Raw genomic sequence first — 102802 nt, 5'->3', positions numbered from 1 at the left:
TTTTAATGACCTGGCTCCAACAGCTTCCTGTGATGGGGAATTCAACATATTCACAACTCTGAGTGAAGAAATCCTTCCTCATCCCAGTCTTAAATGCTTACCCTTTATTCTTAGCCCTAGTTCTGGACTTCCCCAACATCAAGAACATTTTTTTCCCACATCTAGCCTGTCCAGTCCCATCAGGGTTTTACATGTTCATTGAAATCCCTCTCATTCTTATAAATTCCAGTGAATTCAAGCCCAGACAGTCTAGCCTTTCTTCATATGTCAGTCCTGGCATTCTGAGAATCAGTCTGGTGAACCTTCACTGGTCTCAAAGGACAAAGAACAAAGAAAATTTCAGCATAGGAAGAGGCCCTTCAGCTCTCCAAGCCTGTGCTGATCCAATCCTCTATCTAAACCTGTTGCCTATTTTCTAAGCTGAAAAATGTTGCTGGAAAAGCGCAGCAGGTCAGGCAGCATCCAAGGAGCAGGAGAGTTGACGTTTCGGGCATGAGCCCTTATTCAGGAATCCTATTTACCCTATCCATGCCATTCATGATTTTATAAACCTCTGTAAGGTCACCCCTCTGACACTCCAGGGAAAATAACCCCAGCCTCTCCTTATGGCTCAAACCGTCCAACATACTTGTAAATTTGTGGGCGGCACGGTGGTTAGCACTGCTGCCTCACAGTGCCAGAGACCTGGGTTCAATTCCCGCCTTGGGCGACTGACTGTGGAGTTTGCACGTTCTCCCAGTGTCTGTGTGGGTTTCCTCTGGGTGCTCCAGTTTCCTCCCACAGTCCAAAGATGTGCAGGTCAGGTGAATTGGCCATGCTAAATTGCCTGTAGTGTTAGGTAAGGGGCAAATGTAGGGGTATGGGTGGGTTTCGCTTCGGCGGGTCGGTGTGGACTTGTTAGGCCGAAGGGCCTGTTTCCACACTGTAAGTAGTCTAATTTAAATCCTTTCTGCACCCTTTCATGTTTGACAACATCTTCTGTACAGCAGGGAGACCAGAATTGAATGCAATATTCCAAAAGTGGCCTCACCAATGTCCTGTAAAGCCACAGATAGCTCACTCCCTCTCTCTCCAATTGAACATGTACTTCCTCATCTCAGTCCTACACTGACCCCTCCTGGCTCCAAAACATCCAGTGTTGACCATGTGCAATCCCATTTCAATATTATGGATTTCTACAGGATCTTGCACCCCCACCCCACCATATTTTTCTAAACTCCCAGCGAATCCAGTCCAAACTGTATCCCATCTCCATCAATCCCTATCAGCACAGGAGTCAATCTAGTTAATAATTGAATGTCAACTTGGTCAGTCATTGAACATTAACCTCTTCAATCATTGTTGCTGCTGGACGTTAACCAATTTTGTTCCTGGTTAGTTTAACCAAACTGGTTGTTGGCTTGTTCCTCTGGACATCAAACTAGTCAGTCTCTAGCCATGAGTCTTAATCCTGGTTAATTATTTGATCTGAACCTGGTTAGTTGTAAATTAATTTTGTTAGATAATGCTTGGTTGCTTGGCTTTAACGTGGTTAGATGCTGGGTACCAAATGGTGGTTCGTCTAAGGTCTCTGGAAAGTAAGCAGGTTAATCTCTGGAAAGTAAACAGGTTAAGCAGTGGTCAATCATTAAACTGGTTAATCAGTGGCTAGTCTATAGTTACTAGACATTAACCTGGTTTTTACTTTGCAAATTGACTTGATTTATTGTCTGGTTAATGCAGATTAGCCTGGTCTAGTGTTTTGTACTGTATATTAACCTGATTTAGTCCCAGGTTACTGCACACTAACCTGGTTAAGTTTCTGGTTTACTCACCTCCTTGATGCGTATGGGCCAGGGATCTTTTATATTGAATTCAAATTCCACCATCTCCCATGATAGGATTCAAATCAGGTCGCTAGACATTACCTGGGTCTCTGGATTAATGTTTTAGTGATGATACCACAAGGCCATTACCTCGTTATGTTGAGATATATTACTCTGTGCAGATTGGCTGCCATACTTCTATTAACAATAATAAGATTGAGCTTGTAAAAACTAAATGAAAAACCATGGATGCTGGAAATCAGAAACAAAAACAGAGATTGCTGGAAAAGCTCAGGAGGTCTGGCAGCACTTTTAGGTTTTTCATAGTTACAATGTCCTGGATACCTCTTCCCGCTTGTGGTATTGGCCACCTTAGCAGGTAGTGGTACTGGGTAAGGGTTGGTTTGAGGTAGTTCACAGCCACCAATCTCCTTTGGCTTGGATCTAAGTGATTAATGGAAGATGATACATTATGAGAGAAAAGGGCTCCTGTGATGCAGTGCTAGTCTGGATTCCAGTCCCAGTTGCTCCAGAGGTGTGTATTGATTATAAAATATGGACACCACAGTACGGTATCAATAGAAGATGATAATAAATAAAACAAAATTTTGCCTTGCTTAATTATTAGTACTGCTGGGTGCAGGTACAGATACATCAGTTTTCCTGAAAGCTGGAGTGGAGGTTTGTTTCCGACCACTGACAATCAGTAGAATAGGTGCAGCTAATACAATATGAACATTGCCTCCTTCAGAACCATTATCTTCTACAACACCCTCCATTAGAGGAAAGAATTTCTCTTTTGCTCAGTCCCATCAAGTCCTTGGGTGGCACGGTGGTTAGCACTGCTGCCTCACAGCGCCAGAGACCCGGGTTCAATTCCCGCCTCAGGCGACTCTCTGTGTGGAGTTGCACATTCTCCCCGTGTCTGTGTGGGTCCTCTCCGGGTGCTCTGGTTTCCTCCCACAATACAAAAATGTGCAGGTTAGGTGAATTGGCCATGCTAAATTGCCCGTAGTGTTAGGTGAAGAGGTCTGGGTGGTATATGCTTCCGAGGGTCAGTGTGAACCTGTTGGGCCGAAGGGCCTGTTTCCACACTGTAAGTAATCTAATCTAATCCTTCAACAGTTTAAAACACATTTCACCTTAGATCTTAAGTTGTCTATATTCAAGAGAATAAAAGTTTGAGAAGATTTGTAGCTCAGGTTGAGGTTTTGGATGTAGGTTTGCTCACTGAGCTGAAAGGCTTACGTCCAGACATTTTATCACCTTACTAGGTAACATCGTCAGTGGGCCTCAGGTGAAGCACTGCTGATAATTCGAGCTTTCTATTTAAATGTTTGGGTTTCTTTGAGTTGGTGATGTCATTTCCTGTGGTGAAGTCACTTCCTGTTCCTTTTATTAAGAGGTGGTAGGTGGGGTCTAACTCAATGTGTTTGCTGATGGCATTCTGACTGGAACTCTATGCTTCTGGGAATTCTTGTGCATGTCTTTGACAAGCCAAATAAAGACATGCACAAGAATTCCTAGAAGCATGGCATTCCAACCGGAACTCTATCAACAAACACATCGAGTTAGACCCCATCTACCAGCCCCGAGAAAAGGAACAGGAAGTGATTTCATCATAGGACATGACATCACCAACCCAAAGAAACCCAAACATTTAAATAGAAAGCAGGAATTATCAGCAGTGCTTCACTTGAGGCCCTCTGAAGATGTTACCTAGTAGGGTGACGAAACCTTTCAGCTCAGCAACCAAACTTACATCCAGAAAAGAAGTCTAATTTATGCAGGAGTTCCTCAAAATTTAATCACTTTAAACCTAGTTTTTAATCTGGTGAACCTCTGTCATACACATTTCAAGGCCAATGTCTTCTTGCGGAGGTGCAGTACCAAAAGCTTCATCAACATCTGCATAACCAGGCTTTCTTATACGGGCAGGGTAAACATTACAAGCTTCTTTCGGTTCACAGTACGTGAAATGTGGCCTGACTGGGCTACAAGGGGAATATTCTTTTTGTTGGCAGCACTGTGCACAACATTATGGTTTTGTGGTGTATTTGGCAATTGTTATCATTACTCATCTTGCTGAGGGGCACCGAGTTATCATAGAATCCCTAGAGTGTGGAAACAGGCCATTTGGCCCAATAAGTCCACACCGACCCCATTCCCTCATCCCATTACTTTACATTTCCCCTAAAAATAACACAAGTGCTTTCTCAAAGTGCTAAACCTTAGGGGAAAACATCTGGGGACCAGAATGCCATCTAGTGCCAAAGTACAGTTGGATGGTAGAATGACAGTAGTGTGGATATTGCAGCTGCTCCTGAGATTACAGGCTTACTTCTTTTATAATTATTACATTTCAGTCATTTAAGAATTGTGATTCTTTGTCAATATTGAATATTAAACAAAATGAAAAAAAAGTACTTACTTTTTGAAACAGTTCTACATAGAGAGCATTTGGAAAGCCCAACACATTGATGGGTCAAGTTTTTTTAAAATCCCTGAAATAAAGATACGCATTGAAGGAGAGTGTTTTTTTTAACATTGATAAAGAGCTTTTTTTTGGAATCACAGAAGGCAGTTTTTTTTTCTCTAAACAGAGTTGTGTTTAAGCTTGGAGAAGCCTTCATAGTCAGGTCTGGAGGAATTTTACCTGAGGATTCAAAGCTGACTGTTGGACTTCTCAAGTGGGAGCCATTTTTAATTTGATTGTTCAGCTAAGTGGTTGAATTCATTTAAGATTTATAGGAGCGTTTTTTTTTCATCCTTATTAATTTTTGTGAATAAGGAAAGGTCATTTTTTTATACAGGTAGTTCTTCGTTAATGGGCATTTCGCCAGCATGAATTGACTATAACGCTGTTGCTTAATGGTGGACAGTGCTTGGATAACATGAACTTTCTGATGAAGAGATAGAGCAGATTTTCCATAGCATGATTTTCAACAGCCTGATTTCTATAGCGGTTTCCCATAGCGCTATTTTCTATAGTGCGAGGTCACACTATAGCATTATAGCAGAAAGACCTGTATAAGGTACTATTAAAACCTTTTTAGGCTTAATATCATTGGGTGTATTCAGAGACACAGAATGAGATGGCTAGTGGATTACACAGAGAAGTGATTACAAAAGATGATTGGGTGATTGTCAGAAAAGGTAAGAAGGTAGTTCCGAAGTCTCCTGCGGCTGTTTGTCTCTCAAACAATTATTCCTTTTTGGATACTGTTGAAAGGGATGGCCTCCCAGAGGAAACTTGGGTACTAAGAACGAATTAGGAGAGAGTGAGGACTGCAGATGCCGGAGATCAGAGTCGAGAGCATGGTGCTGGAAAAGCACAGCAAGTAGGGCAGCATCCGAGGAGCAGGAGAATCAATGTTTCAGGCATAAGCCCTTCATCAGGAATAAGCTCCTACTAAAGAGCTCATACCTAAAGCATTGATTCTCCTGCACCTGGGATGCTGCCTAACCTGCTGTGCTTTTCCAGCACCACACTCTCAACTACTAAGAATGAATTTTATGTTAGGTGATATTGGACAAAATTTAAAAGAATAGCTGTTATAGGGGACTTTCCCATCAAAGGCACAGATAGGAAGTTCTGCGACAGTGAGCATGAGTATGGGATAGACAAGAGTTGTGCTGGAAAAGCACAGCAGTTCAAGCAGCATCTGAGGAGCAGGAAAATTGACAGGCTTTTGCCCAAAACATCAATTTTCCTGCTCCTCGGATGCTGTGCTTTTCCAGCACCACTCTAGTCTAGAATCTAGTTTCCAGCATCTCCAGCCCTTGTTTTACCCTGCGAGTATGAGATAGTACATTGCTTTCCTGGTGCCAGGATTAAGAACATCTCAAAACATTTAAAACATCATTAGAAGGTCATGATTTGGAGGTGCCAGTGTTGGACTAGGGTGTACAAAGTTAAAAATCACACAACACCAGTTTAGAGTCCAACAGGTTTATTAAGACTATAACTTAGGTGTACAAAATTAAAAATCACACAACACTAAGTTATAGACCAATTTAGGGCGGCACAGTGGCACAGTGGTTAGCACTGCTGCCTCACAGCGCCAGGGACCTGGGTTCAATTCCCGCCTCAGGCGACTGACTGTGTGGAGTTTGCACGTTCTCCCCGTGTCTGCGTGGCTTTCCTCCGGGTGCTCCGGTTTCCTCCCACAGTCCAAAGATGTGCGGGTCAGGTGAATTGCCCGTAGTGTTAGGCAAGGGGTATGGGTGGGTTGCGCTTTGGCGGGTCGGTGTGGACTTGTTGGGCCGAAGGGCCTGTTTCCACACTGTAAGTAATCTAATCTAAACCTGTTGGACTCTAAACTGGTGTTGAGATTTTTAACATTGTTAAAAGGGGAGAGTGAGAAGCTGGAAGTTATTGTGCACATTGGCATAAATGATATAATTAGGGAAAAACTTAACCTCTTCTTATATTCACTCTGTAAAGCCGCAAGTAGAAGATTAAATATTAAAACCTCAAAAAGTAGTAATCTCTGGTTTACTCCCAGTGCTAACCTCTAATGAGGGAAGGAATAAAAGGAGAGGAGATAAATAAATGGCTAGAGAGGTGGTGTATTGTTCAGGGATTCTGATTCATGGATCATTGGGATCTCTTCAGGGACAGAAAAGACATGTTCAAAGAAGACGAGTTCCACTTCAATTGGAAAGGGACCAATTTCCTGGCAGAGAGAATTGCTAGTTCTATTAATGATTTGGAGATGCCGGTGTTGGACTGGGGTGTACAAAGTTACAAATCACACAGCACCAGGTTATAGTCCAATGGGTTTAATTGGAAGCACTAGCTTTCAAAGCGCTGCTCCTTCATCAGGTGGTTGTGAAGTACACAATTGTAAGACAGAATTTATAGCAAAGGTTTACAATGTGATGTAATTGAAATTACACATTGAAAAATACCTTAATTGTTTGTTAAGTCTCTCATCTGTTAGAATGACCATGATAGTTTCATTTCTTTCATATGTAAATCAACTTTTTTTTTGAAAAGTTAAAGTCTCAGGTTAACTGTAACAATTGGTGTCAGCGCAGATAAGATGTTGAGATGTTTAAGGTGTTAGCCCGTGTTCCTGGTCTGTGCCATAATGTTTAGACTGATTCTAATCTAAAAAGTGAGTTAATAGAGTCTTACATGGATTCATGCAGTTTTTGAGCAAAGTACAATGTAACACTGCAAGTACAAATTCACCCCACAAACACGTGTGTGTGTGTGTGTGTGTGTGTGTGTGCACGCACGCATGTGTTTGAGCATCAGAGAGAGTGTGTGTGTGTGTGTGCACGCACATGTTTGTGGGAGAGGGAGAGGGTCTGAGAGTGTAAAGTGGGTGTAAACTCACATGCACCCTCACACAGATTTAGACCACTTTACACTCACACAGACACTCACAAAGCCCCACCCCAGGCACACACATGAATCCATGTACAACTCTGCTAAATCACTTTTTAGATTAGAATCAGCTTCAACATTATGGCAAAGACAGGGAACACGGGGGCTAACACCTTCAACATCTTATCTGCGCTGACACCAATTGTTACTGTTAACCTGAGAACTCAACTTTTTAAAGGAAGTTTTGTGATTTTTATATGAAAGAAGTGAAACTATCATGGTCATTCTAACAGATGAGAGACTTAACAAACAATCAAGGTGTTTTTCAATGTATATTTTCAGTTACATCACACTGTAAACTTTTGCTATAAATGCTGTGTCTTACAATTGTGTACTTCATAACCACCTGAAGGAGCAGCGCTCCGAAAGCTAGTGCTTCCACTGCTCCTCAGATGCTGCCTGAACTGCCGTGCTCTTCCAGCACCACAAATCCAAAACCTGGTTTCCAGCATCTGCAGTCATTGTTTTTACCCCATTAAACCTGTTGGACTATAACCTGTTGTGTGACTTTTAGTTCTATTAAGAGAGACTGTGAACTATTAGAGACGGGAATAAGTAGCATTGTAGATAGAAAGGTATTTGACGATTGTTATGAATCTGAAAAGAGCAAGCTAATGAGAAAAAATAGACAACAGAAAGTAGTAACTCTGAAATTTTAAACTGCATTTATTGCAAGGGGTCTTAAAGGCCAATGAACTGAAGGGCATGTATGAAAATATGGTATTGGGATTTCATAGCTATTACAGAAACCTGGCTAAGAGCTGGACAGGACTGGCAGTGCAATGTTCCAGGTTTTAGATGTTATAGGAAGGATAGAACGGGAGGCAAGAGAGGAGCAGTGACATTTCTGATCAAGGAAAACATTTCCACCATATTAGATTCCGTACAGTGTGGAAACAGGTCATTCGGCCCAACAAGTCCATACCGACCCTCCAAAGAGAAACCCACACAGACCCATTTCCCTCTGACTAGTGCACCTAACACTATAGGCAATTTAGCATGGCCAACTTACCTGACCAGCACATTTTTGAACTGTGGGAGGAAACCCACGCAGATGCGGGGGGAATGTGCAAACTCCACACAGACAGTCATCAGAGGAAGGAATCGAACCCAGGTCCCTGTGAGACAGCAGTGCTAATCACTGAGCCACTATGCCACCCCACACCTAGAGAAAATATTTCAGAAAAATTGTTCCGTGAAAGGTTTAGAAATAAGGAAGAATGATCACCTTGATGAGTTTGTATTATAGACCCTCCCTCAATCATCAGAGGGAAATTGGGGAAAATAATATGTAGAGAGATCACAGATATGTGTAAGAATAAGCAGGTTGCAACTATAGTGACCTTTAACTTTCAAACATGGACTGGGACAACCATAATATTAAGAGTTTGGATGGTGAAGCATTTGTTAAATGTGTTCAAGAATATGTTCTTTATCAATATATAGATCTACCTACGAGAGAAGGAGCAAAGCTTGACCTTCGCTTGGGTAATAAGCAGGGCAAGTGATTGAAGTGACATTAGGGGAACACCTTGGGCCTAGTGATGATAACTCTATTAGTTTTAAAATATTTAAGCCTTCCATAAAAGTTAAAAGTTTTTAACTGGAGGAAGGCAAATTTGAATGGATGAGACAAGAATTCTCAAAAGGTTGACTGGAGTAGACGGTTCGCAGGTAAAAGGGTCAACTGACAAGTGGGAGGCTTTCAGAAGTGAGATAATGAGAGTTCAGAAGCATTATGTTCCTGTTAGAGTGAAAGGTAAGGCTGGTAAGAGTAGGAAACAGTGGATGAATAAAGATATAGAGGCTCTAGTCAAGGATAAAAAAGTTCATATTAGATACTGACAACTGTGTTCAAATGAACCTCTTGAACGGTATAGAGAGCAGGGGATTTCCTTAAGAGGGAAATCAGGAAGGCAAAGATGCAATAGGACGCAACCTCAGCAGATAAACTTAAGAATCATCCAGTAAGATTCTACAAACACCTTAAGAGTAAGAGAGTAAGGGTCCTTAAGATCAGAAGTAATTTTTGCATTGAATTTTATGAAATGGACATATTAAATGAATATTTCACTTTTTTAAAAAAAAGCTGTGCAGAAAAGAAATTGGGGCTACAGAATGCAAGGAAATAAATATTGACATTTTGAAAACAGATCAGATTTAGGAAGATGTGCTAGAGGTCTTAGAAAATATAAAAGGTGGATAAATCTCTAGAACCTGATCAATAGAATTTCAGGACGCTGTGGGACTTTAAGTAGGAAATTATGGAACCCCTAGCAGAAAATATTTGTATCATCTGTAAACATGGGTGAGGTATCGGATATCTGGAGAAGGGCTAATGTTGTGCCTTTGTTTAAACAGGGTTGAAGGAGAAGCCTGGGAACTATAAACCTTTGTGTCTGACTTTGATGGTACGTTGTTGGAGTGGATTTTTATGCATTTGGAGAAGCAATAACTGACCAGGCATAGTCAACACGGTTTTGCATGCGGGAAATCATGTCTCTCAAATTTGATAGAGCTTTTTTGAGGACATAACCAAGGTTGAGGAGGGCAGAGTGGCAGACGTCATTTACTTGGACTTTAGCAATCTTACTAGTAAAGTTAGATCACAGGATTCCGGCTGAGCTTGCCAATTGGATACAAAAATGGCTTAAGGACAAGAGACAGAATGGTGCTGGACTAGTCTAGTTTGGGATTATAATCAGCATAGAGTGGTTGGTCTGGAAGGTTGTATCCATGCTGTATGACTCTACAATGAAAGTCCATTGAGTTGTCAGACCTTCAAAATGAACACAGCATTTTGCCTTTCTATTTTGCAACTGTGGAAAAACTGAGAAATATCAAAATTCCAATATTTTGTTAGTTTTCTTATTTAAAAAACAGAAAAACAGTACAAAACTGATTTAGAAACTTTGTGTGCACTTACATAAACTATCCATAAGTATATTTTTGAAAGAAGAAAATATTCTGGGGCCTAGTATACACATCATAATCTCATCCACAATAAAATCAACCAAACTTAAGGTTGAAATACAAGGGTGGTCAGGGTTAATTCTCTGGCCGGGTAAGACGCTCCTAGATCCAACTGAAATGGAGAATTCAGGCTGGGCAATGGAGGTTGATGTGGTTCTGTTCGCCGAGCTGGGAATTTGTGTTGCAGACGTTTTGTCCCCTGTCTAGGTGACATCCTCAGTGCTTGGGAGCCTCCTGTGAAGCGCTTCTGTGATCTTTCCTCCGCCAGGAGACTCCCAAGCACTGAAGATGTCACCTAGACGGGGGACGAAACGTCTGCAACACAAATCCCCAGCTCAGCGAACAGAACCACAACAACAAGCACCCGAGCTACGAATCTTCTCTCAAACTTTGAAAATGGAGGTTGAAATGTGAAGATGGACCATTAGAGGGCAGTGAGTACCAGTCACTCCAAACTCCAGGAAGGTGGAAGTACATTTTGCACAAGGAGAGAAACAATTGCACATGCAAATTTCACTTTGTTCCTTCTATAAGCTCAGCATGGCTTGAAGTGCAGTCCCTCACACATAGTCAATGAAGTTTGATGTGTTCAAACCTTATGCAAAAGGGTTGAGCATATTAAGTCCAGGCAGACACTCCAGTGCAGTGAACGTAGTACTGTCAAAGGGCTCGTCTTTTAGAGGGGATGTTTAAACAGAGGCCTAGATTCATTCCCACCAAACCCCCATGGCTTAAAATTGAAAACCCCTACTTTTAACACTGTCGTGCTGCAGAGCTGAACAATTTGCCTCCTGTCCATATTTCCCCTTTGTCCCTGTATTTATAAAGTGCTGTCAATTGTTTGCAGATTGTGGGATCTTGTGGTGTCGGCTGGTTTCTGTGCTCCCTACCTTACCAGGATGACTTCAAATGTTTCGGCTGCTCAGTGGCAGTGAGATGAACTGTTCAGACAATTCATCCATTCCTTGCACTGTCTGTTCCACTTTTCGCAAAGGGTTGTATTGAATGCATGAATCTGTTACAGAGTCAGTCATACAGCACAGAAACAGGCCTTTTGGCGCACTGTAACTATACTGACCACACTACACCAATGCCACTTTTAATTTGTTCACAGGATGTGGGGCAGCACTGTCTGGGCAAGCAGTTATTGGCCATCCCTAGTGCACCTGTATTTGATCCATAGCTAACTGTATCCTGGCATTTTAGGTGGTCAGAGGTTTAAATGTTGCAGCATCCCCTCATTTCAGTTTTTAGGCTATAACTGGGCAAACAACGATCGTCCTTAGTCACTGTACGCTCTCTTTTTGTTGTTGTACACTCCGACCATCAGCTCCAGTCTGAGACGAGAATATCAGGGTGTCTGTGAAACCAGCAGCCCAGCTGGGTTTGGATGTGAAGGATCACATGGCTTCCCTCCCTAAGGCCATCATCGGTGTCTTCTCTTCGCTTGACAAACGTCAGAGATGGCTGGATAACCGGGTCGTTCTCAGAGTTGTCTGGAATTTTGCTGTGCACACAAGGCAACTGCGATGAGGTTCAAAAATGAACATTGTTGACCACAACATGTCAGAGTTGAGAAGTGTAGCAGTGGAAAAGCACAGCAGGTCAGGCAGCATCCGAGGAGCAGGAGGATCGACGTTTCAGGCATAAGCCCTTCATTGGGAATGTGACATGCAACATGTCAAGGTGGCTAAGGATGCTATACAAATGCAGCATTTTAGAAAAAGACGTGACAACAATGGGCAGGATGAGTTCTTTTAATAAAATTGATAAAATGGAAGTTGTAGATAGTGTCTTATAAAGAATATCCCAAGCAATCAGGTACCATCGGATGAGTGAATGTAACCCCTCTCTCACCTGTGCCTATAGATCATTGAACTAAAATATGCTAAGAATCTTTTTTAGAAAAAAGGTTAAAAAAGGGACAGAAATCGTATTGGTCAAAACAAGCAGCAGCAGCATCGAAATCTCCCACAGTCCTCTGGAAAGAAACCAGACACTAGGATTGGTTTTGTGCAAACTGCCGCCTGTTCCCTCTCCCCCATTCCAATCCCCATCCCCACCCTCATCATCACGCACCCCCCTCACCTGGTCATGCCCTTCTACGCTTTCCTACTTTCCACCCTCTCATTCACTCCATCCGCCCGATCTCTCGTCGTTTACCACACCTCCCCCCACCCACACCCCCACTCTGCCTTCTCTCTCTCTCCCTCTCTCTCTCACACACCCCCTCGTTGGGCCTGTAGGCTGCAGTCTGGAAGTCAGGGTTTAGATGGAAGCAGATCCTGGCGCTTTACTCAATCATGATGTGGACAAAGAGTGACGCTGAGGGAAGGTGATCCCCGCTCTCTGTTAGGAGGTGAATGTGTCGATAGCCTGTGAACAACAAACAAAATGAGGAAATGGCATCCCTGTCAGCGTCAGAGACAATCAATCATGGCACCCTACCTCATCATAATTACCCCCTCCAGACCCTGTCACACTCTACCCCATCACCGTTACCCCCTGTGGACCCCATCATGCCCCCTCTTTTACCACTGCACCCTCCAGACCTTGTGATGAACCTTCTTACCATTGCCTCCTCTGGACCCCATCGAGTGCACCCCCACCCCATTGCCCCCTCCGGATCCCATCATGCCACCACCCCACCCCCAAACCATTGCCCCCTCCGGAACCCATCATGCCACCACCCCACCCCCCAAACCATTGACCCCTCCAGATCCCATCATGCCGCCACCCCAACCCCAAACCATTGCCCCCTCCGGATCCCATCATGCCACCACCCCACCCCCCAAACCATTGACCCCTCCAGATCCCATCATGCCACCACCCCACCTCCCAAACCATTGACCCCTCCAGATCCCATCATGCCGCCACCCCAACCCCAAACCATTGCCCCCTCCGGAACCCATCATGCCACCACCCCACCCCCCAAACCATTGACCCCTCCAGATCCCATCATGCCGCCACCCCACCCCCAAACCATTGCCCCCTCCAGATCCCATCATGCCATCATCACCCCACCCAATCATAGCACCCTCTGGAGCCCATCAAATGCACCACCCCGCCCTCCCACTCCCACAACCCACTACTGCGACCCCAAAGGGAATTAGTAGAAAAGTAGGAAGGGATGCCGGGCCTTCGGGGGAAAGTTGGAGATCGACTGATCTTTCCAAAGGTACAGAACAGCAATAAGTCAAGTTCCTTTCCTTCTGTCAGAGAGTCATACAGTACAGAAAAGGCCATTCAGCCCATCCACTCTGTACCACCAAATCGTATGCCTGCTTACACTTGTCCCCTATCCTGCCTTGTACATAGTCTTGAATGTTATGACATTGAGTGCTCATCCAAACATTTTGTTTTTCGAAAAAGGCCGAGTTTCCCACCTCAAATTGCATCCCAAGCTGCGGGTTCCTGACCACCCTCTTGTTTAATTCCATGCACGTGAAAATAATTCAACGAGGGAAATTCTTCAGATAGGAGAGTCCCTCCTTGTACTGGAGTCACTCCTATTCTCAGCCCTCAAGTTTGGCTTCTTCTTCAGGGGTAGGAGGGGGCGACAGCCAGCATGGTACTCCAGACTGCCACTATGCCAGTGAGGGATGCCAGATTCTGGATTAGTGGTGCTGGAAGAGCACAGCAGTTCAGGCAGCATCCAAAGTGCAGCGAAATCGACATTGTTTTTACCTCGTTGATTTTAACCCTACTGCGAATCCTCTTGCAAGGATGCCTGCCATGAAGAAGTTTTCCTCCTCTCTCTACAAGAATCTCAGGGAGTCCCTCCCCCACTGCCCCTTCCCCACCCTCCTCTAGCTTATCTCTCCACGCTTCAGGCTCACTGCCTTTATTCCTGATGAAGGGCTTTTGCCCGATTTCGCTGCACTTTGGATGCTGCCTGAACTGCTGTGCTCTTCCAGCACCACTGATCCAGAATCTGGTTTCCAGCATCTGCAGTCATTGTTTTTACCTCAGTGAGGGATGCCAGACAATTCTCACCCTGAACCCGTGGAAACCTGAGGCAGCAGCCGGTGGGGTCAGACTCTCCAGGGAAAGGTAGGAGGGGGCGGCTGTGGTCAGTCTTTCCAAAATAGGGCCCTGCTAGCTACTTTACCTAGTTTCAAGCTCGTGAAGGGTAGTGTAAACTGTCCAATAAAATCATTCTTGGACGACATGTCGTAGTCCTGCACCACAAACCGCACGAAAGCCAGCTCAGGGACAGAAACGTCAAACTGGAAGGTAGTGTTCCACATGGGGCTGAATCCTGAATGGGACAAAAATGGAGAGTTGTTTACAGAGAAATTGGGGGTTTGAATCCCCCCCACTTGTTGGGCCAAAGGGCCCATTTCCACACTGTAGGGATTCTAACTCCATGCGGTCATTAACTGGTCCTTTGATGAAGAGAATCTAACTTTGATTAGATTAGATTCCCTACAGTGTGGAAACAGGCCATTTTACCCAACTAGCCCACACCGATCCTCTGAAGAGTAACCCACCCAGACCCCATTTCCCTCTGATTAATGCACCTAACACTATGGACAATTTCCCATGGCCAATTCACCTCATCTGCACATCTTTGGATTGTGGGAGGAAACCAGAGCACCCAGAGAAAACCTAAGCAGACACAGGGAGAATGTGTAAACTCCACACAGACAGTCGCCCAGGGCTGGAATCGAACCCAGGTCTCTGGTGCTGAGAGGCAGCAGTGCTAATCACTGAGCCACTCCAACCTCTGATCTCAGCTGTGACCCCTCCCCCAACCTCATATTGGCCTGAACTCTTTGAAGGGAATGGCTCAACTGTACAAGACAGTTAGGATGGACAGCCTGTATCTAGCTCTGACTGCACGTTGCTGCATACCAAGAGTCTGTATTTAGACCTGACTGCAAAGTCCTGTAAGTAACAGAGCAGGAGATGGTCATTTAGCCCCTTCTAGCCAGCTACTGCATTCAACAAGATCACTAACATGACTGTGGTCTCAACTTCACTTTTCAATCTCCCTCTAATGAACTATGAATGTATTTAAGGTTGAGTTAGACAAAGACCCAGCCTCTCATCTCTCAGGAGAGAACATGCTCGGAAAAGAACCTTCTCATCCAACTTAATGGGAGATCCACTATTCATAAACCTATGCCCCACAGATCTCGCCTTTTCCACAAGAGGAAACATCCACTTTCAAGTTCCCACAGGATAGTTTAAGTTTCAGGAAGATCACCCTCATTCTTTTAAGCCCCAATTAGTCTCGGCCCAAACTATTCTTTCAAGAGAAGCCCTTCATCTGAGATTTGAGTAGAGTGATCCTCTCGGAATTGCTTCTAATGTAATTACAGGGTCTGGACATAATGCTGTAGAGGTGAGGTGGTTCATAATGTAACTTACCATTGTTGGAGATGTGTTCTGTTTCTTTTGAATCACAATCTTCACTAACACCAAAAACCTCCACCACCACCAGAGGGTCGACAACTGACTTGAGCTTCAGCCTGTTCGACTTTGGAAGCTGCTGGGCAGAGATAACCTGAAGGAAACAAGGAATTTTTCTATCAACCTGGGTCTGGAAATCAAGTAAATTGGTGAATGTTGGAACACTTACAACTTTGTTCTAAGTTTTGTGGCAACTCTGGAAGTAGTGGGTGTTGATATTCAGTGCATTCCCCCCAGTGAGGTATGACAACATCGTTCTTTCTGAGACAAATCTCAGCAAAGGAAACTAGGAGGGTCTAGGGATAGGTTGGGAAAAATACAGCGAAAAGTTCCAATGCAGACAGGCGGTGGTTAATATCTAAAGATATACTACATGGTCTACAACGGATACACATTCCTCCAAGCTGAAAATGTGTTGCTGGTTAAAGCACAGCAGGTTAGGCAGCATCCAAGGAACAGGAAATTCGACGTTTCGGGCCAGAGCCCTTCATCAGGGCCGAAACGTCGATTCTCCTGTTCCTTGGATGCTGCCTAACCTGCTGCGCTTTTCCAGCAACACATTTTCAGCTCTGATCTCCAGCATCTGCAGACCTCACTTTTTACACATTCCTCCAAGGCAGAAACACCCAAAGAGATAAGATCCATCACCATAGGTACTCTTACAAGTTTCATTAGATCAAAGGAAATGACTTAAGGATGACAGAGTAAGTGGCAAATCGGAGACTGGGAACCCAGCCAATGAGGACTAAGAAACTGTTGAAGAAAGGAAAAAGCAGCAAGTTTGTGAGGAACATAAAAGTGGATTGTAAAAGAACGAAGGGATAGGAGTAGAATTAGGCCATTTGGTCCACCAAGTCTGCTCCATCATTCAATATGCTTCTCAAACCTATTCCTGCCTTCCCCCTATAACCCTTGATCCCCTTACTAATGAAGGGCCTCTCTCACTCTCTTTGCCTCAGAGGATTAGGGAGGCCATGAGCTCCGCAGGTTAACCATTCTCTGGCTGAAGAAAGTTCTTCTCACCTTAGTGCTAAAGGTGGTCCCTTTGAGTCGGAGACCTTGGACCCTAGTTTCTCCCACCAGTGCAAACATCTTCTCCATGTCCACTCTATCCAGGCCCCTGATTCAGTCTGATTGAACTTTACACAACACTATCAGAGGTGGCAAACCAGCTACCACTGCTGCCTCACAGCGCCCGAGACCCAGGTTTAATTCCACCCTCAGGCAATTGTGCAAACTCTGCACAAACATTCTCCCCGTGTCTGCGTGGGTTTCCTCCGGGTGCTCTGGTTTCCTCCCACAACCCAAAGACGTGCAAATTAGGTGGATTGGCCATGCTAAGCTGCCCACAGAGTCTGGGGACATGCAGGTTAGATGGATTAGCCATGGCTGAAAATGTGTTGCTGGTTAAAGCACAGCAGGTTAGGCAGCATCCAAGGAACAGGAAATTCGACGTTTCGGGCCAGAGCCCTTCATCAGGATGGATTAGCCATGGGAATTGCACAGTTACAGGGATAGGGTTAGTCTGGGTGAAATGCTCTTCGGAGTGTTGCTATGGACTTGTTGGACCAAATGGCTGGTTTTCATACTGTAGGGAATCTATGATCCCCCTCATCCTTCTAAATTCCATACAGTACACACTCAATAAAAGTCATTTTACAGTTTGAGAAAAGGGAACAAATAGCTAAAACAAATGCCCACATTACAGAGGAGGAAGTGCTGGATGTCTTAAAACGCATAAAGGTGGATAAATCCCCAGGACCTGATCAGGTGTACCCTAGAACTCTGTGGGAAGCTAGAGAAGTGATTGCTTGGCCCTTTGAAATATTTGTATCATCAATAGTCACAGGTGAGGTGCCAGACGACTGGAGGTTGGCTAACCTGGTGCCACTGTTTAAGAAAGGTGGCAAGGACAAGCCAGGGAACGATAGACCAGTGAGCCGGACATCAGTGGTGGGCAAGTTGTTGGAGGGAATTCTGAGGGACAGGATGTACATGTATTTGGAAAGGCAACAAGAGATTAGGGATAGTCAACATGGCTTTGTGCGTGGGAAATCATGTCTCTCAAACTTGATTTAAGCTCTTAAAGGAGCTCTTTAAAGAAGTAACAAAGAGGATTGATGAGGGCAGAGCAATGGATCTGATCTACATGGAGTCGATAGTGTGGTGCTGGAAAAGCACAGGTCAAGCAGCATTTGAGGAACAGGAACATCGATATTTCGGGCAAACGCCCTTCATCAGGGATGATCTATTTGGACTTCAGTAAGGATTCATCAAAGGTTCCCCACGGGTGACTGGTTAGCAAGGTTAGATCTCATGAAATACATGGAGACTAGCCATTTGGATTCAGAACTGGCTTGAAGGAGGAAGACTGAAGGTGGTGGTGGGGGATTGCTTTTCAGACTAGAGGTCTGTGACCAGTAGTATGCCATAAGGATCGGTGCTGGGTCCACTGGTTTTTTTCATTTATATAAATGATTTGGATGTGAACATAGGAGGTATAGTTAATAACATAACATCAAAATTGGAGGTATAGTGGACAGCAAAGGGTATCTCAGATTACAACGGGATCTTGATCAGATGGGCCAATGGGCTGAGGAGTGGCAGATGGAGTTTAATTCAGATAAATGTGAGGTGGTGCATTTTGGGAAAGCAAACCTTAGCAGGACTTATACACTTAATGGTAAGGTCCTAGGGAGTGCTGCTGAACAAAGAGACCTTGGAGTGCAGGTTCATAGCTCCTTGAAAGTGGAGTAGCAGGCAGATAGGATAGTGAAGGCGGTGTTTGGTATGCTTTCCTTTATCGGTCAGAGTATTTAGTACAGGAGTTGGGAGGTCATGTTACGGCTGTACAGGACATTGGTCAGGCCACTTTTGGAATATCGCGTGCAATTCTGGTCTCCTTCCTATCGGAAGGTGATTATGAAACTTGAAAGGGTTCAGAAAAGATTTACAAGAACGTAGCCAAGGTTGGAGCTATAGGGAGGGGGCATGACCTTATAAAAATCATGAAGGGCATGGACAAGATAAACAGACAAGGTCTTTTCCCTGGGGTGGGGGAGTCCAGAACTAAAGGTCCCTTTTACATCTTTCCTTCTCACCCTGAACCTAAGGGGCAACTCTTCATGCAGAGGGTGGTGCATTTATGGAATGAGCTGCCAGAGGAAGTGGTGGAGGCTGGTACAATGACATTTAAGAGACATCTGGATGGGTATATGAATTGGATGGGTTTAGAGGGATATGGGCTAAATGCTGGCAAATGGGACTCGATTAGGTTAGGATACCTGGCCTACATGGACGAGTTGGACCGAAGGGTCTGTTTCTATGCTGTATATCTCTATGACTCTAAATGTGAGCCTGTCACTGGTGAACAAGAGAATTGGTAAATGGTGGAGAAGCTAAACTGCTACGGAAAATAGGGAAAATCTTCAAAAGTGATGGCAGGTTGTTACCAGTTGGGTACACAACTGCTCATAACCTACACGAACAATTTGGGTTTGGGATGAACTGCATTATTTCCAGATTTGCCGATAACATCAAACTGGGTGAGAATGCAAGTTGTGAAGAGAATGCAAGGAGATTTTCAGAGGACTATGACAGGCTGCATTAATGGGCTACAGTTATGGTAAGTGGATATAATGCAAATTAGTGTGGGATTATTCATACAGGTAGTTTTTAAAAAAAAACACAAAAGGCAGGTTAATTCTCAAACTGAGAGCAGCTGGGAAGTGCAGGTGTCCAAAGGGATTCGGACGTCTTTGTTCACGAGTCTCAAAGCTAGCATGCAGGTACAGCAACCAACTAGGAGTGCAAACGTGTGACGGGCTTCATCTCATGGGGATCTGAGTACAGGGGTAAAGATGTCCTCCTGCAACTGCACAGGGCCTGACTGAGGTTGCATACAGTTTTGGGCTCCTTTTCTAAAGGAGGTATTTGCTTGCTGTGCACGTGATGCAAGTGAGGTTCACCAGATTAATCCCTGGGAAGCAGGAATTTTTCTTTTTTAAAAAAAAAGAGAGATTGGGGCGACGGAGTCTATATTCCCTACAGTTTAAAGAGAGAGGTGACTCACTAAGACTTACAGAATTCTGACAGAACTTGAAAGAGCCAATGTAGACGCGACGTTTCCCTCTCGCTGGTGAGTCTAAAACCACGGGATCTAATCTCAGGCTAAAGAACAGGTCGGAAATTTCTTAATCTTAGAGACAATATCGAGCAAACCCAAGAGGGAAAAAAAAGATGTTTGGCGGCTAATGACATTAAGGCATATGGGTCAGAGGTCACGTCAGTCAACGAATGGTCAGATTCCATCCTCCTTTTTGCAGGTTTCCTCAGGGAATCAGCAGGAAGGCCAACGTTCGGCCGTGATGTACAGAACAGTGGAGCAGCCTCAAGGGGGCTGAATGGTCTACTCCGGCTTTTATTTTTACGTTTTCTTTGTCCTTTCATGGGATATAGACATCACCGGCAAGATTAATAATTGTTGTCCATCCCCAGTGGCCCTTGAACTGCGTGGGCTGCTAAGCCACTACACAGGTCAGTTAAGAGTCAACCATATTATGGTGAGTGTGGAGTCACATACAGGGCAGAACAAGTAAGGGCATCAGTGAACCAGGTGGGCTTTTATTGACAACTTGGTGGTTTTACAGCCACCACGACCAAGGTCAATCCTCAGTTGCCCAAGCCATGCCTTTGGATTGTTAGCCTAGAAGCACAAACATTCCTAAAAAAGCATATGGCCAGTGATTGTTTTTGTCTATTAAACTAGCTGCCATCCAGCCTGCTCCTTTGGCCATCAGTCCTGTCTGTTGAGGCAAAGTGAGAAACTACTTGCTAACTCCCTGGCAAGACCCTAGGCCTAAATTCCACAAGCTCAAGAGGGAAAAGCAAAAGCTTGAGGGAGGTGAATAAAGTTGCAGTCTCTCACCATCACATGGAGCTTCTTCTTATTTAGCCAGGAACCCTTCTGAATGTTCTTTGAATCAAAGCCAGCCTTCTTTTCTCTCAAATATTTTGGCTTCAGATTGTAACCAGCAAAACCGTTGTCCAGAAACCTCCCCTGGTTGATGTCCATCTCCTGCCCTGGAGTCTGGAAATTTAGAGCCACTACAGAGAAAGAGGTTTTGGGGATACATTGTTACTCACTGACATCCTTTTCATCGTATGTAATGACCATGCTAGATTGAGGTGACTCACCAATCGGACAGCCCGCGTTCCACATGTCAACAGGATTGTAGTTGGAGGAATCTGTTCTCAGTCCTGCTGGGTAAATCCTGCTCAGCTGCCGGGTGTTCAGTTCAATAAATGGCTTGGCTGTGGGGAAATACAGCTGATTAATATGAAACTTCATCCCTCAGAGTAACATCTTCTGCAAAACCACTTGCAGCTGCTTCATCAGTCCAACCCAACAATGTCAGCCTCAACTCAGTGGTTACTGAGCCGGAGTTTGAGTCAGATTGCTCTGGATTTGAGTCCCACTCCAGGGACCTGAGCATTCAGTCCAGCTTGTTACTCCAGTGCAATAGTAAGAGAGAGCTGCATTGTTGGAAGTTCCCTCTCTACTGTGATGTCAAACCAAGGCCCAGTGTTTTTATGCAGTAACTAAGAGATAAGGGTAATGTGGTTGATGTGGTATACATGAATGTCCAAAAAGCATTACAAAGTACATATGTAGATAACAGGCTTGACAGTAAAGTTAGACACCACTGAATAAAAAGGGAGATGTTATTACAGTTCCAAATCAGTGAAGTACAATAGACATTAATACTTTTATTGATAGCAGGTTTATTCGTAGAATGAAGCATTACATAACACCTGCTTTTTGCTGAGCAACCAGCAGTCACTCTTTTGTAAGTGCTCTAGGTATTTAAATAAACAGCATCTTGCCTCTGTTTATATGAGCAAACAGTTAGAACACCATTATGAGACAGGAGTGACATGATATAAAATTGTCTGGCTGACATGGAAATGACAGTAATCCTAACCATTGTGTGTTTTGGATTGGAGAGAAGGGCTTGTGGTCAGGTTTCCTAGACATCTGTTTTAAAACTCTACCTTCCTAATGAACTGGACCTAGGGTGTAAATGGCACAATTTTGAAATTTACGAACAACAGGCGTTTATAACCTGTGAAGAGTACAGGCTGGTGAAGTGGGCAGACAAAGTGGCAGGTGATGCTTTAATACAGTGAAGTATGAAACCATTCATTTTGGCTGGAAGAAGCAGGGGAGGTGATAACAAAGACTATGACACTAAAATGGAACAGAGGTGGATATAGAGTCTGTACACAAATCCTCGACAGGGCAGGACAGATTGAAAGTGGTTAACGGAGATATGTGAAATTCTCAGCTTTATAAATATTGGAATAGAGAACTAAAAAAGACTTAAAATTAGAGTGGTGCTGGAAAAGCACAGCAGGTCAAGCAGCATCTGAGGAGAAGGAAAATCGACATATCGGGCAAAAGTCCTTCATCAGAAATGAGGCCTTGTGAAGGGCCTTTGCCTGAAACATTGATTTTCCTGCTCCTTGGATGCTGCCCGACCTGGTGTGCTTTGCCAGCACCACTCTACAATCTCCAGCACACACTTCGGCTGAACTAAAAAAGGCTGTTACACTGACCCTTTATAAAGCTCTCTGTTAGCTTCAAGTGCTGCACTGTGTCCAATCCTGGGAGCCAAACTTGGAAGGATGGATCTAGCCTTACCAAAGGCTGCAGAAATGGTCCCAAGGATGAGGAACCTCAGTTATGATGGAAGATTGGAGGAGTTGGGGTTATTTTTCTTTTTAAAAATATAAGGAAGGTTGAGCCCAAAATGCTCCAAATCATAAGGGCTATAAAAAGGAGCAGATAGATGGAAACCATGGACGAGAACCAGAGGGCACAGAATGGCAAAAAAGAAAGATCGGAAGGGACAGGTAGTTTTTTTTTAAACATGCAGTGGATGGTTAGGATCTGGAATGCATGACCAGGAATTGTGATGGAGCGAGTTCAATCAAAGCATTCAATAGGGAATTAAATAATTAATTGAAGGGAAAATTTGCAGAGCTACAAAGAGGCACAGGAATGGAACGAGCTTTTGCTGAGAACAGGCAGGGACAGAAGCCAATGGCCTCTTTCTGTTTTGCACTTATTTTACGATTCTATGTATGCCCTCTCCAATGGGTGTAGAAGACCCCAGGGTCACTAATTTTTTTTTTTAAAAAAACAGAAGATTTCCCAATGGCCTGGCCAAATTTCAATCAAATGGGCAGATTATTTAGTTATTATTTCATTGCTATTTAAAGGTGTTTACTCTCTATGGACTTTATTTTCACAAACCACTGAGGACACACAGAAGTCATGAAAGGATCTACGTAATTGCAAGTCCTTTCTGTTACCATGTCTTATGATGAGGTCACATGCCAATCTATGTTGGATGAGCACTAACAAAGACAGATCTGAAATTTTCAGATGACCAGCATCGAGTGACACACTATCAATGGATGCCCTCTAAGCTGTTTAGAATTTAGAAGAATACGGTGTGCTCTTGATCAAGTGTATAAGCATTCTGAAAGTGCCTGACAGGGTAGATGTTGAGGAGTTGTTTCTGATGCCTTGGGGATCAAGCTGATGGGGACTCAGTGCCAGAATAAGTGGAAGGGGGTGACACAGTAGCAATATTACTGGACTTCTTATCCAGAGGCCTAAGGTAATCCCAAAATGGCAGTGGTGAAATTTAAATTGACTAAAAGCTAGTCTAGTTGCAATTGTTGTAAATACTAAATTAATAATGTCCTTTAGGAAAGAAAATCTGGCCTACACGTGATTCCAGTCCCACAGCCTGGTGGGTGACTCTTAACTGCCCTCTGGAACAAAAACTACTCAGTTCAAGGGTAACCAGGGATGGGCTAGAAATGTTGGGCTGGTTAGTGACACCCACATTCCATGAAAGAATAAACAATGAGGGTGCAGCTTGTTGTGACTAACAAGAGGAGAAATTTCTTCACCTGGTATAGTGTGTCATGGCTTGCTTGCACCATATCTGATTATGCTAGTCTTATCATAAATCCTTGCACAATTCTTAATTGTTTGAGACTGTGGACAGAGCTGGAGAGTCTAGTAACCAACTTTACAGGAGAGTGATGAGGAGGTGTCGGTCTTGGACAGGGTGGACAAAAGTTTAAAAAATCATTCAACGCCAGGTTATATGCCGAAAACTAGCACTTCCAAAATAAACCTGTCGGACTATAACCTGGTGTTGAGAGATTTTTAACTTTACAGAGTGAGTAGAACTCACTTTGAAGATCGCGCAAAAAAAACAAGAGAAACTTCTGTAAAGCTTATTTACAGAGCTTTAAACATCTATATCATTTGGATTTGGAGCTAGAGAGTCATCTTTGTATTACTCCAAGGTGAAACAGAGTCAAAACGTGTGGCATTGGACAAGCACAGCAGGTCAGGTGATGTTTTGGGCATAAACCCTCCATCAGTAAGGTGCAGTAGGGTTAGCGTTAGACAGCGCCACACTTTTTGACGCTGATTCTCCAGCATCTGCAGTCCTCACTTTCTCCGAGATGCTCAGTATTTTCAAGGTTGAGATCCATGGATTTTTGGGAATGAATGGAATCAAGGGATATGAGGATATTGAGAGGTGGTGAAAATCAGATAGATCAGCTCACGACAATTGACAGAGCAGGCTTGAAGGGCCAAGTGGTCTAATTTAAATACTATTCCTTGTGTTCGACTTACCCGTTTCCTGTGTCAGTTTATTGAACTTGCTTTCTACAAAGGATGACATCTCATAGAAAACCTGGTTTTGTGCAGCATCTTCAAATCCATTGAAGTGGACACTCTTGCAGTAGATGACAAGGTCGGAGAGTTCTTTAGCTAACTTTATCTTCCCACTCTGGAAGAAAGAGACATTTAGCCACAACACAGTTACAGGTGTAGGGTTTCTTAGATACGGTCTCATTGACATACTCTGAGCTTGGCAAGATGGACAAATGCTGTCTTGGCTGATGTCAAATCAGAAAGTACCAGCCTTAATCCCATCACAGTTAACAAGACTGCATGGAATGCTCTAACACCCCAAGATATCCAAGGTGCATTTTTCCTAAGCTTAGACGTACAGCATAAACTTTCAAAGGGAATTGGATACATTCGTGAAAAGGTACAGGAATTTGGAAAATGAGTGGTGGGGGGGAATGGCTGGGTGGAATAGCTCTTAAAGGAGAAAGTGAGGTCTGCAGATGCTGGAGATCAGAGCTGAAAATGTGTTGCCGGAAAAGCGCAGCAGGTCAGGCAGTATCCAAGGAACAGAAGAATCGACGTTTCGGGCATAACCTTCTTGGTTCCTGAAGAAGGGCTTATGCCCGAAACGTCGAATCTCCTGTTCCCTGGATGCTGCCTGACCTGCTGCGCTTTTCCAGCAACACATTTTCAGCTGGAATAGCTCTGAATAAGCTAGCATAACCTTGAAGGGTCAAATGGCCAATCCAAAGATGTGCAGGTCAGGTGAATTGGCCATGTTAAAATTGCCTGTAACGTTAGGCACATTAGTCAGGGGTAAATATATGATAGGGGAATGAGTCTGTGAGTTACTCCTTGGAGGGTTGGTGTGGACTTGTTGAGCCAAAAGGGCCTGTTTCCATACTGTAGGGAATCTAATCTTTTGTGCCTCATCATGCTATGACTTTTCACTCGAGAACAAAGTGGTTGAGGAGGAAACACTAAGTCTTGGGTTAAACCTCACGATTATATGACAAAGACAAGTCAGTTAAAAACTGGCATTGGACAAGTCAGAGGGAATATGCTTTCACCTAGAAATGCTGGTTAACAGCGAAGGCTGAGATCGCCGATGAAGCAAAAATCTCACGAGATTTCAAAGAACGAATTAGCAATGTGATGGGAGGGACATGATGGGTTTCCAGGATAGGACAAACTATTCAGCCTTCTTCCTTGGAACATAAAACTTTCCACTGTAGCTACCCATTTCGGAAACATGTTTAATTATAGAATAAAGCTTGCTCTAAGTATTCCCATCAAACACTCCCAGGAGAGGTACAGTATGGGTTTAGAAACAGAGCAAAGCTCCTTGTACTTTGATCCAACAATGCACCTCACCTCATCGTGAAAGGATGACATCTTACTCCAGTAACAGCCAGAGGCCAAGTCTTTGCCTCAAGCAGATATTCATGCTACTTTAATGACACATGTCCTGAGGTCTATGCAACTGAGTTCTTGTTGCCTTCTCGCTGATCGTTTCCTCTCGCGAGCCTCTAGTAGAATCAATGGAATAAAAATGAGGGAAAGTGGGAGAGGCAGAGGAAGAAATGGACCGACTGGTAAGGGCCGAGAGAGGAGGGGGAAAGAGGGGCCGGGGGGTTAATGAAGGAGGATGATGTGGGGGTGTTGGAAGGGGAAAAAGGAGCAGGGGAGGTGCAAATTTCACCTGCAAGATCACCCACCTTTTTTACTTCCTTTTGCTCGTCTTCACTGTCTTGTTCAGCGGCCTCATCCTCATCAGAAACCTCATCGCCCATGTCTGCATCCTGGGGAGCTTCCAGGCGATTCAGCCTCTTCCCTTTCACCAGGATTTTCCCCTTCAGTTGCTGCATGTCATTCATCAGAAACCAGGAACAATTACTGAATGCGCACTGCTGGCTTATTCAGCACCCTCCTCCCAACCATTCCCACCCTGACAATCACCTAACAGCCCCGGAGATTCGTCACTCAATGGGTTAGAGTCTTGAAGAACAGCATTCAGAGGGTGAGCAAAGGTCCAAGGTGCAGTGCCCAGATTGGAACACAGCAATTCAAAAGGTTTATCCAGAGTGAAGGATAACTTCTATCCCCAATCCTTGAGATAGAGATCAAAATCTCATTAGCCTTTTTGATTTTCAGTCCCTGTTCATGGCTTTGTAGCGATCTACCTGGACTCTGCATCTCCACTGTTTCTAATGCTTCAACATTTATAAAATATCCTGTCTCTCTCTTAAAGAATGAGCTAACATGTGCAGCAGAATATTGGAATGTAAACTATGGGAGTAAAGCTCACTCCACTATTCAACCCTATCATAGCTGATTCAAGGCCTCCGCTCCCATCTCTCATCATGTTGTCTCTTACCTGAGGGGAAGGGAAGTTGGTTGGGACTTTGCCGTCGATTGTGCTGGTAAGCAGCATGTCACCGAGAATGCTCTTCATGTGCTGAGCCATGACAACTTGCTGCTCTATGCTGCAGTGATTCTCCAGAGACAGGATGACAGGATAAGGAGATGCCTGGAAAACAAATACCATAGTACATCATTCAGTTAGACAGACTTCAAGAGATTACAGTCTTGGTTCAAATGTGGACAAGAAAAAGAGCGGTATTGCAGAGGGGAGGTGACAGTGACTGTGGCATCAAGGAACCCTAACAAAACTGGAGCCAGGAAAGATGTTGTGAAACTTGAAAGGGTTCAGAAAAGATTTACAAGGACGTTGCCAGAGTTGAAGGATTTGAGCTACAGGGAGAGGCTGAACAGGCTGGAGCTGTTTTCCCTGGAGCATCAGAGGCCGAGAGGAAACCTTATAGAAGTTTACAAAATTATGAGGGGCATGGATAGAATAAATAGACAAAGTCTTTTCCCTGGGGTCAGGGAGTCCAGAACTAGAGGGCATAGGTTTAGGGCGAGAGGGGAAAGATATAAAAGAAACCTAAGGGGCAACATTTTCACACAGAGGGTGGTACGTGTCATGGGTGGAATGAGCTGCCAGAGAAAGTGGTGGAGACTGGTACAACAGCAACATTTAAGAGGCATTTGGATGGGTATATGAATAGGAAGGGTTTGGAGGGATATGGGTTGGGTGCTGGCAGGTGGGACTAGATTGGGTTGGGATATCTGGTCGGCATGGAAGGGTTGGACCGAAGAGTCTGTTTCCGTGCTGTACATTTCTATGACTCTAAGACTCAGTGGGTGTCAGGCACAAATCCTCTGCTGGTTGGAGTTTTGATGATTGACAGACAGTCAGTCATCTTAACTCCAGGACATCTCTGCAGGGGTTTCTCAGGGTTAGTGTCCTAGTCCAGACTATTTCATAAGATTAGAAATAGGAATCTTTGCTGATGATTGCACAATGTTCAGCACCATTCAAGGCTCCTCAATACTGAAGCAGTCTACGTCCAGATGTAACAAGATTGGACAATATCCGGGCTTGGGCTGACAACTGGCAAGTAACATTCACACCACACAAATGCCAGGAAATGCCAATTTTCATTGAGACAATCTAACCACTGTCCCTTGATATTGGTGTTACCATCAACATTCTGGGGGTTACCATTGACCAGAAACTTGCCATCTAAACATTGACCTGCTCTTGCAGCCAGAGGCTAGGAATACCTCACGATGAATAAGTCAACTCCTGACCTCTTAAAGCCTGTCCACATCTACAAGACACAAGTCAGGAGTGTGATGAAATACTTCCCACTTGCCTGGATGGTGTAACTCCAACACTCAGGAAGCTCGACACCGTCCAGGACAAAGCGGTCCACTTGAATGGAGAACCTCCACAAACCTCCACCACCAACGCTCAGTAGCAGCAGTGTGTACTATCCACAAGATGCACTGCAGAAATTCAGCCAAAATCCTCAAACAGCACCTTCAAAACCCATGACCAGCTCTATCTAGAAGGACAAAGGAACCAGGAACCTGCAAGTTCCTCTTCAAGCCGCTCACCGTCCTGACTTGGAAATATATCGCTGTTCCAAAGTTCTGGAATTCCCTCCCCAAGGGCATTGTGGGTCAACGCACAGCAGGTGGAACGCAGCAGTTCAAGAAGGCAGCTTCTCAAGGGGGCAACTAGGGTCAGACAATAGACCCTGGCCACATCCCACAAATGAACAATACAAAAGAGATTCTAAACGAAGTCTTGAAGGAGATCATTAATTTTAAAAATAACTTAACTGAAAGAAACTCAAGATTTCATATTTTAAACAAAATATTTTACCATGCAAGTATTAAACAAAAGGAAGCTTGACACTTTTGTTTTGTAAACCCTTACATTACATATTAACCCTTACATATTAAACAAGCTTAACACTTCTGTTTTGTAAACCCTTACATTTTTCCCAAAAAAATCTCCCCATTCTATTTATCTTTGCATCCAAGTTTTCTATTATTCATTCACAGGGTGTGTGTGTCACTGGGTAGGCCAGCATTTGTCTATCCCAGAGGGCAATTAAGAGTCAACATTGCTATGGGCCTGGAGTCACATGTAGGCCAGATAGGTGTGGCTGGCACTTTCCTTCCCTAAAGGATATTAGTGAACCAGCTGATTTTGAAATGGTCATTGTTAGACTCTGAATTTCAGATGTTTTTTTGTTTTGTTTTTTAAAAATCTAATGCATTGGTGGCCCACTATACTTTCCAGGATCGTCCAGGGTTTCTTCAGTTATCCAGAGACTGAACCAGAATGGCACTTCGACCCCCCCCTCCCCCCATTTCCCCTCTTTGTGCATGAAGCTGTTACAGGTTTTAATGAAAACCCATCCGATCTGTTGGAAATTTCACTTGATCTGGCCTTTACGTGACTCCAAACCCACACAATGTGGATGACTCTCAACTATGGCCGAGTGAGATACTCGGCTGCAAGAATTACTGGCTTTCGCCACCCAGATTCCAAAAGATTTTTTAAAAAATATTCTTTAACAGAACGTGGCAAGAAGCTGTAACTTGCAGCAACAGGAAGTGGTTGATGAAAATAGCTGAGATACTTTCCAAAGGAAATTAGATGAGTACATGAGAGGAAAGGATTTATATTTATCTCATGCCTTCAATGTAATAAAGACCCATGGAACTTTGCAGCAGCTTTAACAAGTATATTTAGAGAAGAAACCATACAAGGACACATTAGGGCTGATAGTCAAAAAGCTTGGCCAAAGAACTATACTTTGAGGAGTGTTTGGCGGAAAGTGAGGATGCGAGGCCGGGAGATTTAGGAAGGGAATTTTGATGCTGGTCTCTAGTAGTTGGAGACACAACAATTAAAATCAGGGAGGCTCGAGAGGCCAGAATCAGATGTTCAGAGCTAGGGATTAAAGAGATGGGGAGAGTTGGGCTTGAAAACAAGGATGAGAATTTTAAATTGAAACGGTGCTTGAATAGGGGCCAATCAGTATCTTTTGGGGGAGGGAAGGGAGGAGGAGTTGAGGTCTGACACAGATACAAATAGGGGAATCTTAGTCATGGAGCAGATTGCACTCAATTTCAGGATGTGGGCATTGCTGGCTCAGCCAATATTTAGTGCTCATCCCAAAAGGCAGTTCAGAGTCAACCACATTGCTGTGGGTCTGGAGTCACATGACAGGCTAGACTAGGTACAGATGGCAGTATCCTTCCCTAAAGGACATTAGTGAACCATGGCTTTCCCCACCACTCCAAACAAACCATCAACAATTATTTCAGAGTCATCATCAGACTCTTAATTCCAGGTCTTTTTACCCAATTCGAATTTCACCACCTACCAAGACAGGATTGAACCCAGGTTCCCAGAACATTACCTGGATCTCTGGACTAATATAGTCTGATAATAAAGCCATTGGGCCATTGTCTCCCCCTCAACATTCTGGTGGGAGGTCCTGAAGTTGTGAATGGCACTACATTAACTCAACACTTTCTTCCCTTTGCTCCAAACATAAGCCCTTACTGTTGTTCATCTTTATGGTCCCAGTCAATTGCCAGACACAACAGGTTAGATCTAACCCTCAGTGCCACTCAGTTCAATCTCACATACAGGGCTTTGAGTTACAATAAACTGAAGGCTCACACAAAGTCCTTTGAACACTGGCTTACCTTAAACGCATATTGCTTTACAGTTTGGATGACGTCTTTGAAGAGGATTTTTGTGGTGAAGGTGTAGCCATGATAAATGACTGGTTCTCCATCCCGTCCATCCCAGCAGTCCAGTTCCACACAGCGACAGCCTTTATTCAGGGCACTGCAGGCAATACAGCATAACTTAGCTTCCTGAGGCATCACAGTACAGAGAAAGGTAATTCAGCCCATTACATCTGCTCCAGTTCTGTGACAGAGCGGTCCAATTCCTTCCTCAACTGGTCTTTTCCCCCATATCACCACAATTATTGCCCCTACTACAAGTATTTAAATTCTCTGTTAAGCATGATTATTTCTACTAACTTTTTCTTTTAAAAGAAATTAAGCCAGTCTTAAGGTCAGAGATTGATCACAAAACCATCACTGATTGTTTCAAAAACCCAACCGCTTCACTAACGTTCTTTCAGGAGGGAATTCTGCCAACCTTGTTCAGTCCGGTCTACATCTGACTCCAGACCCACTGCAGTGTGCTCAACTCTTAACTGCCCTCAAACAGCCCAGCAAGCCGCTTAGTTCAAGGGCAATTAGGGATGGGCACCAAATGCTGATCTTGTCATCGAGGCCCACTTCCCATGAAGTGAATGAAAAAACTTTCATGCAGTCCATTCCACATTATCACATCTCACTGTGGAAAAACAGTTTTCCCCCAATTCCTGCCAGGCTCTTTCATTGATTACATTTAATCAAATTGCAGAGGTTCCTGTCAATGGAAAGTTGCCCTTTATTTATTCCACAAGTGTTCCTCACACCTTTAAACAATTCTATTACCTCCTGTTGAATTTCCCAGCTCGAAGGAGATTGGCCCTAATGGTTCCATGACAGGAGTTTCTCATCTCTGCTAATGTTCTGGTAAATTCCTGCTGCACCCTCTCAGAGTTTAGCGTACATGGTAGAACAAGGACCCCAGAAATGAACCCAATACTCAACTGGTGAAGCAATGACCAAGCTCAACACAAATGCCTCACCTTTTGTAGAGTGTTCCCAACAAGCGATGAAAGAAATGAGCAGCATAAGATGATAGAACAGATCAGGTCTGTCTCTGTGATTTCGAGCATGCATGTTGGGGATTAGCAGGGAATTAAATTCCTTGGAGGAGGAGCACATATGTCCATCAAAAGCATACAAATATACCAATTAAGTTTGGGAGTACATTCTATCTACACCATTCAACAGTATCATTGCTGATCTGATTATGGCCTCAATTCCAGTTATTCATGCTAACCTTAATACACTCCAACTCAGATGGCAGACACCAGGATACTCAGTGCCATGCTTTCAGACCAAAGAAAAATAATAAGGCAAGTGGCTGTAGCACGGTCCTGAATAGCTGGTAACACCCTGAGCTCAATCTTCCCCTCAAACTGCAGGGCAGAATGTTACCTCTCCCCAAAACAGTGATGAACTTCGGGCTAAAATAAAAGCCATGAAGCTCTATCATAATTGTCAAAGCTTTGTATCTTGCACTTATCAGGACAAACGCAAGAACGCCAAATTTCCAATGTTCACAATTAATACGACGGGAGAAAAGGATGCTGATCAATTGGACAAGGTGACTCCACGGTGTTCCATGGAGATAGTCCCTGGAACTGACAAAAGGAGGAAGGATACACGTTTGATTTTGGATAGTCAGTGGACAGTCTCATACCTCTGCCTTCTCCACACCACCCCACCCTGTTAAATATACATTTGTGCTAGTTTAAGCAGACAGAGCCTTCTGCAGATGTCAGTACCTGATGTAGGCCTCAACGCTGCTGGGTCCTTCAAGCTGATCTTTTGTCAGGTAGGTATTGTGGGAGGACGAAATGAAGTATTGATTGAGTGGCTTAGTCATGTCGTGGTAAACTTTGTTGTGTTCCTGGTTGAAAATATCAGCAGCTGGTGACATCAGATAGCTCATAAAACCGTCTTTGGTCATGATGGAATCAAACCTTGCTGATGACCAAACAAATGAGTCATTGTTAACATGTCAGACTCGCAAAGAAGTTGGAAAACAGAATTGTCAATGTGCTAGGACTGGCCGGGGGTTTCGAAGGTTAGAACATCAATATCCTGATACTGTCATGGGCAATAACAGGGTGAAAGGAATAATGGGGACAAAAGAAAATGGATTAACCATCTTTCTTTTAACACTTTCTGCTTAACGAATGAACTGAGATGGGAGCAAGAGAATATTTGACTGAAAGTGAAATATAATCCAGTCAGATCACAAAAATTCTTTGCACCCTGATTGGCCACAAGCAGGCTAGGAACAGATGCCTTGGATGGTCAAGGGTATGAGGGTGGGGCAGGATGCTTGACAAGAGGAGTCAGGTGAAGAGCTCTCCAGGAATACATTCTTGCAGAGTTGGCAACTCTACTTCAGAAGTGAGGGGCATCTTAGGGCAGGGGCTTACCTTCCTCATTGAGTTCGTACTTTTGAATGAGCTGTGCTGCATACTCCTGGTTCACGTTTTCCCTTTGCTCCTTCCGCAGAAAATCCGTCAGCTTGTCCACCGTAAGGAAGTGGTTCTTGTCACAGTAGGCCTCGAAGATGGTCGTGATCTCTTCACGCTCTGTCACCAGCTTGTAAAACTCCTCGATCTCTTTGCCTTGGATTTTGCCATCCATTGATTTATCGCATTTCTGTGGAATATAAAGGAGACTTCAGTTTGGAGTGAGTGAGGTGAAAGAAAGCAATGATCGGAAAGCATCACACTGGGATGGGAAGGCCATTGTACTGACTCTTTCAAAGAACAATCCAGTTAGTCCCATTACACTGTTCTATCCTTGTATCCCTCCACTTTTTTCCCTCCTTCAACTATTTATTCACTCCCTTTAGATTACTGGTGAATCTATACCCTATCAGACAGAAAAGTACAAATCCAAACCAGTACTCACCAGAAATGGTGCCAGCCAAATTAATTTCTACCCCCAGTCTGCATCACCAGTCGGAGTTTAAAATGGAGAAGGGCGTTGATGAAAAATGTGGAATTGGGGATGATTGTGATGCACATTGTAGATGAACAGCCAACTGTTTGGGCTCAGGTATGAGGAATGTGATCGCGAGCGATAACGACCAAGCTCACGCACCCCCTCCTCCCCCCAAACACTCCTGCACAAAAGATATGAAGAAAAGAGTGGCTTTCAATACTGTACCACAAACAGCTCCTTTGCGTACGCATCATCCACCTCAATGTTCATCATGCGCAGAAACTGTTTTACTTCATCCAGCGACATTTTATTGTCTTTGTTCACGTCAGCCTTTTGAAGATAAATCTGAAACCATCTGAATGGTAATTCAAGGAAGCAAACTCGACCGGTCGGGCTTCAAAGCTTTGCAAACTCTCCTCTGCAAACTCAGATTTCCCTGATATTTTCTAATTGACTTGTTCAGAGGTGTTATGACACATCTCTGAAGCAGCTGGGGCATGAACTCAGGTCTCCTAGTTCAGAAGTAAGGACACTACCACTGCACGGCAACAGCCCTCAAAAGGTGTTCCAACTTTAAATTCAATTTTAGCTGCTTTTGGCCCTTTATTAATTATAGGTACCTTGCGAGTTTTTTTAATAATGGCACCATCCTCCACTTAATGCAAGGCCTTTTTAAATGACCTCCTTGGTCATACTACCAACTTACGAGAGTCAGAGAGATCTACAAATAGTAAAAGGCCCTCCAGCCCATCATGCCTGCACTGATCAAAAAGACAATGAAGCTAAGGCAGCACGCTGGCTCAAGTAGTTAGCACTGCTACTTCACGGAGCCAGGGTCCTGGGTTCAATTCCAGCCTCAGGCGACTGACTGTGTGGAATTTGCACATTCTCCCCAGGTCTGGGTGTTCCGGTTTCCTCCCACAGTCCAAAGGTGTGCAGCTTAGGTGGATTGGTCATGCTAAATTGCCCTGAGTGTTCAGGGATGTGTGGGTTAGGTGGATTAGCATATGGAAAATGCAGGGTTACAGGGACAGAGTGGGGAATCTACGTGGGGTGCTCTTTCGAGGGTCGGTGTGGTCTTGTTGGGCCAAATGGCCTGTTTCCACACTGCAGGGAATCTATAAACTATCCTAATCCTATTTTCCAGCACTTGCACCATAGCCTTGTATGCCTTGGCATCACAAGTGCACATCGAAGTAATACAAGGGTTTTCTGGCTATACACGCCTACAGGCAGTGCGTTTCAGACTCCACCCTCTTGAAAATGTTTTTCCTCACAGGTGAGATTTACCAGGATGTGCTGGCACTGGGCAGCTTGAATTAGGAGGGGCTGGGACTTTATCCTTGGAGTATCAGACGCTGAAGGGTGATCTTATGAAGATTTATAAAATCATGAGGGGCATTAATAAGATGAATAACAAAGGCGTTTTCCTCAGGAGGGGAGTCCAGAGATAGAGGGCACAGGTTTAAAATAAGAGGGTAAAAATTTAAAAAAGGAACCCAAGGGGCAATGCCTTCACAGAGGATAGTGTGCATATGATATGAGCTGCCAGAGGAAATGTTCGAGGCAGATACAATTACAATGTTTGAAAGACATTTGGATAGGTACATAAATAGGAAAGGTTTTAGAGGTCATTTCCGCCACCTCCAAACGGACCCCACCACCAGGGATATATTTCCCTCCCCTCCCCTATCAGCGTTCCGCAAAGACCACTCCCTTCATGACTCCCTTGTCAGGTCCACACCCCCAAGCAACCCAACCACCCCGTGGCTCAACACTTTAACTCCCCCTCCCACTCCACCAAGGACATGCAGGTCCTTGGACTCCTCCATCGCCAGAACATAACACGACGGTCGGAGGAAGAGCGCCTCATCTTCCGCCTGGGAACCCTCCAACCACAAGGGATGAACTCCGATTTCTCCAGTTTCCTCACTTCCCCTCCCCCCACCTTGTCTCAGTCGATTCCCTCGAACTCAGCACCGCCCTCCTAACCTGCAATTTTCTTCCTGACCTCTCCGCCCCCACCCCACTCCGGCCTATCACCCTCATCTTGACCTCCTTCCACCTATCACATCTCCATCGCCCCTCCCCCAAGTCCCTCCTCCCTACCATTTATCTTAGCCTGCCTGGCACCCTCTCCTCATTCCTGATGAAGGGCTTTTGCCCGAAACGTCGAATTTCCTATTCCTGGGATACTGCCTGACCTGCTGTGCTTTTCCAGCACCACTCTAATCTAGACTCTGGTTTCCAGCATCCGCAGTCCTCACTTTTGCCTTAGAGGGATATGGGCCAAGTGTAGGAAAATAGGCATAGCTCAATTTATGATACCCGGACAGCAAAGACAGGTCGGACCGAAGGGTATGTGTCTGTGCTGTATGACTCCATCCCTTTTAAATCTCCTGTCCCTTTACTTAAATCTATGCCCCTGCAGTCAATGATTCCTGCAAAATGAAAGAACATTCTTCCTGCCGACTCGGCCTATGCCCCTCATACATTTTAAACATCTCAATCATGTCCCCTCTCAGTCTCCTCTGCTCCAAGGCAAACAACCCCAGTCTCTCCAATCTCTCTTCATAACAAAGTCTCCAGCCCAGGCAAAATCCTGGCAAATCTCCTCTGTACCCTTCTCATTGCTATTGCATACCTCATGGATTCCAGAATTATACACAGTGTTCTAACTATGTCTTAACCAATGGTTTATACAGTTCTAGCACAATCTTCTAATCTTAAACTCAGTGCCTTGTTTAATAAAAGCAAGTGTATCATTTGTCTTTTTAACCAATTTATCCTCTCATCCTAATATCTTAAGGGACTGGTATACAAACACATCAAAAAGATCCCTGTCATCCTTGTCAACCAATCAATAATGCTTTGAAATCCTCCATTAGAACACTAATTTATTAGCACCAGCTCATTAAACTCCTATGAACTGATCATTAGCTGCTGCTGATTGCCTAATGGTTCAGCCAATATGCCACGCTGCAGAAAAACCAACATGACAGTATGGTACAGGACAATGCCTAGTGATTTTTTTTACATCATGGTTCTGAAAGGGTTAATTAATATTGGAGCCAGCAATAAACTCCAACCAGTCTGACGATAGCATACAGACTTTAGGTGGAAAATTGCAGAGAATAGGTCTGGAACTTGAAGGAGACAGACAGATCATCCATGACTCCCAAGTCTTCATAACAATAATCAGACTTATACCCAATTGTTAAGATAGTTTCCCTACTTCTGTGCCAGGAAGCCAGGATCACGTGGCCCAGAGATGTCACTATATCTCTGAGCAGGTTCATTAAAAATACATATAACTAATTGCTATTATGTAATAAACTATATTTTGTACAGGCAACAGCTTCAAGGATCTTGATCGGATGGGCCAATGGGCTGAGAAGTGGCAAATGAGTTATTCAGATAAATGCGAGGTGCTACATTTTGGGAAAGCAGGCTTTTATTGGTCAGAGTATTGAGTACAGGAGTTGGGAGGTCATGTTGTGGCTGTACAGGACATTGGTTAAGCTGTTGTTGGAATATTGTGTGCAATTCTGGTCTCCTTCCTATTGGAAAGATGTTGTGAAACTTCAAAGGGTTCATAAAAGAATTACAAGGATGTTGCCAGGGTTGGAGGATCTGAGCTATAGGGAGAGGCTGAACAGGCTGGGGCTGTTTTCCCTGGAGCGGAGGCTGAGGGGTGACCTTATAGAGGTTGACAAAATTATGAGGGGCATGGATAGGATAAATACGCAAAGTCTTTTCCCTGGGGTCAGGTAGTCCAGAACTAGAGGGTATAGGTTTAGGGTGAGGGGGGAAAAATATAAAAGGGACCCAAGGGGCAACGTTTTCAGTCAGAGGGTGGTACGTGTATGGAATGAGTTGCCAGAGAAAGTGGAGGCAGATGATACAATTGCAACATTTAAAAGGCATTTGGATAGGTATATGAATAGGAAGGGTTTGGAGGGATATGGGCCGGGTGCTGGCAGATGGGACTAGATTGGGTTGGGATATCTGGTCAGCATGGACGGGTTGGACCGAAGGGTCTGTTTTCTTGCTGTACATCTCTATGACTAATTCATTTAAACTCTTGTAAACCAAACAAGACCCAGCCAAGAAAAAGTGAAATGGTGGCAATATTCATGTACTCTAATACCACAATTTTCTCCATCAAATCAAGGTCAGTTTGGAGACGATCACAGGTCAAGTTTGACATTCTTCAGAATGACCAGTGTACAAATGAGAAATCCTTAAAAAACCAAAGTATGCAAATTCTGCTCAGTTGTAGAATTCACATGGTGGTGTATAGAGTAAGCTGGGAGGAGTAGCAGGAGGATAAGTGGATACACTTCACTGCTAGTTCAGAGGAGAAACCTCCTGCCTCTGAAGTAAACAATTCTTTCTTTCAATATATTCTCAAAAGCTTTGGAGTACAGTGATGGGACTATTTGGCTGCCAAAACATCTAGAACTTTATTGGAGGTAGCAATCCTGAGATGTAAAACTGACACCAGACTGCACATGATGATATTAGCAGGGCAGAGCCTTGCATTTTAAGTTGTTTGTTAAATCCAACTTCAAGGAGCAGTGGTAGTGAGGCAGAGACATCTTATGGGTATTGAAAGAGAACTCCAAAGTTCAGTGTAGGCAGCACAAAGTACAGCCACCAATGGGGTGAAGATGGGGCGGAATTGAAAGGTTCCCAACAATTGGTTGGGGCGAGAGGTAGTTAAGGAGATAGGGAGGACTGTCAAGGGTTGGATAACGGAGTCCGCGGAGGGCTGTAAAGCCAGAGGGGGCTATAGAAGTCAGAGAGGGCAGAGGTGTGGCTTGGATACAAGAATGCACACGAGGAGACAGCGACAAGTGGACAGAGAGCCATCACAAGCCTGTGAGTACAAGGCTGAGGAGTGGACTGGACTCACTGTGCTTTAAGAAACTTGCATGGCAGTCCACGCACAGCAAATTCTTATAAACAGCAACATGATTTAAAAGAAAAACCAGGTTATCTGGTTACATGCTGCAGACAGAGATAAACTTTAGCTAAACACTGGAAAAATCTCCCCAGAGGACTGCGTTCTTTAGGGCAGTGGCAAGCTGGGTTTTGGAGTGGGAGTATCACCCTCTGAATCATAGGCTTGTGTTTTATCTACTAAACTGCACAAGCAGGCAATGAAGAGTGGCCTTATATTGAACAATACTGCTTCAGGTAGCAGAGGGATCAGGGCAGGTTCCCGTGCTCCTATTCTTACTGCAAAGCTGTATTAGTTTGCCTGTTCCCCCTCCAGGCCGCTGCCCGATTTCTTCCCTCCAGCACTTTGACCCCACCCCCTCATGAGTGGTATCAGACACCATGACCTCACTGTTTGCTGTTGGAAATAACAGATGTGGGAAGGAAAGAGAAGGTTCCTTTCTGGAGCCGGCACTGAAGCTAGAGCCAATTGTTCTGAGAGCAGGAAATAGCATTATCTGGTCACTGCCTTTGATTATTCAGACCAGATTCCACTTATCTGCAGGTTTGTAAAGACGGTCGAGATACTAGTTACCATGGATTATTTATTTTAAACTTGTTCTAGGGCCATATGGTTAACGTGCATCTCCAATCATGGAGGCAAATGAGACATGACCCCAATGTGCCTGTTGCAGACTGATACAAAAGATCAGGAGCACCACATTGGATGGGTCTGTCTCTCTCTCTCGTTATGTCTGCGTCGTAAGATTCGCCCTCCTCCCACGTGCGGTCTTCATCCCTCAAATCATTATTATCACTGTGTTGTTTGTGTGGCTTTTTTGGGGGCAGGTGGGGGCTTGCTTCTTACTTCCTCTACTACCACTAAGATTGCACTTCAACAGTAGTCCAATGGCTACAACGGGTTTCAAGGATACCCGGAGGTTGAGGAAAGCACATGTAAACGCAAGCCCTCATTCTGCATTCCAAGAGGGTGAGGGGAGGTGGATTCCTATTTTACTTGCTATGTCATAGCACACTATCTTCACCTGTACCCAAGTACAAGCCTCCAAGTAATCAGACAGTGGGAAACAGATGGGTCCAACAGATGCGTGAAGCTTCCTGTTGCTGAATAGCCCACTTTCCATTCTATTCCCAAGGTGTCGCATGGTTGGGTGAATTTTCTCTCTCCACTCATGCATTTTCTGTGAAGACTCACCACTTGTTTCAGCATCTGCTTGAGCACAGGCAGAGATTTCAATGAGTGGCATCTGGGAAGAGGAGGGGGAACACAAAAATTCATTCTTGGGAGATGGGCTACACTTGCTGGGATACTCTGCCCTAATCATCCTGCAGAAGTTGGTGGCAAGTTGTCCACTTGAACACGTGGCCCACGCTGCATATGTGGACCCACAATCCCCCGAGGGAGGGAATTCCACAATTTTGACCCAGCGACAGTCAAAGAATAGGGCACTATATTTCCAAGACTGAATGCTGAATGACTTCACAGCGTGGCTCAGTGGTTAGCAGTGCTGCCAGGGACCCAGATTAGATTCCAGCTTGGGCGACTGTCTGTGTAGAGCTGCACGTTCTCCCCATGTCAGTGTGGGTTTCCTCCCACAATCTGAAGATGCACAGGTTAGCTGAATTGGCCATGCTAAATTGCCCATACTGTTCAGAGATATGTAGATTAGGGGTAAACATAAAGTAATAGGGGAAAGGAATGGGTTTGCACGGGATACTCAAATCAGTGTGGACTTGTTCAGCCAAAGGGCCTGTTTCCACACTAAGGATTGTATGGATTTGGAGGGGAACCTGTAGGTGTTGTTCCCACGTATTTGCTGTCCTTGTCCTTTCCGATGCTGGAGACCATGAGTTTTGCCTATGCTGTCAGGGAATGCTTGGTGAGTTGCTGTAATGTAGTGCGTCTTGTAGGTGGTACACACTGCTGGAGGAGGGAGTGAATGCATAATGCATAAGGGGGCATTCAAGAAGAATTTTATTTCTTTCCCCACCCCATGTACATTGGATCCCCAGAAAAGGATACTGGTCCAGACGCTCTCTCTTGCTCATCTTTGAGTCTCTTTTCTTAAGCTTGTTGAGGCCGTCAATCCAATGATTGGCTTCCTTCGCGTCACTGGCAACGAGATCCAGATTCTTCTTCGTGCCCTTGAAGACAATGGTGAAACAGCAGGCAGCAGGGATATCCATGGCAAACTTCTGCATGCCCTCAGACTGGTGACCAGGCCGCAACTCCTGAATGTCATCAATCGAGACTGTGGGAGAACAGCAAAAAATAGCAAACAGGTCAGAGAGGAGGCAGTCTTCAGAGTATCAGCAACAGAAAAACCCACATCAATGTGTCCAGTGGATCATCAATGTGGAATACTGTGTCCAGTTCTGGTCGCCCTATTATAGGAAAGATGTGGATGCTTTGTAGAGGGTTCAGAGGAGGTTTACCAGGATGCTGCCTGGAATGGAGGGCTTATCTTACGAAGAGGGGTTGACTGAGCTTGGACTTTTTTCACTGGAAAAAAAGAAGAGAGGGGACCTAATTGAGGTGTACAAGATAATGAGAGGCATAGATAGAGTTAATAGCCAGAGACTTTTTCCCAGGGCAGAAATTGTTAACATGAGGGGTCATAGTTTTAAGCTGTTTGGCGGAAAGTATAGAGGGGATGTCAGAGGCGGGTTCTTTATGCAGAGAGTTGAGAGAGCATGGAATGCGTTGCCAGCAGCAGTTGTGGAAGCGAGGTCATTGGGGATATTTAAGAGACTGCTGGACATGCATATGGTCACAGAAATTTGAAGGTTCATACATTAGGTTTACCTTACATGAGGATCGATGGTCGGCACAACATCATGGGCTGAAGGGCCTGTTCTGTGCTGTATTGTTCTATGTTCTAATGCACCATGTAAACATGTAACCACTCACAGCTGAGCTAAAGTGCTCCTAAACTCCGGCCTGATGTCCCACAGTTTACCCACCCTGGCTATGGACCCTGTGTAGGAAGATGGGATTAGAAAGGATGCCTTTAGGTCAGCATGGACAGGATGGGTCCCTTCTGTGATGTATTATTTCTATGGTTCTATAACCTTGAAGGTCATCCGAAACTCGGCCGCCACGTCATCATCTGCACAAAGTCGTTTTCAACAATTATTTCTATTCCAGCACTGCTTCCCAGCCAAGATATTTATTGATATTAAAAGTTTTCACTAGTGTTTGCAAATCCCACCTTAGCCTTGGCCCTTGCCATCTGAAATCTCCTCCAGTCTGACTCCATAACCCGCTGAGATTTTTGCTGTCCTCCAAATCTAGCCTTTTGTGTAAAGATAAATCACTGCATTATTGGTAGAGTTAGTTGCCTGAGCCCTAAGCTCTGGAATTTATCCCCCAAACCTTCCCACTTCGACTTGGACCAAAATTTTGGTCTCTGATCCAATCTCTCTCTCGGTGGCTCTGTACTAGAAGAGCTTATGCCTGAAACGTCGAATCTCCTGTTCCTTGGATGCTGCCTGACCTGCTGCGCTTTTCCAGCAACACATTTTCAACTCTGATCTCCAGCATCTGCAGACCTCACTTTCTCCTCGAAGATTTATTTTGTAGCACTTGGTTACATTAAAAAGGTGCCATAAAAATACAAGTTTACTGTAGTGTTGGACGTTAGAAACTCTATTGCAATACCATTCTCTGAAAGGGGTCCATCACATTTGGGACAATGGGGTTGGCAATTTGCAGCAAGGACCTCCAGACAAGAGGTTAGACTGATACATAAATGCCTGGGTAGAAGACAATCCCCATACACCAATGCAAGTCCAACATTTTTGGCCCCAGTGTTTCTATCAACCACTACCACCACAAACAGAGCAATTGCTGGTGGATTTCCCTATTGTTTGTGAACAGTTCAATAACTATGTTTACCTACAAAGTCAGTGACTACATCCAGAAGAAATAGGAGCAGCACTGCTGCCTCACAGCGCCAGTGACCTGGGTTTGAGTCCCACCTCAGGTGACTGTCTGTGTGGGTTTCCTCCCACAGTCCAAAGATGTGCAGGTTTGGTGAATTGGCCATGCTGAATTACCCATAGTCTTCAGGGGATGTGTAGGCTAGGTGCATTAGTCAGGGGTAAAAAGTAAAGTAATAGGGTAGGGAAATGGGTTTGGGTGGGATACTCTTCAGAGGATCAATGTGGACTTGTTGGGCCAAATAGCCTGTTTCTGCACCGTAGGGATTCTATGATTCTAAGCTAACCACATGGCCCTTGGGTCTCAGATTGAGGATGGGGAAAAGGTGCTTTTATCACTTCCTTTCTTGTCACTTTTGCTCTTTCTTTCTTCACTTTCATTTCTTGACAGAGACAGACACACAGACAGAGAGAGAGAGAGAGACACAGACACAGACAGAGAGACACAGACAGACGAAGGAGGCAGCCTCCAACGGCAGCAACACCAGGACAAGACGGACACAGCTCCACCCGGCGTCTCCTGGCAAGCAAGGAACATGCCCCAGGCTGACTCCTCCAGCCCAAACTCGCAGGCTGCTCTGAGGATCCAGAGCTGGGCCTGGGCACCTGAAGAAGTGGAACAGTCAGTGAAAGGGATGGCCGGCAGACAGGCAACAGTGGCTGGAAGAGGGTTGGATGGAGAACGGGGAGGTACAGAACCCACGCATCCCAGGGCCATGGTTCCAGCTTGGATACAGCGGTAATGGTTGTGGCAGAGGCGGAGGCCTGTAACCGAGACCCAGCCAATGTCAAGCAGTGGCTGGAGGAGCAGAGGGGGAACAAGACGACAGATGAGCTTTATTGCAGTAAAATCTTTCATTATATTCAGTGTTTCAAGATGGCGCCAGAGCGTGGCAACATTTTGCATATAACACAAAACAACTTCATTATTTTTGTACAAAACAATAAAAATCCATATAACTCAGTTCACCCAGCTCCCATAGATAAATAATTGGACAGGGCTCTAATGCAACTCATACTGCAAGTGTTAGAACTCTTTTACATTTTACTTGCCTTAATTACCTTCTGTTAAAATAGTCTTGGGCGATAGTTATGGGAGAAAAGGGTCTTGGTTAAGACACAGGTGGCAGTAAGAGGGTTCAAACAATGTTTAAGCAATGCTGAGTGTGTCTGTATGTGCATTTGCATGCACAGATGTATCACCACCTTCCCCCTCCCCCAACAATTGCTGAGAAGCTTGCTATCAGAATGTCACAACTGACATTCAAAAGTTGTGACAGTTCAGAACAGCAGTGGGAATAATCAGGAAAGCCAGGCTTCCTGACTCAGTTTCCAAAACTAGATAGACAGAGACAGACAGACACACACAGACACACACACACACCAAGTCTGATCACAGATTGTGACAAGACCTCTCATTTCCATTGTTTGAGAATGTTTGTAGCTTTCCAGCTGTTTCATGAACAGTGAGGTGCATGCAAAATCCCTAGCTCCCCAATAACTCATTGCTTTTGGGACAACTAAGAAGTGGGAGCCCCCAAGCGGTGGTGCCTATCTTGTTTCAAGACACTACTGAGGTGAACCTTCAGAAAATCTATGGAGTTTCCAGAACTTAAGGTTTAGGAAGTTAAAATCGCTCAGGACCCATGAGAAATATAAGGAAAGTACTCAAGCAGAGAATTGGGAGGGCAAAAAGGGCCAGGAGATGACTTTGGCAAGTAGGGTTAAAAGAGTGGCTCAAGGTATTCTACAGATACATTAAAAACAAGAGGTTAACGAGGGAGAGGACAGGAGCACACAAGGATAAAGGAGGGAACTTGTGGTTGGAGGCAGAGAATAAGGGGACGATCCTAAAATGAGTACTTTGCATTGAAATTCATCCAGAAGAATGTGGAGGGTAGCAGCATGCTCAGACATTTTGAGATCAAGAAAGAAGTGGTGTTGGATCTCTTGAAGAGCATTAAGGTGGATAGGTCCCCAGGGCCCAATTGTATCTACCCTGGATTATTGACAAGAGAGAAGATTGTTGGGGCCTTGACCAAGATATTTGTATCCTTGCTAGCCACTGGAGAGGTACCGGAGGACTGGCAAGTAACTAAAGTTGTTCCTCTGTTCAAGAAGGGAAATAGGGATAAATCCAGGAAACTACATACGAGTGAGTCTCTCGTCAATGGGTGGGAAACTACTGGAAAGAATTCTTAGGGATACAATTTACATACGTTTGGAAAAGCAAGGATGTCAATGCAGGTGTCCCCCAACAGGAAACCTGGATGAATCAGGACATACAGAACCTGCTAAAACACCAGGTGTGAGGCCATCAGGAGACCCACTCAAATATAAGGAATCCAAGTATGACCTTCACAGAGCCATTAAGACGCCAAGGACCAATACCGATCCAAACTAGAGACCCAGCGACTATGGCAAGGGCTGAATGACATCACAGGTTCTAAAAAGAGATAGTGCAAGATAGCAGACGATGGACGTCTCAACTCCTTTTATGCTCACTTTGAGCAGAATTTCGGCAGAGAGGTAACACCTACTCCGACAAATCCTAACGAACCTATCCCAACCGTCACTGCATCAGAGGTCAGATCAGTTTTCCTCATGTGAATCCAAGGAAAGCAATGGGACCAGACAGAGTACCAGGCTATGTACTCAGAGTATGCGCAGATCAACTGGCAAAGATCTTCTCGGACATCTTCAACCTCTCCCTGCAGCAGGCCACTGTCCCTGCCTGTTTCAAGAGGGCCAACATCATCCCTGTGCCTAAGGAGGCTCATGCAGCATGTCTCAATGACTACCACGCAGTCGCCCTAACTTCAAAGCACTTTTTGACCACCGAAAGGCTGGTCATGGCATTAAGCAACTCCAGCCTCCCACTATTCTTGACCCACTCCAATTTGCCTAATGGACTAACAGATCCACGTCAGATACCATATCACCTACCCTTCATTCCTCCGTAGAGCATCTTGACACCAAGAATAGCTATGTAAGAATCCTACTCATTGACTACAGTTCAGCCTTCAACACTATTATCCCCTCAAGACTGATTACTAAACTTAATGATCTCGGACTAAGCCCCACTCTCTGCAACAGGGTCCTCAGTTTCCTGACCCACAGGCCACAATCAGTGAAGATTGGGGACAATATTTCATCCTCACTAACATCAACACTGGAGCCCCCAGAGGTGCGTGCTCAGCCCCCTATTATACTCGCTGTATACCAATGACTGTATCGTCTAACACCAAGATTAATGCCATTTCCAAGTTTGCCGATGACATCACCATAGTCAGTCGAAATTCAGATGGCGATGAAACAGATGGGAGGTGGAAGATCTGGAAAAATGGTGCACTGAGAACAACCTAGCCCTCAATGCCAGCAAAACCAAGGAACTCATTATTGATTTTCGGCCCTCCTACACATTAACAGCACAGAGGTGGAATGAATGGACAGTGTCAAGCTCCTGGGAGTGGTCACCCACAACAAGCTTTCTTGGATTCTTCATGTGGACGCACTGGTTACAAAGGCCCAACAACATCTCTTCTTCCTCAGGCAGCTGAGGAAATTTGGCGTGACGGTGAATACCCTCGCCAACTTTTATAGGTGCGCCATCGAGAGCATTCTGTCTGGATATATCATCACCTGGTATGGCAACTATGGCATTCAAGATCGGAGAGTGGTGAACACAGCCCGGACAATCACCGAGGCCAACCTCCCATCTATAGAATCCATCTACCAGGCCCACTGTCAAGGAAAGGCCGCCAGCATTCTCAAAGATCCATTCCACCCTGGCAATGTTTTTCTACAACCTCTACCACTGGGGAGAAGGTACAGAAGCCTGAACACACACACACCAGGCGGTTTCGCAACAGTTTCTACCCTACTGTTGTTAGAATACTGAATGGACTCAAACTCTTAACATTCACCTGTACCTGTGTTTTTGTTTTTGCCGCAGTTTATCGATTATTTACTATCTGTTCTACTTAACTAGGTGATCTGCCTGTATTGCTCACAAGAACAAGCGTTTCACTGTGCCTCAGTACACGGGACAATAAATTCAATTCAATTCAATTCATGGCCTAGTTAGGAAGAGTCAGCATGGCTTTGCGAAGGGCATTTCATGTCTTACCAATCCAACTGAATTTTGAGGAGCTGAAGGAGGTAATTGATGAGGGTAGAGAAGTGGATGTTAACATTACATTTGGCCCTCTGTGGTGCGCTGACCTGCGAAATTAATTTAATGGGCGGCACAGTGGTTAGCACTGCTACCTCACAGCGCCAGAGACCAAAGTTCAATTCCCGCCTCAGGCGACTGACTGTGTGGAGTTTGCACATTCTCCCAGTGTCTGCGTGGGTTTCCTCCGGGTGTTCCAGTTTCCTCCCACAGTCCAAAAATGTGCAGGTTAGGTGTATTGGCCAGGCTAAATTGCCCGTGAGAGTTGAAAGGGTAAATGTAGGGGAATGGGTCTGGGTGGGTTGCACTTCGGCGGGTCAGTGTGAACTTACCCGAAGGATCTGTTTCCACATTGTAAGTAATCTAATCTAATCTGATGCCCATCTAACCTACACTGTTTCCTTATTATCCAAATGTATGTCCAATGCCCACTTAAATGCCCTTTAGCATCTTCGAAACCTCAATTAAACCTCCGCTATTCTTTTAAACTGGAGTGTTTGAGCAATTTACGCCCAGCCTCCTCATTTCTGAAATCTGCCTCATGAAATCCTCCTTCTAAACTACCTTCAAAACTACAACACGCCAAAACTGTACGCAGCTCAACATACGTGGTCTTATCAATGTCCTAAATAGTTACTTCCATCACCAAATTCGCCACGACATTCTTTTCCTGAAATAAAAATATATTGTGGACCCTTGCCATGACGGAAATTACCCTTGCTGATTTCTCCATCAATCCTACACTACTCCCCTCCTTACACCAGAACCCCAGCCTGACCAGGATACTGGAGGGGGACTCTACCAACAGCAGGATTTGTTGTCAATCCCTCCCATGTTTTCAAGTGAGTGCCAATGCAGAATTCAGCATTTTGTGAAAGCTTCCACAAGAGGGGCCTGGCCAACATTTATCTTTCTGCACACCACAAGGCACGTGGGGCTGTTCTCATTGGAGGAAAGAAGGTTTAGGGGAGATTTGATAGAGGTGTACAAGATGATTAGGGGTTTAGATAGGGTAGACACTGAGAACCTTTTTCTGTTAATGGAGTCAGCTGTTACTAGGGGACACAGCTTTAAATTAAGGGGTGGTAGGTATAGGACAGATGTTAGGGGTAGATTCTTTACTCAGCGGGTTGTGAGAGTTCATGGAATGCCCTGCTAGTAGCAGTGGTGAATTCTCCCTCTTTATGGTCATTTAAGCGGGCATTGGATAAGCATATGGAGGTTATTGGGCTAGTGTAGGTTAGGTAGACTTTGGTCGGCGCAACATCGAGGGCCGAAGGGCCTGTACTGCGCTGTATTTTTCTATGTTCTATGTTCTAACTCAGCTGGTCATCGTTGGGAGTTTGCTTTGTATAAATTGACTACTGTATTTCCTTCAGTGACTACACTGAGGAGGAAGCAAAGATACTGGAGTAATATCACTCGACGAGTCCAGAGACCCCAAACTAACCTCTGGGCACCCACATCCAAATCCCACCAAGGCAGCTGGAAGAACATTTAATACATCTGGCATAAAGCTTTACCACTGTTAGTTGAATAACCTTGCCTGGTTCACCAATGAAGGAAATCTGTTGTCCGACTGGCTCACAACTCAACTGCTTTCTACAATGGCAGAAAATCATCAAGTCAAGGATTAAGCACAAGCAACAAATGCTGATCTTACCAATTACAGCCATATCTCATCAAACAATAAAAAGACATGGCACTGGCTTCTAAGACTTTGATGAAGTTAAGACCGAAAGGCTCTGGGTGCTAAATGATAGAATCTTCAAGCATAGATTGAGGCCATTCAGCCCAATGCTCTGGGCTAGCTCTTCCCCATTAATTGAGCAAATTTATGGAGCCAATAAAATTGCTAAGTGAGCTTACCTGACTGCAAAAGTGAATAAGAGATGATTAATGTGTCAATCACTTCACTCTGCTGGTTGTAGTTTTGACATAGTCCTGTGGTGAGAAATCCCTCCAGTTCAGCCATCCTGTGCCAGGTTGTGGGGAGGGGTAAAACCACTCATATCTCGGGGCCAACAAGAACTCCTGGTGTCCGTTCGATACCCCCTCGAGCCCGTTTGGAGGAGTGTGTGGTTTCATGCAGTGCTGCTGGCAAATGACCAGACTCACTAGTCCCTGAAACACAGTCGGCATGGAAGGGTTGGACCGAAGGGTCTGTTTCCATGCTGTACATCTCTATGACTCTATGACCAGCTGCCTCAAGGCCAGAAGAGTATCCTCTCTCAAGACTTGTCTTCACATATCTGAGCTTCCCCAGCAAGTCAAACATGACTCACCCTTGATCTGTAACACTAACCTCCTGCCCACACTGCTTCAGGCTGGTAGATCTCAGCTAAACAGTGCGACATGAGCACATGCTGAACCGCAATCTGTTTATGGGATCTTGCTGTGAAAGGGGACAATAACCAATTAGTTTTTTTTAAAAAACTGGTCACCACAGACAATCACTACTTCAGAAAGTCCACCCCACTGCTCCCTTTCAGTATGACGTACCGTGTTGGACTGGGGTGGACCAAGTTAAAAGATCACACACCAGGTTATAGTCCATTCAAGCTTTCGGAGCGCTGTTACTTTAAGGAGCAGTGCTCCAAAAGCTCATACTTCCAAATAAACTTGTTGGGCTATAACCTGGTGTTGTGTAATTTTTAACACTTCACAATCAAAACTTTTCCCACTTATTTGGATCCCTGGGAACAGTAAAAGCAACAGAAAAAAGCCATGGCCAAAGGAAAAGATAAAGCTGACTATTTCCTCTTCTCAACACCTGACCCAGTAACCTAAGGTGATGGAAATGAGCCCAGGAAGCCACTAACTGAAAGTTAATTGCTACACACTGTACCTTTGTGACAGTCACCAGGCTTTGGTTCTGATAGAGTGGGGAATATGCCAGACCATGTGGTTGTATACGGTGTTGGAAAACAACTTCACTGCTGATGGCCCACAGTACCTCATACAGTCTTGAGCTACTGGATCGGACAGCTGAAACTGACACCCGGAAGCGGCAAGGACAGACCACTATAAATACCGGAAGAAACATCAAAGAAGCGCTTCGCAGGAGGCTCCAAAGCACTGATGATGTCTCCTAGCCAGGGGACGAAATGTTTGCAACAAGAACTTCCAGCTCGGCGAACAGAACCATGAGCACCCGAGCTACAAATCTTCGCACAAACCTTGAGCATTTAAAATCCACCCATTTAGCATGGTGATAGTGCCACACAACATGAAGGAAAGTACTCTCAATGTGAAGGTGGCACTGTGTGGTGGTTACTCTTACTGATACGGTCAAGGATAGATGCAATTGCAGACATAGAGCGGATGAGGTCAAAATACATTTTTCTCTCATTGGCAGGTGGTGTGGGAACCAGTGATCTCATCTAGCAACTATGTCCTTTCGGACCCAACCAGCTTGATCAGAGGTACTGCTGCTGAGTCATTCCTCGTGGTGAACACAGAAAACCCCCAGAATCTTTTGCCCTCATCACCCTTCGTCCTTCTCCAAGTGTTGTTCAAAATGGAGGAGTACAGATTTGTCAGCTGAGGGAGGACTGTATGTGGTAATCAGCAGGAGGTTACCTTACTTGCGTTTGACCCCGAGACCTGATGGCGCCCAAAGTCAATATCGACTTTCCCCCACCGCGCCCCCCACCCCCCTTCCTCCTGACTGTGCTGCCACCTCTGCTGGGTCTGTCCTGGCTGTTAGGACAGGACGTATCCAGTGATGGGTGATGGTGGTGTCTTGGACGTTATTTGTAAAGTATGTATGATCCCACGAGTATAATGCCAGACTGTTGCTTGACCAGTCAGTGAGACAGCTCTCCCAATTTTGGCCCAAGCCCAAAGAGGTTACCAAGGAGGATGTCACAGGGTCAAGACGGCAGAGCTTGCCATTGAGATTTCTGGTGACCAGGTCATGCCAGCTGGACCATCCTCTCTTTTTGTAGAGGATTTCTAGGAGATGATACAACAATTGACAATGGTTTCCTGCTCTTGAGATATTTCCAGATTTGTGTGGAATTTAAATTCCACTATCTACCATGATGCTGTCCAAACCCAGGTTCCAAGAATAGTGCCTGCATCACTAGTTCAATGACATCACTTCACCATCGACTCCCCCGTCACTAAAGCGCACATTCTCACTCAACTGGTCCCTCTCACTGTTGGTGGACCCATATCTGGTTCACAGAGCCAAGTTTTGCTTCCTATGTTTAGGAAAAGATGGATTATCATTGGAGACTGTTAAAAAAGAGATTCACTAAGTTGATTCCTCAGAGGAAGGGGTTAGCTTATCAAGAATAGCTAAACAGGTCAGGCCTACATTCTGGAGAGTTTAGAATAATTTGGGGGTGATCTCACTGAACATAGAAAAAACTCAGGCGTTGACAGAATAGATGTTGAAAAGAGGTTTCTGTTAATGGAAGAATCTCAAACCAGGGGATGTAATTACAAAATAATGGGACACATTTAAAACTGGGATGCAAAGTAGATTCTTCTCCCAGAGGGTACTGAATGTCTCGAATTCTCTACCCAAGGGTTGGAGAGGCTAGATCACAAAGTATTTAAAGAGGTTGAGGACAAATTTTTGAAATACCAGGGGATTGAGGGTAATGTAAAGCTGGCATGGAAGGAGTTGAGGCCTGAGATAGATCAGCCATCAGCTTGAGAGGACAAATGGCCTACCCTGATTTCATATGAAACTGTTAAGAGGGGATTCACCAGGTCAATGTCTGCAACAGTGAGGTATGAGAAAAGGTTTAGCAAGTTGGGCTAAACCAAAACGATTTTTGTTTTTTGAAAAGTATAAACTTTGAGGGAGCTCGAGGGTTGATGCTGAGAGGATGTATCCCTCAAAAGGGATTTTGATACAGAAGGGATTAGCTTCAAAATAAACATCTCCCATTTAAGAGAGATGGAGGAGCATTGCTTCATCCAGGGGTCAATAGTCTGGAATTCTCTTTCTGGATTTAGGTAGATTTTTGATCTATAATGGAGTAAAGGGTTTATTGAGAGAGATTGGGGTGGCCATTGGGGAAGTTGGCCACTGACAGGAAGGCGGAGTAGAGGATACAGATCAGCCAGTGAATGCAGAGCGGCCTCGAGGAGCAGAATGGCGTTCTCTTATTTTAAAATTATCTTATTCAAGCTTCTGGACACATTCCATCGGTTTTTGGTTGGAAATTATCACAAGTCGTTGCTTTCTAACCCTGCCCTTGGGTGTGTGGATCTGCAACTGGGTGATCAGATACCGAGTCAACCTGACTACTGGTACATTGGGCCAACCCACTAACAAACTAAACACCAGATAAATGAGGGAAATGGAGTGCTTCACCACATCTCAACCAAGCAACAATACTTTGGAGTCTGTAATACTAGAACCTGCTGTACTAGAGGTGTTTTTTTTAAAGCTTCAGCAGCACATGCAGATAGAGTCTGACTCAATTACTTAGCAATACTCTCTCACCGGTACAGTAATTCTTCTTCATGCTTCCCTGTTTTAGAGGAAGCCAAGATGTAGATGAGACTGGCATTTGTTGGTTGCCCACTCCAGACATTTGCGGCACAAGTTGGGGCAGCGTTTATTGCCTATCTTTAAGTGCCTTGGAAAAGGAGTTGCTTTCCTAAACATTATGGTCAGTGTGCTCTCAGTATGTCCAGAGATGTAAAGGAAGGGAATTCTAGGATTTTTAGCCAGTGACAATAAAGGAACAGGTGATATTGTTCCATGTTACAATGGTGGGCGACTTGGAGGAAAGCTTTCTGGTGTCGGTATTCCCACATTTTCTCCATTACTGTTCCAGGTGAGATGGGCTGCGGGCATAGAAGGTGCTGTAAAAGGTAACCTTGGTGAGTTACCACTGAACATCTTGTAAACGCTACACGCTGTCAGCACTGTGTAACTATTACAACACAAAAGAAAGCCTTTAGGCCCATTTTATAACCTGCCTTTCCACCCCAACCCCCATATAGCTGCACACCATTTGTATCCAAATAATTATTCAACGCCCTATTAGATCCTCAGTTGAACCTTCCTCCACCACACTTCCAGGCAGTACATTCCATTCCTTCACTACGAAAACATTTTTTCACATCACACTTGCTTTGTTCGCACATCACTTTAAAATCTATAACCTCTCATTTTTTCTTCTACGAAAGGGATAACTTCTCCCTATCTCCTCTCTCCAGCCTGCTCACGATGTTGAAAACCTCTCAAATCTCCTCTCAGCCTTGTCCTCTGTAAAAAGGAGAAAGTGCCAATGTCTTCAGTTATGATTGAAGCTGCTCATCTCTGGGACTACTTAAAAGTCATTTCTACATGGTCTCCAATACACTCACATCTTTCCTATTAATGTGGCATCCTGAATTGCACACAGTAGAGACTTGCTAAAATTAGGTGTGAGGAAGTGGAAAGCATCACTTTCAGTTGAGCTTTATTGCTAAATGAATTGCAAAGATACAAAAAGGGGAACTAAAAGCCATGATGAGGCATGTTTTTGCTAAGTCAGCTGTGGGATAGAATGTGCAAAGGAAAGGAAGGAGGAAAGTGTTTGCCCCTAATTAGCTGACAATAATCCTGGAACAGCACCATATACCATTCTGACCTAGACAAGACTGAAAGAAATAGGAGCAAGCTATTTGCTCCCTTGACTCGGTTCCAACCATCACCTAGATCACAGCACGTTTTTTACACTTGTTCATGATATGTGGGCAATGGCTGAATCAGCATTGATTACCAAATGCCCACATGGCAGTTAAGAGTCGAATACATTAGAGTCTGAAGTCACACCTAGATCAGTTAAGACAAGTACAGCAGATTCTCATCCCTAAAAAGGTCATTACTGAACCAGGTGAGTTTTTACGAACATCGTTACATAGGCTGGCTTTTTATTAACTTCAAAATTTCACCCACGTGATGGGGTTCAACCCATATTCCCAAAGCATTAGTCTTCAGTTGCATGCTATCACCTCTACCATCAAAGCTGGGCACTTTCCTACCTACACCCACCCCACATGTCTCAACTTCCTTATTAATGAGATGTGGCTATCACTGACTGGTCCAGCATTTATTGCTCGCTGTCCTGGAGAAGGCAACGGTGAACTGACTTTTTGAACCACTGCAGTACTTGGGACATAATGCTCGAGTCAAGCTCGAGTGTTGTGGGAGCTGCATCCACCCAGGCAAGTGGGGAATATTTTAACATACTTCTGAGTTGTCTCTTGTCGATGGTGGACAGGCTTTAGGAAGTCAGGAGGGGAGTTTCTTGTTGCAGGATTCCTAGTCTCTGATCTACTCTTTAGCCACAGGATTTGCATGGTTCGTCCGGTTTAATTTCTGGTCAATCATAACTCCTAGGATATTAATGGTGGCAACTCAATAATGGTAACACCATTAAAAAAGACAAATGATTAGATTCTATGTTCTTAAGATGGGCATTGCCTAGCACTTGCATTACATGAATCTCACTTGCCACCTTCAGCCCATATCTGGATATTATCCAGATTCTTGCTGCCCTTAGACAGCTTCAGACTCTGAGGAATCATTAACAGCACTGCATACCATACAATCAAACATCTCCACTTCTGATGTCACATTGGAAGGAAGGTCATTGATGAAGCAGTTGAAGAGGGTTGGACCTATGAGACAACCTGGAGGAACACCAGAGATGCCATGGGGTTCTGATGATTGCACTCCAACAACCACATTTCCCCTACACCAGATAGGACTCCAACCAGCAGGCAGAGTTCTCCTCCCTCCCCTCTTTCCCCCCAAATTCAATTCCCACTATCTCCAATTTTGTCAGGACTCCTTGGTGCCAAGCTCCCTCAAATGCTGCCTTGATGTCAAAGGAAGTCACACTCAGTTCAGATTGTAACGAGGTCAGGAACAGAGTGACACTGGTGGAACCCGAACAGAGTGTCAATAAGCAGATTGTTCCTTTCCAAGTACAGATTGATCATTGTATCAATATTCCTAACGTCACTTTGTTGATGATCGAGTCTCTCAATAGGATGGCAACTAGGCAGGTTGGATTATTTAGTTTGATGCACACAAGTCATATATGGACAGTTATCTATATTGCCAGGTAGATGCTAGTGTTTTAGACACATTTATAGCACAAAAGGAGGCTGTTCACTGAAGGTAGCAGGATGGGTAAATAAGGTGGTTAAGGCAGCATATGGTTACTTGTATTCAATGCCTTGACTAATAAAGGAAACAGCAAGGAGATTATGCTGAATGCAGTACTGGTTACCACATTATAAAAAAGGATAAAGAGGACGCTGCCTGGTTTGGAGGATCTGAACTATGAGCAAAGATTGAATTCGCTGTTGTTAATTGGAGCAGAGCAGGCTGGAAGGTGACTTGATAGAGGTGTACAAGATTGAGCAGCATAGATGGACTCGACAGGAAGGCACTTCTTCCATTTGTACAGGGGCCAATAACCAGGAGCTACAGAGAAAGAGGCTAAGAAGTCCTTTCTCCCCCGCCCCCCCCCCACCACCTTCCCCAGTCAGAAGGTGGTGGGAGTCTTCAACTCACTGCTTGGAAAAGGTGTTGTCAGGAACTCTTTCCATTTATGCAGTATTTTATATACTCTTGTGTTGCCATAGCCTCCTGGGTTATGGAAAATGGGATTAGTGCAGCCAGATCTTTGATAACTTGTGTGGAAGAGATGGGTCCTCCTTTTTGCTTTCACTGCTTCAGGGAAAATAGCCCCAGTCTCAAGAATTAAAATACTTCATTCTTTGAGGGAAGTTCTCGCTATTTCTCAAGGGCTAACCTTTACGATTTGCAGGTCTTCATTTCCAGCCCAGTGTGGTGCTGCTTGTGGATTTTGGGAAGGAGGTAGGAGTGAGTTGTCAGGGTTGGGAGTCTGTTGGCTTGAAGGTAGTGGATGGGGGAGGGGGGGGGGGGGAAAATGACCCCTGGTCCCACAGCACGTTCCCCTCCAACTGTTAAAAAGTGTAACACCTGTTCCTTTACTTCCTTTCTCTTCAGTATCCAAGGCCCCAAACATACCTCACAATGTGGTCTCGTCTGCGTTGGGGAAACAAAACGGAATGGCTGACTACGTTTGGTCTGGTAAAAAAGACAGACCTTCCAGTTGCCTGTCAAGTCGACACCACTCTGTTCCCTGGCCAGCTGCAGTGCTCCAGAGAAACTCAGTGCAAGCTGGAAGAACAGCACCCCATTTTCCACTTAGGAATTCTGCAGTCTTCTGGACTCACTCACTCATTCAACAATTTTCAGACTTGAACTCTCATATCCTTAACCCCAATGACTACACACCAGGCCTTATCACATGGTCTGCTATAATACACCACCCATTTGTTAACCACTGCCAGTCTCCATTAAGAGCTTTCACCCTCCTCGCCTGATCACTGTGCACTCTTACATCTCCAACTGTCCTTTTCTCTTTTTGGACTCTATCTCCACCTATCATTTACTCCTTATCCCCTCCCCCCCACCGTATCCTCTCCATAAAAACTGATCTTTTCCTCGCTGCCATCCATTCTGAGGAAGGGTCACTGGACCCAAAACATGAACTTTGCTTTCTCTCCACAGCTACTGCCAGACCTGCTGAGCTTTTTCACCAATTTCTGATTTCCAGCATCTGCAGTTCTTTCAGTTTCTTATTTCAAATAATTCAGCATTTTCTCAATAATCATCAACTCTACATGAAAACTGAAAAGATAAAATAAGAAAACTGAGATTTCCCAGACAGTTTTCAAAAAGAAACTGCAGAAGTTAGCATAAAAACTTTTTTTTTGCAAAAAATAACAAATGCACACTTAATAACATGTGCACTAGACAGCTGTTGACAAAGTTTAAAATCTCCTGCTTCTTCTGGTAGCCTCCCTCCTTCTCCCATTTTGTACCCACTCCATCCTCCCACCAACCAGTCAACCGTTCTCCTCTAGTAAATTGTCTGCTGCAACCTCCCCCTTCATTCACAACAGTGACTACAGAAGAGAAGCAGCACCTTATAAAAGTATGTAGGGCAGACGTTTTTCCTGATTTGTCACCCCAGTGATTAACTTTTCAGGGGAAGATTACCCACCACATCCATATATTTTGAAAGCTTCCCAGTATTCTCTCTCTATCCCACTTCTGGAAGCCCCGCCTGCACCCAGCTGGCTTAAAACATGAAACCTAATAAAAGGCGAGAGGAACTGTGGAACACGAGACAATATATAAAATCTATGCAATTCAATGCTAATCCTCTTAAACGATCTGATCAGAGGTTTGAAGGGCGATTTAAGGAGAGTTGTAAATCCCAAGTTTATCAAAGGCTGCTTTGTTATATTAAAAGGAGTGCCTTGTAATTGCCAGTCATAATCAATTGTCTTTTGGTGTTGATTTAATTACTCAGCCTCATCACCATTTGCCGCTCCTGCCGCCCATGTGAGGGCTTATCAGCACATTCCTGAGGCACAGACTCATCATCTCTATCACCCCTCCAGTGTTTTGGGCAAAATGGTGACGCAAAGGTCAATGAGCCATCCAAACCGCAGGGTGCTCACATGATCCTGGCCCCATCACATTCTCAAGTTCCCCACTGGCTCTGCCCTGGATGAAGCACAGAAGCCCATTTTATTGTAGCCAGGCTAGAGCGGGGTAGATATGGAGAGGCCTTGTGTGTGTACAGTTCCTGTGCAGGAAGCTCTGATGGGAGAGAGATGGCCACCATTTCAATAATGTGTACCTATACAAAAGGTAACAAAATATCCTAGAACATCCCACGTGACCATTATGAAATAAAGTGATACGTTAAAAATATCCACTGATGGCAGAGTTTTGATGTTTCCAGTTCCCTCCCCTCTAGCTTTAAACAGCTTTGTGAAGGAATATAGACAAATTTTCATAACCTTCTCTGGGAACAGAAGACAAAAAAAAATGTTTCACTCCTGAACATCTGAGTTTTAATTTTAAAAGGTATACAGGTCATTCTGTTATAGCATATGTTTTGTTAACACAAATGCGTCATAACATGATTGACAAATTGGGAATACTGTCTCTAAAGTATGAAACTTTTAAAGCTTGTAGTGGTTATGACACGATTCCAGCTCCATTAGATTAAATGGTGCTGCTATTTCACAAATTTTCTTATAATACGGGATTGCACGAGAACTTTGAGTTCTTTGAGAAGGTGACCAAGGAAGTGGACGAGGGTAAAGCAGATGTTGTGTATATGGATTTTAGTAAGGCGTTCGATAAGGTTCCCCATGGTAGGCTAGTGCTAAAACTACGGATGTATGGCATTGAGGATACATTAGAGGTTTGGATTAGGAATTGGCTGGCTGGAAGGAAGGAGACAGAGGGTAGTAGTTGATGGACTATGTTCATCTTGGAGTGCAGTTACTAGCGGTGTACCACAAGGATCTGTTTTGGGACCATTGCTTTTTGTTATCTTTATAAATGATCTAGAGGAAGGGCTTGAAAGCTGGGTAAGCAAGTTTGCGGATGACACAAAAGTCGGTGGAGTTGTGGATAGTGAGGAAGGAAGCGGTAGGTTACAGCGGGATATAGATAAGTTGCAGAGCTGGGCAGAAAGGTGGCAAATGGAATTCAATGTAGCTAAGTGTGAAGTCATTCACTTTGGTAGGAGTAACAAGAGGATGGGTTACTGGGCTAATGGTAGGCTACTTGGTAGTGTGGATGAGCAGAGGGATCTTGGTGTCCATGTACACAGATCTCTGAAAGTTGCCACCCAGGTAAATAGTGCTGTGAGGAAGGCATATGGTGCACTGGGCTTTATTGGTAGAGGAATTGAGTTCCGGAGTCCTGAGGTCATGTTGCAACTGTATAAGACTCTGGTGCGGCCTCATCTGGAGTATTGTGTGCAGTTTTGGTCGCCATACTATAGGAAGGATGTGGAGGCATTGGAACGAGTGCAGAGGAGGTTTACCAGGATGTTGCCTGGAATGGTAGGAAAATCTTATGAGGAAAGGCTGAGGCACTTGGGGCTGTTCTCATTGGAGAAGAGAAGGTTTAGGGGAGATTTGATAGAGGTGTATAAGATGATTAGGGGTTTAGATAGGGTCGACACTGAGAACCTTTTACCGCTAATGGAGTCAGGTGTTACTAGGGGACACAGCTTTAAATTAAGGGGTGGTAGGTATAGGACAGATGTTAGGGGTAGATTCTTTACACAGCGGGTTGAGAGTTCATGGAATGCCCTGCCAGTAGCAGTGGTGAACTCTCCTTCTTTATGGTCATTTAAGCGGGCATTGGATAGGCATTTGGAAGTTATTGGGCTAGTGTAGGTTAGGTAGGATTCGGTCAGCGCAACATCGAGGGCCGAAGGGCCTGTACTGCGCTGTATCTTTCTACGTTTCTATGTTTCTATGAGAACAGAATTACCAGGTTACAGCAGAACGGATTCAGATTGTTCTAGATTTCCATGCCTTTATGAAAGTTACACATTAATTTTTTCAAAAAGTGACTTCCCCCTAACTGATCTGTAGTCAAATAGCTATCAACTCTGCATCTTTATAAAATCAAATAGAAAAGAAATTAAAAGTAAGAAGGTTTGATGTTAAAGTTTCAAGGTTAGACTCACAGATTTGGGTCCTGGCTGACTTCAGGAGTTTTTGCGAGTCGTACCACACTGTTCGACAGTCCTCCAGCAGCTTGTAAAAACGGGGCTTCATCCAGGTGCTGGATTTGATCTTCTGTAGGTTGCTGCCTTTCAGCATGGCATTCAGGTCATCGTCGTTGATAAAGCCTTGTGATGTAAAAGAAAAATCAACGTCAAAAAAAGGCAATGAGGGAAGTTTGGGGGGGGGGGGGGGGGGGGGGTGTTGCTTTAAGGCAGAAGACAGATGAGGGCAGTACAATAGCAGGGTATTAGGGCTTTCAGCCCCTCAAGCCTAATTGCCTTTCAGTAATATCATAGTTGATCTGATTCCTGCTTTAATCTCCACTTTCCTGTCTGACCACCTGCAATAGCTGTTCATTCTCTTGCCAAAAACTTAGCTCCTCCTTAAAAGATCAGATGACACACCACTGATCATGAAGGAATGTCAATATTTCCAGTCAGATGGTGCGTGTGCTAGAGGGGATTATGCAAGCAGTGGTGTTCCCATGTATCTGCGCTTGTCTTTCTAGATAAAAGTCACTGGTTTGGGACTCTAGGAAGTGCCCTAAAAAGGACTCTTGGTGTGTTGCTTTAGTTTATCTTGCAGACAGTGCACGTTACAGCCCCAGACTACCATTGGAAGAGAAAAGCATGAATTTGTCATCATATGGTTGGAATGCCAAACAAGTAATCTGTCACTTCCTTATGAAGGGTTTTTGCCAGAAAGGTCGATTTTCCTGCTCCTCGGATGCTGCCTGACCTGCTGTGCTTTTCCAGCACCACTCTCATCTTGGCTCTAATCTCCAGCATCTGCAGTACCCACATCCGCCAACCAATTAGGCTGCTTTACTCAGGATGGTATTTGAACTTAGGAGTGTTGCTGGAGTTACAGCCACCAGTCAAGTGGAAATCAAGCAGGACAGAAAAACATATTGAGAGTGAAGCATAACAGATAAAGTACTGCAGCAGAGACAAAATGATTTGAGAATCAATTCATTGCTGGGGGACTTTTACACAAAGGGTAGTCATAATCTAAAACCTTAGTATTTAAAATTTTTGCCTGATTGGGATATTCTGGAAAATGGAAGATGACTTACAGAAGGAGAGAAGACTATGACTAAGTGAAGATTTCTTGTTCCTATTTGATCTCTAGTTGAATAGACACAGCAAATCTTGCGCTGTACAGTTAAACCTAAATTTACAGCATCAAAACCAAGACCAAAAAAAAAGTCAAAAAGTGCAGTTTATTTTAGGAGTATTTCAGAAGTGAGCCCACCACAACCTTCGTGACTGGACAATTAGAAATGGGCAATTAATGTTGCCTAGTCTGAGAGCAAATTTTAAAAAAGTGTAGCATAAGAAAATATGTGTCCCTTGTCGGTAAGTTTATTAAAATCACGAGTGCCTTACACTCCAAACACACTGCATATTTTATAGTAGCACAGTCAAACTTAACTTGCGATCATTTTATACTCTTCATCTCAAACAAGTAAAATCAATGGAACACACTACTTCAGCAAAAGCAAGTGCAAACATTCACTGGGACACTAACAAGAGTAACTTGCACTTAGTAGCTTAACACTTAAGCATCGGAGTCAGTCGCTAGGAATCTGTTCAGCAAGAGATTGACATTCAGTCATGTAAGCGAAAATGATTAGTGACAGAGCAGCAGAAAGAGGTGAAATTGAAAAATATCAGGAGGACCTAGAATAAACTACGAACAGCTTAGCTCTATAGTTCAGAATGTGAAGATTCTCATCTTGCACCCGTCAGGACAAATATGCTACATTCCAAAGAATCACAACAAGTTGTACAAGTGGAAAAGAGGCAGTGATTGGATGGAAAGTCAACTGATTACTGGAGCCATGGAGACAGTAACAGGAATCTAGCAGCTGCTCAAAGTCCCAGCTATCTAAAAACAAAAAATGCAAGAATTGAACATGCTCCTTTTTCATGCAGGGGACAGGTCCCTGCGTAAGAGCATAGCCCATTTAAGTGTAAACAGGCCACAGATTGGCTGATCAAATCAAACAAGATGTTCCTTCTTTTTCTTGTAACTCGACAGATTACAGACCAGTCCATGCTTGCAAAACCCAAAGCATCTGTCAGACATTATTCAGTGATAAGTTTGTTCAGTACATGCTGCCTACTGTGCGCTAATGGATACACTAACAACAGATTTGAGATCAGCCATGTTCAAACTGGTTCATTTACACTTGCACTGGAAATAACAATATGTTCAATTCTTGCACTTTGAACATTCTGGAAGCTTGGGCAGCCTCTAGTTTCATATGGCAACAACTTGGCTCTTCAGAGCTGTGCAAATTTGCCAAGTCATATAAAAGGTTGTGATAGTTTGAAATTTGGCACTCCTGCATTTCCCCTGAAGTACACAAGATGGAAAAAGAGTTGAGTGTGTGGTGCTAGAAAAGCACAGCAGGTCAGGCAGTATCTAAGGAGCAGGAGATTCGACATTTCTCATCAGGAATTCCTGATTAAGGGCTTTTGCCAGAAACGTCGATTCTCCTGCTCCTCTGATGCTGCTTGACCTGCTGTGATTTTCCAGCACCACACTCTCAACTCTGATCTTCAGCATCTGCAGTCCTCACTTTCGCTTACAAAGATGAAAAGATTCAGCAACATGTTTGTCGTGTTGACTATTGCTGGAGATTTAGCATATGCTGGCAATGGATAAACTCCTTGCCATCCAAACACTTGTTTGAATTTGTCCATCTTCACGTCAGTAAGAAAGTGTCTGTGGTTGCACATCTAATTCTGCATGAAATATCCCGATAGGTGTGCTCACACTTATAACAATGTATTAAAAATACAATCTTCACATAACTGAGCTTGCATTTATGCTCTCTTACAAACACAGATCTATTTACATAATCAGGATTAACATGGCTTCTGTTTACCTTGATCTTTCCTGTTGCTCTCTGACATAGAATTCCAATCTTCGTTCTCCTTTACCAGATCAATTGGTTTTGTTTTCCAATTTCTCAATTTTGGACTTCCAGCACTGGTCTTCATTTTCCCTGCCCTGGTCATCTGTCTCCTACCCCTTGGCTCTCTTCTTCGACTCTTCACATCTAGTCTCCTGTCATTTGATTTCTCATGGCTCCTCCTCACAGCCCCACTCCTAATACCAGGTTCCTTTCTTCCATTCTTCAAAACCCAACTTCCATCTTTCACATTCTGCTCTCTGTCTTGTGCATCTTGCCTCCCACCTCTCAGAACATCTCCAAAATCTTGTTCATCTCCAAAATCTTGACTCCCAATCCCTGACCCCACACACTCAATACCAGGATCCACACTCTCAACTCTGGGATCCAGACAGTCAACTCCTGTCCCTAGACTCCCAGTTCCTGGCTCCCTACCCACTAGCTCCAGCTCCCTACACACAGTCTCTGGGGCTGGAGACCCAAGATTTGAGCCTGTACCTGGAGTCACTAGGCCATGAGCACAAAGCTCTGAGCTCCTACCTACAGAGTCTGGGCCCTCACTCCCACGGTCAGCGTCCTTACCCAGAACCTCTGGAACCCTAACCCCAAGATCTGTACATCTATCTAGAGTATTTTGGTCCCCAGCCCCAAACTTTGGGCTCCTAACTACTGTATCTAGGTTCTCATCCACTGAATCCAGGTTCCCAGCTTCAGACCCTAAGCCCTTATCTAATACCACCAGATCTCCAGCCCCAGGCTTTGGGCTCCTGTTTACTGACTCTGAATCCCCAGCCTCAGACTCCAGACTTTCAACTTTTGGCCCCAGACTTTCAACTCCTGACACTGGGCTCCCAAGTCCATGATCTAAACTCCCATCTCCAAGCTCTAGGTTCACAGGCCTCCAAACATTCTCACCAACATTGGTCTGCCTTATGTCATCTTTGGACGATGATCCATCAACCTCAGCCTCTGCTCCCCCCTTGATGGAAGAGGAGGTCCCGCTTTCTGACTCCGCACTCTCGCTGTCGGACTCTGTTCTGGAGTGGACCCACCAGCCAAGGAGGATAGAGAGTCCACTCACTGCCAGGCTGAGGAGCAGCAGCATGAAGATGACGAAGTCCATTGGTCAGATACTTGGCTGCCCATCTGTCCCTAGGGAGAACGGTCACAACGCAAAACTGGTACTCCAGGAAAATAGATAAAAATATCACTCACAGATGGCAGGGGAGGGGGACAGGAAGCTGGGGTTTGCGCTTCAATCAAGGAACAGTCCAATCCAAAAGCTATTCTTTCAAATATTTGAAAAACACAAAAGTAGAATGCATTTGTCATTTTAGTTTCATCATTGATCAAAGAGGCTTTTTTTGCAAGCATCTCTTTCTCGACAGACACGACAAAGCTGAGGCAACACAGAATCCTAATCTAAACTTGCAGTCCAAAACAAACAAGTAGTGAGGAAACTCTACGAGTGTTGGGGGCTGTTTGGGATTGAAACAGCTACAGTTGCCAAGTGAATCATCAACGGAGGCAGAGCCACAGGCATATGGTGAACAAATGTTGAAAGGTCTACATAAAAATTGAGAGATAGCATTAGACTAGATCGATTCTCAGTGTGAGTAGATTGCTCCATGAGGCGAGATAGAGTAGGACAGGGCTCTACTCTCTGGAGTTGAGGAACGCACATAGCAATGTATTAAAAAGATTGAGAGCTGGGCAGGGCAGATGCTATAGAGGCTGTTTTCCTCAGCTGGAGAATTGGGTGAGGTGGCGAGCAGTTACACCTACAAAATAACGGGTTGGTTAGATTAGATTTCTTACAGTGTTGAAACAGGCCCTTCTGTCCAACAAGTCCACACTGACCTGCCGAAACGCAACCCACCCAGACCCATTCCCCTACATTTACCCCTTCACCTAACATTATGGGCAATTTAGCATGGCCAATTCCCCTAACCTGCACATTTTGTTTTGGATTGCGGAAGGAAACCGGAGCACCAAGAGGAAACCCATGCGGACACGGGGAGAATATCTGTGCAAACTCCACACAGTCGCCTGAGGCAGGAATTGAACCCGGGTCTCTGGCACTGTGAGGCAGCAGTGCTAACCACTGTGCCACCCATTGTTTGGTGAGAGAAGTTTCTTCTTTGGAATTCTCTACCCCAATGCAACGTGAATGCTTGGTATTCAAAATTGAAATCAATGGGGTTTGGTCACTCTGGGAATTAAGGAAAGGGTGAATATTAATTAGGAACAGAAGTAAACCACCTAGCTACTAGAGCCTACTGCCCTACTCAATAGGATAATGGCTATTCTGGTTCCTCCATACTGCCACTGACCCCTGCTAACCTGTTATTATTGAGTAGGGTCTGGCAAGGATGCCGGAGGCTGAATGGAATTGGAAACAGATGGTCGTATGTTAAAGGGTAATTTGGTGAAAACTTGACTGAGTGTATGAGGAACAAATAAATGGAGTTGCAGTTGGTGCTGTGACAGACTAACCTGAAAAGTACACACAGACTCTTAATTAATATTTTACCCCCTTGCTTATTCTACTTCTATCTTAAAAACAAAGTCTGCTCCCACTGCCTCTTGAGGAAGAGTTCCAAAGATGCAGGACTCAAAATTCTCATCTTGATCTTAAAGGGGTGGACCTTATTTTTACAGCGGTGATCACTAGTTCTATATTCTCTGACAAAAGGAGACATCCTCTCCACGATTTTCACGGCCTCTCTAGACCTGTATTTCAATTAAGTCGCCTCTCACTCATTTAAATGCTAGTGGATAGAAGCCTAGTCTGTCCTACCTTTCCTTCTCAGGCAACCCACTTAATCCAGTTAGGTTGAATAAACTTTCTAATGTATTTACATTCTTCCTTAAATATGTTGATAATCTATATGGTACACTGCTCCAGATGTAGTCTCACCAATACTCTAGATAGTGGAAGTATAACCTCCCCATTTTACTTTCAAATCCCCTCCAATAACCAAAAACATTCTATCAACTTGTCCTGATTTCTTGCTGCATTTGCATGTTAGCGTTTTCCAGTACCTCACTGCTTTAGGTACAATGCTTTCTTTTTCCAATATCTCATTTTCACACATTATACTCCAGATGCCACATAACCTAGCCCTTCATTGGGTCCTTTTGCCAAGTTCACAACTTCCTCTTCTACTTATCTTTGTGTCATCAGCAAACTTGGCAACCATTCCCCTCTCGTTTCATCTAAGTCATTTATATAAATTGTAAAAAGTTGAGGCTCCAGCAATGATCAGTGTATCACACCAAAACATGCCAACTAGAAAACTATGACTCACTTATACCTCTGTCTCATGTTAACAACTCAAGTTCCTGTCTGTCTACAGCAACGCGTCACGCCCTAAACCATGAGATTTCACTTTCTGCAATGACATTTGATGTGACACTTTATGAAATGCCTTCTAGAAATCCAAGCATATCTAAATCAAAATATATGGGAAAATATGATTTTCACTTTCACAAAACCATGTCAGTATAGCCTTATTACCTTGAATGTCTCTGAAGTGCTCTTTTAATAGTTTCCATGTTTTTAGAAAGGTAATAGGTTTTTAATAATAGCTTCTCATATTTTCCCTGTGACAGGTATTAAGCCAACAGGCCTGCAGTTTCTGTCTCCTGCTTTTTTTGAAGGAGGAGTTATTCACTATGTTCCAATCAAATGGAATCTTCCAACTCTTCTATGTTTATTCAGTTTCTCTTTTCACAGAGGCTGCCAAACCTGCAAAGTTTCTCCAGCATTTTATATTTGTTTCAGATTTCCAGCAGTATTCCACTTTTGAGGGGGTGTCTGGAATCACTTGTAGGCCAAACCAGATGACAGCGGCAAATTTCATTCTTAATGTAACATTAACAGTCATCAGATGGATTTGTACGACAAATCGATGACAATTTCGTGGGTAGCTTTCAATTCCAGATTTTATTATTTTAAAAATTCCACCAGCTACTGTGCTGGGTGTGGGAATCAGCGACAGGCCCTGGGGGGTTTCAGAGCAGTACCAAGGAGGTGAATAGCTCAGTTGGCTTGATGACTGGTTTGCGAAGCAATCTGATGCCAACAGCGCAGATTCAAATCCTCGGATAGCTGAGGTTACCATAAATCCTGCCTTCTCAACTTCACCCAAGGCATGGTGGCCTTCAGGTTAAACTCACCGCAATTGTCTTTCTCTAATAAGAGGGCAGACCAGTTGTCCTCTGAAACTATGGTGATGTTTAACCTTAATTGCAGTGTTGAGTGATGAGACAGAGAATTTGGTTCTCCTGGCTCATTGAGAGCAGACCACACCTAGGAAGTTCCGCATTAATGAAGTGAGTTCATCACAACTACCAAGTGCGATCCTAGAATGGAAGAGACACTTGCGTGTACCCATGGACATTGGGTAAATGCTCTCATAAAAAGTAGGCAAATTCAAGGTCAATGGATAGTACAGAACTAGAGCGTTCCTGGCTTTGTGATATTAAATTGGCATTGGAAGTGCAGAATTAATGAAATGCCTGCCTTGTGATAAAGTTATCAAACTGCTTTCTTAAAAAGATAATAAATCTCTCAAATGGTGACGCCCAAAGAGCCAGATTATTGCCCATTGCCATGGGAATGGTGACTGGTTACAAAGTCCAGCGATATTGTAGAATGCCATTGTTTGACCAGGGTGTCAAGCCTGATTTCTAACGAAGATCAGGTGATTCAGAGAGGCAAGGATTGAGCCTGACTAGCAACTTAGCAGGTGATAGAGCTGAAAAGAGAACAGACAAGGCTGAGGTGAGGAGAACTTGCTTCCCTCTGGGGGAACTGAGTGCCTTTAAAATTCTCTCAGAGGAATGCAGATGCTCAATCACTGAATTTGCAACAGATACAGAATATGTTTTACATCCCAGCGAATCAAGGGATATAGGGAGCAGATGAGAAAGTGGAACTGAAGTAAAAGATCAGCCGTAAATGCCACAGCATACCCAACAGGCAGTGGGGCAAACTTTTGCCATTTCTTAGGAGGCTTTGAGAGTTGGCAGAGAGGATTTAGTAGAATGATTCCAGGGGTGAGGGAATTTATTTGGCATGTTTGTTTGGAAAAATCTGGGGCACTCTCCTTGGGACGAAAAGTTTGAAGGTAGATTTGATCCTTTAGCAGCCTGGGGTCTGGCAGAGCGCTGTTCTGCTTGTAATTTTGGGCAATGGCATGCATCATGGGTGGAAACCACGAGAGAGGAAAGGTTAATGTAAGCAAAAAAGAAAAACACACACACATACACATACACATACAGTCATTATTTACTTGGCTAGCATCAACCTAATCTGAGGGGCCAGCCAAGAACAACAAACAGAACTGATAAGGACTCATTGCTGACAGTTTCACTGACACACACACACACACTTTTGAATTGTCTCAGTCCTAAACATCAGGATACCAAGGCAAAGAAAAGGTAAAAAATGGCCAATTCTGTCAGTCAAGGAAACAATCAAGTCCTCCGCCTATCTCAGCTACTTCCTGAGGAGCACAATAGTACTCACACCACCAGCCAGGGACCAAGCGCTGTCCACTGCCACACCTACAGCCACCTCAGCCAATAGTTCTCTGCTGAGAGTTGCAAGTCGATGCCTGCAGTGTCAACCCAGCAGAGATTCACTGGATTTTCCTCTTGGAAAAAGAAATGTTGCCAGGGAAGTTGAAAATAGCCCAGCTTTCAAGGAGTAAGTGAAAGTGTCACATTAAATAAAAAAAAGAGTAAGCCAATATGACAACTGGCTCCTGGCAGATGAAAGTATTAGGTGTCAAAATTTCCCATCCACAAATCAAGAATGAAAAACAGGACAGTACGCAAAACAGGGAGTTGGAAATCACCACGTGGTCAAATATTTGGGCTTTGCTGACCTTCCAAGGATTAGAGGGAGGGAGAAGAGCTGGGTGCACATCAGAAAGTCATCGGTCTCAAACCCAGTCGGTACCTTGCCCTGATGTACACCTGCTGCCACCATCCTCTTTCCCAGTACAGATCTACAAGACTAATGGGGTCGAAAGCCACTTCCCATTCTAACTGGAAGAGGCTCTTGAATTGAAGATCAAATATCTTATTGCAATCACAGGTCATGTTGGCAGAATAGACATTATTACAGAGATTGAGGAAGACTTGGACATCGGATATCAAGAGGAGTGAGACCCAAAGCTATTCTGTTCATGGTCATAGTAAGTGGTACTTAGGGTTAATACTGAGGAGTGCCTTTCCATAACACCAAAGAGACTTTTATTTTGGAAAGCAATCACAGCAATGGGGGTGTCAATTCAGGCAACAGCTTATTAGGACTTGTCTTCCCATCTTCCTTTAATCTTGATATCAACAATTTCTTGTTAAAAATCACAAGGAACCTTCAGTAGTAATATACAACAGACAAACCTATTGCCATGTTTAAACCAAAAGTTGAATGCTGGTCTGCTTTAATTCAAAAGCATTACAAGCTTAAAAAGCTGGTTGGTTAAGTTAATCTAAGTTCACTGACTATATGGAGGACACGCCTGGGCATTATAACAGAGGAAAGGTCAGCACAAATATTTAGGTTAACCAGATTGAAATTTCAGGGCCTTGACATGAACTGCAAGAACCAGAGGTTATGCTCAAAAATATTACAGGCGGCCTTTTCAGGATCGAAAATTAGGAAAGGTAGAAGCTTGGAACTCTCACAACTGGTCACTGACATCGGATAAATAGCCAATTTTTAACTCGAGATTAATAGATCTATGTTGGCCAATAAGTATTAAACGATAAATGTAAACGACAAGTCCTTTGTAATTAAACATCCCAAGGCTCCCCATAAGAGGGCAGAATGACACTATGGAGACCAGATGGTGAGGGGGCTAGGCTTTAAAAAGTATCTTTGAAAAGGAAGCAAGCAAGGTAGTGCGTTTCTTTTATATATAAAGGTTCAGCATAAACATCTCCACTTCATATCCGACGTGTCTCAACTGCCAAGGATCAATACACACAAATCCCCAGACACAGCTTGCATTGCATTTCTCCAATCTCTGCCAAAATGTATGAACTTACACTTCAGTATTAAATTTCATAATAGGAACTCATTTCCATTTGCAATACAAAAACACACAAAATCTGAACACTTTTTCAGGCATCCTTTGATGAGAGCATATTGTTGCAGAGGCAGGCAATGAGAGAGACGCTGAATTATAGAACCAGCTTTCTCAAGGAAGACACATTCTGATAAAATTTCCATTCATCCTCCACCAGGCCTTCCTTGGGAAAGTGTGCATACCTTGTTCAAAGTTTGACCTGGCAATGTCATTCTTGTCTTTACTGATGATAGAAGCCAATAAAATTTCAATGACAAATAAAACAAGGCAGATCGACATAACAGTAGATAGAGCAAAATTGCATTGAGCACTACTCAGAAGGTCAACCTCCAGCAGGAAGACAAACCACGCTGTGACTCCAGAATGATGATAAAGTATTTAGAATAATTTACAGCAAATTGGATAGAAATTACATATTAAACCTTCCACTCTGAATCAGACCAGACATATAACTAACTGGTGCTTTCATTTTGATCAAATCAAAATATTGGCAGACAAAACAGAAAATTAGACTGCTTTTAAAAAGGTAAAAATGCTCAGCCATAGTCAAGTACATCCAATAAATGGGGAATAGAAGGATAAACAAAGCCAGAACTCCTTAGTTGATAAAGGACAGAGGAATGCAGTATGTCTCTAACCAGAGTTTGCACACAGATACCCACTGATTCCTGTTTTGCCAGGGCTCCTTGACGCCACAATCGGTTGAATACAGCCTTGATGTCAAGGGCTGTGACTCTCCCCTCCCCTCTGGAATTCAGCTCTTTTGTCCATGTTTGAACCAAAGCTGTAATGAAGTCAGGAGCTGAGTGACCCTGGGGGAGGCCAAACTCTGCCACTGAGTAGATTGTACTTGATAGCACTGCTGATGGCACCTTCCAACACTTTACTGATGAGAGAGTAGATTGATGGAGTGGTAATTGATCAGGTTGGATTTGTCCTGCTCTATAGGTACAGGACATATCTAGGCAATTTTCCACATTTACATCACAGGCATCTACCTGTTATTGTACTGGAAGGGCGTGGCTGGCAGAGCAAGTTCTGCAGCACATCTTCAGACTATTGCTGGAATGTTGTCAGGGCCCATAGCCTTTGCAGTATCCAGTACTTCCAACCATTTCTTGATATCATGTGATGTGAATCGAATGGACTAAAAACTGGTAGCTATGATGCTGGAAATCATTGGAGGACACAGATTGATTACCCACTCAGGCATTTCTTGCTGAAGACTGCTGGGAATGCTTCAGCCTTATCTTTTGCACCAATGTATTGGGCTCTTCCATCTTTGAGGGGATATTTGTGGAGCCTTCTCCTCCAGTGAATTACTGATTAGATGTTGGTGTATTGTGTGAGATGACTTAGCTCTACCACTTGTTGCTTCTGCAACAGGTGTGAGTAGGCTTGTTTGGTAGTTCACTAGGTTGGCATCTTTCAGGAATACCAGGTGCTGCTTCTGGGAAGCACTCCTGCACTCTCCATTGAACCAGTGTTGGTGTCCTGGCTAGAGGTGATGGTTGAGTGGGGGGATATGCTATGCCATTAGGCTAACAAACAAAAAGCAGGGCTAAAGTACTAACTGAGTATCTTTCTTACTAAAAGGGAGAGGAATTTGGTCAAGTAATAGTGAGAGAGAAGGCAGTTGAGATGCTGATGAGTCAAAAATTGATAGAGGAATTATAGAAAGGCTGGCTTAACTTGAAGTTGATCAGTCACCATAAGGATACAGCAACTATAAAGAAGAGGCCATTTGACCTCTCAAGCCTGCTGTGCAATATAATACAATCATGGATGATTTGATTGTGGCATCAACACTTCCTGCTTGTCCTCCCATGAGCCTTGACCACCCATAATTCAAGAATTTCTTCTACCCTTGAACATTTTTTAATGATCTCAACCCACACACTTCAGTGCTCTGTGGGGAAGCAAATTCAAAGACTATCAGCCCTCTTAAAATAATAAGTGAGGATCCTTCCCCTCCAATGGGAGACACCTGATTCTGAGAGTGTTGCTTACTTCGAGAAACCTGCAAAAGAGCAACCTTCTCAGCATCAACTCTGTCTAGCCCCTCAGGAACTCGTTTAAAAAACCTCATCATTCAAGCAAGTGAAGGCTTGTACTCACTCTTCAGAGTACAATCTCTGCATCCCAGGAATCAACCAAGAATCCTTTCTGAATTGGCATTGCAACAATGTCCCTCAGCTAATGGAGGCTATCAAACGGGCATGGGATTCATCCAAGGAAACAGAGTGAAGGAACAGTACACAATATGGAGATACAGGCCATAAATCATCCAACCCTGCTTAGATTTTCAAATGGTGCCAGAGGTCAGAACAAAAAAAAACTGTACTCTTATTCCAAAGACATTACAAAGGATAATCCCAGCAACAACACACCACTCATTTATCCTCAGTGGTAGGAAACCATTTAGAAACCATAAATGAGGACAAAATTAAAATTGCTTAAATGAAGGACAACCAGAAACGTAAATTGTGTTTTACTAACTTTGCAGCATCTCCTGTACTGGAACTATCCTACAATTTCACCATTGGCTGGTCGGCAAGACTGGCAGAAGTCTTCAACAGAAGTCCATTTCCCTGGTCATGGCTTGTATCTTTGAGAAAGAAGTCAGTCATTCAACGTCAGAGCACCGATTGGACAGTTGTAGGATGTGGAGTCTCTTCACAAACCTCAGGCGAAGCGCCACACAAGCTAACAGTCCAATCCATCTGTGCTATATAGAAACATCATTGACCAGATCCCAACACCTAATTCCTGGAGGACATGAAAATTAAAACAAAATCCTGATACTATTTTCAGGAGATACATGGAGACTCCTGACCATAGAACAGTACAGCACAGTACGGGCCCTTCGGTCCTCTCTGTTATGCTGGCCTTTTATCCTAAGATCAGACTACCTACATACCCTTCATTGTCCTATCTTCCATGTGTCTATCCAAGAATCGCTTAAATGTCCCTAATGTATCCGACTCAACTAGCACTGCTGGCAGTGCATTCCACGTATCCACCACTCTCTGTATAAAGAACTTACCTCCGAAATCTCCCCTAAACCTTCCTCCAATCACCTTAAAATAATGACCCCCTCATGATAGACATTCCTATCAAGGGAGAAAGTCTCTGTCTATCCACTCCAATGAGACAACCAGAACTGAACACAATATTCCATGTGTGGTCTAACCAGGGCCCTGCAGATCTGCAGCATAACTTCCTGGCTCTTAAACTCAATCCCCCAGCTAATGAAAGCCAACACACCATACGCCTTAACAACCCTATCATCCCGAGTGGCAACTTTGAGGGATCTATGGACATGGACCCAAATATCCCACTTTCCCTCCACAATGCCAAGAATCCTGCCTTTAAATTCCACATTCAAATTCAACTTTCCAAAGTGAAAGAAAGAGTTTACACTTTTCCAGGCTGAACGCCATCTGCCACGAGTCCAGTTCTGCATCCCGTTCATCTCTCGCTATCCACAACTCCACCAACCTTCGTGTCATCAGCAAACTTTCTAATCCACCCTTCCACTTCCTCATCCAAGTCATTTATAAAAAAAAAATCACGAAGAGCAGAGATCCCAGAACAGATCCCTGAGGAACACCCAACTCCAGGCTGAATACCTTCAATCCACCACCACCACACTCAGTCTCCTATGGGCCCGCCAATTCTGGATACAGACAGGTTTCCCTGTATCCCAAGCCTCCTTACTTTCTGAATGAGCCTTCTGAAAGGTTCCATGGGGAACCATTTCAAATGCCTTGCTAAAATCCATGTGCAAATTAAAGTGGTACTGGAAAAGCACAGCAAATCAGGCAGCATCTGAGGAGCAGGAACCTTTCATCAGGCTCCTGCCCAAAACATCAATTTGCCTGCTCCTCGGATGCTGCCTGACCTGCTGTGTTTTTCCAGCACCACTCTAATCTGGACTCTAATCTTCAGCATCTGCAATCCTCATTTTCGCCTAAGACCTACATACATCACATCCACTGCTCTACCTTCAATGCATTCTGTCACATCCTCAAAGAACTCAGTAAGGCTTGTGCCCCTCACAAAGCCACACTGACTGACTATCTCTAAACAGAGTATGGTTTTCCAAGTAATCTTAAATCCTATGCCACAGAATCCACTCCAATACTTTGTCCATCACTGACATAATACAAAGTGGTCCGTAATTCCCAGGACTGTCCTATACCTTTTCTTGAAAAAGTGAATAACATTTGCCAACCTCCAATCATCTGGTACTACTCCAGCAAACAGTGAGGATCATCGCCAAAGGCACAGCAATCTCTTCCCTCACTATCTGTCGTAACCTAGGGTATATCCCATCTGGCCCGGGGATTTATCTATCTTATGTTTTTCAAAGGTTTCAGCACATCAACCAGTTCTAGCAGATCAGTCTGTTTCATGCTGTCCTCAAATGTCAAAGGTGCCTCTCAGAAGTGAATACTGAAGCTAAGTATTCATTAAGGACCTCCCCTACTTCCTCAGACTCCAAGTGCAAGTTCACTCCACTGTCCCTGATTGGCCTGATCCTCACTCTGGCCCATCCTCTTGTTCCTCACAAAAGTGTAGAATGCCTTGGGGTTTTCCTTAATCCTACCGGCTAAAACTTCCTCATGCCCCTACTAGCTCTCCCAAGTTCATTCTTCAGCTCCTTCCTGGTTACCTTTTAATCCTCTAAAGCCCAGTCTAATCCTTCCCTCAACCTTGTGTAAGCTTCCTTCTTCCTCTTGCTTAGATATTTCACATCCCTTGTTACCCAAGGTTCTTTCAACGTACCATCCCTTTGTTGCCTCAATGGAACAAACTTGTCCAGAATTATCAGCAGGTGCTTCCTAAACAACCTCCATATTTCTGTTGTGCATTCCTCTGAGAATATCTGTTCCCTATTTAAACGTCCCAGTTCCTGCCTAATAGCATTATAATTCCCCCTCACCCAATTAAATAGCTGCCCATTCAGTCTGCTTCTATCCCCCTACATGACTATAGTAAAAGGTCAGGGAGTTGTGAGCACTATCACAAATGCTTTTCCCGAGGAGATCCGACACCTGGCATGGTTTGTTGCCAAGCACCAAATCCAATATGGCCTCCCCTCTAGTTGGTCTATGTACATATCAAGTCAGGAACCCTTCCTGGACACCTGACAACAACTACTCCATCCAAACTATTTGGACTAAGTAGGCTCCAATCATTATTAGGGAAGTCGAAGTCACCCATGACAACAACCCTGTTACTTCTTTGCCTTTCCAAAATCTGCCTCCCAATCTGCTCTTAGTGTCTCCATTGCTACTGGGGGGGGGGGGGGGGGGGGGAAAAAAGAGAGAGAGCAGGTACTGACTCAGTGGACAAACCCTCCTCGACGACCACCCTTTCTGAAGCGGTGATACTATCTCTAATTAGCAATACCACTCCTCCACCCACCCCCCCCCCCCCCCCACATTCCTTCAGGGACATCTAAACCCCGAAATATCCGACAACCATCCCGGCCCATGTGATCTCCAAATCTCCATGATGGCCACAACATATGTCCATGCCTAGTTTATTTACTCAATGTAAGTATCATAGTCCAGCTAGAAGATATTCCCTTGGGAACTACAGATGATGCTTCATTATTTGGGGGACAGCCTTTCACCAGATTACCTAGTGGTCCAGTTTGCCCCCTCAGGTGGATGTAAGAAGTTTCCACAGCCTCTGTTCGGTGAGAGGCAAAAGTAATTCTCCCTGATGACCCAGTCAGTATCAAGTCCCCTCGCCAACATTTGGTTGTTTTTATATCATATTGGCATGTGTGTAATACTGCTGTTTGCGAACTGACTATTAAAAAAGGGAGAGATGTACATATTAATATCTTTACAGAAATAAACGTTTGGATTTTAAACTAGCAGCAAATGTCTTTTTTGAAGGCAGTTAAATATCAACTAAAATCAGTTTTTACAGTATGATTTTAAAAACAGTATATGTCAGAAAGCAGTTCTGAAGAAAAGGTCAATAAATCAGAAACATTCAACGCTGCTTTCTTGCCACAGATACCACCAGACCTGTGGAGTTTTTCCAGCAATTTCTGATTTGGTGTCAGAAAGTGGGTGTCTGAATTAACTCTTGAAAAACTGATAAGTTTATATTGCGGGGTTTTACATTTCAAGACATTAGCTTGTTTTTGAGTTTAAAAATAGTGAAGGATCATATTTAGCTTAGACTTTAGGAGAAAGCTGAACAAACAGTCCACTACATCAGTCTTTGCTCCATTACCTTCAAGAATTCAGAGTTTTAATGTTTTTTGGATGGTGTGAAGGAGGAGAAATATTAGTTTCTCTTAGAAAACATCGTTCAGAATAGTTAAAGTAGTTACTTTATTGAAACCTTAGTTTATATAAAGTTTCAGACCAGGAATGTTTGGTTAGAAACCTACATTGGTTATTTGAAGCCAAGAAAGTCCAAGACCTCAGTTGGGAGTGTCAAAGAAACAAAGTTCCCAGCTCTCAGCACCAGAAGCAGTTAAAAGTCAACTTAGAGATTTGATAGTAAAAATGAAATTTGTCTGGCTTATACAGCAATAAGGAATTTTGGTTTCGCAATCTTTAGAATAATCGTAGAATTATACAGTGAAGAGGTCATACAGTCCATTTCAAGTGTTTACCCAAGTACTTGTTAGGAAGGTAAGGTTTATAGCCTCAACTACCCTTCCAAGCAGTGCATTCCAAATCCCCACCAACTTTTGGATGCAAATAATTTTCCTTAACTCCTCTCTGCCTTTTACCTTAAAATTATTCCCACTTGTTATTGACCTTTCAAATGAGAAGTGGCATTGTATCTACCCTGTCCATGCCCCTCCATCATATACAGGTATATACCACTATGAGGCACTCCACCTACCCCTCCCCCGCACAGTTTTTTCTGCTCCATACAAAACAACCTAAGCTTAAATCAGCCTCTCTTTATAGCTGAAACGGCTCCACCATGGTGAATTTTCTCTGCGCGCCCCCCCCCCCCCAGTACAACTGTATCTAGAGTAGTGACCAGATGTGCACACAGTACTCCAATAGTGACCTATTGTACAGCCCTAACTTAACCTCCTTGCTCTTATAATCTGCGCCTTGACTGATAAAGACAAGTGTCCCGTATTCCTTAACTATCCTATGAACCTACCCTGCCACCTTCAAGCACTCCAAGATCCCTCTGTTCCTCTGAGCTTCCTCATATCCTGCCATTCAAGTACTCTCTCGTCTTGTTACTTCCTTCAAAGTAAATCATGTTACACCTATCAAATTTAAATTCCATGTGTCGCTGATCTAACTAGTTGATATCCTCCAATAAACTCAGACCTTCTACCTCACTGTCAATCACTTGGCCAATCTTGATGTCATTCACTTACTTCCTGGTCATCGTCCCACATTCGCATCTACATCCTACACTTACATTACAAACAATGAGGCACCCGGCACCATTCCCTGTTGTATGCCACTTGGCAATGGCCTCTATTCACACAAACAGCCTGCTATTACCAACAAGCCAATTTTGGATCCATTGTCAAGTAACCCCCACATCCCAGGTGTTTTTACCTTCTTTAAAAAGTCTCCCATGTGAAACTTTGTCAAAGGCTTTGCTGAAATCCATATCAACTACACTGCCCTACGCATTTGGTCACCTCTTCGAAAAATTAAACCTGATGTGTTCGACATGACCTCCCCCTGACACAGCCATTCTAATGACTCCTGATCAAACCTTGCTTCTCCAAATTGAGATTAATTCTCTTTCAGAATCTTCTCCAATAGGTTCCAATGAGAGAAATTATATTCAGATGGCTTGGTTTACTCATTTCTTTTCTTTGGTGTAATACGCTTGTTTTATTGTTCACTCCAAATCTGCAGCCTTGTGTGTGCTTAGGTTTCACTGAAAGACAATTGATTGTTGTCACGTGTAGCAAGATACAGTAAAAAGAGTTGTTTGTGTGCTATACAGGCAGATTGTACCATATAAAGTGCATCAGCGTGGCAGAACAGGGTGCAAAATAGTGTTAACAGGCAGAGAGAGATGGTGCAGCAAGAGACAAGATTTAACATCCGAGAGGTCTGTTCAAAAATCTGATAACAGCTGAGAAGTTGTTTTTGAATCTATTCGTACATGCATTCAAACTTGATCACCATGTTAAATGTGTGTTTTTACGTAGTTATCTAGCCAGACTGGATTTTGGAATCAATAGCATGTTCAATAGTAATAGCCACTAGGATCATAACATTACTGCTTTCTGCACAACAATGACTTCAACTCAGTTCGGACCTAAGAAAGGCATTGCACACAACCGAGTTTTTTTTCTCCAACAAACTTGTTACCATTGGCTGGTGAAGTTTGGATTATTGTTGAATATCTTTGCATGCTACTGACATGGGCAAGTGAGATTTCTAGCATCTGGTTATTTTTGTTGTGCTGGGTGGGGCACTAATCCTCCCAAGCACTAGCAAATTATAAAACTTAGGCGTTGGCTTTTGTGACCTTACTGCTTTCTTCTTAGGCAAGTGGCTCTGGTTGGCAGTGCATTGATCCCTGATCTAGAAAGGTGCCAAAATTTAGCCCAGCGTTGTCCACCACAAAAAGAAACCATCAGATTTTGAAGTGCAGGACTGACACCACCTTCTCAGATCAGGGATGTTTCACATGTTATACTCTTTTTCAAAAGAAGGTACGAACACAGCAATTACAAGCCTGTTGTACTTATGCGTCTCCTAACCAGGAAGAAACTAAAATCGACTGCTAAGGTGAAAAAAAAATCACTGCTGTGTAACAGTCAACAGGAACCCATTGTGTGAGAGATTTTTTTTATGGTGAGACAGGAGAAATAAAAATGCAAATTTATGATAATTTCTGCAGTGAATTAGAAAAAGTAGTTACAAAATTTGACTTGATATAGTAGCTGTACTATCACTGGACTAGCAAATGTAAAACTCTAGGGAATGGATTCAAACCTCACCACAGTAAAAATCAATTTTAAAAATCTGGAATTAACAGACCCTGACAATATTGCTATTTGCTGGGAAATCTGTCACCTTTGCCTGACCTGGCCAATATGACCCCTGACCCCACAGTAATGCTTTCAAATGGCCTAGCAACCCACGTAGTTCAAGGACAATTAGGGATTAGTAACAAAATGTCATAAAATTTATTCCATGGAATATTACTGATGTGTTAAAACTGCCAGTTCTGAAAACATAATTCCTGCCAAACCCAATTAGTCAGAAACACCCTGGGCAAAGTCTCCAGTGACATCCTGTGTGACTGCACCCAGAGATTGCTGCCTCTCCTCAACATGTTTCCAACCTCCGATTGTCTGTTATATCCCTAACAAACATGAGCTAGGAGCTGTAGGCCATTCAGTCCCTCAGACCCTGTTCACCATTTGATAAAATTGGTTAGATTGTGGCTTCATATCTACTTTCCAGTGTGCCCTTGACTCTCTTGACAATTAAGACATATATGGCTAGAGTCTTCAAAAAGAAGTATTCAATTCTCTCTCCAGGAAGAGACTATGCCACACAAAAAGCACTCAAGAAAATGTCCTTGTCTGCTTGGATGCTGCTGTGTCGATGGTCTTCTTAGTACTCTGCCCCCACAGAAGCATGTACAATTGCCTCATTATTCACCACACACAAGGCAACCTCCACTATGACCACATAAAAACATGATTTGAAGATGCCGGTGTTGGACTGGGGCGGACAAAGTTAAAAATCACAACACCAGGTTATAGTCTAACAGATTTAATTAGAAGCATTGGCTTTCAGAGCGCTGCTCCTTCATCCTTCACGATGACATGATGAAGGAACAGTGCTCCAAAGGCTACTGTGCTTCCAATTAAACCTGTTGGAAAATAACCTTAGTGTTGTGTGATTTTTAAACCACGTAAAAACACCTTCTGTGCGTGACAGTGATATACCCTCCACCAGTCTAAGGAATTTGCTACCCAATAATTTGATCCCACCATCCCAATTTCCAGCAGCTCAATCACAGACTAGTTGAGAGTCAACAAGTCTGTGAGAATGGGACCCACACAGGCTAAACAGAGGTGAAAGTGGCAACTTCCTTCCCCCCCAAAGAATTTAGAAATGATTGAGTTTTGCAAATTATAGACAGGATCGCTAATAAATTATTTTACAATAATTTATTTTCCTTTTGGTCAGAACAGAATTGAAATGCTCAAAATTTTCATTGCAAGCATTCCAACTTAATCTCTGGGTCATTAGCTAGGTTACATCCCTCACGTCAATCTTTCTCTCTTCCTCACTCCGCCTCCCACCACCCAAACTTTCCAATTCCCCTCGGTTTCCTGCCCGCTGCCAACCCCCAAATCCGCCCCGTGCAAATTTGTTCTGAGGCACTTGGCTTGGAATACGAATGTAAAAAGGCAAACGTACAATTGGTTTAGAGGGGCAGCAGAGAAGGAAATTAAATAGGGTAGAACTTAAAATGGTAACCGAAATAAAGACATAAATCAGGCCATGGCATACACCAGAGACAGATTGCAACAGGATATCCTATCAAAAGGCAAAACCCCACACAGCATTAGTGTAAACAATACCGCCACCAGCTCAGAACAGAAGCAAGATTACTCAGAGCTGAGGGAAGGAGAGGGAGGGAGTGGTAACACCTGAGTGGGAGGAAAGATAGAGAACTTCAAACTAAAAAAAAGAGGGGGTAGGGCATGTAGAGAGAGAGAGAGACACACACACACGAAGGAAGAGAGAGGAAGACCTGAAAGGGGAATTTTAGAAGAAATTCGCACCAGAGTGGTGGTGTTAATTTTTTTTCGCTTGATTGAAAGCTTGCAAGCTTTCGGCTGAACTTGCCTGGGCTAGACTCGGACACTGCAGGCAGTGTTGGGTGGGATAGAGGCAGAGAGTGAGTGTGTGTAAGTGGGTGCTTGCTGGCACTTCCTTTACCAGCAGCTGTGAGAGTCTGTCAGCAGAGAGAGAGACACACAGACAGACAGATTCTCCCGCACTGACAAAGCCAAGCCCCCTGTCTCCCCTCACCCCCCAGGGCGGGATAACTCTTACCGAGCCGGCTCAGGTTGGCTCGGACCTCCTTGTCAGTCGCCTCTCGCAGCCGCTCATCCTCCTGCTCGGTTTTCCTGGGCTTGCGAATGCATTGCATTTTTTTTAACAAAATCGATATAATTTGCCGTTATTGCTAAACCAAACGCAATGTACACAAAGAGCGGCCAGTCTCTTCCTTCCGCCTCGAAGTTTGGTATAGACTGAATCTTGAAACCTCGCCGCAGGTTGCTAGCGAGAGCCACTGAGAGTCTGTGGGAGGGTTTTAGATTCCCTCTAGAGCTCCGTGTTTTCTTAACAAAAAGGGGCGGGTTTCAGACTTCGGACTCCTTGACCTGGCATATCCCAAATCTTACTAAAAGAGAGAAAAGGGGAACCAAGGCTCACATTTCCATTAGAATTTTGAGGTTCCCCCCAAAAAGATGTCTTTACACAGCCAGTGGGGTCTTCTGGAAGTATTACGATGCAGGGACACCTAGAAAGTTGGAGAACCAGTTCTGGAGAGTGGGCTGGGCACAGTCTCAAGGTCTGATAGAAATTTGGCATGGTTAAAAAGCACAAGAGGCGACCACTCGTTCCACCCTGTGTTAGCTCCCAGCAAAAGCAAACAATTTGCCAAGTTCTACCGCATTCCTGCAGTTCATTAACTTTTATTCTTCTGATAGAAGGTCCAACATCCTTTCAAACGCAGTGACTAAATCTGCCTCCAACTTATCCTCAGGCAGCACATCCCAGATCCTGACCACTTGCTGTATTTTAAGTAAAACATTTTTCTTCACATCGATTCTTTTGTCGGTTGCCTTAAACCTGCGCTTTTGGTTCCGGATCCTTCTGCCCATGGGATGGACTTCTGCCTACTCACTTTTTATAGGTGTGCCAAGGATTCTTTCTATCAGGAGACATTAGAGTTGTGAACACAGCCCAGTCCATCACAAACTAGCCTTCTTTACAGGGACTCAGTCGATATTTCCCACTTGCTCAGGAATGCAGCCAACATAATGAAAGATCCCTCCCACCCAGGTTATACCCTCTTCCACCCTCTCCCATTAAGAAGATACAAAAGCTTGAAAACGTGCACCAAGATTCAAGAACAGCTTCTTCTCTGCTGTTATCAGACTTATGAACTCTCAATATTAGAGCTGATCTTCTTCAGCACCTTCTCTGTAGCTGTAAGACTGTATGATTAGATTAGATTAATTCCCTACACTGGGGAAATATTCTGCATTCTTGTGATGTATGATTTGTATGGTTAGCATGCAAAATTGTACATTTCGCTGTATGGTGGTAGATGTGACAATAATAAAATCAAACTTGTGATTTTAAACACTTCTATTGCAACTCTTTTCAACTGATTGATAAAAGGTCACAACTGATCTGATTATGACTATAACACTTTTCCATCCGTCCCCTCAAATGAGAGACTAATTTTTACACTGTGCTCTCTCTCATTCTAGATTTGCTCTCTCCCAACCACCCCACCCCCTCCTGCCTCCAAGGAAACACCCTGTCAGTATCTACTCACCTCCACCACCTCAGGCTCCTGTATCTCAGCAAGTTCCCACCTCATCCTTCCCTACTTCAATGCTCACAGACCCAAACCACAAGCTTTCCACAAGATAATCCAGTCAAATGAACCTGTACAGCTTCTAATACGTTTTTAAAAAATGTAAACATAAAATTGCAAGGTGACCAAAACTGTACACTGTACTCAATGTAGTCTCACTAAAAGCCCATCATGAGAGGTGGAGAAAACATCATCTCATGAAAGATTGCTCCTTGTAATAGCAATCTCTTGGACTGATTTTGGGTATTTATGAGATCAGAATTTCTCCTCTCCTCAGTTGACCAGGGTTTCAGGAGAATTGACATTTCGGGCATAAGCCCTTAATTCCTGATGAAAGGCTTATGCCCGAAACATTGATTCCACTGTTCCACGGATGCTGCCTGAACTGCTGTGCTTTTCCAGCACCACACTCTCGACTGGGTTTCAATCTGCCTGTCTTAGCAGGGGTGGAGTTTGTAGTTCCGTGCACAATATATCGCAGCGGGATAGGGACTGGAGTAAATAACTTAGACACCTGTTTTATACAGGCTGGCTGGTCTTGTTGGAAGAGTCGGGGGTATCTAGTAGATGGATGGGACTGCTCTAGGTTACCGATCACCCATCCAGAGGCGGCACTTGGCTTTCCCACTAGTCCAAAAGGCCATTGCAAAAACAGAAGAGTAGCCAGAATTTGCACCAGGATCGAATTTTGAACGCGGCCAGGGTACATCGGACCGAAAGCAGACACAAGCATGACTCTGCCTTGCTCTCCATCCTCCACATAAATATTTTGGGAGCTCAAAATCCAATCTAGCCACTTTTCTGAAGATATGCCACCATGCGTAAGCTTCGCTCAGTGTAACGCATGAGAAGGATCCAGACTGTGATACGGAGAACATTGTAATTTATTAGCCATCCTTATGATGAGTTGGGGAACTTCATCCTTTGGAGTTAATACAACCCTTTTCCTGGTGTTCCACAAAAACGTGCTCAGTCAGGAATTACAAAATTCTGGGGCACATTAAATGCAAACAGTAATATCCATCCAAGTCATGGAAGAGTTCGACTTGATGATTTTCCTTATAGGCCACTGTCTTTGTTCGCATGGGTAAGGGTTGAATGGGTGAGAAGTTCCCATTTTTAAAGCAGTGCGTCCTGTTGTTAGTATATGGTGCAGCCACGGGTGCCAGTGTTGGAGGGAATGGATGCCATGTTCGGTGATGGCACTAACAGTAATAAGGAAAACTGGTCCTGTACTTTGAGTGTTGTTGTGGCTTCATCCTTCTAGGAAAGCATTCTCCAGCAGATTGCTAGCATGAGCATTGTAGAGGATGTGCAGTCTTAAGAGGAGTCAGGAAATGAACCATTCATTTCAAGGTTCTGTACTTCTACCCTGCTCTTGTCACCATGGTTATACTGATTGGTTAGCTAGCTTATACCATTGACTAACAATAATCCCAATCTGCAGGAAACCCAGTGAGCAATATCTTAAGACTGGGGATCTTGATCAAGATGTCTTGTTCAAATTGCTGGCATTTACATATTGCCATTGTTACCTGCCAAGGATCAATGGAAACTGAACACTACTTGAATCCTGATGTAGTTTGATTCGGGCTGCTTTACTCTTGGAAATGAACCTTGTGAAGCACTAAACAGATATTAGCCAATGTCTCAGCTCTTGATCTTGTGGCAGGGAGTCAAAGCTGAAAACAGTTACATGATAAAAACACACAAATGATCCAGCCTGAACTAGGACTTACCAAATACATCTTGTATTTATTTACATAATGCTATAATTCCCACTGATATTAATACTGGACAGGTCACATCCCATAGTAAACCTGGTTTGATGGATCAATCGTTTAACTTTTGCAGTTGCTTATCATAGTGGTTAATGACAAACATATTCAAATAAGGCTGCCAATTTCTTTAGAAACAAAAGAACACAAGTTTATTGGGCAAAAAAGAAAAAAAAAATCATGACGTAAAGACAGTTTAGAAAGACCTTAACACAGGTTGAAACTTTGTTACTGTTTATCAGCAACTGTTAGCTACTCAACTTCCACAGAAGTATTACACTTTTTGCAACTCATTTCTTTCTTAACTGACAACCCAGTTTTCTCTCAGATCAGAGGCAGTTTTAAGATTTTGTTCCAATTCTCTTTCTTGGACTGCAGGCACAAATCATTTTTCAGTTCTGACACCTTGAAACTTGTACATAAACTCCCTCAGCTCGGAGACTTCACAAACTAAATGTTTTTTCGTGGAAGGACCTGAACCGAAAACTTGATTCATCAGCTGGGTAAAAAAAAAAGTTCTCCCTTCTCAAGTGAACGTCCAATTCTTCTGAAGTCAAAACCCACAATAATGTCTGCAATCTGTTTTTAAACCCCCCCCACCCCAAATGTGTCATAAACTCAGCAGTGTAAACATTCCATCAATTAAAACCTGACTGTTATCCTGACTGAATTGCAGGTTTTCTTAAACATTATGTATTTAGGTCAATGCTCCAAAAGCCTTTCTGACCTTTAAAAATAAACAATTACCTCTGAACTGAATCAAAAACACATCTTTAAAATCCAAGTTCCAAAAATTATAAACAATTTTTTTTTAAAAAGTTTCTAACACTAGAAGGTATCCCAGGTAGCTTGAGGGATATAACAAACCGATTTAATAAGAAAAAAAAGACACCAAGCCAAAGGTGGGTGACTGTCAGAGTTGCCCGTGGGTGAAGAGATTTGAGGCAGCAATTTCCAGTCAGAATCATGGCCTTCATACTCATAACGACCAGATAAGATAAATGATGCGCTTCAAAGAAATCTTACTGGGAAAGAGCAAACTTGTTACTTAGTAAAACGTAGAAAGGAAAGTCTGTTCCCACCATAATCAAAAGGTTTAAGTAAGTGCCATTACAGATTATATATGTAGGTTTACTGAAATTACAAGTGCAACTAACTAACATCCTTTAGATAAATGGCTGTAGAGAGAGGTCCCCATCCCGTCACCAAGAGAGGATTAAAGAATGAATAGTATAAACACCAAACAACATAAACTGAGGATATAAACAGATAACCACGTGAAAGGACACCAAAAGGGGGGTGCAATTTCAAAACATTATGACCTTGGGAAAATAAACAACCGCAGTTTCACAGGGTACCAAACAGCACACACTGAGTATGATGCAGCTGGCAAACATCCGGGGAGGGGCATAACAGTCAGAGGGGAGGTGGCAAGCGCTGATGTCAATGTTGCATGTAACCATTGTAATGTGGAACATCTAAATATCCTGTGCCTTATTGGGAGAGGGGAAGTGTCTTGGAGTCTGTTTCCAGTGACCTCTTCCAACCTGTGTGATAAGGAGCATTGAATAAAGATAGATTTATGCTGGACTCTGAACAAAGACTCCCCTTTAAAATCTCCCTACAACAGTGACTAAAAAGTTGGTCAAAGATTGTTTAAAGAGCATCTTAAACAAAGAGTTAGAATTGGAGAGCTCTAGGGAAGGTATTGTCAGATTTAAAGAGTCTAGATTTCTGAATGCTGTACGGTTTGCAGCTATGCCAAGGAAGTGGAGGATGCTTGAGAGCTCACTGTCTAAAGAGTTCAGAATGTGAACTGCAGACAGCTACAGGTATAGGTAGACATGATGTCATAGAGAGGTTGCACATGAAGAAGGATTAGAATCGATCATTGAGTTTAGCGCTGAGGAGTTACCAGAATCTGGTGGAGATTACAGAGGTCCACACAGATGACCCAATCTTACGTGGCCAATTGTTCATGCTCTGTACCTTCAGTCACCTACAACGTTTATCCTTAAATTGAGGCATGATCTGTGCTACAATTAAGTCCAGAAGACATTGGAGCAGAATTCGGCTATTCAGCCCATCAAGGCTAATGTTTCCCAATCCTATTCTCCTGTCTTCACCCTGTAACCCTTTGAGCCCCTTACTAATCAAGGACCTGTATCTTAAATAAACTCATGCAATGACTTGTCCTCCACAGCACTCTGGAAGGCAATGAGTTCCACAGATTCACCACCCTCTGGCTGAAGAAATTCCTCAACTCAGCTCTAAGAGGGATATCCCTTCACTCTGAGGCTGTGCCCTGGTGTCCTCCTATTAGTGGAAGCATCTGGAATAGAGTGGACATGGAGTTATCTCAGCATTCTGTAGGTTTCAATGAAACTCCCCCCTCACCCTTTCAAACTCCATAGCACAGACTCAGAATACTCAACCACTCCTTGTATAACGAGCCTTTCATCCCCAGGATCATTTCTGAGAGCTTCCTCTGGGCGTCCTCCAACGTCAGTGCAATCTTCCTCAGGTATGGGGCCCAAAATAATATTCCAAACGTGGTCTGACTATAGCCTTACACTGCTATGGCTGTATGTTGTTGCTCTTGTATTCTAGCCCTCTTGAAATGAATACTGTCATTGCATTTGCCTTCCAGAGATATTTTATCAGATGACTAAAGCTTGGTGAGATAATTTTCCATCTTTTTCTGTCCAGTCATCCTTGTGCACTTTTAAATACTTATCCAATGTCCAATTGTTATTTCAATCTAAAGGAACTGCCAAATAAACATGCACATTAACCTGAACTAGGACTTCAAATGCCGTTTTACGCTTTAGATTTCCAAAGCCTTCCCTTGTTTAGAAAATAGTCTACACCTCCATTCTTTCCAAAGTGCATAACCTCACACTTTCCCACATTGTATTCCGTCGGAAACATCCTTGCCCCACTCTCCTTGCTTGTTCAAGTCCTGCTACAGTCTCCCCACTTCCTCAACAGTATCTGTTTCTCCAGATATCTTTACATCCGCTGCAAACTTAATGCTCTCAGCTCCTTCGTCCAGATCATTAATGCATAACATGAACAGTTGTGGCCCCAATATGGACGCCTAGAACTCCACTTGTCACCACAGCCATTCTGAAAAAAAAAGACACTTCTCTCCACTCTGCCTGTCAGTCAAATCCTCTAAACAATGCAGTCCATTGACACCACAAGCTTTTATCTTATTGAGCAGTCTGTCAGGCACCTTGTCAAATGTCTTGATTAGATTAGATTACATACAGTGTGGAAACAGGCCCTTCGGCCCAACAAGTCCACACCAACCCGCCAAAGCACAACCCACCCATACCCCTACATTTACCCCTTACCTAACACTACGGGCAATTTAGCATGGCCAATTCACCTGACCCGCACATCTTTGGACTGTGGGAGGAAACCGGAGCACCCGGAGGAAACCCACGCAGACACGGGGAGAACGTGCAAACTCCACACAGTCAGTCGCCTGAGTCGGGAATTGAACCCGGGTCTCAGGCGCTGTGAGACAGCAGTGCTAACCACTGTGCCACCGTGCCGCCCACCGTCTTCTGTAAATCCAAATAGATTATGTGCATTGGCTCTTCTTTGTCGAAATTGCTTGTTACCTCCTCAAAAGAATTCAAACAGATTTGTCAGCATGACCTCCCCTTAGCAAAGCCATGCTGACTCAGCCCCATTTCACCAGACACTTTCAAGTACTCTGCAAACTCATCCATAATAGACTCAAATCTTACCAATGACCAAAGTCAGGCTAACCGGCCTATAATTTCCAGTCTTCTGCCTCCGTCCCAAGATGCTACCTGACTTGCTGTGTTCTTCCGGCCTCCTGCCGGTCTACTCCCTCCCTTCTTAAACAGGGGTGTTACATTATCCATTTTCCAGTCCTCTGGGACCTTGTCTGACTCCAAAGATCCACACCAATGCCTTTAACTTAAAATACCCAAAGGCACTTTACAGAAGCATTATAAACATAAAAGGTGACACTGGGTCACAGAGATATTTGGTCAGATGACTAAAGCTTGGTGAGATAATTTTCCATCTTTTTCTGTCCAGTCATCCCTGCGCACTTTTAAATACTTATCCAATGTCCAATTTCTATTTCAATCTAAAGGAGTTTCATTTTTCCAAGACACTCAATATATTCATTTCTCACAGCAGGCAGCAACTTAGTGTATCCACCCCATATCTCTCTTGCCACAATATCCTTCTTGAAATGCAGAGTTCAAAACTAGCTCAGTTGGTGTTCATGAGGTTTCCTCCACTGGTTGGACTGAAACATGTTCTGAGGAATTCCTGTAACTGAACCAAGTTACTCTCGATAGGGGTCAAACTGGAATGAATGACAGCAGCATGCATATGAAAGCTGAGCCAATGCCTGCAAATTATGCTACTAAAGAGCAACAGCACTGTGTAAAGACTGCGGGGGGGGGGGTCATCCATTCAAGTCTGAAGTGAGAAGTATTTTCAGACAATATTGAGTGCCTCTGGGACTCTTCTTAAAAACAAATAAGAGGTTTTTACTTTATACAGCAAATCGTTCTCCATTCCCAACTGATGTCAAGAACAGACAAGAAAATCATGACAAAAGTTCACTGTGATTCAATAATTCAAGTCAGGTGATCTGGCTGTGGCCTTAACTTCACTTTCCTCTCTGCCCTATCACTCTCCACATCCCATCCTCACATAACCTTGACTCTCTTATCAAAGAGATGTCTAAACTAGCCTCAAATAAATTCACTGTCCCAACTTCCACTGTTCTTTCGGGTAAAGAATTCCAGCGTGGATGTTCAACAGAGTTTTGTGGAGGGGAGGTTGCATAATACCTCTTTGAAAGTGCAGGGACCATGAACTGGTAGTTGAGCCATCTGAAAATCAAAATATCAAGGTAGTAGATAGAGGAGTTTGGGAGAGGGGAGAAGAGAGCCATATGGACATCAAAGTGTGTAAATGTAGGAGTGGAATGCTGGAGACAGACCAGACAAGGAGTGGAAAAGTTGGGAAGCAAGTTTGTTGGAAATAGAAGGATAGTTGTGGACTGGCTTGCAAGTCTGATGGCCACCAGTTTGGGGAACTACATGCAACAGGAGCCTCAACATTAGGGACTTTTGATTTTAATATTCTTGTTGAGTGTAAGCTGAGTGTCCTGGAAATTTAAATTAGTGCAGTAACCTGTCATTAAGATACCAGCGGGCCGTGATTATGTTGGAGTCCAACTAAATCCTAGAGATCAGTACTGTTTGTTTTTTGCCTCTATTGTTGGTTGGAACAGCTCTCATTTGAAATAAGAGCTCACTTCTGTAGATACATTGCAAAGCCTACATAACCTAGTCAGTAACAATTGGGCAATGTGATAATATTACACAAAAATACATAACAATTAAAACAAAGAGAAGCCATTCATTCCGTGCAGTTTGCGTTTCTGTACACTCTCCATGGGAGCAAATAGTCTATAATCACATGCATCCGTCCAGTTCCCTTGTCACCTTCACTCAAATATCCAATCCCATCCTCAACAGTGAGGAGGTTGCTGCCTACAAATTTAACCCTGGAGTGAAACCACAGTCTCATGTGTGTACTTGAAGAAATTGTAATCTGCATTGTTCAGAGGAAATATCCAGTTTCCTACTCTCCCTTTGTATTAGTATTGCCTCACCATGAAGGCAGCAGACCAAGTTTGCTGCACCCTTTCAAAAGCATCAAAAATCCTACTTACAGCGTGGAGTCCAACAGTGAGGGTTGGTGGAAGTGGGGATCCCACAGTCTTCTTGCCTCCACCCCAATTAATTCAGTGTTGGGACAACATGTGGAGAACCTTCCCACCTTAGGCCAACTGGAGTTTAAGTGACAATATCATTTAAGGACCTCATATCACCAGCATGTTGCTTGCAGGGTCAAAGGCAGTCCATGCTTACTTGAAGGACATGCATCAGGAATGGGGTGTTGCTGAACACCAGTCTACTGCTTACTCCATTTGCTCATCCACACCACCCCCCTCCCCCCAACTTGACCCCCTTCCTCACTTTCCCCTACTTCTCTAACGTTGTTAGTTCCTCAAAGATTTGAGGTTTACCAAACATGATCGTTGCTCTATAAATCAACATTAGTTATTTCTAACATTTTAATCTTGATGCAAATAGATGATCATTTCACCCTTTAAAATATCATAATATTTTCCCACTTAGAATTATCAAAATTAGCTCCTTTAAGAAAAAAATTACTATACTTGCTGCTTTTTAAAGTGTTCGAATCATGTGTGTCAAAATTCTTTATCCACTTCATCTTACATAGCTCACTCATCTTTCTGAAAATCTTTCATTCAGATTTCTTAATTTTTGCGCTGACATTTTCCTCCTTGGTGGTTAGATCTGAAACTTCATGACAAACTACATTCCTGGCCAAGTTTGGCTCAAATGCAAACTTTTCCCTGACTCAAAGTCTCCGTTTTTGCCAGTTTACCCATTTTCTGATTGGGTAAGGAGTCCTGCTCATCTTTTCAGTGGTTCTGTTTTTTTCCCCCTCCATGTTTCATCCAAACATTCCAGAATAATAATGTTGGTATTCCTGTTTTTCTCTACTATTTTCTTTCTACAATATGGAGATTGGGAATACATTTCTAATCATGTCACAAGTCATAAAGTTCTGACCTCCCACCACATTAAATCATTTACATCAAGCCGTTCTATTGAAGATATCCCTCACTGTAGTTGTGCCATCTCCTTGTTAATCTTTTCTATTCCCCTCAAATGTACCATAATCTGGATTTATTTTCCTTTAACATTAAATCTAGATACTCCAAGATCATTACTTCTGATGGTTCCACTGGGCTGGTGTCAATCTACCTGACAGTAACTATCAATTCCTCTAAAACTCTGGTGTCAGCTTTGATTACTGATTAGATGGAAAACTAACCTCAGTTGCTGCTATGCTAAAACTAAATTGACCACTACATGACCTACAGTGGGGTTGATTAGTTCAGTTGGCTGGGCAAGTGGCGATGCAGAATGATACTAATAGCTAAGGTTACTGTTAAGGTCCCACTTTCTCAACCGCTCCTTTGCTTGGGAGGTGTGGTGACCCTCAGGTTAATCCACCACCAACCCAGCCTCTAATGACAACACAGCCCTATGGTTCACTGGGTTTATGGTTGCTTAACCTTTACATGAACTGAAAGTGCAAATCTTGTTGTCTACTCTGCACCTCATTTACAAGCCTCACCAAGCTATTCAATTCTACATGGGAGACTTGATCTGTCCTGGAATGTTACCAAAACAAAACTGATATCACTCCAGACATGTTCAGCCAAATATTCACCTCCCATAGATATTCAAGGAGACTCTGGAAAACGCTGAGCACTTTCTAGACTTTGGCAGTGACCTAAATCAAAAGGTCACCATTGATGAGGTCAGCAGCAATAAATCAGCCTGTTTACAAACTACTCCAGCAAGCGTTTGACCACAAAATCAGAAGTCCTAAATGTTCACATTACCACACAGTCCTGAAATGCAGTGAAACGTTGGCTGTGTGTCACTGAAGGTACAAGAGAAATGTCAACAGCAATGCCTTTGCAGCATTTCAAATTCAATGGTGATGACTCTTGACCAAATGCTCGCGTCCTTCTTGAAGAACCTCCAAAAGCACTCGCAAAATTCCTGCTTGACCAACCACGATGGACTGAACATTGTGTCCAGATAACATAGAAGCATTTCCCCCTGCCAGGCAGCACGGTGGCACAGTGGTTAGCACTGCTGCCTCACAGCACCTGAGACCCGGGTTCAATTCCCGACTCAGTCGACTGGCTGTGTGGAGTTTGCACGTTCTCCCTGTGTCTGCGTGGGTTTCCTCCGGGTGCTCCGGTTTCCTCCCACAGTCCGAAGGATGTGCGGGTCAGGTGAATTGGCCATACTAAATTGCCCATAGTGTTAGGTAAGGGGTAAATGTAGGGGTATGGGTGGGTTGCGCTTCAGCAGGTCAGTGTGGACTTGTTGGGCCGAAGGGCCTGTTTCCACACTGTAAGTAATCTAATTTTTCTCACTCTCAAATGCCCAGTGCTCAGGAAGAAGAAATATGCTTTAAAGGCATTCTGAAGGTCTCTTTGAAGCCTAACAGCATGGACATTAATTACTGGAAACAGCTTGTTCCCAACTATTAAAATGGCAACAACCTGTACATTAAGCTGCATCACAGAGTCCAAATGGCTTAGTGATAAAATCAAAAGTCACATGACACCAGGTTATAGTCCAACAGGTTTATTTGAAATGACAAACAGCACTCTGAAAGCTTCTGAATTTAAATCAATTTGTTGGACTATAACCGGGTGTTGTGTGACTTCTGACTTTGTCTAGCCCAGTCCAATACCAGCATCTCCACATTTTATTGAGAAGGCAAAGCAACAGCAGGGAAGAAAACAAATCCTGCACTCCAGAACCCACTATTATGCGTCATGTACCCAAAAGATCTACAAATCAAGGATGGGCCAATCATATTAAAGACCATCGAAGAAGTGTGTGCCTGAGTGGACTGATCATTGAATTGAGGGACAGTTAATTAAGACTTGCTTCATTCACTACCCACACACTCTGTATTGTAATGAATGCATTTGCGTTTGGCATTTTTCTTTAATGCTGCTCCTTCTCCCATGGATTTTGCTTTGTGCTAACCTACAGTGTTGTAAGGTTTTCTTTTAAAACTTATAAAGTCCAGTTAACTATATTTCTCTGCTCTAAGTTCCTCTTACAAAGTTGGTTTCTGTCGAAAAGGGTGGTGCTGGAAAAGCACAGCAGGTCAGGCAGCATCCGAGGAGCAGGAGAATTGACATTTCAGGCATAAAGCCCTTCATCAGGAAAGTTTTTCTACAGGAATATTAACCACATCGGTATCTTCCTTCTCCATTAGCTCATTTTATTTGGCTGAATTTTGCCTTCCATCTACTATGGGCAGCATGGCGGCTCGGTGGTTAGCACTGCTGCCTCACAGCATCAGGGTCCCAGGTTTGATATCAGCCTCAGGTGACTGTGTGTGGAGTTTGCACATTCTCTGCGTGGGATTCCTCTGGGTGCTCCAATTTCCTCCCATGTTTCAAACATGTGCAGGTTAGATTAATTGGCTATTCTAAATTGCCCGTAGTGTTAGGTGCATTAGTCAGAGGACAATGGGACTGGGGGTGGGTTCCTCTTCGGAGAGTCAGTGAGGACCGGTTGGGCTAAAGGGCCTGTTTTCGCACTGTAGAGAATCTAATCTATTCACTTTCCCTTAGTTTAAACTTCTCAGTCTCTTAAATAAATGACTTACAATTACGTTGGTATCCTCCCTGTTGATGCAACCCATTCCTGTTGATTGGCTCCAGTTATCCCAGAACCGGTCCTAACATCCAAGGCACAATCCCTTCTCTTCATCTAAACCCTTAAACCATGTTTTTCCTATTCTGAATGGGTGCTGGAGGTACTTGTGAAATCGTGACCCTAAATGCGACTCAGCTCCTAAATTAATGAGTCATAGAGCTGTAAAGCATGGAAACAGACCCTTTAATCCAACTCAACCCAGATATTCTAAATTAATCTAATCCCATTTGCCAGCATTTGGCCAATGTCCCTCATAAACCTTTACTATTCATATAGCCATCCAGTTGCTTTTTAAATGCTGTAATTGCACCAGCCTCCGTCCACATACACACCACCTTCTGCGTGAAAACGTTGCCCCTCAGGTCCCTTTTAATTCTTTCCTCTCGCACTTTAAATCTATGCCCTCTAGTTTTGGAACCTGTGTCATTCCTTATTTTTGACATCCTACATGCATCGTTATATGGGGATACTCTCCTCATTTCAGTCTTTCCCAGTCTATTTGATAATTTGTCTCAAACCTAGATAGCCCTTGCAGCAAGTGGCACACAGGGGCGGGATGCTCCATGGGGTCAGTGAAACCTAAAGAGAAGGAGTGACATTTTCTTTCCTTGTCTACCACTGCACTTCATCTTTCAGGTGTACTTTTGGAAGGATGCAAATGTATTGGAGAGAGAGTGTAGAGAGGATTATGAGGATTCCAAAAATTAAGAACTTCGATTATGAAGAAAGATTAGGAGAAGTTAGGACTGCTCTCCTAGGGGAGAAGGCAGAGAGCAGATTTGAACATGATTTTGAAAATTGTGAGGGGCTTGTCTGAGAAAAAAATTCTTCCCACTTGTGAAAGAATCGCGGGAATGAGGAGGTATGGATTTAAGGAAATTGGCAAAAACAATAAGAACAAACTTCTCGCAAATGGAATAGCTCTGGCTGTAGTGAGGGTTTTAAACTAAGTGGGGTGGGTGAGAAAAAAGTAGTTTCTGGATATATAAGCCTCCAAAACAAAAAAAGAGACATATCAGCATTGTGGGGCAGTTATTTAGATAACAATATCAGAATGTGACAGCAACGGACAAAGATATTTAAAGCAGCATATAGAGTCAAAGGGGGAATGAAAATAGTATAAAGGCATAATTAAATGGCTCTTTCTTTAAATGCATGTAATATTCAGAATAAAATAAGTTAATGCCAAATTAATGGGTATGACCGGGATCAGCACTGGGGCCACATTATTTACAATAACTATTAAGGACTTGGATGATGGAAATGAATATACTATTGCCAAAAATGCAGATAAAAATAGAAGCAAATGGTAAGGGATGTCATTGAGTCTACAGAGGGATACAGACACGTTATGTGAACGGGAAACCTTGGCATATGGAATGCGTGAAAGCGAGGTCAGGCATTTTGGCAGGATTGGAATATTATTTAAACAGTGAAAGATGCTGAAAACTACAGTCCAGAGGGATTTGGGAGTTCTCAGCCATGAATCACAAACGCCGGCATACAAATTCAGTGAGTAATAAGGAAGGATTGATGGCCTTTATTTCAAAAATGAAGTATAAAATTAGGAAGACAAATTGCTGGAAAAGCACAGCAAATCTGGTAGCATCTGTGCAGGGAAAGCAGAATTAATGTTTCACTTCCAATTAACCTTCTTAGAAACATTGCTGTCTCTTCAGAGATGCTGCTCAACCTGCTGTTTTTTTCATTCAGCAATTTCTGTTGTTTCTGATTTTCATCATCCACAGTTTTTTTTTAAATAATTGTAAAGTTAAGGCGGCCTTTTTAAAACTAATCAAGGAATGAGTCAGACTACAGCTGGAATACTGTGTAGTGTTTGGTCCCCTTGTCCAAGGGGAGATGTCTGGACTGTCTCCAATGCCAGTTAAGATTCATTAGATCAATCCCAGGCATGGAGGGGTTCTCTTATGTAGGAAGAGTTGAGCATGTTAGCCTTACAGGTTGTGTTTTATTTCTTTCATTTGTGGGATGTGGGTATCACTGACTGGGCCAGAATTTATTGCCCATCCCAAGTTGCCTTTGAGAAGGTGATGGTGAGCTGCCTTCTTGAACCGTTGATGCTGCCTGAATTGCTGTGTTCTCCCAGCACCACTAATCCAGAATCTGGTTTCCAGCATCTGCAGTGATTGGTTCAAGAAGGTAAAAACATTCAGTCCACCTGCTGTGGGTAGACCCACCCTGCTATTAGGAAGGGAATTCCATGATTTTGACCCAGGCACAGTGATATATTTCCAATTCAGATTGGTGAATGGCTTGGAGGGGAACTTGGTGGTGGTCTTCTCATGTATCTACTACCTTGTCCTTCGGGATGAAGTGGTTGTGGATTTCAAAGGTGCTGTCTGAGGATCTTTGGTGAAACTCACTGAAGTTTAGAAGAACGAAACACCTTACTGAAACAAGATTCTTAGAGTCTTGACAGGTGCTGAGAATTGTTCACTTGTGAAAGAGTCTAAGACTGGCAGACATTATCTCAGGGTAACAGTCTTATGCCTCTCCCGTAAGGGAGGATTTCTGAGGGTAATGAATCTGTATAATTAGTTACTTCAGAGGGTGGCAAGCTACAGTAAGGCCATTGTAGGTTGAGGAGGATAGCCCGGAAAGTAGTTAAGGATTATTAGAACAGCCACCATCTCAATGGGCAGCTGAGCAGCCTTGATGACGCAATTGGTTTACCTCAACACCTACAGCAAATGGTCTTCATTCAGCAAGTGATTAAGGTGTGGAATGCACTGCCTGCCAGTATGGTGGAGGCAAGTTTAATTGAAGCATTCAAAAGTATTTTAGACTTATTAAGTCTTAGAAAGAATGCGCAGAGTCCCAGGAATGAGGAGACAACGGGAACACGGCACTAAGGAGCAAATTACTGTAGATGCTGCAATCTGTATGAAAACAAAATAAACGCTGGAAATCATAGCAGGTCAGGCAGCATCCATGTAGAGATAGCAAACTAACATTGGGTTTAGTTTATGGTAAACTCAACTCAATGGAGTTATGGTCTTCTTCATGGTACGGAGTAAACTGCTCATTTAGAAAGGGCTGGTGCAGATACAATGGGTTTAATGGCCTCACCTTGCTCAGCAACAATATTGAGGTTTCAAGTCTACACCGTTACGTGCTGCCACCTGCAGTTCTGTGAATGTTTTGCAGATCAGGTATAGAATATCACATTCTTGCTCATTAATGTTCCTCTATTATACCAGACATGCATTAAGATTCTTGTGGCGCAATGCTAGTGTCCCAACTTCTAAACCAGGATAGCTGGGTTCATGCCCTACCTGCTCTAGAGGTGTACAATAACATCTCTGAACAGATTGGTTTGAAAATATCTGCAAGAAATGCATTATTTACCTAGACATGTTGATGATTGAACTCAAATTATAAAGGGAGGTCACACCGCTAGAGTTGTCTGGAAGAAAATGATTGAACACCAACAAGTACACACCCCAGCAACTAGCTGGACCAGTTCTGACTTTTAAAAAGTGTGCCAACTAGTCTTCTGCGGCTCTCCCGCCACAGTACTTATAAACCAGATGCAGAAACACAACCTGTACATGCTGGTTCTAACTTAACCAGCTGGACAAACAGAATATATCTTTGAAAGAATCGTATTAAGGAGAATGTAAAAGTCAATATACACACACAACTCTGAAGTGGCAGCACAGATATGATGGGCAAATGGACTCCTCCTTTGTTTTTAAGAGTCATGGAGTGAACAGCACTCCAAATCCAATCTGCATTCCCTTCATTCCAGCACAAGAGGACATCTGATAAATACAGCAAAAACATGGTTTTTCCCCAGGGGTGTGGGGGAGGGGTAGGTGATTGGACTCTCATGACAGGAAGCTTGTGATCTCTCCCATCAGTGAGGGAGAATGGGGGGGAAAAAAATTTACAAAAAAGCTAAAATACTGACCAGGCGGGGGTGCTGGTCACTGGCCATCCTTATAGGGCGTTTAATGAAAGGAACGACACATTGTAAAACAGAGGCACGCAGAATTCTAGTACACGGGATGTCCCAACATTATCTCTGAAACTAGCTGTGTGCCAAACAGTGGACGTGCACATTAACCAAGCTTTCACAAAGTCTCTACCGCACTGATGAGAAACACTAATATCCTGACACACCTCGGAGCACACCACATTTCCACGCTGTGAAAGAGAATAGAGCGACTTTAAAAACAACATTCACGGGACACATGGGACCAGCACTTGCCCATCTCCTGTTGCCCTGGAGAAGGCAACAGGGAGCCGCGTTCTTGAACCGCCGCAGTCCATTCGGCCCTGATCATAGGAGCTTTTTATCTGGGACATGCATGTCAACTTCGGGCGGGGGGGTGGTGGAGAGAAGATATGAGAGGGAAAGCACCATATCTGGGAAGGGCTCCAACTGACAGCGAGATAACATACTTCACACATGACCCAGAGGGGGAAAAAAAACTAATAATTCAGCTGGCGGGGTACAGAAAATAATCAATGATTTTACTAGGCTTGTTATCGTTGGAATATTCCACAGTTTCCTTTGAACTGATGAATTTTAAACCAAAAAGCTCATCATTATTGTCCCACCCACCCAGCCCCTGCGTTCATTTAAATACTTTTGTTAGAAAAAACCTACCATTCTCCACTCCATTGCAGTCCTGCATCTCGGATCCCTCTCGCCAGACTAAGTGTGATTTTGAAAATATATATCAACAGAACAGGAATCCACTCTGAAAACGTGCGGGCTTGAGGTTTTCCCAAGTGCCTGCGATGGGAAGGGAAGACCAACCGTGCTTTTGTAAAGCCTGCACACACACAACCTCTCACTCACTGCCAGCGTTGTACCTTGTGATGGAGAGTCAGCCCGCCCCTCCTGGCCGCTCGGCCCCTCCTCGTCTGTCTATCACCCACTCGCCACGTTCTAAAAGGCACCACACCTGCCCCCCGCCCTGCACCTTTCGAAGTCAGCGGGAGAACAGATTAAACATAGAAGCAGAATTGCACCCATTGTTTAAAACGAAGTGTAAGGAATATTTACTTGGCCGTGCAAAGGTCTGTCCTTTAGCCCAGAGGCGAACCCGGCGAGCGGCGAAATAAGATTTCATTGTGATTAATCCAACATCGTCCGTCTTCTCAAAGCCTATTGCCAGCTAGAATATTAACAATGCACAATTTAACAGCAGCATAGGACAGTAAAAATAATGCGGACACTGTCAATAACTTGTGTATTTTTTTTCACCACTGAAGGGATGGGGGTCTCTGTCAATTCTTATTTGCCCTGCCTGCTCGCTCCCCTTCAGTCCTGAGGTGTTCCAGACAGTCAGTTCCTGCGACAGTGAAAGAGGGCGACATCGTTCCAAGGCTGAATGTGATGGAACCCCCTGGTTATATCCAAACCCTGACAATTCACAGGACTCGTTGCAAGAGCATGGTTCAATGTTCTCAACGTTAAAGATACCTTTCTGAAATGAGAAGTAATGGTTGCACCACCTTTTGCTTTTAACAAAGCTGTATCTGGGTGCAGAACACTACTTCTCATTAAAGCTACTCTGAACACCCTCAACTCAACTTGGAAATAGAAGGTCATCCTGTCTGGGAAGAACGTGAGAAACGGAAGTTGGGACAATTGGACCTGTCGTATTGAGAGGATGGATGAAGCCCTCTCCTAGGTGGATTCCAGACAAGGATAACTGCTCAGGGGTGAAATGAGGGAGTCCTTCACACAAGGAATATTGGAATCTGGAACTCAAGCCTCTGTGGGTCTTTGGAGAGCTGTCAGCCTGGGCAGTGCTGGATTTTTCTGTGGGAGTCGGAGTTGCTCTCGGTATAAGGACGCGTAGGAAAGATGGGTCAATGAACCGGAATGTCAGGTCAACTGTTATCGAGGGAGGCAATCCCCAGAACTTTCTCACCTACAGCCCACATAGATCCCGAGGACCACCCACCGATTTTAGACCTTTGGCCACAAAGTAAAAAAAAACCCTCATTTAAATGAATTGGGAATGTAATAATTTTTTGTGCATTTTATACAAAACCATACGTAAATTATAACTTGTATTCAGAAACAAAAAGTTTCACGTTCTAAATATTAATACTATAACTAATTATTTGGTACATATAATTTTCGGGATGTACTAATTGATATCCCATTAGCCATCATTTGGGATTTGAACCTGCATCCCCAGAGAATTAGCCTGGAAAGGCGTGGATTACCATTACTCCAACAACAACTAAGCTGTAATATGGGACAAGATCTGGTAGAAAGATTTAAAATGGAAACTCAGGAGAATCAACTCTAGTAGTGAGTGAAAATATCAAGACAGAAGGGAACAGCCCTCACAGAAACTCTCTCCCTCCACCATCGCGGCCTCAAAAACCCTAACAACCACTTCTTCAAAAATAAACTCTTTTCACGGTTCAATCTCCGTCCGTAACAATGAACCCCAAGATACCCCAACCCCAATGTCCATGTGGTGACCCTTGATCGGGCTGTACACATTCCATTGCATGGTTACAAGGGGGAGTTTTATATCTGTCCATCGTCAAGTCTCACAATTGTCAACTGCTTCAGGATATTCTGGGTCTACAGTTTTGCATCTTTGATGAATCCCCGGTGATTCTGCCTGACTGCATTGAAAATCCAACCACCCCGCCGCTCACATAGTCTGCAGGAAAAGGTACCTCACCGCTGCAAAAGCTCCACCTATAACACCCCTTTCTTCTAACTGCCATGGAACGTATCCTTTTTTTAAAAAAACACACAATAATCGGAACCATTGTTCGAGACCCGAGTTCAGTAATCTAATGATCGGTAAGGAATCACTTGAACGCCCCTTTCACTCATTCCCCTACAGTATGACTGTTTCCACACCACGTCTGTCCAGGATCACACCCAGTCTCATTCCTTCCCCATTACTGTATCTCATTCCATGATATCTGATCCTGCTCCTTCCCCTTAATTCCATTCAGATCCTGAGTAGGTAGACTTGTGTCCTTATAGAGTGCAAGAAATGGTACATACACATATAGCCTAGTGGTATTATAACTGGACCATTAATCCAACATCTTCGTAATGTTCTGGGGTCCAGGATTGAATCCTGCCATAGCAGATGGAGGAATTAAATTCAATAAAAAATCTGGAATTACGAGTCTAATAGAGTCAATCAGTTGTACAGCATGGAAACTGGCCCTTTCGTTCAACTCATCCACGTCAACCAGATATCCAAATTTGATCGAGTCCCATTTGGCCCATATTCGTCTAAACCCTTCCTATTCATATACCCATCCAGGTCCCTTTTAAATGTTGTAATTGTACCAGCCTCCATCGCTTCTTCTGGCAGCTCATTCCACACATGCACCACCCTCTGTGTAAAAAAGGTCCCTTTTAAATCTTTCCCCTCTCACCTCAAACCTGTGCACTCTAGTTTTGGACTCCCCTACCATGGGGAAAATACCTTAGCTATTCACTCTGCGTATGCCCCTCATGATTTATAAACATCTGTAAGGTCACCCCTCAGCCTCTGCTGCTCCAGGGAAAATACCCCCGCATACTTAGCTTCTCCCTACAGCTCAAATCCTCCAACCCTGGCAACATCCTTGTAAACCTTTTCTGAACTCTTTCAAGTTTCACAACATCCTTCCTATTAGCAGGGAGACCAGAATTGAATGCAATATTCCAAAAGTGGCCTAACCAATGGCCTGTACATCCGCAACATGACCTCCCATGTCCTATGCTCAAGGCACTGTGATAAAGGCAAACATACCAAATGCTTTCATCACTGTCCTGTCTATCTCCATTTCTACTTTCAAGGAACTATGAACCTACACTCTTTGTTTAGTAACATTCCCAGGATCTTACCATTAACTTTTTAAGCCCTGTCCTGATTTGCCTTTCCAAAATGCAGCACCTCATATTCATCTACAGTAAACTTGATGGCCATTAATCATTGTCGGGGGGAAAAACTCATCTGATTCACTGATATCCTTTAGGGAAGGAAACTACCATCCTTACCTGGTCTGGCCGACATGTGCCGTCAGACCCAGAGCAATAGGGTTGACTCTTAACTGCCTCATGGGCAATAAATGCTGACCTAGCCAGTGATACCCTCATCCTGTGAATGAATTCGAAAAAAATATACTAGCCTGGGAACTACATCTTTCAAATTTCCCCTTAAATTTCTTTCTACATGTTTACAGAGATGTTTATTTCAAATATTTTTAAAAGTGTCTAATTTAATATAGTACACAGAAGAATATCAAATGTACTGTTGCAAGAATACCAAGCACATACATTAAATGCTTGTAGTTGCTGTCATATGCATACAATGAGTTGCTGTATATTAATACCACAAGAATGTTATGTGTTGCTCTATATTTAATTCATATTATGCAGTTGTATGTTAACATAATAAATAGTCGTATCCGGGTGACTGTATTTTTCAAAGCAACCATTGAAGTAGACAGATGTAATATGCAGGGCTTTTTGATAATTCACAGAGCTATAGAGATCTACAGGACAGTAAAGAACTCTATGGCCTATCATGTCCTCACAAGTCAAAAACAACTACCTAACTATTCTAATCCCATTTTCCAGTAGTTGGCCCATAGCCTTGTATGCCATGTCATTACAACTTCACACCTAAATAATTCTTAACTCTTTAAGTGTTCTGAGTGTTTCTGCCTCCAGCACTCCCACAGACAGTGACTTCCAGATTCTTATATCTTCTTGGTGAGAAACCTTTCCTCATTGTCTCCCAACTTTCTGCCCTTCCCTTAAATTATGCCCCTCCATCAAGGGGAAAATGTTCTTCCTGTCAACCTGATCTTTGCCTCTCACAATTGTATTCATTACAATCATGTCCCTTCTCAGTATCTCTGCTCTAAGGAAAACAACCCCAATCTGTCCAATCTCTCTTCATAAGTGAAACTCTCCATCCCGCAATGTATTGGTGGGATCTTCCCTGCACTTTAACAGTACTGACACATCCCTCCCATAATGTGAATGACGCTTAGATTTAGGTTTCACAGTCAGGATAAGATACTAACAATATAGCTGATTGAAGAAAAATGTGATTTACATATTTAAACATGTTATGAGGAATAAAATAAAGGTTATTTGACTGAGACTGTTGGCACAAAATAAAACAGCACAATTCTGAAATTTGAAGAAAATATTGTTCAAAATACATCACCAAAAATGTAATGGATACAAAAGCAATACTTTGCTTTTTGGTAATGCTGTCTGAGGGACAAATATTGATCATACAGGCATCATGAATAACTCTTTTGTTGTTCCTTGGAATTGTGCTATGGAATTTTTCAATCCACCTTTGGAAGTTTAAACTCTCATCCAAAAGAGGACACCACAAACCATCAAGAATTAATCCTAAATCTTCAAACTGCAACTTGAACATACAACCACACTACCAACAGGAAAGAGCATTATCAACTGAGTCAAGCGTGAGAAGAGATTATGAGAAATGCACATTTAGATTTGTTCAGGTCTGCTTTTAAACAACCCTGGCAGTAATGTAGCCTGTGTGAGCTTTAGCAAAACATTGTCCAATACAACCTTGTCCTTTACTTGAGTTGAGTGATGTCCATGTTACGATGTGCCATGATGAGCTGAATGGCTTGCTCTGGTTCAATGTTTCCTTCAGAGTTTATAGTTCATCTAATTTGTTTTGTTATGGACTCAGCCAAGCACTATTTGTCTGGTTATGTTTTGTTAGTTTGGAGAGTTTTACACATTAGGTTAGAAATTTGTTCGAAATTGGGTCCATTTTCAGCTGTAAATGGGCACAAGTGTAACCTGTTGAGATGCTGGATGACTTGCTTCAGTATGTTTGGATGTTTGTTCCATGAACAAATTCACTAAAATCCAAAACAAGTGACAGGCCGCAGGAATGTATAAATTAACAACCTGCCTCTTCAAGGATCCCTCAATCCTCAATGTGAAGAAAGCAGACAT

At 43.6% G+C, this 102802-nt stretch overlaps 1 protein-coding gene across 2 annotated transcripts; it reads right to left on the bottom strand.

The window, feature by feature from the left end:
* Window positions 1-12248: 12248 nt before the first annotated feature.
* On the bottom strand, window positions 12249-97666 carry plcd1a (phospholipase C, delta 1a). 2 transcript variants are annotated; one of them, XM_060825205.1, is made up of 15 exons: window positions 97469-97666; window positions 59003-59167; window positions 40344-40572; window positions 33581-33710; window positions 32839-33067; window positions 32176-32377; window positions 30404-30548; window positions 26700-26852; window positions 26041-26184; window positions 24323-24479; window positions 20791-20907; window positions 20522-20700; window positions 15553-15688; window positions 14288-14437; window positions 12249-12552 (listed from the first exon to the last, which is right to left on the bottom strand). In XM_060825205.1, exons 1-15 carry the CDS (start codon window positions 97494-97496, stop codon window positions 12470-12472), a joined length of 2247 nt encoding a protein of 748 aa, XP_060681188.1. In that variant the 5' UTR covers window positions 97497-97666; the 3' UTR covers window positions 12249-12469. The 2 variants fall into 2 exon arrangements, with proteins under 2 accessions (XP_060681188.1, XP_060681186.1); XM_060825203.1 differs by lacking the exon at window positions 97469-97666 and adding an exon at window positions 80129-80403.
* Window positions 97667-102802: the final 5136 nt, after the last annotated feature.

Source organism: Hemiscyllium ocellatum, chromosome 5, assembly GCF_020745735.1.
Source record: "Hemiscyllium ocellatum isolate sHemOce1 chromosome 5, sHemOce1.pat.X.cur, whole genome shotgun sequence".
NCBI lineage: Eukaryota > Metazoa > Chordata > Chondrichthyes > Orectolobiformes > Hemiscylliidae > Hemiscyllium > Hemiscyllium ocellatum.
Note: the sequence above shows the minus strand (reverse complement) of the source record. Positions and strands in the feature narration are given on the sequence as shown.

Excerpts from the sequence above, each read along its gene's own strand:
- plcd1a (XM_060825203.1), bottom strand. The coding sequence starts at position 80,225 with ATGCAATGCATTCGCAAGCCCAGGAAAACCGAGCAGGAGGATGAGCGG. Across the intron at positions 33,711-40,343 it reads AAGAGAGAGCGTCTGGACCA|ATGGTTTCAGATTTATCTTC; the intron begins GTATCCTTTTCT and ends ATTACCATTCAG. Across the intron at positions 26,185-26,699 it reads CCAACTTCCCTTCCCCTCAG|CAACTGAAGGGGAAAATCCT; the intron begins GTAAGAGACAAC and ends AATGACATGCAG.